This window comes from Lytechinus pictus, chromosome 5 (assembly GCF_037042905.1).
Source record: "Lytechinus pictus isolate F3 Inbred chromosome 5, Lp3.0, whole genome shotgun sequence".
NCBI classification, from domain to species: Eukaryota; Metazoa; Echinodermata; class Echinoidea; order Temnopleuroida; family Toxopneustidae; genus Lytechinus; species Lytechinus pictus.
Genome location: NC_087249.1, coordinates 13,455,658 through 13,597,256, shown reverse-complemented (window position 1 = coordinate 13,597,256; position 141,599 = coordinate 13,455,658). Strand labels below are relative to the sequence as shown.

General features: G+C 35.9%; 5 protein-coding genes and 1 non-coding gene across 9 annotated transcripts in view; 3 read left to right on the top strand and 3 right to left on the bottom strand.

Annotated features, from left to right (window-relative positions):
* The first annotated feature begins 49,645 nt into the window (after positions 1–49,645).
* On the top strand, positions 49,646–60,977 carry LOC129260490 (trans-L-3-hydroxyproline dehydratase-like). 2 transcript variants are annotated; one of them, XR_010293640.1, is made up of 4 exons: positions 49,650–50,298; positions 50,756–51,048; positions 56,115–56,222; positions 57,905–58,926. XR_010293640.1 is itself a non-coding variant. In XM_064099853.1 (3 exons), the coding sequence occupies exons 1-3, from the start codon at positions 49,812–49,814 to the stop codon at positions 58,166–58,168; spliced, it is 1,044 nt and encodes a 347-aa protein (XP_063955923.1). In that variant the 5' UTR covers positions 49,646–49,811; the 3' UTR covers positions 58,169–60,977. The 2 variants fall into 2 exon arrangements, 1 of the variants encoding a protein (XP_063955923.1); XM_064099853.1 differs by lacking the exon at positions 56,115–56,222 and having other exon boundaries at positions 49,646–50,298; positions 57,905–60,977.
* Positions 60,978–63,265: 2,288 nt separating this feature from the next.
* On the bottom strand, positions 63,266–76,224 carry LOC129262392 (methyltransferase-like protein 25B). The gene is made up of 10 exons (XM_054900505.2): positions 75,982–76,224; positions 73,964–74,086; positions 73,132–73,238; positions 71,343–71,541; positions 69,889–70,049; positions 68,760–68,787; positions 67,638–68,466; positions 67,039–67,195; positions 64,963–65,147; positions 63,266–63,650 (listed from the first exon to the last, which is right to left on the bottom strand). Exons 2-10 carry the CDS (start codon positions 74,075–74,077, stop codon positions 63,535–63,537), a joined length of 1,896 nt encoding a protein of 631 aa, XP_054756480.2. The 5' UTR covers positions 74,078–74,086; positions 75,982–76,224; the 3' UTR covers positions 63,266–63,534.
* On the top strand, positions 76,203–76,275 carry TRNAI-GAU (transfer RNA isoleucine (anticodon GAU)). The gene has a single exon. It is a non-coding gene; the product is annotated as a tRNA-Ile (tRNA).
* Positions 76,276–80,234: 3,959 nt separating this feature from the next.
* Positions 80,235–99,567, top strand: LOC129262395 (galactose-1-phosphate uridylyltransferase-like). The gene is made up of 11 exons (XM_054900507.2): positions 80,235–80,521; positions 82,894–83,063; positions 84,071–84,149; positions 84,943–84,991; positions 86,129–86,258; positions 86,792–86,848; positions 89,125–89,247; positions 90,350–90,482; positions 91,539–91,622; positions 92,584–92,738; positions 94,422–99,567. Exons 1-11 carry the CDS (start codon positions 80,482–80,484, stop codon positions 94,497–94,499), a joined length of 1,098 nt encoding a protein of 365 aa, XP_054756482.1. The 5' UTR covers positions 80,235–80,481; the 3' UTR covers positions 94,500–99,567.
* LOC129262396 (ubiquitin-conjugating enzyme E2 R2-like) lies at positions 99,394–125,342 on the bottom strand. The gene is made up of 5 exons (XM_054900508.2): positions 124,898–125,342; positions 123,229–123,315; positions 115,529–115,629; positions 111,232–111,366; positions 99,394–105,018 (listed from the first exon to the last, which is right to left on the bottom strand). Exons 1-5 carry the CDS (start codon positions 125,078–125,080, stop codon positions 104,787–104,789), a joined length of 738 nt encoding a protein of 245 aa, XP_054756483.1. The 5' UTR covers positions 125,081–125,342; the 3' UTR covers positions 99,394–104,786.
* An 11,621-nt stretch (positions 125,343–136,963) lies between these two features.
* Positions 136,964–141,599, bottom strand: part of LOC129262397 (cyclic AMP-responsive element-binding protein 3-like protein 4) — a 12,260-nt gene continuing 7,624 nt past the window's right edge. For all 3 annotated transcript variants that reach the window (XM_054900509.2, XM_064099851.1, XM_064099852.1), the window contains exons 7-9: positions 140,911–140,995; positions 140,420–140,510; positions 136,964–139,623 (exon numbers count right to left, since the gene is read on the bottom strand). In XM_054900509.2, the coding sequence (XP_054756484.2) occupies positions 139,280–139,623; positions 140,420–140,510; positions 140,911–140,995 (520 nt within the window). In that variant the 3' untranslated portion in view covers positions 136,964–139,279. The remainder of the gene's footprint in view (positions 139,624–140,419; positions 140,511–140,910; positions 140,996–141,599) is intronic.

Genomic DNA, 141,599 nt, shown 5'->3' with positions numbered 1-141,599 from the left:
ATAGACCTAGACCTAATATAGACATATACTTCTAGTTCTAACGTAAGATCTAGATCTGTCGCTAAAGTTAATGCTGAGTGATATGATAATCAATAATTAACTTACCGTTGATGGAACTGTGCAGGTGTTCACAACACAACAGAAACAGCTGACTTGAACTGCAATCAAACATGGATTTTGGGTCAAACATGAAATCCACACAGCTTCCAAAGTCCAAACACGGATTCTGGGTCCAACATGAAATTCACACAGCTTAGTTCCAAACAGTGATTTTTAGGTCCAACATGAAATCCACCTCTTTAGTTCCAAACACTGATTTTAGGTCCAACATTAAATCCAAACAGTAAACTAGTTCCAATTAAACACGGATGCAAACAGTGTAATATAGTTCCAAACAGTAAAAAAAATCCAACTCCAACCTTTTTACAAAAATTTTCAAACTGAAAATTTTACTTTTCTGAGTTCACGTCCATGGCATAACGTTAGACTACAGCAAGCCTCGTATCTAATTTTGAGTTGAGCGATAGGGCTAGGCCTAGATCTAGAAATGTCTAACAAAGGGTCGAGGCTAGTCTATTTGTTGTAGAAAGTAACAGGCCCGTGAAAATGAAAATGTTGCACGGTATTCGATGACGATGTATTTTGGTGGATATTCAAATTATCCTGAAATATCAATTGTTCTTGGGAGAGAGACAGGATGGGTTCGTCAATTCCAGCAATCTCAAGATTCTCAGCATCGAGGGTTGCACTAGTACTAGTAGTAGCAGGTCTAGATTTGGGTCTATCGATAGGAGTTCCATGTCTACTTTGTGTCTGACTGGAGACAAGACCAGATCCCAGACCAGTGTCAGTGGAACAAGTTGAAGTGTGTGGTACAGGTCTAGATCTGGATCTAACGTGAGATAGGTCTAGGCCTAGGCCTACGTTAGATATGTTGCTTGGAGTTAGGCGTGGTCCTAGTCCTAGGACTCCTAATTTCTCTTCTTGCATTTATGATGCGATTTGGGCACTCATTTCTCTCTTCTTCTTCTTGCTTGTTTTTACATAGTTTTTTAGAGAGGACTCTGATCTGTGTCCAGTTACTTCCATGATATCTCGGGAAGCAATTAGTAGGCGGCAAGTAGTAAGAATTCCAAAAATTTTCTGTAGAATCTGATTTTTTGTGCTCATCCCCCTATTTTTAGGGTGCTGAACACGAATCTGCTTGTTGCCAAATTTATAAATGCCGTCTTTGGCCGCCATTTTGAATTTCAAAATGGCCGCCATAGAAATCTGTTGACTGGAGATAAATGCTGAAAAAAACACTATTTATGACAATAATATGGGCCAAAAGTATGTTTTTTGTATTTTTCATGATATGTAGTATTATGCTGATTTTTTCCACCCAATTTAATATACGAATTCTCATTCAAAATGGCCGCCAAAGTGACAGAACCCATCCTTAAGTTATTATTGTCAGATAGGAAATGATATATTTTTATTTAAAAAATGTACTTTTTTGAGCTTTTAAATATTTTATGCATTCTTGTGAAAGTATTTAATCAGTTCAGTTGGTTTCAGTCTGAAAAAAATACATTTTTCTATTTTTTATCTATTTAAAACTACCACATGAGCTTAAACTTAGCAAAATTTGGAAAGCGCCCTCTCGTGGACAGAATTGAAAATTGTTGAAAACTTTAACATCTTCCTGAGATAGCCTATGATGGCGTCAATTTTGTTTCTGTTTTCTGGACAAAATTCATCTTAAGGTGAGTTTAAAACAAATTTACATTTATCTTCTCACCCAAAAATGACCAAAGAATTTATTTTCATTCTACATCTTGTCCATTAGAGCAAAATTTAAATGTACTGGTTCATCAAGATTGTTGTAGATTTATATTACAGTCCCATGCATTGTATTCTATGTAGCTTTTTACTTTTAGTGGGCCTTGTCCTTGAAGTTGGAGCTTTGGTCAGGTGTTTTCCATAGCAAATAACACACTCCCCCTGGCCCTGTCAAAGTGTACATAAACTTTAAGTAGGCCTTTTGTTAGTACTGGTGTAAGTAATATAGAATCTAGTAGGTCCTAGATCTAGTCTAGGTCTAGTAGTAGTACTAGACCTAGGCCTAGTCCTAGATCTAGATAATTTATGAAATTTAGGCTAGATCTAGTATTCTACTACTAGATCTAGCCTAAATTTGTAAAATTATAAGAAGGCTAAATTTACTAGTCACTGGATCTAGATAATAGATTTAGTATTCTAGACTAACCCAAGGAGTTCCGACCCACAAAGCGGGTCGGAGCCCAGGACTCGTCCGTGTAATTAATAGGCAGAGGGTACTCTCCAAAATGGAGTAGGCCTAGGCCTAGAATGGGGTCGCAATAGCACCCAAAAAAAAGGGGGAAAATAAATTATGCACTTAGGCCTACCTCGATTATATGGATAATGGATGAAGGTCTAGATCTATCATGACACAGAATCCTGACATCGCGGCACAAACTTGACCCTCAAAAAAAAAGTTAATGTAAGCGTAGAACTAGCGACAACGTTAGATCTAATAGTGTCTAGTACTAGTAGCCGTATGCCTACTAAGATTACAAGCAACTTTTAGATTTATAAATCAACTAGAGGGATCTAGATCTATTTAATAAGAGATGCAACTTAGTAGGCATAGTGTTTCTGAATCTGGATGGTTGATGAACAAACGCCTGGCGTGGCTATCCCATACATTTTTTTTTGTAACATTGCATGAAGTTGGATGTGTACTTAATTTATTTGGATCCTTTCAAGGAGTTCTTTGAATTTGGGGATTGGTGTAGTGCTAAAAGTATAAAACCAAACCAATGCCGTACGGAATGAAAAACACCATCAACCATAAGTGGATATGTTGTAAAGGGATTATTTCATTAGTTGCAAAACTTTATAAAATCAAACTGAGCATTAAATCCCCCTTGTTAAGACAAGACCATTACAATAAAATCTTGACTTGCTTTACTTGAATTTTTTAATCTTTTCTGTTAATTGCTATTTCTACCCTCATTTTTTTATTTGGACATTAATTTCAGAAGGTGATTTTTTTTTGCCATTTTACTTTGCCAGTTATGAGAAAAAAATTCATGTCTCCTCTATTTTTTTAAATCAAATAAAAAACAATTATGACCTATTACAACTGCGATCGATTACTGTCATATATATACGTATCCACCGACACTTTTATACCAAGATTAGTTTTAAAAGTCCTCAAATTTTATAAAGAAAAAAAATCATCTTCATAAAAATGTTAAAATCGATAAGAATTGAATCAAAGACGAGGCCGAAGCTGTGGTATTTGACTTTTGAAATATTTTTGGGGAATTCTTACCGTTCTTAATCACTAACCAATAAAACATTTATTATTTTATATGATTAAAATACATGGTGCTACGATCTAGATGGAGTTACAGGCGCGATAGCTCAGTCGGTAGAGCGGGGGATTCGTATTCCGGTGACTCGGGTTCGATTCCCACTTGGTGCGCTAGTGCCGTTTGGTAAGGCATTAATCCTCATTACCAGGTCCTTCGGAGAGGACCTTAAGCCGTCGGTCCTCTGGTTGCTTGCTTACAAGCAATCAGGTAAAAATCCCCACCAATCACCAATCACAATCAGCAACTGGGCGTTGTGGCCTGCGCCTGTAATCCAAGCTATGTGGGGAATTTACAAACTGATGCAGAGGTTCGAGCCCTGCTCACGTCTTTCGGATGGTGACGTTAAAGGTCGGTCCCAGACGTAAATAATCATATCTGATTGATACACGTCTGAGAAAACTCAAATACACACACAATCAAAATCAGTTTGTGATAAATGGTACTTTATAAATGCACCTGGAATCTTATACCGAACCAGCGACCGAAGCCTTTGTGTTTGGTTTGAACTGCCATGTTCAGCGGTTCAGCTTCAGCACTATTTGCATGTCAACGGTTTGTGCATGTATCTGTTTTGTAAAAAAATGAAATGAACTTTTAAACGACATAACTTTCGTATTTCACATCCGGTTTTGATGAAATGTTCACCATTATATTTATTTGATTTATATCTATTAATTCAAATCAACATTTTTTCTGGGGTTGAATTGACCTTTATTCAACGTGTTCTGCCATCTGATTCGATAGGAGATAAATAGGTATTTAATAATGGATAGCCTTTTTAGGGTACAGGCTCTTTGGAAAAACTTTCATGTATGGATGAAACCCCAAATCTTAAAATCATAAACAGGCAGAAAAATCTGTCATGTAGTCATCTCATATAATAGTAGAAAAAAAAATTAAAATGCTTTGGTAAAATTATCATTACCCATACAGGAAAACATGTCTGGGACAGATGGAGAAATATCAGGTCGTGCAACAAATATAGACTTTGACTTCTGCATTAAATGCCAGGAAAAAAAAATTATAACAGATTCAGGAAGCCACCATACATGTACAAAACGCAAGCTAAATTTTGAACAGCTACGCAGATCAAGCATTGAAACCTACCAAAACTTTTTGGATCATGTCAACATCAGAGCTTCGTATGGAAACCCTGAATACCTAAAATTAAAAACAGTTCTAGAAGGGCTAACAGCTGCTGAACTCGAAGAAAATGGAGCTGTCTGGCACAGATCATGCTATAGTGAGGTCACTCATAAACAACACACTGCTCGAGATAGACTTAAGCATGAAGCATTACTTCAGGAAGATTCATCAAAGGTCCTTACTATTAGAGGTAAAGCAGGTCGCCCTTCAACAAAACGGCAACATTCATCTCTTACAAGAGGTCATGAATCATCAGTCTCATCTGAAAGCCCACTTAGAAGATCAAATTCTAAACCATTCAGAAGGGAACTCTGTTTTTACTGCCAGAGTGACAAGTATGATGAACAAGATCTGCATGGTTGTACAAGCTTAGACATGGGAAATTCCATGATGAAAGTAGTGAACCAGAGTAATAATGAAATTTGGAAACTTTACTTGGGTGATATCATTGCAGAAGGCGATTTCCATGCTCGGGACATAAAATATCACAAAAGCTGTCACACTTCAAATTGGCGAAAATATGTGCAGTGGCCACAAGAGAAATTGAGGAGCACCAATGTTTCTGAACAGTCTGTGCAATATATCTGCGCAGAAACAGAGTTCTTTGGCAGGTTGCAGGAAAGAATAGATGGAGGAGAAATAATACCTCTGCATGATCTTGTGACATCTTACAACAGTTTGATGGAAATGTATGGGGTACCTGATGTCGAGATAACTAGGTTCAAACTGGAAGGAAAATTACTTGATAATATCACCAGCTACAGCATATCACCTGGAAAAAAAAATTGCCCTGCTGTCTTGCATTCAAAGAAAGTTGGATGTGAGGCTCTGAAAGATCAGCATGAATGCAATACAAAGAAGGAAATGAGAAACCTGTTCCAAGCAGCGATGACTCTCCGTCGTTCTATCCTCAAGAAGAGGAAAGAAGATCCCTGGAAATTTAAGGATTCACTTAAAGATTCTATGGAGAAAAGTGTTCCTGATGAGCTTGTAACAACAATTCTGTGGATTCTTCAAGGAGGAAGAGATGTTGAGGGTTGTGCAAGATTACAGGAGGTTAAAACGAAAAGTCTTGTCATAGCACAGACTATAACCCAGGCTTGTCGATCAGATCATCAGGTGAAATGTGCACCGAAATCAAGTCATCAAAGGTTTATTGATAGATTTGAGTCACCTGTTGCTGTCGGTTTGTCCTTATACATGTACCACCGATTCCGAAGTCAAAAAGCAGTCACTGTGTTGAACAATTGTGGCGTTGGAGTTCCCCCGAAAAGAGTAGCTGACATAAAGAATGACTTCGTAAATGCAGCCATGGACAACATGAAAGATAATGGTGTATACGTTCCCCCAGGACTTGCAAAGGGACAGCTCGTTCGTGCATCAATAGACAATATAGACATGAAGGTGGATACCCCTGATGGAAAGGGTACTTTCCATGGAACCGCAATGGCCATTTATCAGCGCTCAATGCCCCCTTCCCAGCAAGCTGAACCTGTCTTTAAGCCAAAGGATAGAAGTGAAATTAGTCAAACAAGCTGGAAAGATAGTGTTCCTCCAACTGTTATAGACCTCTTTCATTGTCCGATAGAAGGGAATCCAACACCTAAGACAAGCCCAAAGTACAGGTCCTTCAAACCATGGAAGTATGAGGACTGTTTAAGGAGTAACACAACAAACCTGTGGTTGATTGCAAGACACTTCAGTCGCTCAGCTAGCTTTGTCGTTCTTGATGAGAGCAAAGATGATATAGACCTTATAGAGTCCAGTATGGCAGGTGCCATACAATCAGTTCCTAACTGGTCAGCCTACAACTCCTTGCTACAAGAGACCGTTAACGATCGATCAGCAGATGTAAATGTAGACAACATATTCGGTATGCCACTTATAAATGCTCCTGCTAATGAATGGAAGACCCTTGTGACTGCTCTTGGTCATCTAGAGAAGCTGAACTCCCTGGTTGATAGTTCTAGTAAGAAGGTAGTTGTAAATATGGATATGGATCTATATAAAAGGGCACTGAAATTGCAGTATCTGCACCCACAATTCAAAGACAAGTGGCACTTGTTTCCAGGACCATTTCACATTGTGATATGTGCCTTACGATGCCTTGGGAGAACTGTAGAGGGAAGTGGTCTTGAAGAGGCATGGAGAGAAGCAGATCTGTATGGCACGGTCACTATCAATCAGATAATCAATGGAAGTCACTACAATAGAGCTATGAGTGCACACATAATCACCCTGCAAGCACTTTTCGACCTTCATTTACATGCCTTCCTCGATGGTAACCCAGAAGTGAAAAATGCCCTACAAACCAGTGCTGAATCGTTTGCTGATGCTTGTAGAAAAGGATTGAGTATCCAAGAAGCACAACAAGATTTTCTGATCACCATTGAATCCTTGAATCTGGAGAAGCAGCTTATGGACTTTGACAAGACCCACAATAGTGACATGCAAAGGTGGCTGAAGCAGTACAAGAATCAAGTATTGAACATGCTGCAATTTCAACAAGCTGTACGTGAAGGGAATTGGATTCTCTTTCTAGCATCCCTTGAGCAAATGTGTGTATATTTCTTTGCTTATAATCGTTTGGATTATGCTCAGAATATTCCAGAATTCCTTGCAAGAATGCAGGAAATGCAAGTGTCAGATCCAATCGTGTGGGACGAGTTTTGCAAAGGTGGTTTCACAGTAAACACCCACAACAACACTCCATTCACTAGACTGGGTATAGATCAAGCACAGGAATATCTAAACAAGGCAACGAAAGGCCAAGGAGGTATATCAGGGATCGCTTCAAATCCTACACTTCTGCTGAAGTTTTGTCTAACAGCTCCTCAACTGGCTCGCATTTCACAAGAAATGGAACATTTTCTGTCTAGTAATGGAGAAGGAGGAAGTAAATCCAGGCACCACAACCTTAGCAAGAGTAAAGTCACCAGGGAGGAAGTAGCCATATCCAAACTTAAGAAAGTCTTGGGGCCACTCAACCTGTTTGAAGAATGCAAGGAAGAGAACAAGAACGTGATGTTCAAACTTGTAACAAAGGAAATAATTCCTCAGCAGGTTGCAAACAGTATACTGTCAGTTGAAGAGGTTGGAAAGGAAAAATATGAGAAATTTGTAGAGGATCGGCTGAAGGGAGAACATAACCTGTGGAGCAAAATGACAAAATCAAAAATTCAGACGTGGAACAAAACTGCCAAAACCGTCAAGATGAAAACAGGAACAGAAGCTGTTTTGTTGAAAGCCTCTGTGTCTCTATTTGCAAGACTTCTGATCATTGCCAGATCTGGGAGAGAAGATATTGATCTCCAGGATGTTATTGGCAAATATGAATTTGCAGGTACAAACAAACGGTTGATGAAAGCCGATGGATCACTTCATCCAGCTAGTGACAAAAGTCAAGTACTGCACATATTGTGTGAGGAGTCTGGTATTGCAATAGATGACAACGTCCTATCATCAGTGGATCAGAACCAATCTTTGAAGAAGCCAAGGTGTCTCCTAATTGATGGTATGGTTGTTGTTCAAGAAGTGATGGCAGTAGGAAGCTTCCAAACCTGCAAGGATGTGGCTCGAATGTATGTCAAACATATTGATGCAAAGGCAAAGCATTATGACCAAGCCAGAGTTGTGTTCGACAACTACACATTGAAGTCGTCACTTAAGGAAAACACAAGGCAAAGACGGAGAGGATGTGTGAAGTCAGTTCGGTCATACATAGTTGATGACAATACCTCTATCAGGGACAAAAAAGAATTCCTGTCCAGCAATGAAACGAAGGATTCACTCACACTTTACCTGACAGATGTCCTTATTGCACAAAGTTCGACAGAAAATCTGGTTGTTGTTAATCGCAAAGATGTAAGGTGCAATAATGAGTTTCCAGTTACAACGCCAGTAAGTACACAAGAGGAAGCCGACACTCTTCTCATCTTACATTCAGCTGAAGTTGCAACATTGGGCTTTGCTGTCAGCATCTACTCTCATGATACAGATGTACTGTTGCTTGCATTGAGAAGAGTTCCACAACTTGGTGAAGATGTGGAAATCATCACAGGAACTGGAAGAAATCGCAAGATGATTCATCTGAAAGCTATCTATGAATGGATTGGTGAAAAGAAAGCAAAGGCATTAATCAACTGGCATGCCATGACAGGTTGTGATACTACAGGGCACTTGTTTGGAAAAAGCAAACGTTTCTGCTTCAAGTCATTCATGAAGTCATCAGATGAAGTTATTGAAGCTATATCTAAACTTGGTAGCCTGACTGAACCATCTAAAGATACTTTAAGAAGCTGTCAAGACTTCCTTTGTCAACTCTTTTGTCCAAAGACTGTGACAATTCTTACCCCAGAAAAGCTAAGGTGGCACATGTTTAAACACATGACAGAAAAGAAAGGTGTAGAAAACCTTCCTCCGACACCAGGTGCCTGGCAAGAGCATCTTAAACGAGCACGTTGTCAAGCCATCATATGGCAGCAGGATCTACAGGTTAATCCGACTGTTCCAGACCCTCTTCTGTTCGGATGGACGAAGTGTAATGGAAAATTTGTTCCAGTGTTATCTGATTTACCACCAGCTCCAGATTCAGTGTCACAGTTACTAAAGTGTCAATGCAGATCTAGTAAAGCTGGAGAATTCACAGTCTGCACAAAGCGTTGCTCTTGTAGAAAACATGGACTTGTATGTACAGAACTGTGCAGATGTGAAGGAGAAAGTGAAACATGTATGAACACAGAACATATAAGTGAAGAAGAGGAAGAAGATACCAGCAGTGACACCAGCAGTGATAGCAGCAGTGAAACAGATGAGTACATGTAGGATACGGAGTTGATTTTTGCACAGTAAAGAGAATAGGAAAAAAGGAAGAAAAATTGAGATCTTCTTCAAAACAATGAATTAATTCATACAGTGTACAGAAATATGCCATAATGATGAGGGTAGTGGTGGATACTTGGAAAGAGAAGAGAAAAAATGATGAAAGAAATTGAAATCCTCTTCAGCACATAGAATTTAATACAGAATACAGAACTATGAAAAAATGATGAAGATAATGGAAGAGGAAAAGAAGGAAAAATTGAGATCTTCTTCAGAACATGGAATTTGATGCAGAATACAGAACTATGAAACCATGATGAAGACAATGGAAGAGGAAAAATAGGAGAGAAATGGCGATCTTCTTCAGAACATGGAATTTAATGCAGAACTATGAAACCATGAAGAAGACAATGGAAGAGGAAAAGAAGGAGAAATAGAGATCTTCTTCAGAACATGGAATTTGATGCCGAATACAGAACTATGAAACCATGATGAAGACAATGGAAGAGGAAAAATAGGAGAGAAATGGCGATCTTCTTCAGAACATGGAATTTAATGCAGAACTATGAAACCATGAAGAAGACAATGGAAGAGGAAAAGAAGGAGAAATAGAGATCTTCTTCAGAACATGGAATTTGATGCAGAATACAGAACTATGAAACCATGATGAAGACAATGGAAGAGGAAAAGTAGGAGAGAAAGGGTGATCTTCTTCAGAACATGGAATATAATGCAGAATACAGAACTATGAAACCATGATGAAGACAATGGAAGAGGGAAAGAAGGAGAAATAGAGATCTTCTTCAGAACATGGAATTTGATGCAGAATACAGAACTATGAAACCATGATGAAGACAATGGAAGAGGAAAAGAAGGAGAAATAGAGATCTTCTACAGAACATGGAATTTAATGCAGAATACAGAACTATGAAACCATGATGAAGACAATGGAAGAGGAAAAGAAGGAGAGAATTGGTGATCTTCTTCAGAACATGGAATTTAATGCAGAACTATGAAACCATGATGAAGACAATGGAAGAGGGAAAGAATGAGAGAAATGGTGATCTTCTTCAGAACATGGAATTTAATGCAGAACTATGAAACCATGATGAAGACAATAAAAGAGGAAAAGAAGGAGAGAAATGGCGAACTTCTTCAGAACATGGAATTTAATACAGAACTATGAAACCATGATGAAGATAATAGAAGAGGAAAAGAAGGAGAAATGGCGAACTTCTTCAGAACATGGAATTTAATGCAGAACTATGAAACCATGATGAAGACAATAGAAGAGGAAAAGAAGGAGAAATGGCGAACTTCTTCAGAACATGGAATTTAATACAGAACTATGAAACCATGATGAAGACAATGGAAGAGGAAAAGAAGGAGAGAAATTGTGACCTTCTTCAGAACATGGAATTTAATGCAGAACTATGAAACCATGATGAAGAAAATGGAAGAGGAAAAGAAGGAGGTAAAGGGTGATCTTCTTCAGAACATGGAATTTAATGCAGAACTATGAAACCATGATGAAGAAAATGGAAGAGGAAAAGAAGGAGGTAAAGGGTGATCTTCTTCAGAACATGGAATTTAATGCAGAACTATGAAACCATGATGAAGACAATGGAAGAGGGAAAGAAGGAGAAATGGCGATCTTCTTCAGAACATGGAATTTAATGCAGAATACAGAACTATGAAACCATGATGAAGACAATGCAAGAGGGAAAGAAGGAGAAATAGAGATCTTCTTCAGAACATGGAATTTAATGCAGAAATACAGAACTATGAAACCATAATTAAGACAATGGAAGAGGAAAAGAAGGAGAGAAATGGCGATCTTCTTCAGACCATGGAATACTCTACAGTGTACAGAACTGTGACACCATGATGAAGATAGTGGAAAAAATTGAAACATTAAAAACAAAAGGAGGAAAAGAGGCAAAAAACAAAATGAAACGGTGTTACCAAAGATGCAAGGAGTTTGATGAATAGTCTAGTCTCGACACTTGAATGGTGGTGTTTCTAGTCAGATCATTAAAGTTGTAAGTATATATGTATACATAGATTATAACTTTATAAACATATTAAGATACATTTGTTGCACTGTCACACATACAGTTCAAGTAAAACAAAGATCTCATGAACTAATATAACAAAGAAACTCTTACAAGTTTCTCATTTTAGAATGAATTTTTTACTGAATTTAGTTGACGTGTTTTGAAATTTCCCGTTTACTATTCAAAGCAAACCATGTTTCATAATCAATGATTGATAATAAAATCATTGGTATATATATTTCTGTTTCATTAAAATTTATATTAATAGAGAGCATAGCATCAAATGAGAAGGTCATGTCGTGCAGCGGCTTAAGTGAGGAAGTTGAAGCGAGTATAACGGATCTTCAATCACAGTGTCATGTTTGTTTGCAGATGAGCTGAAATGCATGTAAGTAAAGTAGTAGCATTTTATGCATATTACCAGAATTAGATAAAAAAATAGATATAATAAAGACTTGCAAAACTATGCGATAATTTTTCAATTTCAGTGAAAGCCAACGTGTTTCTGGGTTCATAGTTATGGAAACAACCAAGGATTTTATTTGAGTTATGTACTGAAATAAGCTACTTATGTTCAAAGTAAACTGTAAATAATAGTAATACTAATGAATTTAAACTAATTTTGTATTGTGACAATTTTTAAACAGTATTATATAGGTGACTGTAAAAGTGGCATGCAATTTTAATAATGATTCCTGAATTATGTTTTCCAGGTTTTCCAGCTGACAGACCATGTTGACGGATAAAAAGCTTCATGTCATTGAAAAGGGATTTCAAGGATGGATTGAGAAAGAAGGTTGCAAGTACCCACCCCCCCTGGTTTATGTTGCAATAATCTTTGTCATAAAGCTTGTGGACTGCCCAAAATTAATATATTTGCAATATACATAATATCATACTCTCACTCACCACCAGGGACCTGTTCATAAAGGGTTATAACTATTTTAACTTTGCCAATATTTTACCTATCATGATAACCTTGATTGTGATTGGCTGCTAACCATGTTAGTGGTACAAAGTTGGAATAGTTGTAGACCTATCTTTTTATGAAACAGGCCCCAGATTGGCCTACCAAATTGATCTGGGAAGGAAAACACTTAAATAAAATTTTGACAAGACAAAATTAGTATTTATTGAAGTTTATTTTAACTGTCTACAAACGTTTATTACTGATTGTATACTACATCAACATAATTGTGTTGCTAGAGGAACGACTGTTCAACACGAAAATTTATTTGAAATTGTAAATCTCGAAACGAAAAAAATTGAAGTTTGCGTACAATTTTGTCCACCTTTGGTGTTTTCAATGATTCTCAAAATATGTTGCACCGTTTTAAAAATGAAATGCCTTGCATTTATTTTCAATTTTTCATAAAGTAACAATTTCAAATGATTAAAAAATGAGGTGTAACCATAGCAACCACTATATATGTTCCAGAGAGAGAGTATTGTTTGGAGACAATATGTTTCCTGTGTGGCATATTACTTTCTGACATGAAATATACTAGTACATTCCTTTCTTGATTATAAATACAATTTAGCATTGGTATTTATCGCTAATTAATTCAGGGATTGCCATGGAATCATGAATTATTATTCCAATGAACCCATGCAGAAAACTTAATTTGTGTTCAAAGTAAAATGAGATGTTAAAACCATACGCATGGAAGTTAAGTTCTTTTTCTTGCATTTTCCAACATTACCTTTTCACACTCTGCTATTTGTTTAGCAAATTAGATGTTATTTGGTTGCCATGGTAATATCCAAAGAAGATACATGTATATAATACATGTTCAACACTCAAATACGGTGAAAAAGGTTTATTTTACAATTTTTCTCAAATCTATTCTATTTTGATAAAAAACAGTTACCATGGCAACAGGCAATGTAACATTGATATTCATTGTTGAAACATTGGTTACCATGGCAACAGCAATCTTAGCATACCATTGAAGTCATACTGAATACTTATTTTGCATTTAAAATTGAATAGTGGGTCAAACTCACAGATGTACTGTATATCTAATTTAGTGATTTTCAACGATTATCTTTTCCAACCATCTTTTTGTTTTTGTTTATCTAATTAGGTGTAATTTGGTTGCCATGGCAATGGTGCAAGATGGTATTAATATATTTAGCAACAAGCACATCTACTTTCAGCACCCTCACATTAGGGAAAATTCAAAAGAATTCATCATATTTTACATCTTTACTCATTTTTATCTTTTTTGGGGGGTAAAAAGAGGCCGTTACCATGGTAACAGGAAAATCTGAACTATTTCAATGGCCTTAAATGTTTGTAAATTCTATTCTTATTGAATAAGAAACTTGAAATTAACCAAATGGGTAATTTTACCATGTTTATCTACCGTTTACAGGGGAATACATGCTATTTTTGAGAAATTAATCCGTTGCCATGGCAACAGTCGAAGATGGCATTTATAAATTTGGCAACAAGCAGATTCATGTTCAGCACCCTCAAAATAGGGGAAATAGCACAAAAAATCAGATTCTACAGAAAATTTTTGGTAACCTTTAATATTATGACGAGGAGCTGTGTACTAAATGCCTGCTTGATCGAGAATGGTCACTGTAGTCGCCCGCAGGCTATGGTTGGTGTAGTGAGCTGTGCACCCAGCACTCTTTGCGATGTTTTTCATTTTGTTTCCTAAGCTGTTTTGTCCGAGAGGTGCTTTGTCATACCAGGGTCCATTTTCTGGGGTCTTGGACTTTGGCCTTTGCCAGAAGTTTGTCAATTCGGGATTTAGCAAAGTTAGATATTTCATCAACGAGAATACTGGACATCTTTCAGATCCTTGCACCTCATACATTCGTCCACCAAACTTTTCATCTTCATTTTCTCGTCTTGACTTTGTTAGCGTGTCGCGATGCTCAAAATATCGAACTCCATCTTCGTCTTTTTGCAAGACATAATCATCAAATTTCATGAGATGAAGATTTTCACGACCTCTTTGTCCGAAATATGTCATGACATCAAGAAACACTTTGTTCTGTAGTCCAAGTGGTGTGTTTGTGTCCACTGCATCTGATTGAGCTATTTTTGTCATGTCACTATCAGATATGGCAGTTTTGTGTTGAACATATCCTTTGCCCTCCTTTTTCAGCTTTATCATCATGGCCTTGTAGATTTTCTGACTTTCTGGGAAATTCGCTGCGTCTGAAATATCCACACCTCTCACGGATTTGAAATGACGGCAAACGCCAAATCTAATGGCATGCATTGTTTTTTGGGCATAAAATGTGCCATCAGCTTCCTTCCTCAGACCGGCATAGAAGCGACAAAGAAACTTGTCTAACTCATCCTTGGATAGTTTTTCCACGTCCTCGAGCGAGGTAGAAGCACATTTGGCAAATTCTTCCAGGCGACATTTTGCAAACTTGATACCGCGTTTTGTGTTTTTTGCATCCGCATCAGAGACAAGCTCCTCCAATTCTATATCGGTTAACAGTGCAAATGTAGGTGCTGCCATGGTAATCCGATTGTAAAATGCAAATAAATAATCCAAAAGTTAGATTAAGATCTAGACCTAGGCCTAGCCCTCTTGTCCGCAACGTTAACGAGCTACTGTGAATGTGATCTAGATCGTAAAAAGGTAGTTGCTAGTAGCAATGCGCATGCTTACTTGCATACCTAATTTTTGTCATTACGTAGCACGAGTATTCGCGCATTTATCTAGCTTTGTGACGTCACCTCCTAAAGCCGTGCAACGGTACATTTTGGACGGTACATTTTGGATGGTACGTCTTTTGTGCAACGGTACGAATGTTTGACAGTCAGCCTCCCATTTGCTCGCGTACAACAAGCTAAGTAGGCGTTGTACAATAAACAAATATAGCAGGCATTGAGAAAGTATAGTGGAATTATTTATCCGAGGTTGGTCTGGCAATTACTATTTTTCCCCGAGGGGCGAAGCCCCGAGGGAAATATAGTAGTTTTGCCAGTCCAACCGAGGATTAATAATTCCCACTATGCTTTCGAATGAAACGCCTGATATATTTGTTTTATATCCTACTTTTAATAATTTATAACCATAATCTATGCGCTGAGCATGCAAAGTCCTGTTACTTGCGTTGAATTACCTACTTTTCTCTGAGCCACCTATCCTATGGAGCCACCGCGCTCAGCTAGCGGAACGCAGATTAGTGTCTGCGCTGACGCATCGCGCTGGACTTGCGCGCCCGGGAGAGAGAGTGCGCAAACCGGTGCGCCGAGATATCCAGTTTTGTGAAATAATGACGTCAGAATATTGGTATATCCAAAAATATATCGAGGTCTGACGTCACGCAACATCATAGTTGAAATATATTCGGTCACATGATGCTACTTGAACCAATCACTATACAGGATTTACTCTATGTAGGATATAAAAAATAATATTTGAGGGTTAACGTACTATCTGAAGAGTTATATTAAATTTTATAAAGGCATGTTTTTCCACATATTTGGCCTATTGTGAACGCGCGCGTGCGCGCGTTATTCAAACTTTGATAGAAGCTAATTGCTTTGCTACTGGTCTTAGAAGGTTGATCAAGGTATCAAATTAATCAAAATTTCATAATTAATGCATTGACGTAAAAGAAACGGCGATTCTACATTGCGTAACGACGTTACGCGCGTGAACGCGCGCGAAAACGCGTGAGCGCGCAAATTCTTGAAATGCTTCAAATGACCTGATTCGTACTCTACTTTGATCAAAAAGTGATTTTGAGCATTTTAAAATTTTGACGCGCGCGTACATGCGCGTCGTGACGTGTTAATGACGTTTGATCACATGGACAGTTGACCCATGATCTGAAGTTAATTTCATGTTAATATTGTTCATTTTTTATGATTGGTGATGAAGATATTGTTGAAAATGTGATTTTACAAAATGGCGCGTAGATGACGTCACAATGACCATTTGACGCTGAACTTGTTTCGTACACATCGCATGATAACTGTGCATAATTGATAATAATTTGATGAAAATTGATAGAACAGTTTTTCTGATTTTGGTGGAACAAGAAAAGGGTGGAAAAAGAAAAATAAATAAAAAGAATCAATAAATAAAGAAATAAATAAATAAAAAAGAAAATTCGTAGAAACACAAGAGGTGATCTGTCAACAGACAGATCACCTAATAATAGTGGATAAACAATAATCATGGTAATGTAAAAAAATATTATAATAACAAAAATGAGTAATAAAGATTCAATTCGTTTTATTGTTACCACTCCACCTGATTGCTTGTGTATAGACAAGTCATGGTTTGATTATATCTCCAAGCAAACGATGACGCAAGAACGCCCGGTCTGAGTCGCAATCAGCCCCTGTCACTTGCCAGTAAACTGAAAAATGACAGGGGCTGAAAAGTTCCCCAAACCGGGCGCCTCCCATGTTCCCTGCGTCATTGATTGCTTAGGGATAAATCGCACCATGACTGCTCTACACACAGGCAATCAGACAGGAGTGGTAACAATACCACAAAATCATCCACTTATTGCAAAAATAATGCAAATAATATCTGAATAACATTGCAAAAATGATAAGGCCATAATATAAAAATAATTGAAATAACAATAACAAAGTAATAAGGAATTAACTGTTTCATTGTTACCACTCCTACCTGATTACTTGTGTATAGACAAGTCATGGAGTGATTATATCCCCAAGCAAAAGATGACGCAAGAACGCCCGGTCTGAGTCGCAATCAGCCCCTGTCACTTGCCAGTAAACTGACAAATGACAGGGGCTAAAAGTTTCCCAAACCGGGCGCCTCCCACGTTCCCTGCGTCATCAATTGCTTAGGGATAAATCACACCATGACTGCTCTAAACACAGGCAATCAGACAGGAGTGGTAACAATATGTCACGAGATCATCCTTTACTCATCAAAAAAATAATTAATAACAGTGGCAATAGTAATCATAATGAAAATAGTTACAATAGTGAAAAAAATAATAATACCAAATAAAAACCCCAACAATAATAATAAAATAAAATAATAAAATAATAAAGTAATAACAGTGGATAAAAAATAATAATGAAACCAATAATACTAAATAGCTGGATTTATATAGCGCTTTCAGCAGCGCTGCAGTGTAAGGAAGGAAATAATCCTGCTATGCAGATACTCATTCACCTAACCTGGGTGAAGTGCAGCACAGTGTGCTTGCTAAAAGAAAACATGCCATGGCTAAGATTCTAACCCACGACCCTCTGGTTGAAAGACGAGAGTCAGAAACACCACACCACAGTGCACCATCATGGGAAAATAAAAAAATCCTCCTTTTCAGATACTCATTCACCTAACCTGGGTGAAGTGCAGCACAGTGTGCTTACAGTGTGCTTGCTAAAAGGAAACATTCCATGGCTAGGATTCTAACCCATGACCCTCTGGTTGAAAGATGAGAGTCGGATACCTTACACCACAACGCACCCATCGTGGGAAATTTGAAAATATTGATAATAATCACAATAGTACTGGTCATGAAAATAAAATTCCCAACAATAATAAAAAAAAACCATAATAAAGTAATAAAGTAATAACCACTATATCAGGCAATCTGACATGCTAACAATACCCTCCAAAAAATAATAATCCACTTTTTGCAAAAATAATGCAAATAGTATCCGAGTAATAATGCCACACATAATATGTAAAAATAACAATGCCACTATTGCAAAAATAATGCAAATAATATCTGAGTAATAATGCAAAATATAAAATGTGAAAATAACAATGCCACTATAACAAAAAAAATGCCACTATTGCAAAAAATAATGCAATATCTGAGTAATAATTCCACATATAAAAGGTGAAAATAACAATGCCACTATAACAAAATAATAATGCCACAATAAACAATATCTGGAATAACAAAATCATCCTCCATTCTTAATAATAATGTAATAATAGCAACGTTCAGCAAAATCTAAGTCAGTATTTAAATAACACCCCGAAAAAGCCACAAAAAATTTGAAAATAAATTTTGATGGACAACAGACACACAATAAATAAATAAAAGACAATAATTATAATAGATTCAATAATAATAACATATTGGAAATAACAATTCAAACAAATAAAATAATACGGGACTAATAATAAGTCGCATAATAATGTAAAAAATGACAGCAACAATAGAAATAATTATAGTAACAAAAATAGCAATAAAAACAATAACAGGAAAACCTTAATGAAAAGTTTCATCCAACTAGGTTAAAGGTAATGCACAGTGTCGATCTCCACCACTGGTGGGAAAAATAATTTAAGAATATACCTGTTTGGTAATACGTAGAGACCTGATACAGTGATATAAGTCGCCAGAAACTGATTTAAGCATTAAAGAACACATGCATGCACTTTACATGTATATGAAATGTGCTAATATCATCATATTTTTCTCAATATTTGCTATTTGCTGTATTATGATAACATAATAAGCCTGCAAATATTAACATATCCACTGTGTGAAAGATGGAATAGATATGCGATACTGTCTTGGGGGATAAAGACTATTACAAACACAAATGGGTTTTTGGTATAATTCTCATAGCATTAGTGCATGTTGACAAGATTGCAGGCTAACAAATTTTAGCCGGAAAATACACGTATCAGGTCTTTACTGTCTGAGATGGATTATATCCATCATTTAAAAAAATGACACTATATGGATTTGGGGTATAATCCTCATATAAATGCTTATCTTATCTTAAATATGCATAATTGCATATTGTTGACAAGCTTGTATGCTATTAAACATAATAAGCCTAGAAATATCAAGGTCTACATTGTGTGAGGGATGGACTAAATATACATTATATCCATCATGTAAAAAGATATCTCTCTATATGGATTCTGGGTATAACCATGGAGACGTCACTCTTCATAACGATAACATATATATTATCTTATCTTATGCATAATAACTATTGCATATTGTTGACAAGATTGTAGGCTACCAAAATAAGCCTAAATATATTAACATTTCCATTATGTGAGAGATGGACTAAACATTCATTATATCCATCATGTAAAAGGGCTTTTAACATCAAGGATGGATTCACAGATAACCATCAAGCCCAGATTTAAAATCCGTTATGATCATAGAGGATTACTATATACTCTGATCACTGTGTGATCCTAATGACACTGTGCATTACCTCATCTCGATTAGGAATGGTCAGTCAGAATTATATATGAGGGTTGCTTTTGCGATTTAGGTATATATACAAACTCTGCCATTATGTCTCATAAAATGCCTGCTCTGCACCCTGGGGTGGTAATGGTCAATATTCACAAACTCACACCTTTGCATTTTGGGCTTAGCTGTGCACCGGGGGGGGGGGGGCACTCAGTATATAATGCATAGTGGGTATGTGCCGCGGAGGGGACCCCAATTTTTACACTCAAATTTCCGTTCGAAGGCATAGCATTTTTGTCTTATTGAGAAAAGAACAAAGAAAGCCGCTCCAAAGCATAGCATTTTCTTCTTATCGAGAAAAAAAGAAGAAAGAAATCCGCTCCAAAGCTTCGCATATTTTCCATTACGCCGTTCCGGCCGTATTGATCTGTTACAATGAGCCGCAATTTTGGTGAAAAACGGCCGCAGAGCGCTGTCCGACCATTGCCTCTGCGCTAGAGCTCCCGGCGCCCATGCCACAAGGACTGCAGAAGGGTACGATGAAAATATGTCACTGTGACCTTGACCTTTGACCTTTTGACCTCAAAGTCAATAGGCTTCCTGGGATCTATGCTAGTATCATACATAACAAATTATATGAGCCTAGGTTAAGTTAAACTGAAGTTATTGCGTTTACAAGGAAAAATTAACGGACGGACGGATGGGCGTATAAAAAGAAAACATCTAATTTGACATAATTTTGGCCCAGATTACAAGCATTGAGAGAGAACATACATGTAAGGCAGATTTTGTGTTGTTTTAGTAAGCAACCCTCAAAAACCAATTTATTTGGTTCTTATCTGACTAATAATAATAATAATAATAATTAGACTTATATCGCGCCAAATCCACTCTGTAGAGTGCTCAAGGCGCTTTTTAGGAAATTATAAAAGAAATTAAGAAGAATTGAACAGAAATGTTTTGAGGTAATGTTTAAAAGTTTCAGAAGTCAAGCATTGTTTGATGTTTTGAGGGAGGCTATTCCATAGCTTAGAGGATGAGTAAACAAATGATCTTTCACCCCAGGTTTTGGAAATTTTGGGGGTAACAAGAGAATTGGAAAAGGAGGAACGTAAGGATCTTGAAGGGGTATAACTTTTGATAAGTGAAATAAGGTACTGGGGAGATGAGCCATGAACACAATGAAAAGTTAACAACAAAATCTTGAACATAATACGCTGTTTTACAGGGAGCCAATGTAAGGATCTTAAAATAGGAGTAATGTGAGTGCGCCTGGTGGAAAGAGAAACGATGCGAGCGGCAGCATTTTGAAGTTTCTGAACTTTGACTAACAGATTCTGTGGTAGATTAAACAAAAGGGAGTTTCCAAAATCGAGACGGGACGAAATTAAAGCGTGAACCAATTTTTCTGTGGCCGGTCGAGACAAGTATTTTCTAATAAAACCAATATTTCGCAATTGGTAGCGAACGGATCTACAAATAAAAGAAATGTGATTCGACATTGTCATCTGAGAATCAAAAACTATACCGAGATTGCGACAAGAACTTGACAAATTTACAGTGAGGCCAGAAAATGAGATTGAGTCGATGTGGATTTTACTTAGCTGTACCTTGGAGCCAAAAAGAAGAAATTCACATTTGGCTGGATTCAACTTAAGAGAGTGAGAAGTCAGCCAATTGTGAACATCAACCATGCAACATTCAAGACGATGGATGGAACTTTCCGCAGCTAGTTGATCCGAATTAAAGGAAATCATGAGTTGGATGTCGTCTGCATAAATATGGTATTTTATGTCGTGTTTCAACAGAACTTGTCGCAATCCAGATAAATAAATCGAAAAGAGAGTTGGCCCGCCCACAGAACCCTGAGGTACTCCACAAGAGAGAGGCAAAGCATCAGATTTATAACCGTTAATACAAACGATCTGAGAGTGGAATGAGAGATAAGACTCAAACCACTTGTAAGCCTCACCCTTAACACCGAGTGAACTAAGTATGTTCAAAAGGATAGTGTGATTTACCGTGTCGAAGGCGGAGGACAAGTCTAACAGCAAAAGAGCTGTGGTGTTCCCTTTATCCATGCCTTGTAGGATATAATTAGATTCGTCAAGAAGTAGTGTTTCTACACTATGATTAGACCTATAACCAGACTGGAAAGGATCGAGCAAATCATTATCCGAAAGGTATTCAGACAATTGAGAGAACACAATCCTTTCAAGAATCTTGAATAAAAATGGTAAGTTTGAAACTGGGCGGTAGTTTTGGATGGAGTTTTGGTCCAGAGAGGGTTTTTTTAACAGTGGGGTAATGAGAGCAACTTTCAGAGAGGGAGGAACGTATAGTATCCCGTAATTAGTAACCAACTGGAATAAAATTATTGGAAATGGTTTTTTGACTGATTTGAGTAGGTATGGGTGTCAACATTTACCAAAAAAAAGTTAGGAAGAATACGGGTTGGGGAAAGTGCTTTTTTTCAAGGTCAAAGTTCAATGACCTTTTTAAATATACTGTATCATGGTATCTCCCAGATAAAATATTACAGGTTGGTGATCTTGGTGTCAAAATGCGCAGATTCTTACAAGAAGATCAAATAAAATCAAATCAAGTACCTACAATGCTCATTCACCCATGAAATTTAAGGTCAAAGCCTTTCAAAGTTCAATGACCCTTTTTTTTACATTATATACTACATACAGTATAATGGTATCTCTGAGATGAAAAGGTGCAGGTTGGTGATCTAGGTGTCAAAAAGCAAAGGTTCTTACAGGAAGATCAAATGAAATCAAATTAATTACCCAGAATGCACATTAAACAATAAAATTGAAGGTCAAAGCCTTTTAAAGGTCAATGACCTTTTTTACATTATATACCATATATACGGTATGAAAAGGCTCAGGTTGTTGATCTTGGTGTCAAAATGCAGAGGTTCTTACAGGAAGGTCAAATAAGATAAAGTTAATCACCTAAAATGCATATTGATCCATAAAGTTCAAGGTCGAAGGTCAATTACCTTTTCACATAGGCTATATATCGTATAAAGGTATTTCTGAGATTAAACGCTGCATGTTGGAGATTTTGATGTCAAAAAGCAATTTTTGCAAGAAGATAAAAAAGACTCAAAATAATCATACAGAATAATCTAATATCTAAAGTCAAATTGACTCTAATTTAACTTGGAATAGCCACATTCGTTATATTAGCACACTTGTTGCCAGAGGTATTGGCATACTATTCAAACTGAAATATTGTCTTTCCCAAAGATCACTATTTATGCTTTACAATTCTTTTATTTTGTCACATATATTGTGGGGTAATTGCAACAAAACAAAAATAGACTCAATTCTACGCCTCCAAAAGAAAGCACTACGCATTTGCTCCCACTCGCAATTTTTAGCACATACTGATCCTATTTTTCGGAATCTGAAAACATTAAAAATTCATGATATTCATACTTTCCAAACTGCCATTTTCATGTACAAGTTCTCAACTAAATCTATACCTACACCCTTTCAAGATATTTTTGTTTACAACAGCAACATTCATTCATATCCTACACGCCACTCATCCAACATCCACCTCACAAACCCGATAACAATATTAGCACATAAAACGATCAGACATCATGGCCCAGACATCTGGAATGATTTGCCCAATGATATTAAACTCACTGCATCTATATTTTCTTTTAAAGCTTCATTAAAAAAATTTCTTTTATCGAAGTATTCTTAAATATCACACCTGCACGTTCACCCACTTGCACACACACGCACACTTTATTTCTTCATTTTTCTTCCTTCTCCTTTTCTGATGATTTGTGACGTAAGATTTTCTTCCAGACCTAGAACTATAGAATAATTGGTTTCCATGTAGCCCCTTTCCCCCTTTGGCTGCTATTACTCAAGCATTTATTTTGCTTATATAGTTTGCCACTGCATTTGTTTTTTCACTACTTTGTCTTATCCTTAAATTGTATTCATGTCTAAATTTTGTTATGACACTACTATAAATTTGTCACATTACAATGTACTTTCATGTCATACTATGATTATGTTTATGTATTGTAAATTTATTTTGACTTTACAATAAATGCAGAAACTCCTTCAAAAAAAAAAAAAAAGGTCAAAAGTTGATAAATATTTATATATCCATGCATGATTCCCCTCAGAAAATGAATTAATCCATTAAATTCACATTTTATTTGTAAATAATAGAAATAAAGATAACTATTTGTAATGAAAACTTGGAATTCTAATAATTTCACTCTGAAATAAGGATAAAAAATGGCCATGGAAAATATATTTAGGAGTTAAAGCTCAATCAACTATGTCAATAACGTCAGGGTATTTAAGTAAATAGGTCGATATATCGTGATTGTGGCATGTAGGTATAGTGATTCTGATGGGGAAAAGACTGACCTGCCTGGAAAAAGAACACAAATTTAGTAGTTGAATCCTTGAGCAATGATGATGTCAAAATACAAGTTCGAGATAAAATTGGATAAAATAGCACTTTTTCTTATAATATACTGTAATGCATTGACAAAAGTGTAAAAAAATAATGTGTGATATAATTTGAAATGTGACAATGGTGAAGTTACCTAAAATAGCAGCATTTAGATATGCATTTTACAAATCTAAATCAAGGTACTAATTTCTTTGTAGCAATAGATTACTAACCTCAAATGCTACAATCAATACTATAAAACTATAACTTAATATGTAAATGGAAAGGATAGGCCTAACTCTTATGGCAAGCATCGTCTGAGAAAATTTTCATATAGCCAGGGACAATGACGAAGAATTAAAATAAGGCAATCATTAGAGCTGCAGCTTTTGTCATAGATGAAGTTAAGTGTCTCAACTTCAGCAAAGAGTAATTGAACTCTTGAAAACCTGACATTTTCAAGACTTTGATCTGGCCCATTCAATGAAAGCCTTACGTTCTGTCAAGGGATATCAGACCAGGATCTATATTATTACTGATATGCTGCACAGCTTGATTCTCAAAAACTGGAAGTGGTGCTGTAGAAGTTTTGTTAGGTCGATGGATGTGTACTTATAAGCTATTATCTCCTTTTGAATTTCATTGTTATATGCCTAATTTGTGCATGATAAAAATCAGTTGTTCTGGACCAAAAACATGATCCTTGTACAAACTGATACCTAGTTGACATAGCATCATGGGGGACGTACGGCAGAGAGCAGATATGAAGTTTTATCCTGCAGCATTAGCATCACAAGAGATTCTGGCAGCTCGCAATGAACTGACGAAAGGTAATTCATTATACGGGAATTCACCTTTGTTGAAATTAATATATATGTAATTTACTACATGTATGACAGAAGCTACAGCTCTAATGATGGCCTTTATTTCATCATCATCATCATCATCCCTCTGCTGTTTGGAAATGTTCTCAGATGATGCTAGCTGTGACATGAGAGTTAGACCTATCCTATCCATTTTCAGAAGATTAAGCTAATAGTAATAAATAGTATTTATTATAGCATTGAGGTGAGTGGCCTATCGCTGGAGAGAAAAGACTCGACAACCTACTTAGATATAAGGATGCATTAAATGCTGCTACTTGAGATAGAAATCATTTCAAGTTATATACTTCATTTCATTTATTTTTTTCAGTGCTTTTGGCAATGCATCGCAGTATATGAAAATTGTTATTTAGTCATCAACCTTTTTTACTTAATTTCCACTGATATTTTGGAAAGGGCTCATTGACCTCTGACCCCTAAATACATTCTCCATGGCCTTCATTATTTCAGACTGAAATTATGAAACCTCCATGTTTTCATTACAAATTAGCCATGGTTATTTGCATTATTCAGAAATAAAATATGAACACAAAAATATTTTTTTTGTTATTTTTATGTCATATATAGATTATATATTTCCTCTGATCTTGGATTTCAAAGGTGAAAGTTTATTCTTTATACTTATTTTAGTGTTGTTTAATCTTCTTGTACAAGTCTTTGCATTTTGGCACCAAGATCACCGACCTGCGGTGTTTTATCTCAGAGATACCATTATTATTATTTAATGTTAAAATGGACATTGACCTTTGTCCTTGAATTTTATGGGTGAATGTGCATTCTCGATGCTTAATTTTATTTTATCTTCCTGTAAGAATACGCGTGTTTTGACACCAAGAACACCAACCTGCACCGTTTTATCTTAGACATACAATTTTATAATATGGTATATATAGTATAAAGGGTCATTGACCTTTGGCCTTTAATTTTATGCGTGAATGTGCATTCTAGGTACTTAATTTTATTCTATTTGATCTTCTGGTATTTAAAGAATCTGTGCATTTTGACACCATGATCACCGACCTATGCTTTTTCATCTCAGAGACACCATCATACAGTATGGTATATAATGTAAATAGGTCATTGACCTTTTGAAAGGCTTTGACCTTGAATTTTATAGGTGAATGTGCATTCTAGGTAATTAATTTTATTTTATTTGATCTTCTTGTAAGAATCTGTACATTTTGGCACCATGATCACCAGCATGTACCTCATCATCTCAGATATACCATTATACGGTATGGTATATAATGTAAAAAAGGTCATTGACCTTTTGAAAGGCTTCAACCTTGAATTTTATTGGTGAATGTGCATTCTAGGTAATTAATTTTATTCTATTTGATATTCTGGTAAGAATTTGTGCATTTTGACACCATTATCACCAACCTGCGCCTTTCCATCTCAGAGATACCATTATACAGTATATACGAAAAGGTCATTGACCTTTGACCTTGAAAAAAAGCACTTTCCCCAACCCGTATTCCTCCTAACTTTTTTTTGGTAAATGTTGACACCCATACCTACTCAAATCAGTCAAAAAACCATTTCCAATAATTTTATTCCAGATTGGTTCTTTTGGGGTCTAATTTAGGGATACTAGTATGCCTGTTCTATACTCATATTAATTAGATGTGAGAGAATTGGAGCAACAGAAGGGGAACAATCCTTAAGTAATTTAGTGGGAATGGGATCTGACTGACATGACTTGGGAGGGAGTTTACGTAAAAGTGACATGATCTCGTCAGCAGTGGTAGGTTGGATAGTTTCAAAGGAAGAGGAAGTGAGCTGGCTGTGTGGAGACTCATCTGGTGCTAAACTATCGCAGATCATCTTGACTTTTAGTCCGGTCTGTTAGCGTCAAAAACACCCTACTTGTGGACACAGTGGACAAAAGCATGATTTTTTCTCCAGACCTTTGTTTATGTATAAGAATTAAAAATGGGGTATGCTCCAAAAAATCTGGCTGCAGGAACAGTGAAAAAATGGGTGAAAATGTCAGAATTTATGAGTTTAGATTGGTCTGATATATAGACTAGCGCTAGTGCAAAACTCAATAGCAGTGCATTATTTTGCATTGGTTTAGTTCTTGAATTCAGACCCTTTTTGAACAGATATTTTGTTTGTCCTCGCATCTCAATGCACTAAATATCTGAATGCAGATGCTAAACAAGCCGAAGGGTGGCAGTGGAGGGGGTTGAATGTTGGTGTGTATGTACATATTTTGGTCTTGGTGTAAAGATGTGCAAGACACATTTTTTGCATGTGTTGCCATGGTAACAGTGTATTATGGCAAAATAAGGTTACAAATCTTGCAGTTAGAACTACTTCCTCTGTTTTCATCCGATTTTCATGAAATTTGACACACACATTGGTCTTGAGGTGAAGATGTCTAAGACACATTTCGTGTGTCTTTCGGAAATTTTGTTGCCATGGTAACAACATAACATTTTGTGAAAATTGGGGAAAAAACCTTACAATTCAAACTGCTTCATCAGTTTTAAATCAATTCTCATGAAATTTGGCACTCCCATTGGTATTTAAGTAAAGATGTACAAGGCACTTTTTGTGATTGTTTCAGAAATTGTGTTGCCATGGTAACAACATATTATATGGCAAAATTTAGGTAAAAACCTTGCAATTTGAACTACTTCATCAGTTTCAAACCAATTCTCATGCATGATATGGCTCACACATTGGCCTTGAGATAAAGATGTGCAAGAACCTTTTTTTTTTCATTTGTCAGAGAGTGCATTGCCTTGATAACCACATATATGTGAAATGCAGGGAAAACTCATCAATTGTGGATCAATCTACTTCTCAGTTTTCAGCCTGTGCTCAGAAAAGTTTACACAAATATTCATTTTGGGTAAAGATTCACATTCAGTGTTAAAGGGGAATCCAGCCTTGGTCATAAAATGTTGTGTGGAAAAGGAGAAAAATAAGAATGGTGAAAGTTTGAAAGCAATAGGACAAGCAAAATAAAGTTATGGCTGCTTTAAAATTAAGATCCCTAAGGCTACTAGTATGTAGATTTCAAATTGATAATGGGTAAGTAAATTATGACAAGGGGTGAGGCCGCAAGGACAACTTTCCCATTGGCCTTGTACTTTGATTTTTGGTTTTCTCCTAAATTTCATTGGGGCCGTAATATAAACCTGTTAGTATAATGCTTTATGTCCTCATGAAAGAAAGATACAATTTGAAGTAAAACTTTTGAAAAAGACATTTTAGTCAATTAATTATTTCTGTACATGAAAGAGTGGTCCTTCCCTTACATCATTATGACATCACATGTGCGGCCAATTTGAAGTCTTCATGGGTATATAGTGATTACCAATGTTTACAACTTTTATATATTCACAACTTTCTTATGGTTTGTCCGATATTGTTCAAACTTTGACCTATTGTCTGATTTTTTCTTTTCCTCATAAAAACAAGTGTTTATTTGGTTTGGATTCCCCTTTAACATCATAAAATAGCGCAGGGTATTCATGGTATTAATCACCTTCAATAATATTTATATGTTCTTTTTTTTGGGGGGGGGGTGGAGGAGATTAAAGGACATGGCCATTAGGAACTTAAACACTTTTAAAGAAAGCACCCCTTCCAATTTTTTTTTTTTTTTATTTTTTTTATTTTTTTTTTTTGGGGGGGGGGCCTTTAGAAAATTGCCACATAAAGAGTAAAAGGAAATAATTACAACTAGGAACTGACCCCCCCCCCCAAAAAAAAGGGGGGGGAAGAAAAATCCTTTACACTTCAGCGTATTAATTTAAAGCCTAAAACATTCTGGTTTGATAAAAGATCATTTCCGGTGCCCAATTAATCAACGTTTTATTTATCTCCTTCTACTCAGTCTTTGTTCATTTCAGTGTTTACTCTGACTTTCTTACATCACTTTTTGCACTTTTTGCACTTTAGAGCTTTACCATACCTTCTTGTTTTGTTTCCTCCCGCCCCCCTCTTTTTCTCCCTCTCTAAGTACATTTTTTTTGCTATTTTAATTCATTATTATCTAGCAACAATTATTCCATTTTGAATGCTTACACCTACACTGAAATATAATACCATGACATTTATTCTTTTCTTCATAATCTTCTAAACTCTATTTTGGCTACACTCTGTCCTAAATAATACTATTAGCTATATTTAATGTCTAGTTTAAAGAATTGAAGAAATGGCTGTCATGATATTATATTTTGGTAAAGGTGCATCAAATTCATAGTTGCAGCATTCAGAATGGAATAACTGTTGCTTGAAAAAAAAATGGATTTAGTTGTTTTCCGAAAATCCTCTGTGAAAATTTTAGTTATATCACTGAGTTTTCCCATTCCTGCAGTTACCACCATCTGAAAGGGATATGACTAGAATATATGTAGAGAAATAAAAGTCATCATTTGCTCAATGAACAGTGAATACGTTCGTTCTTACTCCAATGCAAAATTATTTGCATTTTTTGTGACAGTCAGATCTTGCATCCAACAATTTTGCTACTGAAACATAATATTCATTTTTTGACAATTATACTGAAAAAATTAAATGAAATAAAATTGAAGGCAAAAAATTATTGTGCACATATGCATATTTTTGATATGGTATGCTATTGAGTCATGGATTTGCAAGTGAATTTCTAAAACAAGTGCAGAGATTTATGTATATATATATATATATTTCTATAATTAGTTGCATGATTAAAGGTTCACTTTATAATATGTCAGAAAAAATATACTTGGAGAGAAGAGAGGGTAAAAAAGGAGAGGGGAAACATAAGATGGTATGGTGAAGCTCAAAATCAAGAGTGATGTGATATAGTTTAAAAGAAAGAGTAGGAATGGAATATGAATAAAAGACTGAGTATGAGAATATAAATAAACAATGATTAATTGGCTACTGTAAACAATTTTTTACCAAAGCAGAATGTATTAAACATCAAATGAATGGTCTGAACTCTGAAGTGCAAATGAATCTTCTTACCTTTTAATGGGGGGGGGGGCATTTTTCTGCTCAAAAAATATATCAGCCCCATTTGTTTGCGGGGGGGGGTTAAGTTCTTAGTCATAATCCTTTAACTTTTACTTTTATGAGGTCATTTTCTAAAGACCCCCCCCCCCCCAAAAAAAAAGGGAGTAATGTCTCGCTTTAAAATACAAAGACCCCTGAGGGGCAAAGGCGTAGACTGGTTGAGCATAGGGAGATAGAAGTGGTATGGGGAGGGGTGCACATCTTGGGAAGGTGGAACTAAGGTTTGGAAAATCATCCGTTGAAAGTAGAAGGGGTACACATTTTGTTTTGCTTGCCAGTGTTGGAACTCCTTTGCCAGAGCGGAAGGTTTCACATTCACCCAGTGTACCCCCAGCCTATGCCCTTGAGGGGATGCTTATTTCAAGAGTGTTAATGGACACCGCCTTTAACCTTTATTTTGAGGTCAGATTTTAAGGACCAATCCCGCTCCTCCCCCAAAACCTAGAAATATTACTGAAGGTGATTAATACCCCCACACTCATATATTTTAATGCAGTTTAGAATTTAATATGAATCTTTACCCAAAGATGAATAGTTCTTCCAACTTTTATGAGCACTGACTAAAAAAAGGGGAAGTTGTTTGATCCACAATGAGTTTTCCTGCATTTCTGGCTATCATATGTGGTTACCATGGTAATATACTCTGACAAATGCACACATAAAATGGTTCTTGCACATCTTTACCTCAAAGCAAATGTATGAGCCAAATTTCATGAGAAATGGTTCAAAACTGACGAAGTTGTTCAAATTGCAAGGTTTTTACCTAAATTTTGCCATATAATATATTGTTACCATGGCAACACAATTTATGAAACACATACAAAAAGTGCCTTGTACATCTTTACTGTAATACCAATGTGTGTGTCAAATTTCATGAGAATTGATTTAAAACTGATGAAGCAGTTTGAATTGTAATTTTTTCCCCAATTTTCACCAAATAATATGTTGTTACCATGGTAACAAGATTTTTGAAAGACACACAAAATGTGTCTTAGACATCTTCACCTCAAGACCAATGTGTGTGCCAAATTTCATGAGAATCGGGTGACAACAGAGGAAGTAGTTCTAACTGCAAGATTTGTACCTTATTTTTGCCATAATACACTGTTACCATGGCAACACAATTTCCAACACATGCAAAAAAATGTGTCTTGCACATCTTTACCCCAAGACCAAAATATGTACATACACACCAACATTCAACCCCCTCCATCACCACCCTTCGGCTTGTTTAGCATCTGCATTCAGATATTTAGTGCATTGAGATGTGAGGACAAACAGAATATCTGTTCAAAAAGGGTCTGAATTCAAGAACTAAACCAATACAAAATAATGCACTGCTATTGAGTTTTGCACTAGCACTAGTCTATATATCAGACCAATCTAAACTCATAAATTCTGACATTTTCACCCATTTTTTCACTGTTCCTGCAGCCAGATTTTTTGGAGCATACCCCATTTTTAATTCTCATACATAAACAAAGGTCTTGAAAAAAAATCATGCTTTTGTCCACCGTGTCCACATAATTCCGCTAACAGACCAGACTATTTGGTCTGGAAGAAGTGAAGGAAAGTAGACGCCATTTGCGAGCTGTCTGAGTGGGAAGGAAGAGGTGACGACTGTCGACGGTTCAGTAGCCGATTAGCTACAGAGAAGAGTTTTTTGGAGTCGTCGTGACAGTCTTCAATGATAGCCACATAATAGGAACGCTTTGCCCTCTTCACTAGGGGATTGACAAGGTCACGCTGGGCAGAGAAGAGTTCCCGGTGGATATGAAGTGAAGACTGCCGCCATTGCCTCTCCAGCCTTCTTCGTTTTTTCTTCTGAGAGCGGATGTTGTCATTATACCATGGAGAGCAGACCTGATGGAGAGTCAACATGAATCCGGACTTTCCTTTCTTTCGGGGGTGCATGAATATCGAGAATCCTTCCCAGTTCAGAGTTAACGATGTACGGCGATGTCGACACAAAAGTCGGCACTCTCTGTCCTAGGAGCAATGATGTCACATTCAGTGATGCCGTTCGCGAAAGCCACCCTGTCGATGTTGTTGATGTTGCGACTGATTATAGTGGACTGGGACCGACTCGGCTTGGGAAAGTTGACCTTCCATAAGATGGCAGAGTGGTCTGAGATGCCAGGTATGACTCGAGGCTTCGATAAGAGAGCTCGATCATCAGAGTCCCTAACCATGACAACATCAAGGATATGACCTCTGTCGTGTGTTGGAGTATCAACTAGCTGAGAGATGGCGTGACCGCTAATTAGATCATTAAACTTCTGTGTGTTAGGTGAAGAGTAATTGTCTAGGTGAATGTTCAGGTCGCCAGTGATGATAAAAGGTGGAGTTCGATATATGCTTCTATCCAGGAAATCAGAGAATTCATCTAGGAATCTGGAAAAGCTATGTCCACCAGGAGGCCTGTAGATTACAGAGATGTCCATGCAATTAATATCGTTGGAGACTAGACGAATAATTGCCAATACCTTAAAAGAGATTTTAGGGATAGGGGTTACTACTGGATACCAATATGCAAAAATATTCCCAAGATTCATACCTTATGTTCAAGCTTCATGAACTAGCTCAATACATATTACACTTCAAAGTAATGATGACATTTCAAAAACTTAACCTTAGGTTAAGATTTTGATGTTGATTCCCCCAACATAGTCTAAGTTCAATGACCCTAAATGACATTTAAACTTGGTCATGTGACCTGAAACTCAGGCAGGATGTTAACCCTTATGTCCACGTTTCATGAACTAGGTCCATAATATACTTTAAAAGTTATGATGACATTTGATACCATCAACCACAACATGGTCAAAGTTCATTGATCTTGGCCATGTGACCTGAAAATCATGCACACTGATTTAATTACCCTTACGTCCAAGTTTTATGAAATAGGCACATATTCTTTCCAAGTTATGATGATATTTCACAAACTTAACCTTGGATATGATTTCAATGTTGATAACATAAATAGGCTTTTACAGTCTTGCTCTGATATGTCCAGGCAAGGCAAAATTTATGACTTGATTTTATAATAAAAATGAGATAGAATTACTAAAATCAGCTAAAATAATAAGTGTTAAAACCAGTTAAAATAGTAAAATTTATGAAAATTAAAAAATGAATGCTAAAATTATTAAAAAGCAGGTATAGGTAATAAGTGAACATTTCATTCACAAGTGTTAAAAAAATCAAGCCTCAGGTTCCACTGACACAAAACTTATTCATTACGCATACAGTGGAAAAGCACAATTTCGCAGGTGGCTTCATCCGTTTTCATCCGCTCCAAACAACGGACGAAATGGGCGAACAATGAAATCACAGTGGACGGATGCTCAATGGATATAGAGCATATGAAATATGTATGCAAAGAGTACACAATGATACATAACATTTTCCAATGGATGGCAATATTCTTTTCCAAGTGTTTTTAAAAGGAGATATAAAACCCAACTTCTCAATAAATGTTCAAATGATGTATAATCAGGTTTATTTTTTTTTACTAATTATCGGTGATATATATACTTTTTTTGTCATTGTGTTATAATTTGTATTTCCCACTTTTATGTTCAATGTTTATAATATCATATATATTCAGTTTCCAGATGTTGACAGACCAGTTTGTTATTTGGGACTGGGACAGCAATGCTGTTCGAAATAAAATATTTTAATTGTAAATATATCTTGTAAACATATTGATCAACATAACAACGCTGAATATCTGGAAATATGACTTGATTAAAAAATAAATTTAATATCTTTATATATTCAGACAAAGATGCAAAAAAAATCATCACAAAAGGCAGAAAACAGAGATTGAATATATCTGATCTTGTTACACAAGTAAAAAAAAATGTAACTTGCACCTATGTGCAGCTGATATAGCATTAGATTTGTCTTTATCATATAAAAAAATAATATTTGGAAAAGATTATTAATTTTGAATAACATAAAATTCATAGCTGTTTATGATGTTATAAACTAAGTCTTAATGTTGACAGACCAGTTTGTTATTTGGGACTGGGACAGCATTGCTGTTTGAAATATAATATTCTAATTGTAAATATATCTTGTAAACATATTGATCAACAAAACTATGCTGAATATCTGGAACTATGACTTGATTAAAAAATAAGTTGAATATCTTTACATATTTAGACAAAATATGCAAAAAATTACTGAGGTAAAAAGCTTTCTAGTTACCCACCTTACACATTTTTAAGAGAATCCGATTTGAAGTTAGTTTACAAATCTAGCATTTTCCCACGTTTTGATTTGTTTATGATCCAGGAACCCCAAAATGTACTGTTTTCTTTAAAAAAATACAAGACAGGACTGGGCCACTCATCTTGAATATTAATTCATGTTATCATTTTAAACAATTATTTCACTATCAAATTAGGATGGCAGTCTGTCAAATCAAAGCGTAGAATAAATTCAAATATGGGACACAAATCCCTTCAAACTAAGTTTTATCTTATCTAGAGAAGCATTTCCAATATTGCTATTATTGAAAAAAAGTTTTTTAACAATCTGAAACTAAGTGCATCTATGGAAAGTTCAAATAAAGAATGACTCAGTTTAGTTGCAAAAGGGGTTAGGTCAACTTTGGACCATTCTGAGAAAAACCATGTTTTTTATTCTCACTTATTGCAATATTCTTATGAGAAACTAGATTTTCATGATGAATTACCCTATCATGTGAACATAAATTTGGGTATAAAAGAAATCTACCTGTCTTCAATTTTTTTCTATATATTTTTCAAAAAATTATCAATGTGGACCTAACCCCATTTGCAACTAAACTGAAATGGACCTTACTCCTGAAAAAAATGTGATTTTTCTTTGCCATTTTAGTACACTTTTTAATAGGAATTTCAACTTTGCTTTGGTATCATCTTATAGAGCTACTAAAAATCTATACATTTAGACATACAAATCAAATTTGATGAAAAATGGACCTAACCCCTTTTGCAAGTGAGCTCTTCAAATACAGAATTAGGACCAAAGCAGATAAGATATTGAGATTTTTTGGGGAAACAAATAATTGTAAACCTTTATAATTCAGTAAAAACAAAAAATCCAACGCTGGTTTTCAGTATCATTTAAAATCCTCAATAATGAATCACTACCAATATGACAAGGACTTTGTACAACTAAATTTCAAATAATGCAGATTTAATGAGATAAAATAAAATCTCTTTGTTTAATTGTCGCATGCAAAATTATTTTTGAATACATGTCAGTTCATAGTGTCTATTGATGATTGTATTGTCAATAATTATTTGATCATCTGTTCCTTTTGATTGCCAATGAAATGCCTGAGGGAAAAGGTAAAAAAAAAGGAAAAATATTGCAATTACTTATAATCTTTCCAATCACAAGTAAAATTCTCATACTCATGCTGCCGAAGGACAGTATGTGTAAAGTCCTTATCAATAAAAAAAGTCACCCTAATTGAAAAAATAAAAATGGGCATATTTTTTTCACATTTTTAGGCTTTGGTCTCATCTACCAGATGAAAGTTTAATTTTTGAGACCCTTATGCTTCAGTGAGCACTGTCCATTTGTGTAAAGCTCACAGAAACTGGTTTGCCCAGAAATTATGATTTTTACATTGAGTCAATGGGAAAGGCAAAAATACAAAGTGACCGTGCTGTATATTTAACATCCTGGGAGCATTTTCGTTCAATGAACATTAAATTTCATGCCTGGGTAAACAAACTTTTAGGTTTTTTATAACATTTGGATATGATGACATAAAATGAAGCAAAATCAATGTAAACAAAAAGTTCATTTCAGACATTTCAACCATTTTAAGGGGTGTTTAAATTTCATACTTCATGTCATACTTGTTTCTCGATTCCCCAGGCATGACAAGAAATACCAAAAGAAAACTCAAGTCTTTTACTTTGTGCAAATCACTGCTCCAAATAAAGCAGATATCATTGCAATTGTCCAGTTATGTGCAGGTATGGGGGGTGAAGCTTGAAGGAGTGTTTTGGTGACCCTGAATGAAGCTCTACCAGATGGATGAAAAAAAAAAATTGGTCAACAAATTAAGTAGAAGAGGCATTTTCTGTGATTTATAAATAAATTTTGAATAAATTAGAATGATTTTCTACTCAAAATGTCAAGATTCTGTGTAGGAGTTTGGTGAACCTCATGAAGTTCACCAGATGGAAGAAGAAAAAAATCAAAATCGGTCAACAAATTAAGAAAAAGCTTTATATGTGAATTTTTTAAAATACGCATAAATAAGCATACACATTTTTCTAGTCAAAATTTCAAAATTCTGAGTAGAAGTTTGGTGAACCTCATGAATCTTTACCAGAAGGAAGCAAAAAAATCAAAATCGGTCTACCAATAAAGAAGGAGAAGCATTTTTTTGTGAATTTTGAAAATGCACATTAGCATATTAAATGAGTTTCGAAATTCTTTGAAAAAATTTTGAATTCCCTACCTAATGCTATCATGTAGAGCAAAGAGAATTGGGATCGGACTTGAAATGACAAAGAAGCATTTTAGAATTAGGTCAACAAATAAAGAAGAGGCATTTCCTGTGATTTATGAATTTTGCATAAATTAGCGTAAATAATTTTCTCCTCAAAATTTCAAAATTCTGTGTAGAAATTTTGTGAACTTTACGAAGCTGAAAGAAAATAAAAGGATGAAAGAAAAAAAATCGAAATCGGTCAACAAATAAATAAGTATTTCATGTGAATTTTTTAAATGCGCATAAATTAGCATTTTCAATGAGTTTCAAAATTCTGTGTAGAAGTTTTGAATCCCCCACCTAGTGCTATCACATAAAGCAGACAGAATTAAAATCGGACTAGAAATACGAAGAAGCATTTTGATATTGTGTACGGACAATGGATGACGGATGCCACGCCATGACATAAGCTCATCAGAGCTATAAAGAAATTAATTGAATGGAAAGAGACCTATATCATGAACTAGATCAAAGTCAAAGTTATGAAATTTCATCAAAACACTAAAAAAATGTCAAAGTTCAAGGGAGCAAAATTATGTATGACCGTAGCCATGTAACCTGAAAAGAATACAAAACAATTACTGATACTTGACTACTTTTATATCCAAGTTTCATGAACTAAATTGGTGAAAGTTATATCATTTAAAAAACTTTACCTAGTTTAACCCTAACTAGGCCGGGCTTTTTTGCTATTCTGTGGCCGGGGGGGGGGGGGTTGATTCAACCCCCCCCCCCCCCCGAGATCTCGGCCGCCTATCGCACGAGCGCCGCAAAAATTTGCACGCTGGTAGTGTGCGATGTAATTTACAAGGCTGTCTGGTAAAATTTTCCAAAATAATGAGATTTTATTTTATATGAATTAATTATGCTAATTTATGCATAAATCATACTTTTTGCTCTAATTCACTAAATAAAGCTCCTAAAATGCTAATTTTTGGTAAAAATATTTTTTGTAGCATTCTTAACAATCACAATTGAAAAAAATTGTTTTGGAAATCAATTTCTTATGTATTTTATTGTTTTATGAACTTCTTATGTATTTCTTTGTTTTCAACCTTTTGTTTTTCTTTATTTTTTTCACCAGATTTATTGCACAACCTTTATGAAGCATAATTATGCTAAAATCAAATGATTTCAGCTGTTTAAAGTAAAGATAATTATATCTTTATGAATAAGATGAGAAAACTCAATTTGCATTGACTTTGTACACAAAATCACGTTTTGGAACAATTTTTCGTCTGACATGCACTTACGAAATGTTGCGTAATTTCGGAACCACATACCCGGGTTTGTAAATTTGGTCTCAAAAGATGCGCGAGACTTAAAAGTATAAACTCTTCTGTGAGTGGCGCGGTCAAAAAATTTCGCGCGGTGGAATGATCGCAGAAAATGTTGAGGGGGGGTTGATTCAATCCCCCTGCCATTTTAGGGTTAAGATTTCAATGTTGATACCACAAAAATGGTCAAAGTTCATTGACCGTAACTGACCTTTTTCATTTGGTCTGAAAATCAAGCAAAATTATGAGTGATACATGATTATTTCAACGTCCAAGTTTCAGGGAAAAAGTCCATATACATTTTAAGTTATGAAATTTCAAAAACTAAACCTTGAGTAAGATTTAGAATTTTGATATTGCCGCCGCCGTCAGAAAAGCGGCACCTTCAATCTTGCTGTGCTCTGCAGCCACAACAATGAATTCGTTTGTTTTCCCTACATATTTCTTTGTTTGTCAACTTTTTTTTTTTTACTATTTCATATGGAAATCGTTGCCATTTTTATTCTGATCTTAACTAATACCAGATAAAATTGATTAAGCTTCAATCAGAAATGTATTTTGGCTAAAAACACAATTTGCACTAGACTTGTAAATGAATTCATGTGAGTTTTTTTTAGCAACTTTGGGTCTGACATTCACTAAAATGATGAATATAATAAAAGGGGTGGCAAATATGGTTTCAAAAGTTGCACAAGTCTTAAAGAAATATTCACTGAACGACATGTCATCAGCTTTTCGCAGTAGAGATTTCTCGCAAAAACAGCAGGGGGATGCCATCCTCCAACTCATAAATGAAGAGAGGGTGCGATACATCCTCAAAGTAAAATAAAATTGTCACAAGAGAATAAACAAAATAAACAAAAATAATAAACAAAATATTTTAACGGTCAGATTAGAATGTAAAAGAATGCATTGCAATTTACTTGATTCTTATTATTAAACCTTCACCAATGATTAGGCCTTTAGTGTGAAGGCATCTTGTGCTTGCATCAAACACTGTTGCCTGTACACACCTGTGTTTCTTGGTTATCATTTATTGTTTGTTTTAAAGTGAGTGGGTCTTCAGTTTTCCTGGACACTTTGACACCATTTGGAAATAAATCACTCTTGATCAAACCATGGTAGATCTTATGACAAGCAAACATAACGTAATGCCACTTGTGATTGCTTTCATTATCCTATTATCTGATGATGTTCAACATGCATGACGATATCTCTGTTCTATTCAGTCTTATTCTGTAATGGCAAAGAGTATCTATTGAGATACAGTCTTATGGAGGACTTTTGTCTTTTACTCTCATTGGACAATGATAACAACTTTTAATAAGAAATATTTTTATACTACACTTGGCAAGGGTAGGGGGAAAAAACGACATTTCGCTTACCAAGATACTTTTAATTTAACTTTCATTCAATCCATTCATTATTATTACTATTGTATTTTATGTAATTGTAGTCTGGGGATTCTTGAGGTTTCTTTTAGTGTTTTTGTTTTTTGTTTTTTATTTTCTTTGTTTTCTTCTATATCATTGTAAATGAATAGGCGTTTTCCTTGTGCTATATGTAACAACAGCGTGAAAAATAACCAAAAGGGGCTACTTTGTACATCTTGCAATTTATGGGTTCATATTTCTTGTGTCAACATTGTTTTGAGGATTTATAATGATGATTCAGAACTTTTCTTAGATTGGAAATGTCCAAAATGTATAATGAAAGAATTACCTTTTTATAATGATACTTCTGATACTTTAAACCTACCGATTTATAGTGAACCATTTGTTGGACATGACGAAAGAAATTGTAAATATCGGGAGTTATCATTAAAGGGATTACGTTTTGCGCAGTTAAATGTTGTAAGCTTATTGAGGAATATTGATGAAATACGTTCAATTCTCATTGACAATCAAATTCACATATTTGCACTTAATGAAACGAGATTAGATGATAGCATCAATGATGGTGAGGTACTTATACCAAATTATGAAATAATCCGTAAAGATAGAAATAGAGTAGGAGGTGGAGTTGCAATTTACATCCACGAAACTTTGAAATTTACGCTATTAGAGCATGATTCTTTTTCCTCGATAGAAGCAATAGCGATTGTTACTCATTTAAAAAACACTCAACCTATTATATTTGTTAATTGGTACAGACCTCCTAATTCCCATAGTGCGGTTCTCGATTACTATGAACAAATGTTATCTTTTGTTAGTGGATTTAACTATTCAATAATAATAATGGGAGATGCAAATTTTGATCTAAAACGCCCGAGTAATTCACAGACTTTGAAATACAATCAAATCAATAGTATTTATTCGCTAGAACAAATTAATACTTCTAAATATACACGAATAGTGGGCGGTTCCGCAACACTAATTGATCATATGCTTACAAATTCTATAAATAAAGTGAGGTCTTTTGGTGTAATCGATAATGGGCTTAGTGATCATGCTATGAGTTTTCTCATTTGGAAATCCCATTCAATAGGTACCCATGAAAAATATATTACTTTCAGGAAGTGTAGAAATATTGATATCAATCGTTTTAAGTCTGATGTTAAAAACCAAAATTGGAATGAGATAGAAAATTTTGATGATATAAACGATGCGGTAAAAAGGTGGGAAGAACTTTTGCTAGAGGTTGTGGATAAACATATGCCATTTAAAACTAAACGTGTAAAGAATAAACACTCTCCCTGGCTTAATGAACATCTCTTCAACTTAATGAAACAGAGAGATCGAATTAAACGTAAAGCTAAATCTAAACAAGAGGAAAGGTTATGGGTAGAGTATAGGCGCTTAAGAAATAAAGTCACCTATGAAATTAAAAAAGAAAAAAAGAAATATTATTATGAAAAATTATTTCGAAATCAAACTAGAAATGAGTCTTGGAAAGTATTAAAATCATTTATATCAAATCGTAATGTATCATCTGCTAACCATTCATGCACTGGTGACGCTTTCGATACTGCTAACAAATTTAATCTACATTTTGCAAGTGTTTCTAACAACGTATCTATTGATGAAACGCAAGGTTTAACAGTTTTTCCTCAAGTACTTGATATTGATGATATATTTACTTTAAACAAGATACAAGAAAGTGATATTTTGAAAGAAATCAATACACTTAAAAACAAAAAGTCTGTTGGAGTTGATGGTATATCTACATTTATTCTAAAGACTTGTGCAAATGAATTAGTCCCCTCAATAACCTATTTAATAAATAAATCTATTGTAGAAGGAAAAGTACCAGGTAAATGGAAAGTTGCCAAGATAATACCTTTACACAAAAAGGGGGACAAATCGAATCCTGATAATTTTAGACCAATTTCATTACTCCCATGTGTTTCTAAGTTACTTGATAGGGTCATTCAAAAACAGCTATTGCATTATCTGAATAAAAACCAAATCCTCATTTCTGAACAATCAGGATTTAGACCTAAACACTCAACTACGACAGCACTATCAAAGGTTACTGATGAATGGCTTCTTGCCATGGATAATGGGGATTATACGGGAGCCGTCTTTTTAGACTTACAAAAAGCCTTTGACCTAGTCAATCACCAAATTCTTTTATCTAAACTTTCTCTTCTTGGAGTTACTGGTAAATCACTCGATTGGTTCTTAAGCTATCTTTCCGATCGCAAAATTAAAACTTGTTTGAATAATGTCTTTTCTTATGAATATGTAATTTCAAATGGTGTACCCCAGGGGTCTATATTGGGTCCGCTTCTTTTTGTCATATTCATAAATGATTTGTCATGCTCTCTTCATAAATGTTCTTTTCATTTATATGCCGATGACTCTGTTTTATATTTCTCGGACAGAAATCCACTTGTAGTTGAAAGAACACTTAATAATGAACTGAAAAATGTTGCAAATTGGATGAGCAAAAATCGATTAAAACTTAACTGTAATAAAACCGTAAGTATGTTTTTAGGTACTCGGCATATGTTGGCAAAACATAAAAATCTTCACTTACGCATTCGCGAAACAGATATTCAAATGGTAGAAAGTGTTAAATATCTTGGAGTTTTTATAGATAGGGAACTTAAATGGAATGTTCATTTTGATCACATGTGTTCAAAAATCGGTAAAATGATTGGTTTCCTTGGCAGACTTAGGCGATTTGTTAATGAATCTAGTTTAAATTTAATATATTCTTCGGTTATCCTTCCACACTTTGATTATGCTGATATTGTTTGGCAATCTGCATCGAAAAAGTATTTGGATTTATTGCAAAAGCTACAAAATCGTGCAGGAAGAATTATTCTAAAAATCGATCCATATTTGCATACTTCATCCTCATACATCCATGATATCTTGAAATGGAAGACTTTAAATACCCGGCAAAAGGAACATATGTACGTAATGATGTTTAAAGTTTTGAATAATTTTGCACCTGATTATATGAAAACACAATTTTCTCGTAAAACATACCCTTACTCTCTGCGTACTGAAAATCATCTCAGTCTCCCAAAACCAAATTCAAACAGCTGTAAACGGACATTTTTGTATAGGGGGGCTACACTTTATAACAAATTACCAATTAATTTATCGTCTAGTTCAACGATTCAGTCCTTTAAATCAAATCTTCAATTGTATCTCGGTTTTCCATAATCATTTTGCCTGTTGTTGCTTTCTTTGTAGTGAAGTTTCTTTCTTTTCATGCATTAAATTAAGTTTTGAAGTTTTTGTGTATATTTTTGTATATTTGCTTTATATGCATGTATTTATGTTTTAAAGGACCCCATGGAAGAACAGCGGTATTTTATTAATACCGCTGAAATGGGCCATCCTCCATATGATCTGTATGTTATGTTAAATTGAGCATGTATATATTTTATCTTTTTATGGAAATAAATACAAACAAACAAACAATCTCACATTTCCTGGCCTGACTCTGTTGCCCAAGGCTTAATGAGGCTTGGAAAGTTTGAAGAATTGTCAATGGGACACCAAGTTTGCTTTTTCCTAAGGATATCCCTGTTACAGGTATTTCCAATGCATTTTACAAAGTCTGGGGTCAGGAAAAATTCCATTCTACATGAAAGCTAACGCCCCACTGACTTAAAACTTTAACTCTGAAGATAGCCAAGTAACTACTGAAAGGAATATATCTCCAAGGATTAAGGAGACCGTGCATAGGAGCTTCCCAAAGATGGAAGTCATTAAATTTTGGACCATGTATAAGAACAAAATGCGAAGACTGGGAGAAATTATTCTTTATATTCAGAATACGTAAAATGTGATTTTATTCATATTAGCATAGAGACAGTCAGATGGTGCAACAAAGTTTAGCATCATTTTGGGGAAATTCCAATTGGATATAAAGGAACAGAAACCTATTTCCCAATCAGATTTCTAATTTTTAATAATTCTTGTGCAACAGCACTCTTCGAAATCCGTATCTGCAGATTATTGTGCAACAGCACTCTTCAAAATCAACATCTGCAGATTCTTGTCCAACATCATTCTTCAAAATCCACATCGGCAGATTCTTGTCCAACATCATTCTTCAAAATCCACATCGGCAGATTCTTGTGCAACAGCACTCTTTAAAATCCACATCTGCAGATTCTTGTGCAACAGCACTCTTAAAAATCCACATCTGCAGATTCTTATCCAACATCATTCTTCAAAATCCGCATCTGCAGACTCTTGTGCAACACCACTCTTTAAAATCCACATCTGCAGATTCTTGTGCAACTGCACTCTTCAAAATCCCCATCTGCAGATTGCGTGACAGCACTCTTCAAAATCCACATCTGCAGATTTTTGTGTGATAGCACTTTTCAAAATCCACATCTGCAGATTCTTGTGCAACACCACTCTCCAAAATCAACATCTGCAGATTCTTGTCCAACATCATTCTTCAAAATCCACATCGGCAGATTCTTGTCCAACATCATTCTTCAAAATCCACATCGGCAGATTCTTGTGCAACAGCACTCTTTAAAATCCACATCTGCAGATTCTTGTGCAACAGCACTCTTAAAAATCCACATCTGCAGATTCTTATCCAACATCATTCTTCAAAATCCGCATCTGCAGACTCTTGTGCAACACCACTCTTTAAAATCCACATCTGCAGATTCTTGTGCAACAGCACTCTTCAAAATCCCCATCTGCAGATTGCGTGACAGCACTCTTCAAAATCCACATCTGCAGATTTTTGTGTGATAGCACTTTTCAAAATCCACATCTGCAGATTCTTGTGCAACACCACTCTCCAAAATCCACATCTGCAGATTCTTGTGCAACAGCATTCTTGAAGATCCACATCTGCAGATTCTTGTGCAACAGCACTCTTCAAAATCTACATTTGCAGATTCTTGTACAATACCACTCTTCAAAATCCACATCTGCAGATTCTTGTGCAACACAACTCTTCACAATCCCCATCTGCAGATTGCGTGACAGCACTCTTCAAAATCCACATCTGCAGATTTTTGTGTGATAGCACTCTTCAAAATCCACATCTGCAGATTCTTGTGCAACACCACTACTCAAAATCCACATCTGCAGATTCTTGTGCAACACCACTCTTTAAAATCCACATCTGCAGATTCGTGTGCAACAGCACTCTTCAAAATCCCCATCTGCAGATTGCGTGACAGCACTCTTCAAAATCCACATCTGCAGATTTTTGTGTGATAGCACTTTTCAAAATCCACATCTGCAGATTCTTGTGCAACACCACTCTCCAAAATCCACATCTGCAGATTCTTGTGCAACAGCATTCTTGAAGATCCACATCTGCAGATTCTTGTGCAACAGCACTCTTCAAAATCTACATTTGCAGATTCTTGTACAATATCACTCTTCAAAATCCACATCTGCAGATTCTTGTGCAACACAACTCTTCACAATCCCCATCTGCAGATTGCGTGACAGCACTCTTCAAAATCCACATCTGCAGATTTTTGTGTGATAGCACTCTTCAAAATCCACATCTGCAGATTCTTGTGCAACACCACTACTCAAAATCCACATCTGCAGATTCTTGTGCAACACCACTCTTTAAAATCCACATCTGCAGATTCGTGTGCAACAGCACTCTTCAAAATCCCCATCTGCAGAATTGCGTGACAGCGCTCTTCAAAATCCACATCTGCAGATTTTTATGTGATAGCACTCTTCAAAATCCACATCTGCAGATTCTTGTGCAACACCACTCTCCAAAATCCACATCTGCAGATTCTTGTGCAACAGCATTCTTGAAGATCCACATCTGCAGATTCTTGTGCAACAGCACTCTTAAAAATCCACATCTGCAGATTCTTGTGTGACAGCACTCTTCAAAATCTACATTTGCAGATTCTTGTACAATACCACTCTTCAAAATCCACATCTGCAGATTCTTGTGCAACAGTACTCTTCAAATATTAAGGATGGAAATGCACATTTTGCAGTTTGTGTGCAGTGCCGAATCGAGGGACAGCTTCTTTAATGAATTTCGTTGCCAGTTTTGGCTCCTGATATGGAGGTATAGGCTTTGGACCTTCAAACAGCCTCATTTCACTTTCCCATGATAAACAATGACTAGAACTGTTATCTTCCCCAAAAGAATGAACCTATTTGGCCTTCATAGTCACTTCTGACTGTAATTGAAAAAAAAAATCTGTAAAGCTAAGCCTGCTGAATATGAGCACTGTAAACAGTGCACATACTTAGCAAATGTTTCACAAATTCACTTTCAACATCATACACTCACAAACATTACCATCAGCAGCTGGTACTTTGAATCTTTCTCTGTTTGCTCTCTGCCTTCAGGGGTGTCTCCATATAAAGTCCATGTTCCGATTGTACAGAAGGAAACCTATAGTTCAAGTCACCAACAGTTTCCCAAAAGCCTCCTTGTCACTTTAACCTGATGAGACTAAAACAAAAGGTTAAACACTGCACAGATGGTACAAATATCTATGAATCAAACAGCTACGAAAGCCATGTGCAGAAAACAATAATCATGTGTCCCAAATTTACTGCTGTTAAAAAAGTCCCTAAAAGGATAAGGAATATGACTTACCTCTTTGTCCTTCATCTTCAAAAAGTCCACAATCCCTAACCAAAGAAACATTACTCTGTTGCTAACTCTTTTTCATTCCATCTCTTATCCTTCATTTACAACATCACCATAAAAATCATTCTCTTTCCATCATTCTAAACCTACTAGTATCATCCCCCTACCAGCCCTACACTTCAACATAAATAGGGCTAAGCAAATCTCTATCTACAATACAATTTTGTATTTAAAAAATGAGGGAAAAAAAATGGAAAAATAGAAGCCAGACTACAGTGTATAGTAGTAAAGTCAATCTAAATTGTGGATGAAGCAAGATCTCCATATGACTAAGTCACGTTGAATTAAAGCTAATGTACTTTTCATGACTAAAACGCAAACTGGAATCAAATCTAAAAGGGATCAATCACCCTTTTAACCAAACATACATGTATATATAGTACTGATTAAAAAAACCCAATTCAACAAGGAGGCTTGTAAGCACATGGAATACTCACAAAGAAAATGAAAAAAAAGGAAAAATATGCATTTAGCTCTATTTCAACTGGGCAACTTCACACCAGAATTTAAAGGAGGATTGATTACCCCCCCCCCCCCCTTCTGGCAACCAATCAGATAATCAGGTTGGTTTAATCTATCATGAGTTGTAGATGAATGGCATATGTAGCCAAAGACGGACAGATACTGATAGTGTACGTGACAACTTCCCACCCAACCCCCCCCCCCCCCGCCAAAAAAAAATATCCACTAACAGTGATAAGATTTGTGTTTGTACAATATATACATTTTTTTTCTAATCTGGGTTTACTTTGAATAAAATTATATACTGAAAACAACACGATTTTCCAGCTCCCATGTAGATAATAGCACAAATATAATTTTTCATCATTCACTGGAATTCCTGGCTTAATACTCATGGGATCTTATGCCTCATACTTGCTGCTCCGTTCACCGACAATTTAAGGGACAAACCCAGTCAGCCCATTACTCACAGGAGCTCTAACAAATAAAGGGCACCAGCCCCCCAATAAGAAGCCAATCAGACAAGTGAGTGATGACAAAATAAGATTTATAAAGCTAGCTGAGCATTCTGTTTGCCTTGATTCCTGACCCAGGTCCATCACTCACAGGTCATGATCTCCCAACCAGAAATAAAAAAAGAAAAAAATTCTCCTCCCCCCATAAAAACATAACTATGCATGGTGTTTGCCTACAGTTTACTAATTTACAGGTTACCATCGTCCAGTTAGGAATGAAGAAAATATTATTGTTGAATAAATTAAATAGAAATAATCTAATCCACCTCCCCCACCCCCACAAACCAACAAAACAACCTGAACCCCCCCCCCCTTGCAAGCATCCCAACAGAGTTGACTGGGCATGCCGTTCACCTACAGTTTAAGGGACTTTGCCCTGTAGGCATCATTCACAGGTCACCATCTCCCAGTCAGGCATAAAAAATCACTTCCCCACCCCCACTCCCCCCCCCCTCCAAAAATCAAACACAAGTCACTGGGCATACTGTTCACAAAAGGATCAGTATTTACTGGTCATCTTGCAGTTAATAAATCCTGCCCCCCTATCCCACAGTGATCCCAAGAAATCAACTGACTGGGCATGTCATTTACCTACAGTTTAAGAGCTTTGGCTGGGTCGGCTCATTATTCACATATCACCTTCTCCCAGTCAGGAATAAAAAACACAATCCCACCCCCCAAGAAAGCACAAGTCAGTTGGCATTTTCTTCACCTAAAAAAACATATTCACTGGTTACCATCTTCCAGTTAGGAATAATGAAAATATTGTTAATATTAACTTAATAAAATAACTCAATCCCTCCACCTCCCCCCCCCCCCCCCCCCATCCGTCCAAGCAAAGCTAACTGGGCTACGTTCACTTACATTATAGAGGAGTAAAGGAACTATGAAAAGTAGGCTTATCATTCACAGGTCACCATCTGCCAGTCAGAAAAAACCTCCACCCACACCCACCCCCCCCCCTCCAAAAAATTATCACTTTGGCATGCTGTTCAATGAACAATCATTATTTGCGGTTTAACATCTCCCTGTTACAAATAAAGAAAACATTGTTGAATAAAGTAAATTAAATTAAATACTCAAATAATCTAACCCCCCACCCTTTGCAACCATCTCAATAAAGCCGACTGGGTGTGCGGATCACCTATAGTTTAAGGGACTTTGCTCGGTAGGCACATCATTCACAAATCACCATCTCCCAGCCAGGAATAAAAAAAATCACTCCCCCAACCCCCTCCCCCCTAAAAAAATATATTAAACACAAGTCACTGGGCATGTTGTTCACCGAAGGATCATTATTTACTGGTTGTAATCTAGCAGCAGTAAGAAAAAAGATATTATTGATACTCAATATTGAATAACTTAATAAATACTCTAAAAAATTTATCATTCCTGCCCCTAACCCCCCATCCTCCAAAATCAACTGACTGAGCATGCCGTTCTCCTACAGTTTAAGGGACTTGGCCCGGTAGGCTCATCATTCACAGGTCACCATCTCCCAGCCAGGAATAAAAAAATCACTCCCCAACCCCTCCCCCCAAAACTTATATTAAACACAAGTCACTGGGCATGCTGTTCACCGAAGAATCATTTTTTACTGGTTATTATCTAGCAGCAGTTAGGAATAAAAATATTGATACTTAAATTCAATCCCCGGTAGTCCGGTCGTGTTATTAAGTTCTTCTTTCTTTTTTTTTCTTGTCTCTTTACTTCAATTTCCCATTTAGCTTTTGGCTCATTCCATTCTACCTCCATTTCCCGTTTTTGTTTGCCAATTTATCATCTTTTAATTTTTATTCCCCTTTCTTATTAATCATGCTAATTCGGGATGGTTTGTTCTTTCTCATCACGTATTCTTTATTCCCTTTTTAGTTTTTCTTCCGTTTTCCCTTTTTTATGTTTTTTTTATTTTTCTTTTCACCTTTTCTCTGTCCCTTTCCTTTTTCTCCCTTTCCTCTTTATTCCTTTTCTTTCCCTTTCTTTCTTTCTCCCTTAAAATATATATTATATATATTTCATTCTTACCATCCAGAGGAGGAAGAACAAAAGGGCTTTCCGCCACCACACGAGTAGAACGGGAAGGTTGTGACGACGAAGGTTATGGGAGGGGGGGGGGTAGGGGAGGGGTAGAGGGCAGGGGGGACACATGCCATTGGGTTCGATCAAGGGGGCTTGTATTATAGAATTGTTTTGTTTTGCTAACAGCAAAGGGTCGGAGGGGGTGGTAGGTAGGGCCCAGGGCCAAGACTGATGTTGTTATGAAATATTTGAGAAATGAGGCCTAGGATGGGGGGGGGGGGGCGGGATGGAAAATCGTTGTTAATGGCTTCAATTCGACTAAGTTGTATTAATGATTGATTTTGTGTATTTGGAAAATCTGTTACGTTGTGAATATTTGACACAGAAAAAAAAATTGAGTACGTTGAGTTTATTAAGTTTTTTATGTAACACTATAGGAAAAAAGAGAAAATGTAAAGTGTTAATTATTTGAGTTCTCAATGTATTCATATATTAATTTGTAAAGATACGATTTTTTTTATGTATGTATTTTATTTTGTCTATGAATTGAAGTTGTTAACAAATAAAAGCTTCTTAATACAAAAATAAAAATAAATCTCTATGTATCTACATGACCTTGGAAAGCCCCGCCTACTTCTACGCCCATTAATGTATGGGTAGCCATAGTGTTCCATAAATGTTTTCCTGTAAAAAAATCTATTTGTCTCGTCAAATCATAATTGACCACATCCAAGCTATGTGATGATTTTCTACATAGAGTTTCCCCAATCTGTCGCATAACGGTTGAACAAACTTTGTAAAAAAAAACTTGGTTAAACTTAGTTGAGGCCCATAATCCCCATAATCTAATAACGTATCGTATAGTCGCATAGCTTTCCATACAACGCAACGTGGAGCTCTATAGTCAACAACATGAACTAACTCAGTAGCAGCTGATAACAATTTTAAAACTTGTTAGAGCTTTGTCATTTACGGAAGCAGACATACACCGTTTTAAAGAGAGGGCCTTGCAGAGATATATCTTATGAAAGAAAATATCCTGAAATGTCAGAAATTACTGCTGTTGTGCCGAAATGCTCGTTCAAAATCAAAACGATAGAAATGCACACTTGCGGTGAGCCGTTACGGATTATCACCTCCGGCTACCCCGATATCGTTGGGGACACGATCCTTGCGAAGCGCTCCTACGTCCGAAAGAACCTGGACCACCTTCGGAAAGCACTGATGTTGGAACCGAGAGGCCACTACGACATGTATGGAGCCCTTCTCGTCAAACCAGATCACCCGGGAGCCCATTTTGCTTCTCTGTTCATGCACAATGAAGGTTATAGTACAATGTGTGGCCACGCAACACTTGCTTTGGCCAGATATGCTGTCGATTTTGGACTTGTTGAACCAGTTTCTCCAGAAACAGAAATTAATCTTCAGTGCCCTTGCGGACTGGTGAAGTCTTTTGTAGAGTATGATGACAAGAGGAAAACTTCTGGAAGAGCGAGATTTCTGAGTTCCCCTGCTTTTGTTTTTAGAACAGGTAACTGAAACTGGAAAGTTTTAATAAATAGCAGCCAGCTAACCCAGGGAGCTCCGGCCCGCGCAGCGGGCCGGAGCCCAGGGGCTGACCGTGTAATTCACCATACCCACGGTAGTACTAGTAGCGTGAAGTATGGTCTAAATAATTTTAATAATAAATAGGCCTAGTTAAAACAGAAATTAAGCACTTACCACGATTATATGGATAAAGGTCTAACGAGTGGCAGCTTCCTGACATCGAGGCACAGACTGGAACCTCAAAAAACGAAAAGTTCTGCCGCCGTAGCTCTCCTTCTTTCAGAATTCAAAACAAAATGGCCGATCGAGACCGAGGCTATATAGCACTAGCGCATGTAGACTTTGTCAAATTCGCGCATGCGCCCTACACCCTCGGTACCGGTTTCGAACTGCCAAGAGAGATAGTTGAGATAATGATATTGTTCTTCAACTTCCCTCAGATATAAAGTTGAACGTACCAAACTATGGTGAAGTAACGATTGACATCAGCTACGGGGGTGCCTTCTATGCCTTCATCTCTGCAGACCAACTTGGTCTTGACCTTGGAAAATCTTCGATCCAAAGCATCCAGGCAGCTGGAACAGCTGTTACCATGGCAACCAAGGATGCAGTGATCCTGGAACACCCAGACAGTCAAGACCTCGCCTTCCTCTATGGGACTATCATCACAGATGGAGATGATGCATGGAGCGAGGAGCCAACGACCAATATCTGTAATTTTGCTGATTCTCAGGTTAGCTGATTTTTAATATTCCTCTCTCGCCTATTTTTCTTCTTTTTAGGAAATATGAATTGTTCAATTTTTTTGTAATTCATATAAAAATGTCTCCCTGAGTCTCGTAACAATAACAGTAATGAAGGATGATCTTAGTAGATCATTAGTTACTCTCCTGGTAATTTTTCATTCTTAAAGCAAAAAAAAATGGATGTATTTTTAGAATTTCATGTGATATGGTACAAATTATGTGAAAATCGTAAGATTCCATTATTGGTTCATTTGTAGCATATTCCTACATATAGTATCCCTAAATTAGACCCCAAAAGAACCAATCTGGAATAAAATTATTGGAAATGGTTTTTTGACTGATTTGAGTAGGTATGGGTGTCAACATTTACCAAAAAAAAGTTAGGAGGAATACGGGTTGGGGAAAGTGCTTTTTTTCAAGGTCAAAGGTCAATGACCTTTTCGTATATACTGTATAATGGTATCTCTGAGATGGAAAGGCGCAGGTTGGTGATAATGGTGTCAAAATGCACAAATTCTTACCAGAATATCAAATAGAATAAAATTAATTACCTAGAATGCACATTCACCAATAAAATTCAAGGTTGAAGCCTTTCAAAAGGTCAATGACCTTTTTTACATTATATACCATACCGTATAATGGTATATCTGAGATGATGAGGTACATGCTGGTGATCATGGTGCCAAAATGTACAGATTCTTACAAGAAGATCAAATAAAATAAAATTAATTACCTAGAATGCACATTCACCTATAAAATTCAAGGTCAAAGCCTTTCAAAAGGTCAATGACCTATTTACATTATATACCATACTGTATGATGGTGTCTCTGAGATGAAAAAGCATAGGTCGGTGATCATGGTGTCAAAATGCACAGATTCTTTAAATACCAGAAGATCAAATAGAATAAAATTAAGTACCTAGAATGCACATTCACGCATAAAATTAAAGGCCAAAGGTCAATGACCCTTTATACTATATATACCATATTATAAAATTGTATGTCTAAGATAAAACGGTGCAGGTTGGTGTTCTTGGTGTCAAAACACGCGTATTCTTACAGGAAGATAAAATAAAATTAAGCATCGAGAATGCACATTCACCCATAAAATTCAAGGACAAAGGTCAATGTCCATTTTAACATTAAATAATAATAATGGTATCTCTGAGATAAAACACCGCAGGTCGGTGATCTTGGTGCCAAAATGCAAAGACTTGTACAAGAAGATTAAACAACACTAAAATAAGTATAAAGAATAAACTTTCACCTTTGAAATCCAAGATCAGAGGAAATATATAATCTATATATGACATAAAAATAACAAAAAAAATATTTTTGTGTTCATATTTTATTTCTGAATAATGCAAATAACCATGGCTAATTTGTAATGAAAACATGGAGGTTTCATAATTTCAGTCTGAAATAATGAAGGCCATGGAGAATGTATTTAGGGGTCAGAGGTCAATGAGCCCTTTCCAAAATATCAGTGGAAATTAAGTAAAAAAGGTTGATGACTAAATAACAATTTTCATATACTGCGATGCATTGCCAAAAGCACTGAAAAAAATAAATGAAATGAAGTATATAACTTGAAATGATTTCTATCTCAAGTAGCAGCATTTAATGCATCCTTATATCTAAGTAGGTTGTCGAGTCTTTTCTCTCCAGCGATAGGCCACTCACCTCAATGCTATAATAAATACTATTTATTACTATTAGCTTAATCTTCTGAAAATGGATAGGATAGGTCTAACTCTCATGTCACAGCTAGCATCATCTGAGAACATTTCCAAACAGCAGAGGGATGATGATGATGATGATGAAATAAAGGCCATCATTAGAGCTGTAGCTTCTGTCATACATGTAGTAAATTACATATATATTAATTTCAACAAAGGTGAATTCCCGTATAATGAATTACCTTTCGTCAGTTCATTGCGAGCTGCCAGAATCTCTTGTGATGCTAATGCTGCAGGATAAAACTTCATATCTGCTCTCTGCCGTACGTCCCCCATGATGCTATGTCAACTAGGTATCAGTTTGTACAAGGATCATGTTTTTGGTCCAGAACAACTGATTTTTATCATGCACAAATTAGGCATATAACAATGAAATTCAAAAGGAGATAATAGCTTATAAGTACACATCCATCGACCTAACAAAACTTCTACAGCACCACTTCCAGTTTTTGAGAATCAAGCTGTGCAGCATATCAGTAATAATATAGATCCTGGTCTGATATCCCTTGACAGAACGTAAGGCTTTCATTGAATGGGCCAGATCAAAGTCTTGAAAATGTCAGGTTTTCAAGAGTTCAATTACTCTTTGCTGAAGTTGAGACACTTAACTTCATCTATGACAAAAGCTGCAGCTCTAATGATTGCCTTATTTTAATTCTTCGTCATTGTCCCTGGCTATATGAAAATTTTCTCAGACGATGCTTGCCATAAGAGTTAGGCCTATCCTTTCCATTTACATATTAAGTTATAGTTTTATAGTATTGATTGTAGCATTTGAGGTTAGTAATCTATTGCTACAAAGAAATTAGTACCTTGATTTAGATTTGTAAAATGCATATCTAAATGCTGCTATTTTAGGTAACTTCACCATTGTCACATTTCAAATTATATCACACATTATTTTTTTACACTTTTGTCAATGCATTACAGTATATTATAAGAAAAAGTGCTATTTTATCCAATTTTATCTCGAACTTGTATTTTGACATCATCATTGCTCAAGGATTCAACTACTAAATTTGTGTTCTTTTTCCAGGCAGGTCAGTCTTTTCCCCATCAGAATCACTATACCTACATGCCACAATCACGATATATCGACCTATTTACTTAAATACCCTGACGTTATTGACATAGTTGATTGAGCTTTAACTCCTAAATATATTTTCCATGGCCATTTTTTATCCTTATTTCAGAGTGAAATTATTAGAATTCCAAGTTTTCATTACAAATAGTTATCTTTATTTCTATTATTTACAAATAAAATGTGAATTTAATGGATTAATTCATTTTCTGAGGGGAATCATGCATGGATATATAAATATTTATCAACTTTTGACCTTTTTTTTTTTTTTTGAAGGAGTTTCTGCATTTATTGTAAAGTCAAAATAAATTTACAATACATAAACATAATCATAGTATGACATGAAAGTACATTGTAATGTGACAAATTTATAGTAGTGTCATAACAAAATTTAGACATGAATACAATTTAAGGATAAGACAAAGTAGTGAAAAAACAAATGCAGTGGCAAACTATATAAGCAAAATAAATGCTTGAGTAATAGCAGCCAAAGGGGGAAAGGGGCTACATGGAAACCAATTATTCTATAGTTCTAGGTCTGGAAGAAAATCTTACGTCACAAATCATCAGAAAAGGAGAAGGAAGAAAAATGAAGAAATAAAGTGTGCGTGTGTGTGCAAGTGGGTGAACGTGCAGGTGTGATATTTAAGAATACTTCGATAAAAGAAATTTTTTTAATGAAGCTTTAAAAGAAAATATAGATGCAGTGAGTTTAATATCATTGGGCAAATCATTCCAGATGTCTGGGCCATGATGTCTGATCGTTTTATGTGCTAATATTGTTATCGGGTTTGTGAGGTGGATGTTGGATGAGTGGCGTGTAGGATATGAATGAATGTTGCTGTTGTAAACAAAAATATCTTGAAAGGGTGTAGGTATAGATTTAGTTGAGAACTTGTACATGAAAATGGCAGTTTGGAAAGTATGAATATCATGAATTTTTAATGTTTTCAGATTCCGAAAAATAGGATCAGTATGTGCTAAAAATTGCGAGTGGGAGCAAATGCGTAGTGCTTTCTTTTGGAGGCGTAGAATTGAGTCTATTTTTGTTTTGTTGCAATTACCCCACAATATATGTGACAAAATAAAAGAATTGTAAAGCATAAATAGTGATCTTTGGGAAAGACAATATTTCAGTTTGAATAGTATGCCAATACCTCTGGCAACAAGTGTGCTAATATAACGAATGTGGCTATTCCAAGTTAAATTAGAGTCAATTTGACTTTAGATATTAGATTATTCTGTATGATTATTTTGAGTCTTTTTTATCTTCTTGCAAAAATTGCTTTTTGACATCAAAATCTCCAACATGCAGCGTTTAATCTCAGAAATACCTTTATACGATATATAGCCTATGTGAAAAGGTAATTGACCTTCGACCTTGAACTTTATGGATCAATATGCATTTTAGGTGATTAACTTTATCTTATTTGACCTTCCTGTAAGAACCTCTGCATTTTGACACCAAGATCAACAACCTGAGCCTTTTCATACCGTATATATGGTATATAATGTAAAAAAGGTCATTGACCTTTAAAAGGCTTTGACCTTCAATTTTATTGTTTAATGTGCATTCTGGGTAATTAATTTGATTTCATTTGATCTTCCTGTAAGAACCTTTGCTTTTTGACACCTAGATCACCAACCTGCACCTTTTCATCTCAGAGATACCATTATACTGTATGTAGTATATAATGTAAAAAAAGGGTCATTGAACTTTGAAAGGCTTTGACCTTAAATTTCATGGGTGAATGAGCATTGTAGGTACTTGATTTGATTTTATTTGATCTTCTTGTAAGAATCTGCGCATTTTGACACCAAGATCACCAACCTGTAATATTTTATCTGGGAGATACCATGATACAGTATATTTAAAAAGGTCATTGAACTTTGACCTTGAAAAAAAGCACTTTCCCCAACCCGTATTCTTCCTAACTTTTTTTTGGTAAATGTTGACACCCATACCTACTCAAATCAGTCAAAAAACCATTTCCAATAATTTTATTCCAGTTGGTTACTAATTACGGGATACTAATAGTACTGTTTCATAGAAATAAAGCATAATTTAAAAATTCCATAACTTTGCTATATATTGCAACCGGTGTGTTGGCTCAGTTGGTAGAACATCCGTCTCACAACCCGGGCGCGGATCCAGGAGGGGGCCGAGCCGGCCCCGGCCCCCCCCCCTATTTTTTGACAACCTGCAGAAAAAAGTGTATCTTTATCTTGATAGAAACTACGAAAAACAGAAAGAAAAGTAAAAAAGAGGTATTATACCCATGATGTGTAATTTACAGCCTCGTAACGGCCGGCCCGACCCCGAAAGGAAACAAGAAAAAAGGTGAGGGGAAGAATTGGAAAATAGACTTTATTTAAAAATTTTCGCTCGCACTTCGCGCTCGCATTGCCTGTGTTATGGATCCCATTAAAGAGGATTAAATATGACACTTCATATATCCAGTTCTGAAATCAATTTGCTCGCAATATTTTAGCTTGCACATCAAGCTTTCATCATTCTGTTTGATTTACACAAATTGTTATATCAAAATTTTCAGCTCGCGCTGCGCGCTCGCATTGTTTGGTTTGTGAGATACCTATCCTCTTTGGAAATTCTTTCCAAAATTTGTCAAAATGCTCCTTTATCATGTCAGGATATAAAAAAATTAAGCTCGTGCTTCGCACTCGCATTTAAAATTATTGTTTGAGACACACAGCTTATTCTTTAAATAAAAAACGCACTTAGACTGTGCAGTTTTCAGTTACCTTGATGGCCACATCTCACTGTCTTCACGGCAAGGGTGTACAGATGAGTGTGGCAGGATTAAGGAGGCTCTTAGAGTCCATTTAAAAACCCAATTTAGATAATTGTGTATTAAATTGCAGGAGTGTTGGTGCCTCAACTGTGGACTGTGGGAGTTTATAAATTGGGCTCGCGCTTGGCACTCTCATTATTTAATTGGTGATACTTGTATCCTCTTCATTAATCACTAAAAACAGTCCTAATTGAGTCCCTTTTCACGTTACTATAATAAAATTTCGGCTCGCGCTTCGTGCTCGCATTGTTTAGTTGGATGCTTATCTTTGTTCATGATCATAAAAACTGCTCAGAATCTTCAGTTCTAAGGACATAAAATATCAAGAATTTAAGCTCGCGCTTCGCGCTCGCATTATATATCAAGACCATATGAGATACCTTATCTTGTTTATAACAATAAAAACTAACATATACTTAAAACTTCAGTCTTTAGTTAGGACTACCCCCTAAATAACCAACAACAAAAAATCAGATTATAGCGGCCAATCGAGAAAAATGTTGATGAAAATATTTTTCGGCCCCCCCTATTGGCAAAAGCTGGATCCGCCCCTGCAACCGGGAGGTCGGGTTCAAACCCCAGCCGCGTCAGACCAAAAAGACAATAAAAGATGGGAGTTGCTGCTACCCTGTTTGGCGTTCAACGATTAAAGGGATGGAGCCTCGTTGATCTGGCACTGCACAGTGGCTGCCGGGCCAACGATCAATTGGGCAAAGCAAATTTTCGGAGTATTTCATTTCATGTCTATTTCGAACAATAAATATATAAAATATGGATATATCATAAATGGGAGAACATTTTTTACCAGTTTAATGGAATTACTAATCCATTTGAATTGTAATACATGTCCATAAGTTCAGGCTTTCCTAATGCCATCTTTTGATATACTTTGGTAATTTTTTTAGGGGGGGATAAAAATTAAGACATATAATATTCGTGTTGATCATGTTTTTTCATATTTTATTGTAAACTAAATTGAATTTAGGTGAAAAGTTAATCATGATGGAGCAAAGTGGTATTGCAACATTTCAACTGCTACAGGCTAGTCTCTGTCCTTTGTATAAAGGCAATGCGACCAGCAGGTAGCAGTCAAAATGTTGCAATACCAGTTTGCTCTATCGTGTTGACAACAGTATAACTTTTCAGCTATTTCTCCTACCACGATGATCAAAACTTTCCATACTAAATTGTATTCCCCTCCCCCCACCAGATTGACAGATCCCCCTGTGGGTCAGGTGTCACTGCCCGCATCGCTCTTCAACTTCATAAAGGACTTATAGATTTGGGCCAGACTAGATCCTTTAGGAGTGGGGTCACAGGAACAACATTCACAGGAAAAGCAGTGGAAAAGACTAAGGTGAGCCGCTTTGACGCAGTTGTGGTTGAAATATCAGGAAAAGGGCACTACTTGGGAGAAAGCACCTTTATATGTGAAGACGATGATGAATTGGGAAAAGGATTTGTTGTTCGATAGAGGACAACGTCTTGGTCTGGATTTTTTAGGGGTTGACTCAAAATAATAATGAAATAAAACATTTATCTATTGTATTGAGGACAAGTTCTAGTTTTTAAATTTTTACCTATGCCATTTTTTATGGCGCCAGACTCGTACAGGTGAATTAAAATGGTATAGTAGTGGTGATGCCAGTGTCAGTAATACCAATGAAAAAAATATGATTTCTGAATGGCAGGTTCCTTTTTAAATAATATGTACATTGCATGGAATGGAGTTAATAATGGAAAAGATTTCAAGAGCAGAATTTTTCATGCCAGTAAATGTTAGGAGCCAGGACAAAAGAATTCAAGAGGGCTAATTATGTATTCATAATTTTTCTGTTTGAAACAAAGCTATGGTATTAGTAAATGTACACCCTGTATTCACTCCCCTTTTCCGTTTCCTTCTTACTACTCCTCCTCTATCACTTTCTACTCCTCTTTTATCTCCTCTTTCTCTCCCCCTCTTCTTCCTCCTCCTTTTCCTTCTCCCCTCCTCCCCCTTTTCTTATTCTTCTTTCCTTATATATTTTAAAAAATCAAGGTAGTTTATATCTCAGATGCATAGCAGAAATGAGACATATGCACTGTTTTGGGGGTAAAACTATTATCTCCTTGAATTAAAAACAAATCTTGCTCTTGGAGTTAAACAAATAAATGTAGCTGTGCAATATTTTAAGGATACATTTTATTGAAAAATAGCTATTTCATTACAATATATGATTAGGAGTGGGCTATAAATGGGTGATTTTTTATTTGACTGTGCCAACAGCTTTTTTGTGTTCCTTTAACCTTATCTCAACATGAAATGACAATATTTTGTGCCTCTGGTCCGAGAAAAAAGTGTGCCGGGCCAAAATCCAAAATGGCCGCCAAAACCCCCCCAAAATCACATTTTAGGCCACAACTTCATATTTGGTGGCCTTTTTCTCTGGTTTTTGGGTGTCTATTCATATGTTTTTAGGGGCAGGCAATTTGTTTTTCCTAAAATTAGTACTGTTAAACCATCATTTGTAAAGTTAAAGGAGATTTTACCTAAATTTAAACATTTTTATAGCCCTTTTCTAGCCAAAAAAGTAGGTTTCATCGTCTTGTGATTTTTGGACAATAGATGATACCAGTTGAACAGTAGCAAGCTTCTTCATATAGCTATATTGCTTTTATTCCTCTAAATTGGCGTTAACGGATATTTGCGAAATATATCTTATCAAATAAAAGAATATATCATTCATTCATAGGGGCTATACCCCGGGGGGGGCACTCGACCAAAAAAGTGGTAGGGGTGTGCCGCGGGCGAGACAAAAAACGGGGGCCTTGGAGCGGGCTTATTGTAAAAAGGAGGGTCCTCGGAACGGGCTTCGGAACTACAAATGTTTGTGAAAACGGGGGTCCTTGGAACGGGTCACCTGCGTGTGCATCCCAATGGAACGAGCATACGTGCATGCAGCTAGCACGGCGCACGGGCGCCAGCGCAGAGGCGATGCTCGCACAGCGCTCTCCGGTCGCTTTTCACCAAAATTGCGGCTCATCGTAGCAGATCAATGCGACCGGAACGGTGTAACGGAAAATATGCGAAGCTTTGGAGCGGGTATCTTTCTTCTTTTTTTCTCGATAAGAAGAAAATGCTATGCCTTGGAGCGGCTTTCTTTGTTCTTTTTCTCAATAAGACAAAAATGCTATGCCTTGGAACGGAAATTTGAGTGTAAAAATGGGGGTCCCCTCCGCGGCACATACCCACTATGCATTATATACTGAGTGCCCCCCCCGGGGGCTATACGGGTGTATACTGTACATACTACACTGCATATATCCATGCACTGACCACCATGACATACATGTGTAACAAGGCCTACAGGTATATAAACTATAGTGTCATAGAAATGTTAAAATTAGATTGTGAATTTGATTGCTTGTCAGCTGATGTACATGATGTAACCCTATGTAACATAAATTGCATATAAACATCACTAGTAGGCTATATCATATATGGGCAATTCCAGCGTAACGGACATGACGTTCAGACAAATTTTTGTAATTCAAAGGTTTATACAGTAGAATTAGCAGTCTTTTGATAATTGCTACTGAGCTTATCAGACACATTTAAGTATCAGTTACATACACATGAAATTTCAAATCGTTTCGTTGAACAGTTGGGGAGAAATTGCACTCTTTGTCAGCGTAACGGACATGACACGAAATGGACGAAGCATTTTTACCTCCTATTGCTTATCAAAATTTCTGTGAATTCTTAGATTGCATGCACCTGACGCTGGTGTTAATTTAACCTTAAGATCATGCTCTATCCATAAAATGGTGTTTAACAACAGTTTTGCAGTGCATTCTGTATTCATAGCTCAAAATGTAGCGTAACGGACATGACACATGAAGCGTAACGGACATGACAGTTTCGTCCACTTTTTGTAAGCGAATATAATTATTTTATTACAAGATATGGTACAAGTCTAATTGTTTACATGTTAAGGCTAGAGGTTAGAGACACACATCATAACTGGTAATCTGTAATATCTCCTATTATTTTGCAATTTGAGAGAGGGGCTTTTCATACAATATTCATAAAACAAAAAAATATTAAGAAAATTTACTTTTACACCAGTTAACAACAGTTAATGAGTATTTTCCAGTTACTACCATCCACTACACCTAATTAAAAGAGAAAAAGTTTATAGTAAAGATTATTTTTTATTCATGGCTTACTATTTGACAATATACACCAGCGTAACGGACATGACACCCTTACGAAGTGAACTTCATCAGCACTTCTTAGTTTCAAAATGAAAGAAATATGAATAATTATGTAACAGCAAAGTACCTTAACTAACATTCTTAAGAAAAACATGTAGATATTATTGGCAGGTATTATTAATTTAATAGCTATATAGAATACAATGCTTATAGTACCATTACGACACACTGAGAAGACCAAATCTCATTTTTTGTGAGAAGAAAACAAAATGTACCAGACCTGTATAAATCCAAGATGAACATAGTATGAAATGTATTTTATGATAAAGAATATGTACTAGTATTAATGTCAGTTTTAAGATTAAAAAAAATTATATTAAAAAGTATTTTAAAATTTGATAGCAGTACCTGGAAACCAGTTTTCATTATCGAGTATGAGTTGAAAGGTAATCAGAATGTTTGTAAATCGCTTCTGAGATTTTTTTCATTCAAAATAAATCTCATCCCGAGTATAATCATCCTTTCATCAAATCTTGGATGTTCTAAATCTTTCAATCTTGCTTGCTGACAAATGTGGCTGTATCTAATTTCGTTGCATTGTCCGCGCTGCTTGTGTACAAATGAAGATACATCATTCAAATCGTGCTTATGGCTGACCAAAATACTATGATGACATAACTTTATTTTATTGATCGCGCCACATTCCTTCCTTGTGATATTGCAAAGAAGTGCCACTGTAGATTCATGGATTCACTGAGCTACATTGTACATCATCTAACACAGAAATCTGAATACAAACTTGTTTTTAAATGTGAGCCTGTGCCATCACTGAAGAAGTTGAGGTTGGTGAAAGTCAGATACTTTGAAGCAATATCATCAATGATCTCATGAATTCACAAGTTGAAATTTTACCATGCTCCAAACTGTCAGTGCAAACACCTAAGATAATCAATTGTATTGTTCAAACACAAATGATACAGATTGTGATCTGAGTATGTTGCCAGATCTAGCTTCATCTTATCCTAATATTATGTGGCATACCGTTAATTCTCAGAAAAATATACCAAAACAAGAGCTGAACTTTTATCATTAACCAACTTCTAAAAATAGCTTGAATGACATGCAGGTTCTAGGAGTTATTACATCCAGCTATCCTCAAGCAATTGAGACTGACCTCAGTCTGTGACACTGAGCCTAATATTTTGTTTTCGTGAATGCTGCCTTTTGTCATATATAAGGCGTCATGTCCGTTACGCGAAGTGTCATGTCCGTTACGCCATTTTTATGAAAATGAAAAGTGGTAAGGGAAAATGATTGCTACACATGGTAGGGGGTTTAATTCTAACATAGAATCTGAATCTGCAGTACCTTCAGACAAATTTCCTGTAAGCTGTGAAAACTTTAAGTGAAAAACGTAACGGACATGACACTGATAATGATAAAGAAATCACACAAATCTGAAGATCGATTTCTCTAAAACTGATGAATGGCATAAAATTTAACAATGATTTTCTGTTGATGTAAACATTAATCACCTATTCAAAAGTTAAAAGAGACCTCTGGGACCTTATTTGCTTTAAGTAGAGACAGGAAAGATGAATTGTATAAAAATAGCCACGTTTTTTAGATTTTGCAATTTACTATTCTATTTTTTTGATGGTGGAAAAAACTTCAAAATTTTATCAATATTGCGATTTTTCTATTGGAAATTGAAACTTTATAGATTACTTTTTAAGAAAATTTGACTGCTTAAATGAAATCTGAAACTTCATTTTTTCTCTAAAGTGAACATTTTCCATGGAATTGCCCATATGTAATAACTTTTAACTACTTTACAATAAACTTACCAGTACTTAATTTTATGTTTTAATTTCATGACCTTTTCCATGTCTACTCCATTAGCATCAAAGAGTGTAGTAGGCAGAATCCATGCTCTTTATTTAGTGTATTAAACATAAACGTATGTCTTTTCAGTTTCTCTGTAACTTAGAATTATGTTGAAATAGGTGGTGCTAGAACATACAGATATACAGAATACAAATTGATTTCATTTATGACTTTTATAGAAAGTAATTGAAATTGTAATTGACAAAAATAATTGGTAATTGTAATTGAAAAAAAAAGTAATTTAGTTAAATTAATTGTAATTGAACATTTCTTCAATCACAGAATTGAAGAATGAGCCCAACCCTGTACTTGAGCATCATCTAACATTCCATTATTACAGAAGTCTAGTGGTCATTGGATGTTTCTTTTTTAACCATCAGAATTGAAATTTGGCATTTAGCACCATCTCTTGATAATGATTTTAACTTCATTTAAAAATAGCCCTTTGAGCATTGACTTTGCAAATTTTACAATTGGATATAAGAAAGATACAAAAAAAAGATTATAGCCTGAAATTTTAAGTCCAGTCGGGCACATGATTGAAGTGAATTCAATAAAATACAATAAAACACAATTTTGGGTCATATAAATTTATATAATCTAGTAATGAATTCAATACATGGAGGAACAAGCCCTTTTTGCGGATTTACCAAAACAAATCATAGGCTTTATGGCTGTCGAGTACATCAGTATGCAGAGAAGCAGTAATTCTTGCAATTATTTCATCAAAGTTGTTCACTAATGTGACAACATCTATCATCTTTTAAGATTTGTAGAACTCAGCTTATGGTCATCATCCTTTATTGCCACCAGTGCAAAGTTCCTTGGAGAGATACTTGCATCGAAAACAGGAACTAGTTTGCTCTCTATACCTGTAGATTACATTGTAATATAGAGTGAGAAACAGAGGGGAAAATATGTATTAGATTTTTACTTCAGAGGCCTATTGAGTAGGGGGTATTGAAGAGAAATTATATGCCAGAATATTACAGCTCAAAAAGAATAATATTGAAAGGTGGAAGCACATATGCACGACACAGGTTTCTAACCCCCCCCCCCCATGTGTTCAATTGGTATATACATGTAATTTGTAGAGAAAGTAGGCTTCCCTTTGCCTGTAATTCTAACTTAATCATACTATTTGTTTACTTATCTTGTTAACTATTTCACCTTTTATGTATTCTAATGCGCAGTTGATTATATACATTGGACAATTAAAATATAAATCACTATTACAAATTATAATAATCATTTTTCAAATATTCTATTCATTCCTGTGTGCACTTTAACCCTTATACAGGTGTGAAGTCTATTAAACAAGCATCATTTTTAGAAACCCTAGAAATGTAAAATTTTCCTCAAATTTTTGCCTCTTTTCTCTCCTCGATGGTGATGATGAGGATGAAGAAACTAATGATGCTGGTGATGATGATGGCAATGATGATGATTTTGATAACGATAATGATGACAAAGTTTAAGAGGAAGATGATGATTTTGATAATAATGATAGTGATGACAAAGATTAAAGAGGAAGATGATGATGATTTTGATGATAGTGATGTTAATGATGATGGTGACGATGATAATTATGATGAAGATGGTTGTGGTGCTCTTATTGCTGCTGCTTGTCACTGAAGAGGTTAATGACAAAATGAACAATACCATAACTAGAATGGTAATTATGATAACGATGTGTAGTGATAATGAATGCAATAACGATGATATTACTTAGGAGCTGGATAATCATAGCAGTGATAATTGATGACAGTGGTAATGATGGTGATGAGAGTGATGATGGTGATGAGAGTGATGATGATGAGAGTGATGATGATGATGGTGATGATGATGGTGATGATGATGCTGGTGATGATGGTGATGATGGTGATGATGATGCTGCTGATGGTGATGAAGATGGTGATGATGATGATGCTGATAGTAATGACGATGATGGTGATAGTAATGATGATGATGATGATGCTGCTGCTGATGATGATGATGATGAAAATAATTAAGATGATAAAGACAACATAATGATTTGAATACAAGTATCGATTAGCATTCATCAGTAAGGTCCACCAATCTAGGGGTTTTATCTTTTCACGCCACACAACATCACAATCACTTTATGGTTTACGACAAGAAAAGATGACATCTCTGTCATAAGCAAAATAAGATTCCACTGACCTTGATCAAAGAGATAGAGGACCCTATCCAGCAATAGGAAACTCTCTACTATGGGACCCATCATACTACGAAGCACGTGGAAAGTAATGACATTGGTCCATTCTGGTCGGCACATTTCTTCCAGTTCCGCCAGGCGGTGGTCTTCACATGGAATGCCCAGAGCACCAAGCACGCCAGAAGCATACCTGAAATATGCCCGAAAGAAACATGTTTTGGAAAATCATTGGCCAATGTTCACAACTAGGTGGTTTTAAATTCATGGTTTATCCAGATTACTGCACTATTTACACTTAATAGAATAATTGGATGGTATTCTGATAGCCATGGTTTAGTTAAACTTGGGTTAATTTTGACCACACTTTTATGGAGTGCCAGTTGTCAACTTTATTCACCATTACAAATTATTCTCATCTTGGTGCAAAAAGTCATTACAAACTCGTGAAATGGGACGATTATGAAAATATAATGAATTTTAATGAAAAAATTGGGAAACAATGATTTCCTTGAATATGTAAAAAGTATTATGAAGCCAGCATTTCATAGAAGTGTGCTTTAAAATTCTAGTTCCGAAAACCACCCATCAAGTTTTAAAATCATTGGCTATCATCCTCTCTGGTTATAAAACAAGACAATTTTTTGTCAAACTACAATTTTTGTTAACATTAAATATGCTGGCAAAAAGAAGCTGCTGAAAACTGCTTATCTAATAAAAGAGAGCCAATGGAGTAAATTATAAAGTCAAAAAGGGGCCTAAGCTTTCGATCCTAGCAGAATCTTCGTCGGAGGCAAAATGACAAACATATAAAGTGGAACAACCATAATATAGACCACAAACAAGCTACAGCAACACTAGAAACAAGGAGACAAAAGGGGCATTAGTGAGTAGAGAAGACCAATCAGGTTAGTGAAGGGGATGAAAGAAAAGGAGTAGGCAGACACAAAGGGAAGTTAGTGTAAGTAAGGACAGTAAAAGACCTCAAGCCAAGAGGGATTAAAATAATGAGGCAGGCAACATCAAACAGGATCTGGAACAAAACAGTGATAATGGGATGAAAAACAAGAGAATTAGTGAGAGGTGGGTCAAACAGGTTACAAAGAAAGGCTTAATAAACTGGTGCATAAGAGTGGGGGAAAAAAAGGAAGAAAAAGAATGGGGAACAACTGATAATGTGCAAAAGACATATAAGTACATATGATAAAGCATTAAACAAACTAAGAGAAGAAGGTAAGTGTAAATATGTATCTATAAGTGATATGTACATGTATATAAATATATCCAAAAAAGAAATGTATATGAAAAAATATATAAATATAAACACATATGGTGTAACATATGGTGGCTTGAGGTCTTTTACTGTCCTTACTTACACTAACTTCCCTTTGTGTCTGCCTACTCCTTTTCTTTCATCCCCTTCACTAACCTGATTGGTCTTCTCTACTCACTAATGCCCCTTTTGTCTCCTTGTTTCTAGTGTTGCTGTAGCTTGTTTGTGGTCTATATTATGGTTGTTCCACTTTATATGTTTGTCATTTTGCCTCCGACGAAGATTCTGCTAGGATCGAAAGCTTAGGCCCCTTTTTGACTTTATAATTAAATATGCTGCAATAAAAAATATCCATCTGAAATACCCCTACTTTTATTTTCGATGAAGAAGTTCGAGCCCAAACCAATATTTTGACAAAAATATCAACTGGTAACTTTGAGTCCTTGCATCAATCATGGGTTGTCTAATCAACTTGGGCGAAACTGGCATACTATTCGGACTGTTTGTGCAAAGAGGGGGCAATATATTGTTATTAAAAACTAATAAAGTTGAAGCAGGGAGATTACCAATTACCACTGTTATTGGAAGTACCGGTAGCCGTGTTTCATTAATATCTCTCTTAGACATTCTCCTCAAATTTGAGCCTTTTACTTTCTCTCTTTATATATCCATCTCACATTCAACTATTTGAAAGGGGGCTCTACCCAGAAAGCCCACTTCTTCATTAACCTGCTGTGCACTGGGACGATGTGGTCCCTGTACAATGCCTATGTCAATTACAGAATGCAGTATGCAAGAGGTTAACACTAACTCTTGAAATGTCTTGAGGTGGGGTTTTCTGACACTAGCCACTGCTTTCTTGATTCTACAAATGCCCGAGTGAGACTGGGTCATCCCGGGATCAAAGCCGTGTATGATGACTTCTAAGGTTGCACGATACCCATGGAGAATCAGGTTGGCATCTGAGGCTAACAAATAAATGATAGAATATTGTGATATTAGCAGTGACCTCTTCGTTGAACTTTGATAGAATATTGTTACATTCAAGTTGACCTGTTTGATGACCTTTGACATTTGATGACCACTAAGGATGTATGATACCCATTGAGAATCAGGTTGGCATCCTAGGCTGGCATCTGAAGCTGACAAATACATATTTATCATAAATATTGCAATATCACAGTTGACTTCCATGTTACCTTTGACACATGATGACTTTTTATTCTAAGTTGTATGATCCCCATGGATATTAACTTGGTCTATGAACAGAAAGTCGTTGGAGGCATGAAAAATTAATTTCTCATGATTTGTTTCTAAGAGGGATTTGAAGGGATACCATTTCATGAATGTTTTTCTTTTCAGCTCTATGTCATGAGAGAGCTTGATTCCTTTCTAAGATGAACATCTCACCTTTTAACCGCTTGTGGTAGCTTTCAAGGAAATGGCAGGCTAGTTCCATAGCTGTAAACTCGATGGTTTCCCCACCAAGACTCTGAACAAACTTACTCATGGGGTAACCCTTCAAATTCAGTGTTGAATAATCATCCATGGAATAACTGTTATTATCTGAGTCTGATGTTTCTCTTGGAAATTCCAGTCTGTCATGGCTCTCAGTTAGTATGGGGGACTCTTGCAAAGAATCTGAATGGATCATCTTTCTCAAGTCGCCATTTTGAACAGGTTCCAAGGAATTTGCAGAAGGTGACGGAACTGCTTCCGGTAGCGCGCATTTCATCTTCATGTAACAGCACGAGACCGAGGTCAAAGCCCGGGCCTGGGGACACTTGGAAAACACTCGCAGCATCGTCGGGACCAAGTCACCGCATGTATGAAGGCCAGCTAACACAAACGCATCAGAGCTTCTGTCCTCTGACACCAACGGATGAAGCGTTGATGTTTCATTGACCCTATCAAGGCAAGCATTACTGGACTCTTTCGTTGGATCATGATCTGGACGCCCCAAAGGTGGAGGTATATCTAAGAAGTGATCAAGACTGGTAGGTGCTTCAGTAGACTTCTCTACAGGTGACATAACCTCAAGGTTTTGTCCCTCGGCACAATGAGCTGCACCCTGCTTCCTGTGCTTCTTAGACTGGTCCGAGTCATTGCTTACAGCTGATTGGTGGTTTATGACATTAAGGAACTCTTCAGGGGTTATCTGGGGGTGAACGGTGCATTCTACATGCTGCGGAAGTGTGTGGGGAATACTATCAACGGGTTGTTCAGATTGCCTTTCTATCTGTAAAGAGAACATTGGAGATTAAAAAACAATAATTATATAAATCTGAGACTAGTAGTTGCAAACTTCTTAAAAACATGAGAGAATTAAAAAAACAATGGTCTTCATGAAATCAAAACAATTCATGGATGTTACAGTATTTGGAAATGTAGATATTTTCCAATGGTATTAGAGGTTAGAGCATGTTTGGAATCTTGGAATCTGTACATTGTTCTTTAGTTGAGAGAAAGTGACACACAATTCCCATCCCCCCACCAACCAGAATAAGAAAATAGAGAAAAATCAATACTCACTCTCTTCTGGATAATGGTCTTTATTTTCCTGTAAAAAAAAGAGAAAAAAATACATATATCAGCTTGAAACTTAATTAACTAAATAGTGCTTCTTGTGTGAAAATAATGACTTTTTTTTTTTTTGGGGGGGGGGGGTCGTTTTGTTTTAGGGGGCATTTTTTATTTTTAAATAATGGATTCATTGTTTACATTATTCAGCCCACCTGTGCCTTTGAAACACCCATATAAAGTGCCCTATACATTTTATTATTACTATCATTATTATCAATGTATCAACCTCTATGACCTTTGACCTGTCATAAAAAAAACCTAATTAGACAGTAAATTCCCATAGAAGGGCAGAGCAAAAATATTTTGATCAGTAGCATACATTATTCACTACCTTGCTTATATTCTTTTGTACATTAACTATTTTTATTTAATGTAAATGTTAAGAAGTGCTCATAATGCATGCCAGGCAGTAATCTCTGACAAGCCAAGGCATTTTTATGACTTGTTAAAATCTACATGTATGCTTATTGAGCACCAAAGTAATTGAATCAATGAACGAGTCCTTGTCTAAAGACAAGGCAAAAGCGATTTGGTGTCTCGCCCACTTATGAAAATAACCAGAAATATCGTGATTTGCGAGGGCACGCAACAGAATTGTATCCAAACTTCATTGTGAAATAACTGGGATGGAATAACACTTGTCATAAGTCTTGCATGTAAATTTTAATGTTGACCTGAAAATGACCTTTGACCTAACCATGTGACCTCCGACTGCAGCATAACATGCAGGTCCCCCAAGTCCATCTACCATCCAATTTTGGTTGAAAAGTGACTTAAAGTTGCCGATTTAGGTGTCATAAGAGAGTCTTGCATGTAAACTTTAATGTTGACCTGAAAATGACCTTTGACCTTACAATGTGACCTCCAACTGCAGCATCAGCATAACATGCAGGTCCCCCAAGTCCATCTACCATCCAAGTTTGGTTAAAAAGTGACTTACGGTTGTTGTGGAGTTATGTGTCATAAGGTTTGTGACGGACGGCAACGGACGACATTTGGATCCCAAAGTTTCGCCTTCACCTCTGGTGGGCGAGACAAAAATCTGTATACCGGTACTAAGATCAGAGTAAGGCCTTACTTGTCTACCTTGGCTGCACCTGTCAAATGACAACCAACGGCCTCAATACTGGTGACCTTGAGACCATAACCAAAGGAGAGTAACCTTGATAGATGACCTTGACCTGATCCTACATCAACCACCCTCTCAGTTCCCGCTTTCCTGGATGCAGAATTGATCACCTGATGGAAGGATGGATGAATAGGTAGATAGATGGATAATGGATGGATGGATGGGTGGGTGGATGGATAGATGGCCAGGATGGATGGATGGATGGATAGGTAGACAGATGGATAATGGATGGAAGGGTGGGCGGGGGGTGGATGGGTTGCGGATGGATGGTCGGGTGGATGGATGGATGAATGGATGGGTGGATAGATGGATGGATGAAAGGATAGATTGAAGGAAGGAAGGATGGATGGGTGGGTGGATGGATAAATAGATAAATAGATTAAAAGATCATTGCAGCAAGCAGCAAAATTGTCATCCATTGTACAAATAGGTTAGTTACACATAAACTCTCCATGCAAAATATTGTGACTCTCAAAATGATAACCTCACATACAAATTTTGTGATCGCAGAAAAATGTAGAGCCAGGGGGGGGGGGAGAGAAACATGGGAGTAAATGGATGAAAAGAAAGAAGGAACATCAAAGAAGATAAACATCACATAAGTCATAAGTAAATGGAGAGGATGAAAGAGAGAAGAGAAATACAAAGAAAATTGTTTAAAAGGGAGATAGAAAAAGAGATCAGGTTCATCAAGAATTATAATAATAATATAATAATATAGGTATATTAACTCAGGGAAGCCACTTCAGTTCTGAAAACTGGGCTTTCTATGCACTCAAGCATTCAAGGAATTACCATTCACCTTACCTGGGTTGAGTGCAGCACAATGTGCTGAAGGAAATTACGCCATGGCTGGGATTCGAACCCACGCCACCCATACAACAAGGAAAGGATACATGGTGATGTTTAACAAAGCTGTTCAAACGTTACATGCAACTTTAAACACACCTGGCAAATATTCTAATTAAGTGTTGAAGCAGACTCTCAATCATTATGCATGCAGAACGGGGAAATTGGACCAACTGGGAATTAGACCAAATGATTATTAGACTAGTATGTGAGTATTAGACCAACCAGCAATTAAAACAAAATAGATAGTAGACTAAATAGGTTAAGCCAATGTGGTATTACCATAGACTACCTGAGAACTAGGCCACCTGCTCGTTGACCACGCGATAGCACAATTGATGATTCCAACTTCCATGACATTTGCTTCGGTGGCAATTGCTCGAATGGAAAATCTGCACCTTTAGGCAAAGAACACCTAACCTCCAACACTAAATAAACCCTGATCTTTACCTTAACAATATTCTGAGTCAAAAACTGTATTACAATCCTAACTCTAACCATATGCTCTCTGAGATATTAAGACCAGAGCAAATTTTGTGTCATTCAATCATTACCTCGGCCAAGCGTAAGATTTCATGTTTCTTCTTCGCTTTGACATGTAGTCTGCATAGTAGATCGATCGGCTTCAGGGCTGGGTCCATTTTAATGCTGAGGGAATCACCGGCCGTAGGGGTCGTGTCCAGCGCCAGGGCTTGTGTGGCAGCACGGTATGCCAAGAGGGACAGTGGCCAAACAGTCTGGGGCTGCTGATGCCTGTAATATACATGTAGAAACAAGGAGACATTCATACTGCTGTCCAATGACATAAAGAAACAACTCTGTGGATTGAGTTTTTTCAGTAAATGAGGAAAATATAGAGTTAGTTACTTTTGGAAAAGAATATATGTGACTCCAATACCTGTAGCATAATGTATAGCATACAGAAACTAGCCCAAATCAAGAAAACATATGGCCAATTTTGAAAATATCAGAGATGCTTCCTTTTTCATGGAATGGCACTCATGGTAGCATAGGAGAAAGTAGACTTTTTTTTAATGGTTTTTGTTCAAATGATTATCATTAAAAATAAACAAACCATAGAAAATATATATGTTGCAAGAGAAATGTGATCCAATCATCCAGCCTTATTTCTAGTACAGGGAGAATTTCCCTTCAATATGTTATCATTTCATGAACAAAAAACAATAAAATAAAACACAACTCCCTGTTTTTTTTTTCTATACTATAACTTCTTTATAAGAAGAGATTGAGCAAAGTTATTTTGAAGGATTGTTCATAACTCATCAACTAACTGCTTTTTTTAAATTCTAATTGATCCATCTAGTCATGCATGATTAAGCATGCATTAAAGGAAAGATTAATAATAGTTTTGTTACTTTTAACATTTTTCAATATTTTATATCGTAAATCCCTGAAAATGACCAATCGTTGTTAATATGTACAATGTGTGACCACTCATGCACAAGGTGGAAATAATTCACATCTTTATGAGCTTTATTTCATTACACAGATAGGTGATTGCTGAATTTGGGGCACTAGCGTACCTACGGGGGGGGGGCAGAGGGGGCAGTCTGCCCCCCCTGACAAGCCACAACCCATGCAAAGGACGTATCCCTGCCCCCCCCCCCCCTGACAAGCTTGAAGACCCTTTTTTTTTGCTTGTCAGATTTTTTTCTGGTACGAAATCCTTCATTTGTGATTGAAGACCCTTTTTTTTTTTTTTTTTTTTTTTTGCTTGTCAAATTTTTGTATGGTACGAAATCCTTCATTTGTGATTGAAGACCCTTTTTTTTTTTTTTTTTTTTTTTTTGCTTGTCAAATTTTTTGGCCGACTGTTTTGCCCCCCCCCCTGTGAAAAATCCCAGGTACGCCACTGATTTGGGGGCTATATCTTTCATTTTGAGTGCTTCTTTTTTCTGCAACAAACAATTATGCACTAAATGCAAATAACATCATTCAGCTGTAAGTACGTGTAGACTATTGATTTTCTAAGTATTGGGCTACTGTAGAAAAAATGTTCGCTCTAAAGAATGCCATTTGGATCATTTTCGGAGCGATCTGGGTCCCGTTTCATAAAAACTTGTTATCATCAAGCTGGTTATCATGACAAATTTACAATAACAGTTAAAAGCTACTGAAATCCTTCTATCTGGTTGGCTGATAGAAGATTTGTTATAGAAATCGTGCATTTGTTATTATAAGAAGTTTTTTTGAAACAGGAACCTTGACTGTCATGAGGGCAAAATCGCCTATTGCCCTCAGCATACAATTCTAGTAAACATACATGAATAATGATATATTACTGCATTTTCTACTGAACACAAATAAAGTAAATAAACTTACATCTCATGATCTAGTAACTGATTAGCCATGATATCTGGTGGTAAGCCATCAAGGGCTGCTTGCCAGGACTCAGGGAATACCTCCCATCGATTCTTTACGAAGAACTCCTACGTGACGATAAAGAACATCAACTTCATGATTTAATCAGTGACAAGTTTAAGCCTATGGTGAAGAGTGTCAAGCGCCAGTTTTCATGGGGAACTTCGCCAAAATGTACCATCCAAACGGTTGATCTTTTCCCAAGCAATCTATCAACAGAATCCCTAAACACATGTGGTATCCCAAATCTTGTGCCCCATGCATGTTTTCATTGAAGAAGAGGGTCAAATTTTCATGATGAATCCATACACATCGCAAAAGATGGGTTAGGGGTTCAAGGTCCAGACCTGACACCACTGTAAAAAAATATGAGCATTCACCCTCCCCCAAGCTCTCAAAAATCTGTTTCTCAAACCTGTGACTCCGTTTCAAGCTTGAAGGGAAATTCCCTTTAGAAAATGTAAACACAGCAAAAAGATGAATTCTGTTTTGCAAAGGTAAAATTCCAATGAATTTTCACATTAAGAGTAAAGACCCAAAATGGATTTTCCATTTTGATACAGGTAAACAGAAAATCAATGTCCCTAAAATTACTCTGATTACTTTGAGCCACTTTGAGCAGAATCTGAGATGGGAGGATGATTGTTTGTTTAGGGTCAATTTTGTATGAGCATGGTGTCTAACCTTCTTACAACAGTGCCTTCCCCCTCCCCCCCCCCCCCACATCAAAGTAATCTGCATTGACAGTAGTGTGCCCTCCCTGTCCTCATAAAGCAATCAGAAGATAACCTACTACAACATGGGAGTTGATGAGTTCTTGGTATTCTTCAATAAGGGTGTGAAGCTGCCTTGCATATATTCTGAGCTGTGACACTGTGTCACTTGAACAGGCGACCCGAGTTGGCATTCTAGAGATCTGTGAGAAAAAACACAAATCATAGTCATGTAGTACAAAGGTAACTCTACCTTGATAGATATGAGATTGAATTTAATGGCCAAATCCACCCCAACACTAAATCAATTTTAGAATAAAAAGAGAAAAATCTAACAAGCATTACAACTACATTTAAATTAGATGAAATCTGAAGGTTTGGGGTTGTTGAACATGTATTTTTTTTGTATAAAACTTTTTGGGGTTCCCCTCCTACAAAGTTGGCTAGTCATCTACATGTAGTAGGCCTACACAGAGTGAGGGCCTATGCCCATAGGCTCAATGTATTATTCACCACAAACGGGGGTTTTGATTTTTAATGATTCTTAATTACACCAAAGTGGTGTTTATTAATAGATTCTGATTATTTCCAAGAATGAAATCAACCATAGACCCACTCATTCAATAAACAAGGTTATGATATAAGTTATAACCTTGTTCTCTGTTACTAGTCCCTATGTAGTGAATGTTTGGCTTATTTTCTCTTGTTCTTGGGGACAAATGCTTGATTTTTACACTGTCGGTTTCCATTACAGCTATTCATTATATAACTTGGCTCTTAGGTAAATTGAATTCTTACAACTATTTTTTCTACATTAAAAATAGAGATGAAAAAATGAAAATTTTCTTGCAATTCCCAAAATTCAAGTTTTTGAGCGCTCTGGTGAATACAAACATGATTTTTAAGTTACTAATGAAAAATAAATTGCAACTGTATGGAAATAAGTATTTTTGGTCACAACAGTGATATTTTAATGGAAATTTTTGGAAAGTGTGTGCTGTGTACATGAATCTAATCATGTTACATGTCGATTCCCCACAGGCAGGGTGGTTGCAGTGAACAAGTGCATACTCTCCATAGACCCATTTGTTCACTGCTACTACCTGGCCTGTGGGGAATCTAAATTAGATCTATGCAGTATACAGCAACTACAACTAAAATTTCATCAAAATCGGATGTAAAATAGAAAGTTTCGCTTAATTTCTCAAAACAGTTATATGCACATCCTGTTCGGTATGCAAATGAAGGGACCAATGACATCACCCACTCACTATTTCTTTTGTATTTTATTATATGAAATATGAAATATTTTGATTTTCTCGTCATTGTCATGTGAAACAAAGTTTCGTTCCTCCCTGAACACGTCATGCACGTGGAATTCCATTATTTTAACATTTTGTGGTTCAAGCAAGGGGGTCCCAATTGTCAAATTCGTCAAAATTGAAATATTGTATAATTAAAACAATAAAAACACAAAATAGTGAGTGAATGACATCCTCGACTCTGTATCATTTGCATATCACTGAGCTGAGTTGAGCATGCCTTAACTGTTTTGTAAAAAAATAAGCGAAACTTATTTGTCATAACTTTCTCATTTTAAATCCGATTTTGATGAAGTTTTTAGCGTTTATTCACGATCATGTAACTTTGATTTTTTCTATTTATTTAAATCAACTTTTTTCCGGGGTGGACTTGACCTTTAATTATTAAGGAAGAAGGCAGTACCAGTGGCCTATAATTCCTGGTTACTCCATCTGTCGTTCAGTCTGGTCAATTATCGATAATTAACCAGACTGAACGACAGATGGAGTTACCAGGAATTACAGGCCACTAATGTAATGGTATCACTAGTATCAGTCACTGTGCTGTGCGATAAATTATTATCCCCACACGATTACGAATAGACGGGACTGGACGTGAATTGAAAGGGCTAATAAAACACGCGTTAGAACTGTTTAGTTGCGTTGATATATATTGCATTCTACTACAATTAAAGAGAATATGTGCACACTCGTCCAACAAACAGTTAAAATACACAGTATTCAATCTAACAAGCAAAAATTTTAAATCTTTTATACTAGGGGTACTAGTAACTTACCTCGAATTGAAACCACCCACGAAAGATCGAGAGCAGTAGACTCTGTATCCAGTCTGCTTCTGTCGTTGATATTTGTACACACAGTTGTGTATATGTATATGTACACTAGTAGAAAGGCATGTACAAAATAAATTATAAGAATCGACTTTACTGACGTTTAACTTCAACAATTGTCAGTCATTTAATACATGGCCTACAGTTCTCCCAGATAGCCCGGCTAAGGTCGTTTAGCTCAGTCGGCAGAGCGTCGTGCTGATAACGCGAAGGTCATGAGTTCGAGCCTCATATCGACCAAACGTTCCCTTTTTAAAACTGTTATACTCATTTGAATCTTTAATGACTTCTATCTATTAGAATTTCTCCATTTCTTAAAAAAAAGATACTGAAACCGGTCGGCGGAACCGCGGGCATTCCCCCAACTCATGGACAAAAAAGCCCTTTACAATGAAAATAATAAAAATATACCCTTGTTCAAAATCTAAGGCCATTTGTGACGTTACACTTTTCATGTTAGGAAATATTTTCGATCCTTAGGAGAACGTATAATACAGAGAAGACATAATTATTGGGTGAATTGAATTCAACTTAAAATTTAAAGAAAACTGACAATGAGAAGAAGATCGAAGGAGAGAGATCGAGAAAGGAAATAAAAAGACTAAGCCTAAGAGGAAGAATAACAAAATTAAGGCCAATGATTATTGGAAAGTAGTATTCTGATGTCATTTTATATTTAATATATTTTATTTTATCTCTTAATTGCATTCTGAGATGACATCCAACTGAAATTTCCTACGCCCGCGCTTTGTGCGCATTGCCTGTGTAATATAGTTAGTGAAATTAAAATCTGCTAAAGAGAAAAAAAGGCCGGGGGATTAATCCGTTCCTGTTCGAGGCCTCGCCTTGTTTTATCATGGACCTATTACGAACTACTTTTCTGGCATGGGGCAATGCCTACAAAAAATCTCACCGACAAAATATTTATTCTACAAAAGAATTAGGGTTATAAGTATATATATATTCAAGGATTATTGACAATGCTCCTATTCTTTCTCCATGCTCTCATACCGATGAGTTGTTCTGTTCTACAAGTCGAATATCCTTTAAACAAATCTGGATTTGTTTCTTTTTGATACAGGGCATTGAGGGCAATTCATGTAAATTGAACATAAATGTACTACCAAACACACATATGTTTACAAAAAAACAACACCATTCACAGTTACCCAACCCGACAATCTTCCCCGTTCCCGCACTCTCTTTGCACAAAAAAAAACATTACTCTTATACGGGCCTATATAATTGTACTATACTGGAACTCTCTCAGCAATGACATTAGCCTATGCCCCTCGTTTGAATTGTTTGAAAATCAAGCTGAAAAAAATTCTCGAATCATAATTATAGAACGAATTCCAATTGAGCGATCGGTACCCAGCTTTTCTTCCTTCTTCCCCTCTTTTTTTTATCTGTCTCCCTCTCTCTCTTTCTCTCTTCCCTCTCTCTTTCCTCTTTCACCCGCACCTAAGCACCACCCTATCCTTTATACTTTTCTTTCTGTCATTCCCCTTCCATTAACTCCATATTCCATTTATCAACCATAATATCAACTTTATTTATCCCCCACCCCTCCTTCTCGTATACCAATCTATCTTTACCCAATTCTTTGAGGGGCGGGGGATCCACATTTAATAAGCCCTGCTTTTCAGTGGATCCCTCCATTTCCTCACCTTTTATTCTATCTAAAAGATATATAAAAAAGCCTTGCATAATCGAAATTGTTCATCATTTTGTTTTACTCCATAGTATCATAACTGTATGATTACCAAGATTGTTTATTGCCCACCGAAAACATTTAACTATTTCCTTTGTATGGTCATATTGCTTACGTAGTATATTCCCTTGTATTGATTTGTATGGTTATTATTTCATATTTATGTAATATAAATAATGTTGAGTCGAAATGAAAAGGAAACACTTTTCTTGTCCCCCCCCCCCCCCCAGCCAAAATTTTGCTACCCCGTGAGGGCATTGAAATTATCTTATAAAGTCAATGTTAGGCATAAAATGTTCCTTTAATTTAATTCACCAACATGTCCTCTGTAATAAATTGTATATAGGCTTAAGTGCTCTTTTAGGATGAAAAAGGTGAATTATGGGGGGGGGGGGATATTTCATAAATATTATAAAATGTTTATACGTAACAAATAAAACAGAATCAACTTTAAAGAAGAAAAATGCGCAGATTAAAAAAAAGATTACTTCACAAATGGCATTTCATTTTGAAAAATAAAATATATTTTCATTTTGAAAGGGATTTTTTTCCTATTGCAAATTGGAGGGGGAAGGGTGTGCCCCCGGTTCATTTCCCGATTTCAGTATTGATTTGATGTAGTTATTCTGTTTGAGGTTATATTTCTAAGAGTTGAACGGAGAGGTATATGCGTCATTCATTATACGACCGTTAAATTATAGAGACGAAAAATAAAAAAGGGGAGTTTTGTTCAATGAGGCTCGATCGAACTCATGACCTTCGCGTTATCAGCACGACGCTCTGTCGACTGAGCCAAACGACCTTAGTGACCGACATGTCGTTGGCAGGGGCCGCGGAAGCGGGGGGGGCTGGGGGGGGGGGCTTCAGCCCCCCCCCCCCCACCTTTTTCCAAAACCGTGTACAAAAACGTAAAAATGACCATAAGATTGTGATTTTTTGCATGGTCAGCCCCCCCACTTTTGGCTCAGCCCCCCCCCCCCCACTTTGAAAACCGTTCCGCGGCCCCTGGTTGGGACCCTCCCACATCTAGTCTCTTGTCGAGGCCCTAGCGGCTGCTTCCCGAGCGAAGCGAGGGATTTCCTAATTCGCGAAGCGAATTAGGCCTGGTGCGAGCCAGGCGCTCTGCTTCGCTATATATTCCTTGCTTCGCCATGTTCGCTCGGAAAGCAGCCGACAGGGCCTCGACAAGAGGCTATCCCACATCTGGCCATGTTATCTCACGCAGAAGGTAAGAGGTGCCATTTTTAATTGCCACCCTGATAGTAAAAATGGGAACATAAATATATATATATGGACTATAATTACTTATCTCCATTATATATTTCATTGTATTGCATTTATCATTGTTATTAGTAGGCCTATATTTGGTATTTTATATATTGGTTTAGATCTTGATGAAGGGCATGTGCTCGAAAGCTTGACGAAGACTGGTATTGACCTTGCTACGGCCCTCTCCATACTCTTGATCTCAAATATAAAATTATTATGAAGGAGATCGACCCGTGCACGTACATCGCCAAGATTGATCACCATATAATGACCATAAGTATAATGCAGGGGCCGCGGGGGGGGGGGCTGGGGGGGGGGGGTTCAGCCCCCCCCCACTTTTTTCCAAAACCGTGTACAAAAACGTAAAAATGACCATATGATTGTGATTTTTAGCATGGTCAGTCCCCCCACTTTTGGCTCAGCCCCCCCCCCCCCACTTTGAAAACCGTTCCGCGGCCCCTGTAATGCGCTGTACTATGCCTCCCTCAGTGCCCCTCCCCATTCTATACTCATCCTCCGTCATCAGCTTTCGGAGGGAGGGTTCGGGCAGGCAGTTTTCATCAAGGGGGAGGGTAAAGGAAAAAAATGCAGTATTGAATTTAAAGTTTCTACATGATAGACGATCAAAATTATAATCTAATATTGAAGTAGGCCTAAATGTTTATTACTGTTTGGTCCAAAGTAATCTGGATCATTTACTGTAGTCTATATTACCAGTTTGTCCAATATCCATGTGGTCTATTGACCATGTCGTCCACTCACCGTTTGGTCTAATATGGATTAAACCTCGGTCACATTTCCCCCACCACGGTCGTGCGGCGTGTCGAAAACAGCGGTTTTATTCAATTTTATTCAAACCCCCTAATAAAAAATAATAGGCCTATATGAATTGAATAAATGAATGGAAGAAAGTGATACAGGCCAAACAGCTAAAAATTTCATTTATTTCATTATTTCGTTGACTTGATGGTTACAACCAAAAGTGCAACTTTAAAAAAAAAAAGACAATTTAACTTGAAAAAAGAGCTGATTAAATCATAAATAATAAGATATAGATCGATTAATTTAAAGTTATGTAATTAATTTTATAGAGAAAATACAGTAGGCAAGTTATGGGGAAAAAGTCTGCCTTTTGGCCTAGCTCCCCCCCCCCCCCCCCATCACTCTCGACCATGGGCGTGTCCTATTTGGCGCACCAATGTGGGCGTGACACGCCACGCCCCGAAAAATCCGTCCACGTGCAACATGTTTACGTAGTACGTGGCGCCGCGCCGGTGTGTAAATCCGTACTACCTTCGAGATCGACTGAGGCGCCGTCTCCAGCTAGCTCCGGCCCCAAGACCTTGGCCAGCCGTACACTACCACTCAACGCGACCAGCTCCTCATTCTCCTGACAAGTACAGTATTCTACACTAATATAAAGGCAAGCTACATGAGGACGTAGATCATTGAGAAAATCAAATATGGCAGCTAATAAAGCGGATACTCCTTTCGATTTTAATGGTAAGAATAATAACTTCGAAGTTCCAGTGATCATCATGATAATGATGCCTTCAATTCATGCGAGGCCGAGGTTAACCTCGCACAACGATTTAGCTCCTGTGCAATTGAAATGAGTATCATCACGAAATTGTGAAGACCCCATTGGATTTGTGTGCTGAAGAATTGCATGCGCTGTGATATGCCTTATGCAGATGCTGTGGACGTGTTTAGAATCTAAATAAATCCATATCCATCCATATCCACATATGATTTTTCTTTAATTTTAAGGTAAAATATTTACAAGAAAAATATTGATTTGAATCAATAGAGAAAAGTCAAGCATAATTTATGACTGAAAATGTCATCAAAATCAGATGTGAATTAGACCCTAAAAGGCTAAAGACAAAGTGACTCTAGATCGCTCATTCAATGAACAATGTTATGAAGTTTATTACCTTGTTCTCTGTTGTGTAAATATTCCATGTGTGGTGAAATAAGGTGTGCAATGTGTGGCTTATTTTCTCTTGTTCTTGGGGACAAATGATTGATTTTTTTACACAGTCAGTTTCCATCTTTGCAGCTATTCATCATATTATAAAACTTTGCTCTCAAGACAGTAAATTGAATAATTTTGATTATTTTTTCTAAATTAAAAACAGAGATTGAAAAATCTCAAGAATCTCCTGAATTTTGAAATGTTATAACTTTCTTATTTCCGATTCTGATGAAATTTTCAGTGTAATAAACTAATATGCCTGTTTGATTTTGCTTTTTTTCTTCAAATTATCACCACTTTGTTGAGATGGACTTTACTATTAAGTTTATTTGCATCTTGGGTTGCATGTTCAATCCGAAAAAATAAGTCATAAAAATAGTTGTGGCAATTTCTCCGAATTATATATGCCAGGTTAAGTTTTGAACTTTTGGGTAAACTGTCATTTTGTATGAAAACTTGAATGAACTTGTAAAATATCTTGCCTGAGCTGAGCTGCGGGCTGAGCTACATTAAGCATTAGCGGATATTAAGTCACCAGTCCATTCACTTCCGTTAAATCAGTGATTTGCTGCCTTTTTCGTTGCACACAGTCACAGTGAGAGGAGAGGTGACTAAATTTCACAGACGTGTATCAATCAGACATGAGTGTTTATGTCTGGGAGCGACTGTTAAAGGGGAATCCAACCCAAATAAAAACTTGTTTTTATAAGGAAAAGAAAAATCAGACAAGTTGATAGGCGAAAGTTTGAACAATATTGGACAAACAACAAGAAAGTTATGAATTTTTAAAAGTTGTAAATATTGGTAATCACTATACCCATGGAGACTTCAAATTGGCCGCATATGGGATGTCATAGTGATGTAAGGCAAGGACTACTCTTCCATGTACTCCAATACATATTATGGCTAAAATGTAGTTTTTCCCAAAAGTTTTATTTCAAATTATATTTTTCTTTCATGAGGACATAAAACAATATATTACCTGGGTTATATTTAGATTACTACCCCAGGGGAATGGGTACTTAGGAGTAAACCACAAATCACTGATAATAAAGTACATGGCCTATGGGAAAGTTGTCCTTGCCCCTTGTCATAATTTACTTACCCAGTTGCCAATTTGAAATCTACATAGTATTAGTGATTTCAATTTCAAAGCAGCTATAACTTTCTTATTGCTTGTCCGATTTCTTTCAGACTTCCACCATTCTGTTTAATTTATTTTTCTCCTTCCCAACACAACATTTTATGGCCAAGGCTGGATTCCCCTTTAAGGTCACTATCTGAAAGATGTGTCCAGGGCTCGAACCTTGAATCTCTGCATCAATTTACATGTAACTTCCCCATGCAGCATGGATTACAGGCGCATGCTTAAATCTTTGTCTCATGAAAGGTTTTTTTTATTACTAAATTTGTATAAGGAGGCGCGATAGCTCAGTCGGTAGAGCGAGGGACTCGTATTCCGGTGACCCGGGTTCGATTCCCACTTGGTGCGCTAGTGCCCTTTGGTAAGGCATTAATCCTCAGTACCAGGTCCTTCGGAGAGGACCTTAAGCCGTCGGTCCTCTGGTTGCTTGCTTACAAGCATTCATGCTTTCTTAGCAATCAGGTAAAAAAAAAAATCATATCAAATCATATCAAAATCATATAAGTGTTTAATGTTCAAATGGTCATTGTATAACAAATTAAAAAAAATACTGAGACAAGATCCATCTTTTGTCTGATACCTCTAACTAAAATTTCATTTAAAATGTTCATATGGAATTGAGTGTTCCTACAAAAATCTAAGGCCACTATAAACTCATGGAATATCGCCACAAACTAACATCATTCCAAACCTGAATAACTCATTTATCTTCAAACTTAATAATTTTCACTTTAAAAACTTTTTTTTTTTCAGAGCATCAGCATATTCGTTACAATCCCCTGAAGGGCGAATGGGTCCTTGTATCACCACATCGCATGAAACGACCCTGGAAAGGTCAAGTAGAGAAACCTACAGAGCAGAATATCCCTAGGCATGACCCCAAGAACCCGCTGTGTCCCGGGGCAACCAGGGCTCATGGCGATGTAAGTATTACAGGTCAAAGTTCAGAGCTAACAGAGCTCAATTTAGTCAAAAGAAATTGAAAGCTATGGCCCTGGTAAGGCCCATTTGGCCATTTGATTGACCTCTATACCCTCTCAGTGTCCTTAGATGATTCTTGTGCCTTGTCTTGTCTTACCGTTTAGTCCCACTATCAAACTTTTGATTATGACGACAGTTGAAGGTTGATTTCTCTTGACTTTCTGGAATTATTTCTTGGGAGCGGCGGATGCAACGCACCGGGTGAACACCCTTCTCTTTTTACGAATAGTGTATTGGTATCCACATGCAGGCATAGGTTGTGATTCTCCTATACACATGACCAAGCAGCCTTTATTTCTGAACGACAAAATGTTTTCCAACTGCTTTCACACTTTGTATGCAGTGCACTATTATAGCATCGATATTTCATAAAGTTTTATTAGGGTTATAGCTGTAAAGAACATACACTCCCATTCTGTTGTACCTGTTGGAGACTGTCCAATTATTCAATAACACACATTTCCATAGAACCCAATACATATATGCAGGTTCAGTCTCTATCTGGTTTCATTAAAAGTTTTTGGTGTCTTATGACTTAAAAATGTCTTTTTTTAATGGCCCCCTGTTTGCTATTTATTGTAGTATCTTATTAAAGTGCTTATTGAAAACAAAAGCTCTAGGTGGAATATAAATACCCCCTCCCCAAAATAGAATGAATGAATAAATGAATGAATGAAATAATGAATGAATGAATAATTGATCGATTGATTGATTGATCAATTGATTAAATTAATGAATGAATCAATAAAATTAGAATTAATTGATATATAGATCAATGAGTTTTAATAAACTAAAGAATTTTTTTTTTTATGATAAAAATTTAATCAAGTTGAGAACTTCTATTATTTCATACTTGTATGTAATATACTATTGTAGATTTGGCAAATTGTATGTGATGTTTCTCTGCATACCTCAGTCTGAACTCTGTTTTCTACATGTTTTTTTACAGGTCAATCCAGACTACCAGAGCACCTTTTTGTTTGAGAATGACTTTCCTGCTCTTCTACAGGAAGGAGCCCCAACACCCGGTAGGTAGATCAGGTCCAAGATTCCATTCAATACTTTGGACTAAGTAAAACTGTTTTGCTCAGATTACTTAAATCAGAATCGATTCAGTACTTATCATAAGCCAGGTTCTAGCCAAAATTCTCAATTTTTGTCATCACATTTTTTATACAAAATGATGTGCAATTAATGTGTCTCATCAAATATTATATGATAGTTTTTAAGATCCTTAGGTATAAAAAGCCATACCTTCTAATCTAAACTCCAATATGAATTTTGTCCTGGTGAAATATTATAATTCAGAATTATAATATTTCACCAGGGCTTTTCTGTTAATAGTTTTGTCTTTAATTCATGAATTTGACTGTATTTTACCTATAATTTATGACACCTCTAACCAAAATTCATATTGGAGATTGGATTAGAAGGTATGGCTTTTTATACCCAGGGATCTTAAAAACTGTCATATAATATACATCAGTTTTTAAATTGCATACTTGCCCAAGTCTTGAAATATCACTTCATTGAGCACTCTTTAAATCCTGAACACTATAGTTAAGATTTGGATGTACATGGAACATTATGGGGTGAAATTCATGTACCAGAACTATTAAAAAACTCTCTCATTTAAACCAGGCATATATTTGCCATTGATCTCTCTATCAAACAATTTGTGTCTGACTAAGGTTTATTAATATTTATCAAACATGATGTATTGCGATTTGAGACCCGAGAGTCTATTGCCAATGTTATATAAATGCGTTGTTCTTGAACATTCTTTTTATTTCCTTTGGTCTTTTACATCTTTCATTTCAGGTACAAATGAACATCATCTTTTGAAATGTGCTCCTGCAGTTGGAACATGGTAAGGTTGATTCTTTAAAAAAAAATCAAATATGTAAAAACAAGTAGTTTAATTTAATTTCCATCATCCAGAGGTGCTGTGGCTCAGTGGGTAAGTCGCTCTACTTTGAACTGCAGGGTCAGGGTCCATATCCCACCTTACACTCACGTACTTTGCCACTACTTCCAAGGTGTTATACATGATTACGCAGTAGGAAGGAATTTGTTGAATGCTTGTGCACCTGATCAGGGTAGCCATCAAGCTTAATGATTTTAAGCGCTTTACAAAAAAATATTAAGTAACATACATTTATAGAGTTGAACATTTAAACAACAAGAATGAAAATGTACTGTGTGAAGTATTATCATATTACAAATTACAAATACAGTAACCAGCCTACCAAAGTTGGAAATACAAAATAACAATAATAATAATAAAAGCAATGAAGTTTACAGATTTAACAGCTGGAATACTTAAAGTAAATATATAATCAATTACCGTAAAAACAGTGACATACATTAAATATTTTAATAATAGCAGTACAATTGCTATACATACATAAAAAAATAAAGGAATATTCATTTGATAAGATTTAACTTTACAGGGAGAATTGTATAGATACTCTAGCTAGAGCCAGGGTAAAGTCAGAATAATATTCAACACTTAAAGACTGGTTCCAATTTTTTCTGACTTATGATTTTCATTACAGATCGAGCATGCGATCTTAAAACCATAGGAGTAATGCCGAAAATTTGTTTACAAATTATAATTTCCTCCTATTAAAGCCTCTTTATTTAATATCTATTGTCCAGGACGGACTGCATTTGCATATTAATGAGTCAGGAAGAAGAGGATCGAGGGTATTTCAATTCCATTTCATCGTGATTTAGCTGTGAACCAGAATAGCCTGGTGGTTACTAAGTCGCTGCCCGGAAAGCAGTAGATGGCAGGTTTGAATCCCACTGTTTCCAATTTTTTCTGACTTATGATTCTCATTTACAGATCGAGCATGCGATCTTAAAACCATAGGAGTAATGCCGAAAATTTGTTTACAAACTTAAAGACTGTATTAAGCGGTATACAGATGTTGCACATTTTTAATCATTTGATAAGATTTCTCCTCATGCCTCTGTTTCTGTTTTTTTTTCCTTAATGTAGTCAGGTGATGTGTTTTCATCCGTGGTCAGACATCACTCTCCCTCTCATGTCATTGGACCAAATCAGGACGGTGATTGACAAGTGGGCGGAGCTTATCACAGATTTTGGTGCTAAATACAAATGGGTTCAGGTAAGTGTCCTTTTCCTTTCTTGGTATTGCACGCTCCAAAATATATTCAAATTTTACCAACCATAACATAGGGTAATTGATATTTTTCATTGGTATCCAGGTCGAAATTTTTTTATACTGAATGTATACCTTATATAAAACAAAATTCAAAAGATGCATAGTATCGGGTATTATTTCCTGTTTTTGTGTAATTCTTAATTTGATATAAATTTTATAAAGGATAGGTTTTTTTGTCTTCATACTGTACTGTTATAAATCCTTGTATAATTTTGTCCGGAAATACATTTCACCTTCATAATAATGATAATGATAAAAATGAATGATAGTTACATTTATATAGCGCTTTATTATGTTTCCAAGCGCTTACATTGCAATTATTATTACTTTGGTTATTGGATCTTGGAATTTGTGCACACAATGTATGCACTTTCTTTCTACTCCCTAGGGAGCTCCTCACCCCCCCCCCTCCCCCTTCTATCTATCTCTGCCTCCATCATTGTCTATCTCTTTTATTTGAATCTGTCTATCTACAGATCTTTGAAAACAAAGGAGCTGTGATGGGATGTTCTAATCCTCACCCACATTGTCAGGTATGTTGTATTAGTATCAGATAAGTTTTTTCATTTCATATAAACATTTATTTTCTTCCATTTCACAAATTTCTTCAATTTATAAACATTAATTCATATGAAATAAAAACAGTTTCATATGAAATTATGATGCATAAGCAGACAGTAGTCCATCCATGTCCACCAATTTGAGGAGAGTACAGAATGCAGACCAATCACATTGACAACAGTTTTCATTAGAATCTGGAGTAAATTCTAATGTTCACATGTATTTTCTCACTTGGTGTTTCAAAATTAAGACACCTGAACTTTTGATTTTTTACACAGTGTTTATTTGTTATTTATTTTGTTTTTCACTTGCTTGATTTTTTGTTTGTTTTAAATGTGTTTTTTTTTTTTTGGGGGGGGGAGGTTGCTCTTATTTTTCACTTTTTGGTTTTATTGTTGTTTGTTTAGTTGGTATTTTTTCAGGGGGAGGGGCTGGGGCAGTGCAGGAACATATAAAGGGGTAAGGGTGTTCCACATTTTAATAGCTAGGATAGAGTTAGGATAGTTCTGTCCAATATGGCTGTTTTAACAAGGGCAATAGTGATAGCATTTTCAGGTAAGGATACACTTGTGCCAGTTTTTACATGTAGCTCATCTGGCCCTTCGGGCCAGATGAGCTTATGCCGTGGCGTGGCGTCCGTCATCTGTCGTCCATCCACAATTTCAAAATGCTTCTTCATCATTTCAAGTCCGATTTCAATTCTGTTTGCTTTATGTGATAGCACTAGGTGGGGGATTCAAAACTTCTACAGAGAATTTTGAAACTCATTAAATATGCTAATTTATGCGCATTTTTCAAAATTCACAAAAATTTATTCTCCTTCGTTATTTGTTGACCAATTTTGATTTTTTGGCTTCCTTCTGGTAGCACTTCATGAGGTTTACCAAATTTTTACACAGAATTTTGAACTTTTGACTAGCAAAATTTTATGCTAATTTATGCGTATTTTAAAAATTCACATAAAATGCTTCTTCTTTAATTGTGGACTGATTTTAATTTTTTTCTTCCATCTGGTAGAACTTCATGAGTTTCACCAAACTTCTACATAGAATTTTGAAATTTTCAGCAGAAAAATATGCTAATTTATGCAAAATTTATTCATAAATCACAGAAAATGCCTCTTCTTTATTGTTGACCGATTTTGATTTTTTTTTTCTTCCATCTGGTAGAGCTGCATGAGGTTCACCAAACATGTACACAAAATTTTATCTTGAAAATTATTTTATTTATTTATGCTAATTTATGCGAAATTTATTCATAAATTACAGGAAATGCTTCTTTATTTGCTGACCAATTTTGATTTTGTTTTCTTTCATCTGGTAGAGCTGCATGAGGTTCACCAAATTTGTACACAAAATTTTGAAATTTTGTCTAGAGAATTATTTATGCTAATTTATGCAAAATTTATTCATAAATCACAAAAAAAATGTTTTTTCTCCTTCATTTGTTGATCAATTTCAATTTTGTTTGCTTTATATGATAGCTCTAGGTGGTGATACAAAATTTCAACACATAATTTTGAATCTCATCAAATATGCTAATTTATTCATATATTTTCAAAACTCACAAAAAATGTTTATTTGTTGATTGATTTTGATTATTTTTGTTCCATCTGAGAGCTACATTAGGTTCACCAAGGTTCTACACAGAATTAAAAAATTTTGAGTTGAAAATTATTTATGCTAATTTATATGAAATTTGTTCATAGATCCCCAAAATGCTTCTATGTCATTTCTTCATCAATATCAATTCTATATCCTCAATTTATGTCACCAATATAATTCACTACAGTGTCAACTGGGCTGAAATTAAAATTGTGTTAAATTCCGTTGCGAGATGCTGGATGAGCTCCACATCATTGATGTGCTAGTTCTACAGATTCCGCACATACTTCTTTGCAAATAGCAGAGATGGTCTCATAACGGACCATCCAATCAAGGAATAGAGCTGCACATTGTGCCTTATCATAATGAGAAACATTGTGCAAATAAAGAGCAAAATGAACAAAGACTGTTCATTAATTCAGTCACCATAGATTTAAAGTAAAGAATTCTAATTTGAAACTCACATCATGACTCCATATCGAGTCGTATCTGTTAATTATGTACACTGTATAGTGACTGATGTTTATTAAAATCATGGTGCAACAAGGAAAATAAACTGAAGCTACGTGAAATCTCCATTAGTGACCACAGTATATGCATATCTTTACATCAGTATAATTTTCTGGTGATGTCTTTTTATCCAGATGTGGGCGAGTAACTTCATGCCCAATGAGCCGAGGATAAAGGACGTTTATCAGAGGGATTATCTAAGGGAACATGGGACGCCACTGCTGCTGGATTATGTCAAATTAGAAGCAGAAAAGAAGGTAGATAGACATTAGACCTTTGAACTTGTGACTTCAAAATCTAATCAGAGCCCTTTTGCAGAAAAGTTACCATTGTGGTAATTTGTTTGGTAAAAGTTACCATTGTGGAAATTTGTTTGGTAAAAGTTACTATTGTGGTAATTTGTTTGTTAAAAGTTACCATTGTGGTAATTTGTTTGGTAAAAGTTACCATTGTGGTAATTTTGCCGTCCAATGGTAATTTCTGTGAGATTCCTTGGTTTTGACTGGCTGTTCGACATTGCTACCTTGGTAGTTACTATTGGATGGCAAAGATACTGTAATCGTAACTGTTATAGAATGAAGCCCAGATAATTGTCACTCTAATATGCATGATATTGTTTTCCTTTCATCAGATGTTTTAGTCACATATGTAATTAAACTGTATAAATTTTACAGAGTATATCAATAAAAATTGTTTTTTTTTTTCCCCTTCCTATCTATAATAGTGGACAATGATTTCTGCTTTTCAGGAGCATGAAAATACATATATATATTTGCAATCAAGAATTCAGTGCTTCATGTTCCTCCTTGTTAAATACACTTTAATTTTCTGTTTTTTTATTTTTTTATTCACACATAAATTTGCATGCAAACTTTTCAATGTATTAAATCCCCATGGTGTGAGTAAATGCATTTTTAAAATAAGTTTGTTTGCTTCTTTACAGAATGAAGCATGCATGTGTACCATCAATATATCAAATTCATAGATGTACCTACACAAACAAAACACCATACTCATTTATGTTTCCTACATAGCTTTGTTTTCTTATATTTGACTCTGTGGCGGCTTCATTATATTTCTTCTATACCCGTGGCAATTATAATTATTAATTCAGCCAAATTCACTATATTTTGTAATTTCTTATTCTTCTCATTTCAGGATGCAAATTATTCTTTTCTTGACAACTATTTACATCTGGATAAGAATTATTTTGATTGGTAAATGAGTTGGCACTCCAGAAGTATGGATTAAGTTAACCCAGGTTTATTAACCAATGGCTATCAGAATACCATGCTATGTGATTATTTCATTATCAAGAAGAAACCAAAAATCATTTCTTTGACTCCTGTTCATTTGCAGGAGAGGATAGTAGTTGAAAACAAGACATGGATGGCTGTCGTACCTTACTGGGCAACATGGCCGTATGAGACGATGCTGTTACCACGGCGACATGTCCTCCGACTCCCAGACCTGACTGATGAGGAGAGGAATGGTATGTGTAGTCCACACCAAGAAGAAGTTGATTCAAAATCAGACAAGCATACCACTCAAAATTTCAAACAAGTTGGATATAGAATAAGAAAGTCAAGTTTTGCCCATTTCCACAAACGCTTACATGTATATGCACATCTGTCACCGTTTCTGTTGTATTTTATGATATGATATATAAACAAATTTCTGTTTTGATACATATTTGATTATGTAGTTATTTAAGATGCATGCTCTATTAGGAGGCAAGCATTACATTACAAGAGAAAGGAATTCAAATATTTCATATTTCATAAAAAGTGGTTGTGCAATGTTTGATGTCATCGGTTCTCTCATTTGCTTTTTCAAACAAGTGAAACTTTCTTATTTTACATCCAAATTTTAATGAAAATTAACCTCCACTGTTTAAGGATTTATGCAATGATTGGCTATCCATAGTTAAACCACAGCTTTAGACCAGATTTTGAATTAAACCAGACTTCAGAAGACGGGCCTTAGCATCTATAGAAGGGCTTTTGAAAAAGATGATGGGACCATGCTAAAAATTACCTCCTTTTCCTTTTCACTATTTTATGGGGTTTTTCAGTCAGATTATCACCGTGACGATTTTCTATCAATGGACTGCTTATCTAAATATCTAAAGGAAATATGTAGAAACCTTGCCACTGATGCAAATGAATTTGGCTGAAGACTTTTTGAGAATGGTGCTGGAAACAAATGTTTTGTAGACATGAGCACATCAACATTCCACTTGAATTCTACATGATTGCTACACAACATTTTTTTTCAAACTGATCAGAGTCCCTTAAAACAAAGGTTAGTTATTAATCGTAGACCTGATTTTCAAGATCGATTGTACATTGTAGTCAGAGCAATCAATCATAAAAAAATTCTCTGATGATTGCTAAGCTTTGTGTTACAGGCCCCAGGTGGAAAGTTATAGCTCTCTAAATAATGCTGCTGAAATAATACACCACATATAGGCAATGCAAGAAAAAGAGTCACGTTTCATTAACAAGTCTTCAACTTTACTCTTTTTTTCTTTTTTTTTTCATTTCAGATCTAGCGGACATCACAAAGCGTCTGCTCATCAAATATGACAATCTCTTTGAGACCAATTTCCCATACTCCATGGGCTGGCATGGTATGTAAAATGATGCAGTTATGATATTTCAGAGTTTGATTAATTAGATGATCTAAATTCACTTGATCTGCAAGCAGTTGGCGTACTTCTCAGATTGTCTAATAACACATGGGCTAAACCCGTCTGGTGTACTATCAGTTTATGTTGCACTCTCTCAAATAAAATTTTTATTCATAAACATGCCGTCTAATCAAGACCTAGAGGATATTGAACAAAATTGAAATTGCAATACTGGAAATTAAACAAAGTGGTTAGAACATCAACTGGTTTTAGAATGCCTAGGATTAGACCATGCGGGATGAGACCAAATGGAAATAGGACGAAATGGGTGTGGACCAAGTAGCAATTTAATAATTAGACGACCGTTCTTGGTTGGTACATGTACATGTATATTGATATTCTGCACTCACCTTGCAATATTCTGTCAACTGAATGCAATATACAATATAAACCATGAAAGAACAGTCAATATTATATTATCATACAACAAAATATCAAAGTATAGCTGATTTTAAAGTTATTCTGATGTCACACGAAGGAGCAAACATGAGTTGCCACTTTTTCATTGACTGCTAACTGCTACATGTCTTTGTTAGTCAATGTGGACAAACGCCGCTGCAAGTGTCTTTTACAGCGTAAGATATAATGATATCAAAGTATGGTCATTTCAGAGTTTTGTTTGTATATTTTTATTTTTTTTTTCTTCATATCATATCATTTTCAGCATACTCTTTACCCTTTAAAAGGTTACAAATTCCCAAGATGAAAATATAAATTAAGTTACCTTTATGATTGAAATTGATTGTGAAGTTGAGGTGTGTATTATATTATGTTGAAATACATTGTCCTAGATGTGACATTCATCCTAAATGTCAGTTGGGACCCCCTTAAATTAAATAGCTTTTAATGGGATGCAAGACGGCTAATTTTAATATCTCCCTGATTCCTAATTGCAATACAGGTGCTCCAACAGGGGAGGATGTTGGTAAGGACAACAGCCATTGGCAGCTCCATGCTCTGTACTACCCCCCTCTTCTACGTTCAGCTACAGTCAAGAAGTTCATGGTTGGATATGAGATGCTGGCCCAAGCACAGAGAGATCTCACTGCTGAACAGGTATGTTTCATCATATTGGAATGTTTGAATCTTCCTTGTAATGTTAAAAAGTTCAAGAGGGGTTACACAGGTTAATGAGAAACTCCAGCTGTAGTAATGCTCTCAAAATTAGTTTGAACAGAATCCAATAAAATGACCGCCCAAGTGTATGTATGCATGAATAAAAGACAATATATATAGGCCTATATATGTGCCAAATGGCTCTGGAAGAAATTGTATAATTGCTGAGAAATTAGCAAAATGAACACAGAATTTCATAAAATGTTGGGTATTTTTCCAAGCAGTATTAATACAATGTCTCACATGTGCTTCAATCTCTGCATTAGTGATCATGGGTGTTGTTAGTTTTCAGCTAAGATTTCATGATTCCACAAATACAATGTACCAAATATAGATCTTTGATGATATGATGGCAATCATCCTTGATTTTAAAGACTTTCTCATTAACTAATTGTTTGCTGCAATTACATTCTTTTACCTTTAAAGCCTGCCACAAGCTTTGGTAAAAGTTTTTTCTATGTGATTTGAAAATACACTTGAATATAATCTAGTGTTTCAGAAGTGTGGGGATCCATGAATTTTTTTTTCAATCATTGAAATTCAAATTGGAATTGTTTTGTATCTACCATCTTTTGGTGCTGTTATATTTCTTTAAAAATGACCCTTTTAACATTTAATCTGCTTTAGAAATTTAGTACACGGATATTATAACAGCTACAGATGAACATCCTGGAATATTCACTCTATTCCATGCTTGAGAATTGTGTTTTATATAAAAAAAAAAATACACACATATTTCATATAATATTTCAAGTGTAATCACAAAGTCTACCCCAACATGACATTTTATTTTATTTGGTATCCTTTAACTGTTTTAGTGCATACACATTAGTGAAATCTTGTAGTGAATTGGAATAGCGTCATATACTTATAGGGCAAAGATTTTCCAAAGCTTATCATAGATAGGCTGAAAGCTTTTACTCAGCAAAGATCAGGGCCCCCATTTCATTTAGAAAAAAATAATAAAAGCAACTCTTGCTATAATGTCAACTTTCATTTGAAGAACCAATCAGGAAACAGAATTTTTGTTGTTATCATGGGAGTTGGCAAGAGTTGCTATCATGTCAATGTTTTATGAAATGGGTGTCTGAATGTCCTTGCTTCGTGCGATATGTTTGATGGTCAGTTTGGTGACTGCCCCCTCTGAAAAATTCTATTAAATTATAACCATCTGTTTTAGACCTCGATTGAAAAAAAATAATTTATATGCATTTACCTGAGTAAACTGACAATGAAATTTGAAGAATGTTGCTGAGATTTGTAACATCATGGACCCATTTCTTAAAACTTGTAACAGTTTTGCAATTACATTTGAAAGCTACAACTGAAATCCTTCAATCTGATTGGCTGATAGTAAATTTGTTACAGAAATTATGCATTTGTCATTATAATTATAATAAGTCTTTATAAAACAGGACCCATATGTGGGGCGCATTTCATGAAACAAGTAGTCTGTGATTTTCACTGAAAACTGTTGTAAGCTACTGAAATCCTTGCATCTGATTGGCTCATAACAAATGAGTCAGTGAAAACTTACTTCATGAAAACACTCCCCATATCAGTGTTTACACCCCTCAACCCTTACATCTCTTATTTTTGTTCTTATTTCTGCTATTATTCCAGGCGGCTCAGAAGTTAAGGGCACTTCCCGATGTCCATTATAAGTTAAAGGACCAATCGGTCAACAACTCGGACCAATGATAGCCACTCGAGGGACTTCTTGTGCAACCCTTCGATATCTACTGAGCCTTTTTTTCAAAGCAATATGGTATTACCAACAAGTGCAATACTTATTGCAGAAAGATTATTGGCATGGCTTGAAAAGGGTTCTGTAGTGTTTGGTGACATAGTGCTGAACTTTAATAGAAAGTGGCGACCTTGCGACTATAAGGTCAGTGTGCTGTATCTGCATGGGTGTTGACATGTTGCTCATCAAATAGGACACACAATAATAAAAGAGACAGGTAATTCAATTCAAATCTGAGTCAAACTATCAGAAAATGTTTTAGGCCTCAAATTGTAGTCTTCTGAATCAAAACTCCAATGTGGGTTAAATGAAGGAGTGGGAAGATGTCAGCACCATTGCAATATGACATTTTTTCCCCCTTGTATTTGTACTCCATATCATATGAGGGTTTAGAATAAGATAAATGACACCATGTGAGACCTTTCTAAATATTGAAAGAACTATGATGTTTAATTTTAAGTCCATTGTTAGGTGTGCGGACATAGGGCTTCCCTTCATATAAATGAGACTCCTAGTAATAAAATCACTTTATTGTACAAATCCATTTATATCAGTTTATAAAAGGATTTAGGAAGACAATATAATCATTAACACATTAAGTGTATTGAAAATGCCCGTCCAATGACAATGAACAGCTGGGAGGCCTTTGTCGAAAATTGGTGAACCAGAACAGCAGTTTCGTCTTTAAGTTTCGGGCTGATGAACAATTACAAGTATGTCATTTTTTCCAGAGTCCAGGACTAAACTTCTTTTTGATTCACCAATTTTTTACAAAAACTTTTTGGTTGTTCTTTTTCATGAAGGGCATTTAATAATAGATTTTGCATGATCTTGAATCTGTTGTGCTTTCATGAAAATGAAACTCCCTATTAAATGCCTTTAATGCAGTATCAGGAACGATGTTATGTAGGAACCTAGTTTCTACATGACTTTGATGGCCTATATCTTTGTATGAACTCATGTAGTATAATAATGATAATAATAATACAGGTATATTTACCCAGGGAAGCCGCTTCAGTTCCGAAAACTGTTCTCCCAGCGGGCCCTGCTATTATTATTATGTATTGCTGCAAAAGTCAAGTTTAGTTTTGATCTCAAATGATGTACTCTCAGTACTAAATCTGAAAGTTTTAGAGCATATGATATTTCTTAAAGGTGTATAATTTGCAATGTTTTATATACGTTTAAAAGTTATTGTATTCACATATCAAGCTCCACATAGAACATGTGTGCTAGTAAATCATATTGTGTCAATACTGCCAAAGCTGTGTGTATATAATAAACTGATGAAACAATTTTTTTTTTCCCTTTATAAGGAATATTTTCATCAGAAACCTTTTCAAATAAATTACTCATGGTACATTCATTGACTTGGTTACATGTTATATTTTAAACATCTCTGCTGAGATGTAGGCACCCCTGGCACACAAATGCAGTTGATTGCAAGTCAACCGTAAATCCTTTAAAGTCAATCATACGTCTCGCAATCAATTGGAAATTCGAGTCTGGTCTATAAAAATATAGAATGAAGATTTTGCTGTGTTATACATGTCCCAACCTATTACCCACTTCTAAAAAAAATAAGAATTCAGGTAAACTTGCAGAAGTTGATCTTTCATTTATAGTAAGTCAAATGTTCGCCAAAGTTGACACAAGTTTTAGACAAGATTTTATGCAAAATTTGGCATATACCTCTTCTAAAGTTGGATTTTTCCAATAGAGTCAAATAGATCTCTGTGATCCCAATTTTTTTAATTACGCAAAGTTACCTGTACAGATAATATCAACCATTTACAAGAAAATGCTGCAATTATATTTTTTCTGAGAAAAAAATTGTGAATATGTACCAAATTGTGAATATGTACCAAATTGTGAATTTGTACCAAATTGTACAGTATGTCTTTATCACTGAAGTGTTATTATTGGGAAATTAATCTGATGTGAATTCAATGGAATTGCTTTTTGTATGTCGAGAATTACTTATCCTAGTTGAAATATTGGAATTTGAAATCGTGGAAGCATCATGGTGTATCGGTTCTGTCTTTCTCCTTGTAATCAGAGAGTCCTTTGGCGAGGCGTCAATCCACACTTTGCCACTCTCCACCAAAATGGGTACCTGCTACCCAGCAGGATGTTAAAGCCTAGTATGTAGTATGACTAGCAATTGAATCTTTAAACCATTGTTGGAATGCTCCCCAGGGAGTGGATAAATTGCATACATTGTGTGCAGGCATGCCAAGATCCAATAATGGGATAATGATATTTGAAAGGCGCTATTAAAGAGACGTCATTCTTATGTAAAGCGCTATTTAGAAGCGAAATATTATTTACACTCAAAGAAGCATGCCGGTTGCTTCTTTTTCATCCCTTGATTGTGATTTTATTTTTCTTATATTTTTGAATGCCATTAATTGTGTGTCGCTTTGCTATAAATTTATTGCATGTAAAAACCCTTTTCATTTGAGCAAAATGTTCAAATTTCCACAATAAAAAATACCCAAAAAACAAATCAAATGAACCATTCTATTTTGCCAAAGAAGTACTTGTACTGCATGTGACTGATGTGAGGGATTTCCATCTGCTTTTAATGTTTTCTTCGAGTTTTTATTTTTTATTTAATTATTTTGATGACACTGATGTGGCTGAAGTGAATTTTAAAGGGTTTTCTCCACTAAAATCATCAAAAACCTACATCCATCAGTTTCCCCATTGAAATGTTTCATGTGCATGTATAAACCTTATATCTAGTATTACCAGTGTATTAGCTACATGTATGTTTTCCCTTTTGGTTTTTGCTTCATATTCAGAGTTAAAATATATATTTTTTTGTTTTGCTGTGTTTTAGTTTTCTACTTTCAGACTATCATTTCCATATAACAGTGGTGCTCAAAAGTTTGTGAACCCCACCAGAAAATGACCATATTTCAAGTATTCAAGTTCTGCCATGTTTTAGATATTTAATCGTGAAGTCTGGTGATGATAGTTTTACATTCAATAAAGTTTGTTTCTCTGGGCTCGCCAAACATTGTTAATGTTGTCTACATTTGACACTCAGCAAGGAGTGTATTTTGAAGTGTTCACTAACTTTTGAGAACAACGTATATAGGGTATATTTTATGTTATATTCATTTACAGAGGGTGTTAAAAACTCAAGATGTACTCGTATGATTCAGTACAATGTCTAGGTTATCTCTGTTCTTTTTTCCTTTTTTCACATGTGTGTGCCTTCAGCATTTTAAAAGCATGTTTTTAAAATGGACTTGGCACCTTATTAATCGCATGCATTATCATATCCTTGCTTACATTATCATGACAAACATCAAATCAACCTTGAACCCTGGCCTTGAACCCGATCATACATTTTAAAAACAAAATTATTGAGTTTACTAGAGTGAGTATTCATCTCTTCTTATATATGTTTGATCTGGAGTTTGCAAGCCCTTGAATGAATGTGATCAGCTTATTTGTTTAGTACGTGATATGTGATGTAACCTTGTGTTTTGTTAAGCCTTCCATATGTATGGATAGATTTGAAGGATAATACATAAAGACATCAGGCTTCTGTAGATGCCTTTAATGGATTGACTTGATACATGATTGTTGGTCATGGTTTAAGCCTAAAAAAAAAATAATAAAAATAAAATTGCCCCCTACCCCCTGGCCTAGGCGTAAGTTTCAAGCTGTAGCAATGATCTTTAAATGAGCTTGAGAAAGGTTTGGTGTAAAAAGTACCAGAAAAATAATAAAAAATATCCGTGAAGGCTTGAAGAAAATCCATCAAAGATTAAGAAAGACTTATCAGAGAATTTTGAGGGTTTTTATGACGTCATATACAAGCAGCTGCCCCCCATGTTTTCTTACATAAAATGCATAAATTCAATTTTTAATGGTTCATGATGACCAAAAATGCTTTTTATTTCTGGAGCGGATGTGAAATGATTTGTCTATTGACATACATGTAAAGAAGGTACAATAATGGGGAAGCTGATCACATATGACATCACATATAAAAAAAATCTTTTTTTTTATCTTTGATGAACTTTTTCAAACCTCCAATATTTTTTTGAAACTATTTTTCTGCTATTTTTACAGTAACTTTTTTGTCGGGTTGAACTCCCATCTTTGAGCATGCACAGTATAAGTCTGAATTTTAGGAGTAATAATATGTCATCATATTTGCTGAATATGCATTGATGTGTGTAATTATTTGGAAGGACAATATGGGAAGGTTTGATAATAAAGATACTGGTTGTGCTATTTCAGGTGCTTATGGAATAACTAGATGTAATATATTGCTTCCATTTACTATGAATTAGTGACTGTTTATTATAATGCCAATATGGCTGTGAACGATAGGGTGTTTGTATGGGGGGGGGGGGTGGGTTGGGAGGCTGAAGGCAGTATCTCTCTTAAGCTTGAAACTGGAGTGCAACTAGAGATTGCGCTTGTTTCATAGACTCCTGATATTTTTTGAGTTGCCAAATAGTAGCAAGAAATGTAAACATATTAGATTGTTTGTCTGTTTGTTTGGAGAATGGTTCATGAGGCATCTCACTAGTTGCAGAGATTATCATGCTGCAACTGTTGGCAATGTCTTGGAGACGTCTCCAAGTAAATTGACCGACACCTGCCTTGATCAGAGTGTAGACTGTAGACATTTTTTGAGGAGATGTCTTGAAGACTTATTTGCAACCAAAAGTTGAGACATCACGGCGGTGTCTTTGCAGGTGAGATACTGCCATAAGCCAGTAACAGTAAGAAAATGGATGCTATGGATAAACTGAATCAAAATCATTAATTTTCTCATATACATTTGTAAAGACACCAATAAAACCTCCATAAAATCAATTTCTGTTATATATTTTTGACAACAATTTACAGATTTATTATTAAATACTTGAAAAGTCCTGCATTACAAAGTGATTCTGATCCTCATCTTGTTTACATTCATTGTATTATAGACATAATGAAATATATCACACTGCTGATATTCTATTTCTCATCTTCAATTGCAAATGAACACTTTGGCATGAAAAAGGGGACAGGGAGACATAGAGATCAAGCGGGGGTGTATTTCACAAACATAAGAACCCAGAGAGGTATGTACAGTGTCTCCTTTATGGTACATATGTGTACTTTCTCTTCACATCGAGTCATGTGGTTAGATGATGAATATACTACCAAAAATAAACACCATTTCCTGTGCAGTACGTTGTGTCGCTTGAATGTAGAAACCTTATGACTTGTGCTTATCATTACACATTTCAAATTGGCAACACAATAAAGTTTTCTGAATCACTGACCATAAAAAATGCAAAGTGGTTATTCACTAAATTCTGGTTACGTTAATTTCTATCAATTTTCCATCCACTTTTATTTTCTTCGGGTTATATATTAGTGGATAATTTTTTATTCAATTTCAACCATTTTGTGGAGCGAAAGGAGATTGAGCTTGACATTTGCAGAGCTGTATACCTAAATGAGTTAAAATCACACGTGTGCAAATCAGGGGGGAAAAACACAGGGGCTATGTGGGAATTCACCCCCAAAATGCCCTACAGAGCCCTAGAAAATGTATAAAGGGTCCCTGAAATTCCAATAGGGTCCAATATAAACTGTAATACCATGTAGTGAAATTGGGCTAATCTAGGAGCTCAAAAAGTAGCCTTGAAAATTCTTTTTAGATTATCCCTGATTCCAATTTGGATGCACTACAAATATCAATGCTGCTGTGTGTAAGATACTAATCTTCAAAGTAACACATAAAAGTGAGAAAAAAAAATTCCCTTTAATATGAAAGAAAAATGTAAGATGTTTCATAAATGCTTTTTGAAGAAGTAAACATACATGTACTCATTAAATGACCTATATGAAAATTAGAATTAATCAACCTTAAAGCCATACATACATACATGTAAGCAAAATAAAAATACAGATATAATAAATGCAATGCTATATTATAGGTCAGACTATTAAAATCACTTTTTATGGATACAGTCCGAGACTCGATGCGGATTACGAGGACATCAATGGCTTCTCCTTCAAACGTGAAGCAACACAAAATTGCCGCCAGATTTTGCAGTCACACCAACCAATCTGACTCGAGACTGATCAAAACCATCATCTCATTTAAAAAAACTTACCCATGTCCCTTTATTTGGAATAGGTTTCCTGCAACATAAGTGTCTTTTCAAAGGAAAATGATATCTCAGTTTACCAATCTTTGTGATACATGCGGGATAAAAAAACTCTATGAAAGACAGATATTGTATACACCAGGGTCCCGAAACACAAAGGTTAGCGATTAATCGTACACTTGATTTTCACGATTGATTGTACATTGTAGTCAATGGAATCAATCGTAGAAAAATGTTCTATGATCATTGCCAAGCTTTGTGTAACGGGCAACTGGGGATGTTTTAGAAAGATCTACATGTACATGTAGGTGTGAGTTCACTGTAAAGTCATACACCTAGTTGAGGCCTTGGCTACAGGCAAAGTCACACATACAAAGTCTATGGGAGATTTTTTTTTTCTCCAGTGGCCTTGTGACGTAGACATACCGACATCGACTACATCCCTGCCTAAAAAGAGTTTACAAAGAATGATTGAAATCACATAACTGATAGATCAGCACCTGGTAATATATTTGTCCCAAGACAAGCTTCATTTTGTGCTACGGTGGTGTAGAAACCGGCCCAACACTAACACTAAAAGGTCAACACTTACACTTGACATCAACCACCACTGTCTGCTCAGAGCACATTAACCGTTATTAGGCCCACTTCCAAATACCAACCATTTGTTGCTTAACAGTGGATTTCATCAATAGCAAATGAACAATATTGTAAAATTGACATTATTGTACAATAATGCCAATCTTGGGGAAGTAGAAAACTACCATGTCAATGATTCTTTTCAGCCCATGGGCAGAATGAAACTCTAGCTGGCTCATTCTATCAAAGCAGTTAAGAACTTGCACACTTTACATATTAAAGTAAAGTGAAGTTGAACATTTCCATTAGAGTACCAGATTGTGACATCAGATGCTTTTTGTGCATTTCAGCATTTTCAAGACCATAGTTCAATAGCCAAACAGCAATGAGCTAGCCCAGTTTACACTCATTTTTGAAGTGCTTAGTAGGTATTGATTCATACGGCCACAGCTTGGGTCCCTATGTACTGATTCCCACTATATTATGGTTGTGGATGTTTCTTATCATAATGCTACGCCAAGATATGGTATGAAAATGCTAAAATTGATTTTAAAAAAAAGATGTTTTGTGATATCAACACTTTGTACAAGAACTACCTGGTTTCAGCTTTAAAGCAACAACTAATACAGTTCAAACATCACAGGCACCCAGAAAGGCAAAAGACATTTGCAAACCTTTCAAAATCTATGAATTCATAATGCCTGTGACAAAACACATGTATCAGTCAATAGACATCCACGCTCGGGAAGACAAAACACTCATCATTTCCTAAAAATATACTTCAGGGGAGAGTTCATGAAGTTTCTTATGAGTGATTTCTACTGAGTTATTTGTTTTCGAGTCAATCGGATACAAGGATTGATCAAGGTAGCCATGCTAAACCAGGGGTAATAATAACACTATCATGTCAAGCAGGGCCGCTGGTAGAACCGTTTCGGAACTGAAGTGACTACCCTGGGTAAAATATGACGTTATCATTATTGTAATTATGAAGGATTTTTTAGTCACATATATATCAATAGTCACTGAAATATTGTTTCATGAACTACTCCCAGATAAGGCAGTTTTACCATTACAAACCTTGAGAAAACCAGACATTCATTCTTCTTGTCTTGTAAACTTTTAAGAAAACTTTGTTCCCTGTATCTTACTTTTCCTTTCTCAAACTCAATCTGCACGGACCTTAAAAAAATAATACAGGGTTTCTTTGGATTTATAAAAATTTTCTCTTTTCTATAATAACAAGGAAACATTCCACATCAGGAAAGAAAATGAAGTTAGCAATACCCATCTACTTTTTGTACACGTATCATCGGCATGAACATAGCATTTTTCATATGTCGTAATTGATTTGTGGACTTAAATGCTGAGGTCAAATATCAAATAACCTGAATCATAGCCATGTGTTTTAGATCCCAATGAAATGTTTTTTTTTTTTACAATAAAAGGGTGATTCTTGAAATAAAGAATTTGAATACTCGATATTTTGTGCCGTTTTCTAACCAAGAAATGGGATAAGGAAGAAGAAAGAGCAGGGACCCTCAACACAAAGCTGAGCAATCATCGTAGAACATTATTTTAACGATTGATTGCATTGACTACAATGTACAATCAATCGTAAAAGTCATGCATATGATTAATGGCTAACCTTTGTGTTACCGGACCCTGGGGCCCGAAACACAAACATTAGTAATCATTGTAGAACATTTTTTTTACAATTGATTGCATTGAAAACAGTGTGCAATAAACCCGGAAAATCATGCATATGATGAATCGCTATAAACCTTTGTGTTACCGAACCCTGATATCACGCACAGTACGTTGGCATATTTCCATGCTTGACAGCCGCTCAATGACACTCCCTTATGCACACAGCTAATATATACGGTACACATACACTACTTGATGAACAGCTGAAAGAAAACTTAGAAATAGAGGAAAGTAGAGCAAGTGTTTTGTGTTTTCGTAAAATCACCTGGTATATGTCAGGAAACCAAGGCAAAGTCTAGCATTTTATTTTAATTTTTTTTTTTTTTTTTTTGGGGGGGGGTTGAGCATCGCTGTCCCTTTTCATAGGAACAGAATATTATTTTTTATAGCTTAGAATTGGCATCACTGTTATTTGCACATGTCAGCTGTTCCTGAATCACAAACATTGCTCCAAGTAATCAATAATAAAAATATTGAAAATATCAGTCATTAATCCTAAATATCCTTCAGAAATTTTAGGACAGAACAAGCCTATTACAAAATTGTATGCTCATTGTTCACTAGACATTCACCCCTCCTTGTTCTTACTAGAGTGAAAACATTAATACAAAGTCTATACATTAAAAAGCATGAATAAAACATTAAAGACACATAATTAATGTAAAAAACAAGAGAAATAAAATAGGATATATAAAGGTTACACACACTCACATAGAGATACATTTGAATTATAACCATGATCACATATATCTAAACCATATTCTATATCAACTTGCCAACCTTTGTACAATCTCAATCTCGCATCAATAAATAACAAACAATCATATCTCGTCTCCATGACATTGCCTTTCCCTTTCCTCCTGTCCTTTTGACCAACCGTTTGAAGAAAAGAAGTTCAGACCGACCATGGGTGTGTCTCGGAAGATAACCGATGGCTAAGGGATGAACGTTGGTGCTGTCTAGGAAGATTCTAGGACAACTCTCAAGGTACAGTGTAACTTAGAATTCGTCTTTGAAGCAGTAGCAATAGAGGGACATGTCCACCAGATAGGATGCGTTCCAAGAACATATTTGTAGAGGAATCGTCTCCGGGGGACAAGTCCTTCTAAATCCAGAGGTTGTGTACAACTTCTTGCAAAGTAAATCTTGAATTGATGATACAAAAGGCTACAATAACAGCGTTGTGGGAGTCGTCAAAGTGTACCAGGAGGCAGAGACAAAAACTCCACGGACAAATACAGGCAAAAACTTGCACACAATAAGACACCATAACCATGTGATTAGATAAGATAAACGAAGTGCTGAAAATATGCCTTCAAAATGAAATGCTTTAGAGCTGAACAGAACACATTTGAAGTCCTACCTCAATGCAAAGAATAACAATCCTATGCTCTTGTGGCTTCTATACCTTGACTTGTAATCTTACCCCCCCAAAAAAAATCAACTTGTGTATCAACAATAAATGTGCATTTGATTCTTTTATTTCTAAAGAAGGATAAATAGGAAGCAATCATGTGGATTCCGTGGAGTTACATTTACTACACAACCGAAAAGGAGGTTCAATATTCTCACATGTTGATCAAAAGCATACTAATTTTTCTCTTTTTTTTCTATCTACAGATGGTTATATCCACAAATGGCTTCTTTGTAAAATGGCAGTAAAAAGATAAACACTTTGAAGAGTATTTGCAAGATGATCATCTTTAGAGAGTTAAAATTTTTCCCTTTTTTTTTGTAAATGCAGGATAATATATTTTTTTCTTGAGAAAATGACATCATGTACAGTTGTATAAGAGTTCAGGTGCAGAGTTCTTGTCACGACTCCCCATTTCCAGAATCGTCCTCATCGTCATAGTAACAGTCTTCATCATCGTCAATATCATCGTCCTCCACGCCATAGTCGTCGTCGTCATCGTAGAAGTCGGCCAGATCTACAGAGCTTTGAGATTGTGGTGTTTCTTTCGTCTTGATGCAGTATTCTTCCAGTGTGGTCGGCACGACAACGGAATCCTTTTGTGCATCCAACTCCGTTCTTTTTACTTGTTTCCTGCAGAGAAGGTAAAGAAATGGAAATTACAGAATAAAATACAGCTGCCGTTTCATTTCAATTCAGTTTTGATATTGAAAATTGTTATTAAAAACTGGTTCATATGAACATATTGGGTTTCATATGCACATCAACATCCTATTCAATAACACACATTGCCCAAGTGTAAACCTACAGCTAATAATCGGATCAATATTAGTGTCAGGCTCACTGTCAGCACACCTTTTTGGAAACTATTACACTAAACTTCAATTCGGGCCATTAATTTTTATTTGATAATATCAGAAAATCTGTAACAAAATGATTCTACATTGCAAGTCATGGCAGTCATAATGACATTTAATTTCCTATCATCAAGTTCTAAAGGCCATTCTAGACAAACATAACTTGAATGTTTGATAAACTACAATGCACAGTACATGTATGTCTCCTAGATTCTTCCAAAAATAAAAGATAATCTCCTGTGTGCAAACTTGTAAGTGAATCTTATTTAAAGGGATGGTCCGGGCTGAATATATTTATATCTTGATACATAGAGTAGAATTCACTGAGCAAAATGCCGAAAATTTTATCAAAATCGGATAACAAACAATAAAGTTATTGAAGTTTAAAGTATAGCAATATTTTGTGAAGTTCAAGTTCAAGTTCAAGTTCAAGTTTATTTATTCAAAACCAAAAAACATCACATCATAATCAAAATGGATATACATACAATGTAAATGAGTACATAAACATACATCAATTAGATTATAGCATAGACGAATTGGTTTTAGGACCCCTTTAAAAACAGTTGTCATGAATATTCATTAGGTGGGCTGATGATGTCACATCTCCACTTTCCGTTTTCTTATGTTATTACATAAAATCATATAATTTTTTCATTATTTCATACTTGTGTTAATAATATGTCTCCCTTATAATGAAATAAGTTGCAGCAATAAATATCTAATGCACTAAATCAGATGAAAATTTCAGCATTTTGCTCAGTGAATTCTACTCTATTTATTAAGCTATACATACTTTCAGCCCGGACCATCCCTTTAAAGGAGAATGAAACTCTTGGAGCAAGTTAGCTTTTGTGAAAGCAGAAAAATCAAAGAATAAGATCAACAAAAGTTTGAGTAAAATAGGACTAGCGATAGAAGAGTTATGAGCATTTGAATGTCGAGATCACTGATGCTATGGAGATCCTCCTATTGGCAATGCGACCAAGATCTATGATGTCACAGATGAACAACTCTCCCCTTTTGGACACTGAAAATATACCCCAAAACATCTCTTTTTGCTCATTCTAATCATTATGACAAACGATTCATCAATGATATAATGTTGTGAAACCTCTGTACTTGTCCTCTCATAAAGAGAACACTTCACCTTGTGATAGACTCTATAAAAGTGAGAATATAAGTGAAATAAGTACTAAAGTAATGATATCTATATTTATCAAGCTCCCAATCAAAATTAATTTCCTTGTAAAGTCGCAAATTTATTTTGCAATAAGCGAAGCGACAAAGCTTGTCATTTGGGCTTGGTCCCGTGGCTGTCTCGCTTTCAAGATTTTTTTGAGAAAGTTTACGCGCGTCATGCTCCGGCCCCGGCCCCCCTGGAAAAAATTCTGCGTAAGGCCATGTTGATAATGAGATAAAAATAATGAAAATGAAAGTATACATAAATCAATGTGCCAGGCTCTTTAGAGCATGGCCGTATACAGAATTTCTTTCGGAGGAGGGGGGGGCCGGGGGAGCAGACGCGTAAACGTTCTCAAGTTGAAAGCGACACAGCGAAGCGACCAAGCTTGTCATTTGGGCACTTTTCGGAGTTTTAAAAGTGAAATACGAAGGCTTTCGTGCACACTTTTGGTGAATTTTGTGATAATTTTCAATAGAAAAATAAGTTTTTAAAAATTTAGGGGTCATCATGCCCCCGTATTGTCGTTGCGAGCATTTTGGGGCCAGGGTGAAATCGCCCCAAACGCCTCAAACAGACACTCCAAAATGTATTTGAAGTGCATTATTAGAACTGAAACTTATCTCTACACCAGGAAAAATTAACTTAACAAAAAAAGCAACAAGAAATATTTATAAAAAGTAGAAGGGCCTGTACAAGTACACTGATATTTCACTCTCTCAGCTCATATGCACTTGATCGACTTCCATCGAGGATTCGGGCTAAATTCCGCCCGCCACTTCCGGGGACCAACCAACGTAGTATTTCGATGAAGAGCACTCCGTCGATTCACCGGTTGTCCCTACCGTACACGCGCGCCTATGGGGATTGTGAACTGTAGGAAAAATCGTATAAAATTACACTTTTTGATATTTCTACGAAGACGAAGTTATATAGAAAATGAAGAATATTACAATCAGACCATATCCCTAGAAAATTGCTTCAAGAAATGTCATTATGAAGAGGAAATGGACAAAAATTTGTGAAGAAAAATCACGAAAAAGGAAATCGCATCATGAATATTCATATCATGGGCGGTCCCACATTTGCATGTTATAGCGAGTTTTCCATTATTTAATAAATAATGGCATTATTTAATAAATAATGGCATTATTTAATAAATAATGGCATTATTTAATAAATAATGGCATTATTTAATAAATAATGGTTATTTGTATATAAATAATGATTATTTGTATATAATGGCAAACTGTAAAAATTGTTTATAAATAATGATTATTTATAAATAATGGGATATTGAAACAAAATTATTATTTATAAATAATGAAGTAGATATTTCATTATTTAACAAATAATCTTTATTTATAAATAATGGAAAACTCGAACATTAAATAATGATTATTTATAAATAATGAGAATAATGGTGCACTCGAAAAAATTATTTATAAATAATGAAGTAGACGTTTTCATTATTTAACAAATAATCATTATTTATAAATAATGGAAAACTCAACAAATTATTTATAAATAATGAAAAACAAATAATCATTATTTATAAATAATGAAAAACAAATAATCATTATTTATAAATAATGAAAAACAAATAATCATTATTTATAAATAATGAAAAACAAATAATCATTATTTATAAATAATGAAAAACAAATAATCATTATTTATAAATAATGAAAAACAAATAATCATTATTTATAAATAATGAAAAACAAATAATCATTATTTATAAATAATGGAATGTCGAACTATTATTATTTACAAATAATGAAGTATTACTTGGAATTATATATAAATAATTAGAAATGATATTTTATATAATAGTAGTTATTTACAAATAAAATGTAAATTATATATAAATAATAGTTATTATTTAATAAATAATGATTATATAACAAATAATTGTTCTATATAATATTGGTACATTCGGCGCCTCATACATATCACAGTGATAATATCACATCTCTATGCGCTTTAGAGGAAAAGAAGAGAAGGAATCATTTATTTGTTTTCACATTATTTTTGTAACAATAATTGTGTTTAGGAGTTTATGGATTTCATGCTAAGGCTACATATTTAGCATTATTGAAGGATATCCTTTGTTTCTCGATATCATTCAGATATGTATTTTCAACTGAAGTTATTTATTCACTGTGGCTAATGTACATTATTGCAAACAATAAGGGTATGGCCTTTGTCCAGTGTCCTTGTTATGAGTACGGTAAACATCATTTATTCACTGTAAGTTCTTTCAAGGACATAGCACTAGTGACTATCAACAACTCTGCATTTTTAATGTTGATTTGAAATGCATGTACATGTACTTTGATCCCAATGTGCATTATTCAGCACTTACGACCCATAATTCTTGTGCTTTGAGTTGTGGGAATTATGGAATGAAACTCCTTGCCAAGAAATTACATGTAGGAGTTAAAGGAGAATGAAACCCTTGAAACCAGCTGAATCCATATCAAGATTTTTATGAGAAAGTTTACGCGCGTCCTGCTCCCCGGCCACCCCCCCCCCCGGAAAAAATTCTGCGTACGGCCATGATGATAATGAGATAAAAATAATGAAAATGAAGTATACATAAATCAATGTGCCAGGCTCTTTAGAGCATGGCCGTATACAGAATTTCTTTCGGAGGAGGGGGGGGGGGGGGAGCAGACGCGTAAACGTTCTCAAGTTGAAAGCGACACAGCGAAGCGACCAAGCTTGTCATTTGGGCACTTTTCGGAGTTTTAAAAGTGAAATACGAAGGCTTTCGTGCACACTTTTGGTGAATTTTGTGATAATTTTCAATAGAAAAATAAGTTTTTAAAAATTTAGGGGTCATCATGCCCCCGTATTGTCGTTGCGAGCATTTTGGGGCCAGGGTGAAATCGCCCCAAACGCCTCAAACAGACACTCCAAAATGTATTTGAAGTGCATTATTAGAACTGAAACTTATCTCTACACCAGGAAAAATTAACTTAACAAAAAAAGCAACAAGAAATATTTATAAAAAGTAGAAGGGCCTGTACAAGTACACTGATATTTCACTCTCTCAGCTCATATGCACTTGATCGACTTCCATCGAGGATTCGGGCTAAATTCCGCCCGCCACTTCCGGGGACCAACCAACGTAGTATTTCGATGAAGAGCACTCCGTCGATTCACCGGTTGTCCCTACCGTACACGCGCGCCTATGGGGATTGTGAACTGTAGGAAAAATCGTATAAAATTACACTTTTTGATATTTCTACGAAGACGAAGTTATATAGAAAATGAAGAATATTACAATCAGACCATATCCCTAGAAAATTGCTTCAAGAAATGTCATTATGAAGAGGAAATGGACAAAAATTTGTGAAGAAAAATCACGAAAAAGGAAATCGCATCATGAATATTCATATCATGGGCGGTCCCACATTTGCATGTTATAGCGAGTTTTCCATTATTTAATAAATAATGGCATTATTTAATAAATAATGGCATTATTTAATAAATAATGGCATTATTTAATAAATAATGGCATTATTTAATAAATAATGGTTATTTGTATATAAATAATGATTATTTGTATATAATGGCAAACTGTAAAAATTGTTTATAAATAATGATTATTTATAAATAATGGGATATTGAAACAAAATTATTATTTATAAATAATGAAGTAGATATTTCATTATTTAACAAATAATCTTTATTTATAAATAATGGAAAACTCGAACATTAAATAATGATTATTTATAAATAATGAGAATAATGGTGCACTCGAAAAAATTATTTATAAATAATGAAGTAGACGTTTTCATTATTTAACAAATAATCATTATTTATAAATAATGGAAAACTCAACAAATTATTTATAAATAATGAAAAACAAATAATCATTATTTATAAATAATGAAAAACAAATAATCATTATTTGTAAATAATGAAAAACAAATAATCATTATTTATAAATAATGAAAAACAAATAATCATTATTTATAAATAATGAAAAACAAATAATCATTATTTATAAATAATGAAAAACAAATAATCATTATTTATAAATAATGAAAAACAAATAATCATTATTTATAAATAATGAAAAACAAATAATCATTATTTATAAATAATGGAATGTCGAACTATTATTATTTACAAATAATGAAGTATTACTTGGAATTATATATAAATAATTAGAAATGATATTTTATATAATAGTAGTTATTTACAAATAAAATGTAAATTATATATAAATAATAGTTATTATTTAATAAATAATGATTATATAACAAATAATGATTATATAACAAATAATTGTTCTATATAATAATGGTACATTCGGCGCCTCATAGATATGTGCTATATACATGTATATATAAAAGCAATGTTTATTATTATTATTATTATTACTATTATTATTATCAAATACTATTAGTGCCTGATGCCATGCCCTCAGAAACTTTGAGCACTAAAAATTTAGTGATAGAATCTCAGAGATTTCAAGATTATCTCATGAAATTTTAAGCTAATTCAATGCTTTCGTTTTCTTTCAAAAAGAAAATATTCAGATAATTTTATTTTTATCAAGCTCCCAATCAAAATTAATTTCCTTGTAAAGTCGCAAATTTATTTTGCAATAAGTTCATTTCATATAGGGAATACACCAAGAATTCCCTATTATCGTTTATGAAATGGAATACACATAATGTACACACATTTTGGGGATTCCCGAAAGCTACAATGCCAGCCTAATTCCACACATGTACAGTTCTATGTATACATGTACATGTGTCTCTTCTCACAGTGTGTTAGACTTACTTAATAAGGTCCTCGTACTCTTTGTTTTTTCCTTTTGAGTCTTTCCACCGTCTGTACATTACTGAGGCATCCACATTGGCAGGGGAGTAGGTATTGGGCTCGTTGAGTAGTGAGATTACGCTCAATAAAATTGTTCTGAAAGATACAGACACAAAAAGATGCACATTTGATTAGTACACAATTTGCTTTTTTCATGTACATACATGTATATGCAGAGATGCCAAGTTTTAAAAAAATGTTATGCGTGAGATTTTCATGACTCGGCCTCTCTGGGCGCGCGTGGCCAGTACTTACACTTGTACGTTTCGAAAAGGCGTGCGAGATATGGGCTTCATCATGATATCGATCCATACTACAAAACCATGCGATGCACGCACGCGATTCATCGTATCACGTACATGTACTAGCTGTGCGCTGACTGCACTCTCGATTCGTCTCGCGTGCCAGGGTAGACGCGACGGCGTGCGAAGGCGGTCGGCCAGTGCGTATAATCTAGCGAATAATGCTACTTTTTCTCTTTTTTTTCTGTCGGGTCCCGATGCGTGAGAGAAAAGGGTGCCGTGCGTGAGATCGTGAGACGGACCCTGAATGCGTGAGTCTCACGCACAATGCGTGAGACTTGGTAGCTCTGGTATACATGTATGTTCCAAGCCATGTTGTGTTTTTTTTAAATGATCACATGTACTGTATATTCACTATGATCTTTGTACATGTATTTTGAACTTGAAATTCATCCCAGTTACTTATGATTAAAATAAACATATTCTTTTAGAGTCCATTTCACATACTACAGTACATGTATGTAAAGTTCATCCTGTACAAGAGATTCTATTTTTTTAAACTACATTGTACATGCATAAAACGATCTTCAGAGCATTACCCAATGTCTATTATCTTTTAATATTATTACAACAATTCACATGGAAGAATTACAAAAATTCACACTATCATGTAGTGAGAACTGATTTAAAGTTTAAAGTTACAATGTAAACAATGAAGAGGAAAAAGCCAACATTTAGACATACTGGGAACATGGATTTTTTTTTACATGGAAATGATGGAATGCAGATTAAGGATACAGTATGTAATCGTAAACAAATGAACTTCCGACAAAAGCCATCAGACTATTCAACTTGCCCTCAAGGAAGTACATGTACATGTACAGATTTTGACATGCACAACAATACACAGAAAGGAAAACAAACTTTTAAGTCCCTGAATTCAATAGGAAATGTTGTAATCTAGTATATTCCACTACATGAGCAAAAATATCTCCGCACAGACTTCCACAAACTACAAAATGTACCAACGTACTGTAGAAAAGGTCAGGCTTTTCGTATCATACATGTACATGTACAGCTGTACATGGATGTAGCCTATTCATTTGTTGTTGTTTTGCTTTAAAAATATGTTTTTACTAAGTTTTTACAAAGGTAGGCCTACATTCTATTAAATACATGTAGTTCAACAGATACAAGTACATGTACATTACATTGTATGCACAGTTTATGTAAATATCATCAAATCAAGCATGATGAAATTTTATTCATTTTTGAAATATTACATACCACGTTGTATGTGGACTGAACATGGACGGGGTCGGGGGCACAGTTGGAGGGTTCAAAGGTTCCCCACCGTATTTGATCAAGTTGTCTTTCATAGGCCTGCATGTATCTTCTTCAAAACTTTCTTTTCCTTGATTTGTCATAGTGTAACTCATTTTGTGTGTATGCATGTTCCACTAATGTGCACTATAATACAAACTGCTGTTATTTTCCAGAACTGCCTAATCTGAGGATTGTACATGTACATGTACATGCCTGTAATCGTGTAAATCATACGATAATATAATGTAAATATTTCTTGTTCTTTTTAAAGAAATGATTCAAGACAAACTATTTTGGTATGATTCAAACCACCTTCCTTGTGTTCTCTGTTGGTCCTACAATAATGCAATCCTGTATTCATGGTATTGATAAGGTCATTCGAGCCACTTGTAATTCTGACATCCTACAGAGCAGAGGTGACACACAGCTTGAGAAGGACTCGTAATGATTTGTAATGCCTAGCAGGCAACACTCAATGATTAACTGTACAGTACACTGCACTTGTATGACTAACCAATTACCTACATACTGTAGAGGTATGGTTGGATTACATTAGGTGATTTCAAGTTCAGTGTCGACCTTTTGGTGTTGGTGTTACATGTACATGTACTTTGTAGGTCAGTTTTAACACGAGTATAACACCAAACATAAAATGAAGATGGTTCTGAAAAGTCACTCACTAGTTGTTGAGATGTCAATAGTGTGATCTGGATCAGTTTTACAAACTGAGAATAGGTTTTGGAGCTACATGTAGAGGAAGCAATCAAAATTTCACCAACACCGGACTTGAAATCACCCTCCATTGGATCTGGGAATACTAATGTTTGATTTTGATGTTTTCAATTAAATTCACTTGTTTCAATAGGTCTGTTGCCTCGGTACACTGTATGAATGCAATGCTAAGGGAGCGCTACGTCAGGTTACCATACATGTACCTAGTGGATTGGGCAACACTCCACAGTACTGTTCACATACAGGAAAGCTTTGAGCAGTCAGCTTGGACCAGTCTCCAGCAGAGTAAATTTATGTGAATAGGGTGATGAAATGTGTTCATTCGCAAGCCTACAGTATGTAGGCAAGGAGCTTCAAAGCTTCTTGATGTAGGCATAGTACATGTACAGTACATCCCCAAGTCTATCAAATATCACTGTGCATGAGCAGTAAAATGTCATTTGAGAAACCATAAAAGCGCATTTTTAATTCGATGAGTAACATACATGTATACGTGTACATGTATATTAAAAGCATCCATGATTTTATGATATTCCTTATTCTTACGTGTACATTCTTTTCATCACATCCACTGAAGAGTACACTGTATTGATCTCCTGATCTTTCATTAGAATTTGAGTATGGTACCACATGGTGCTACATGTACATGTCTGGAAATCTGTATTTGAAAGTGTTAGTCACTGTTCATTGTACTGAAAAGGTAAATTGCCAATTTGTCTACTGCCAACTGGTCCACAAGGTCTACTTTCATTTTAATAGTCTAATATGCCATTCCGTCCATCAACATTTCGTCTACCAACCATGTGGTTCACCAACCATTTGGTCCAATAACTATTTGGTCCAATCATCATTTCGTCTAATCAACATTTCGTCTATGACCATTTCGTCTCATAACCAGTTGGTCTAATATTCATTTCATTTTCATTCATTTTGCACTTAACACTTTAAATAGTCCAATTAGACCAAATGGTATAAGGACTAAATGGCTATAAGACCAACTGGTTATTATACAAAATGGTGAGTGGACGAGTTGGCAATTAGACCATGTGGATAGTGGACCAACTGATGGTAGACCAAATGATAGTACACGAGTCGGCAATTGGACGAATTCACATTAGAGTCGTATTGAAAATAAACCCAGAAAAATGGGAAAGGTCATTTCGAGAAAAGTTGATCGTGTCTTGTTTGCTGGCTTTACATGTAGGCTACATCATGTATTGAGATACTTTCATGATACTTACGACTGACCTTCACCCTTTAAATTGAGAGAACATTTTTACAAACTTCCTCCTATGAAATCAAACTGAATTGAGTAGTTGACTGCAGCTCTGCATACATACATGTACATACACAACGCTACAGTCAGCTAGTTAAACTACCGGGTAGTCATAAAACAACAGTGCTGGTAAAACTCTCTCAAGGGAAATGCAGTAATTGACCTGTCATGGATAGGTACATACATGTACCTACATGTACATGACGTACTGTTCAGTATAAGCCTACATACACATACATGTACATGTAGGCTACAATGATGACCTTGTACACGTACAGTGTGAAAAAGGATAGTTCCATGATTAGTGAACATTTGTCGGCCTGCATATACTGTACATGTACAGATGGGGAGTAAATACCCCCCCCCCCCCCCCCACCAATAATTATGAATTTCATGAAAAATTGTATGGACCTTTTTTTTTAGCAATGTACTGTACAGTGTACATTGTACATTTACATGTACAATGTAGCACTGCTCCTGAATGAACGTAAAATATATTACAGGGCCTACCGGTATGTGTGACAGCACAGAATATTAAATAGCTTTTTTTTTCTATCAATAAAACAGCCATATATATCTAAGAGGTGAAAGTATGAAGCTGGAATAATGAAGAAGGGGGTGCAAAAAAAACCAAATTACTGAAGATATAAAATACTATTTTTTTTCTCATAATTTACAATACCTGACATTCTGTGTTGGATTCCACCTTTCCGACGGCAGCTCTCCGCTCTGTTCATCTGCCACAGGGGGGTGTAGGATGGATATACACACATCACCGCTATTCTGTGATTCCATTAGAAGAAAAAAAGAAAGACATCGTCTCATGAGTACTGACATAAATCACAACTGAGCTGCCCCTCATTCCCTTTCCAATCCAAATGTCAGCAATCAAGCTATCAAAATGTCAATTGTACTGCCTTATAATACCGGGTGGGTGTTTCAAAAGTGACATCACCCTAGAAATAGTTTGCTTTCATTGTTTAGCTCTGAACTTTCTCATCAAAATTTACCTGTTTTATGTAATACTAGAATCAAATAAAATCCCAGCTGCATACAAATGATGGAAGTAACTTAGTAAGCCATGTACATGTAGATTGGTGAGATTACTTGTAATTTGGGAGACATTTTTTTCTATAATACATGTAGGTATAATGGCAAAAATTAGCAGTGTTCGTGGGAAAAGCTGTCATAACATGTTTGTCAAATAAAATAAGTGGGCGGTATACATGTACATGTATGTACATGTAACTGGGTGTTGTGGCGTGCGCCTGTAATCCAAGCTGTGGGGAAGTTACAAATTGATGCAGAGGTTCGAGGTTCGAGCCCTGGTCACGTCTTTCGGATGGTGACGTTAAAGGTCGGTCCCAGACGTAAATAATCATATCTGATTGATACATGTCTGACAAAACTCAAATACACACATGTATGTAGGGCCTACATGTACACTGAATGGGCTACATTTAAAATACACTTCGGAATGTAGGCCTAGTGTACATGTACTTAAGACTCCATAGAGCAGGCCTTCATGAATTAACATTCTCACAGCCTGAGTTCAGTGAGTTGTATTAGTTTAAAAATTCATATTTCTGTATAAAAAGTATTTAATGAATTTTACAATGTGTAGGCCTATTAGCCTGTACAGTGAGTAAAATAAGTATGGTACTGTAATTTCTTTGTTTGCATAATTTCCATGATAACATCATAACAAACCTCTTGATATTGAAGTCTTTTCTTTGGCTCATGATCAAATTTATTTACAAGTACATGTAGTCCTAAAAGTGTTTGTACTGGATACACATAATAAAATTGTAGCAGAGACATTTACATTTAATAGTACATTACTGTACATGTACATGTACATATATATACATTATTTAGGGGCTATGGCCAAGGACTCTATGACCCCTGTTACATATATCTGAGAGATTCCCTACCTCGGGCCGGCCCGGGGCCTACCTCGGGTCGGAAAGAAATCAGATGTAAACATCCCAAACCTACCTCGGGCCACCTTTTAGCAAACCTACCCGAGACCACATCCAGAGGTAGTCTCGGGTAGGTATCGGGCCGGCCCCGGTCCACCGATTCGTAGATGTAAACGCACACAAGCTTTCAAACCTATCTTGGTCCGTTCGCCAGCTGTCAAATTACGTCATAACGTGCGCTATCCCCTCCCCAGCCCCGTCGTTCTTCAAATGTTTTGCGGCATGCGACATGTGAATTGTGATTGATAAAGTTTTTGATTTGAGTGGAAAGAAGGAAGCATTTTAAACATATCCTTTTCAAGTCGATCATATCTTCAACGACTGCTGGGATCATCAGCATTCTTCCAGAATCTCGGTTAAAGGTAAAGGTAAAGAGTTGTTTCGACTCTCTCTGGAAATCGGTACTTGCTCCAGAGTACCCTGTCGCTTGTGCAGCCGTAGCTCATCGCCATCCTTATTCTCTGCCGACGTCTTTCCTCAAACCTTCTTACTCTGATTGCCCTTTCCCGAAGAAATTGCTTACGACTTTCCCGAATCAGGGAATACACATAATTATTCTTCATAATGTATTCGAGGGTCTGTACTTTTCGGGGTTTTAAATATCTAGAAATAACAACTAACGTACGCTATCCGATCGTAACCAAATGGCGAGCTAGCAGCCGACGAGTGTAACGAAATGTAAACAACTTCAATAAGCGCGCGCAAATTATTCAGAGCCTAGATCGAGAGCGCCCTTTGGTGTCAGCAATCGGATACCGCTCGAAACCGTACCGGAGGGAATGAACGCTGTGATGTAAACAGACCACATTTCGGACTCGGTCCGTTCGCGAAGCTAATCCACCAATAATCCAGTCAAGGTTGCAAGTGGACTAGGTCGGGTCTTGGGTAGGAAACTTTCAGATGTAACAGGGGTCTATTGAAGCAACTTGTAAATTATAGTTACTATGTTGCATGGACAACAATGTATCATGCTTAAAAGTTCAACAATATTATTGTTCAGCCATGAAGTGAACTTGAAGGACAGGTTTCAACCTGCAAGTAAACAATTAAACTTGTACTTTTTCTCTAAATATTGATTCACATTAACATTTTTCTGGGGTGGACTTGACTGTCACAATATCATTTTTGTAGGAAATCAGCAAGTTTTCCATGTACATTTCACGGCCCAAAAAAAAATAATCCCATAAAAATTGGCATAATTCAGGATCATTGGCATGTTTTCAAGTCAGAGATCAAGCAAATCCAGTCAACGATCAGAACACAACTCGTATAGCAATGTCACATGTACATAATGTGGGTGCTTTCATAGTTTGGCGGTTTGCCATTCGCGAAAAACCCCCTTGTGGTCATCTTCTTCTACTTCTACTTCTTCTACTTTGAATAGTAATACAGATAGTTTAGAAGTATACATGTCAGGATAGGAAATAATTTTTAGTTTTTAGGGGCTATTTTGCTTTTCCACACTGGGGTGATTGCAGAATTTTGGGGGCTATGACCCCATTTACATCTGGAAATCGGTGGCCCGGGGCCGGCCAGAGTCCAGTTGCAACCTTTTCACGGGATTAAAGAGGATTACATGTAGCTTTGCGAACGGACCTGGTCCGTAAATGTGCCTGTTTACATAACAGCATTTTTCCTCCCCTCTCTGGAACGCGGACAGACGGTTCGAGCTCCTTCTCCTTTCTCTTCTTCTTTTTCCTCTTCTTCTCCTTCTTCCTCTTCTTCTTCTCCTTCCTCTTCTTCTCCTTTTTCCTCTTCTTTTTCTCCTTCTTCCTCTTCTTCTCCTTACCCCTCTTCTTCTTCTCCTTACCCCTCTTCTTCTTCTCCTTACCCCTCTTCTTATTCTCCTTCTTCCTCTTCTTATTCTCCTTCTTCCTCTTCTTCTTCTTCTTCTCCTTCCCCACTTCTTCTCCTTCCCCACTTCTTCTTCTTCTCCTTCCCCCTCTTCTTATTCTCCTTCTTCCTCTCCTTTTCATTCTTCTTCCTCTTCTCCTTCTTTCTCTTCTTCTTTTTTTCTTCTTTTTCTCCTTCCTCTCTTCTTATTCTCCTCTTTTCTTCTCCTTTCTCCTCTTTTATTCTTCTTCTTCTTCTTCTTCTTCTTCTTCTTCTTCTTCTTCTTCTTCTTCTTCTTCTTCTTCTTCTTCTTCTTCTTCTTCTTCTTCTTCTTCTTCTTCTTCTTCTTCTTCTTCTTCTTCTTCTTCTTCTTCTTCTTCTTCTTCTTCTTCTTCTTCTTCTTCTTCTTCTTCTTCTTCTTCTTCTTCTTCTTCTTCTTCTTCTTCTTCTTCTTCTTCTTCTTCTTCTTCTTCTTCTTCTTCTTCTTCTTCTTCTTCTTCTTCTTCTTCTTCTTCTTCTTCTTCTTCTTCTTCTTCTTCTTCTTCTTCTTCTTCTTCTTCTTCTTCTTCTTCTTCTTCTTCTTCTTCTTTCCGCGCAATAACTCGAAAAATATTTAAAGGTATTGTTTAACTTTGTGAGCAGCCGATTTAAAAAATTCTCAAACCAAGATGAAACATGTGTACAAGTGCATGTATTAGAACTGATAAACCCTGAAAACAACCATTATTGAGAATGAAAAGCTAAAACTACAAGGCAAACCCCGATTTTGTAAATAGGCGTCTTATAGACGCCTAAATAGTACACATAAGTGTAAGGGATGAAATTAAGATGGTGTTTTCGGTCACTTTATATTTCAATTTTTGAAGCACTAAATAATTATTTTCGAATGCAATTTTTTCTAGGCTTCATTTTTGTAACATATCACAGACACAGGTGACAAGTGTGACCTTCTAGCTCAGATTTTTTTAAAGTCAAACCAATGTTAACCAATCACTTTAATGGATTTTTAAAATTTTTGGTGTGTAGGACTGTAGGTACATGTAGATGACACCAAAATACAGGCTAAGTTCGATTTCAGAGTCCGCAGGTTAAAGGTCACAGCTCATTACATATGTGAGTTGGTTCAAAGATCTATAAAATTAATTCATTATATATATGCATATTGGTTTCTGCACGATATTAAGTTCAATCATATTGAATGAATTTCTGATTGCATTAAAGCGGGGGCATCTTGGTCCTCTGGACACGTCAAATTTCTAGTTTCTTATTCTTCTCGCTCGTCACACTTTTCCTTCCTCCTTCCTGGAAATCTGTGCGCTATGACGTACATAGGCTATAATTTGCGACGGCTGGCGAACGGACCGAGACAAGTTCGAGGTAAGTTTGCGTTTACATCTACGAATTGGTGGACCGGGGCCTGCCCGAGACTACCTCTTGAGGTGGTCTTGGGTAGGTTCGCTAAAAGGTGGCCCGAGGTTGGTTTGGGATAAAATCTGATTTCTTTCATAGCTGAGGCAGGCCGCCCCGGGGCTACCTAATTTCTAGATGTAACAGGGGTCTACTTCTTTCACTCGAAGGGCTACTTTTTAGGGGTAAAAGATAATGTAATTGTGCAGTAAAAGTAAATATTAGTTAGAAAATTGATTTTATAAATAATATTGAGTATTGTTTGAAACAGATCTTGGGGCAACTCTACAAAGAATGGTTGTCCCAAAGCATGCATTTCATACATGGAAAATTTTGCATAATAGCTACTACCATGGTAACAGGGCTCAGTAGCCAATCAGAAACAAGTTTTTAATCGTAGTTAAACTAGTTACCATAATGACAAAGTTACCATAATTTATTATTGTAAAGTCCTTTAAAATGACACGGGCGTTAATAATCTGTTTTTCTGATCTCCCACTCACAGCTCTGAGTCCAAAGTAAAAGGTTACAGATCTCCATAAAATGCAAATATTATGTTTGCATAATTAGTATTAACATGACCACTGACCAGGAAGGCCATGTATTTAGTATTAATGCTGGTATTTGTCTGAAAATTACATGTGACCACTGGAACTAAACATGTACACTGAAATGTCATGATCTGATCATTTCCTTATAAAACCTGTTCGATTACATAATGGAAGTACATGCATGAAACAATTGTCATTTATAGAATATAAGTATCTGTACACATACATGTATGGTCAACTGTGGTTTTAACATTTTTGAAAAATAGGAAGCATGCATTCTTGCACCAAAGTCAATCGATATTTATTATGCAAAAAAATTGCAATGCTACACATACATGTACATTCAATCACCACATTTCAACCTGAGAACAAGGTTTTCAAAATAGTTCAAACCAAGCAACCAGTTGTAGAGCGTTGTGGCCTAGTTAATTAGTCTCCGGACTTTGAAACAGAGGTTCGTGGGTTCGAATCCCAGCCATGGCGTAATTTCCTTCGGCAAAAAATTTATCCACATTGTGTTGCACTAGACCCGGGTGAGGTGAATGAGTACCCGGTAGGATTTATTCCTTGAACGCTTTAGCGCCTATTAATATGGCGGCTCAGCTACAGCCGGGGTAATAATATGATACCAAGTATCAAAGCGCAGTTGAGTATACACATACTGTAGTAACTGTGCTATACAAATAGACATATTGTTATTATTATAACCAAGAGATTCTTATTTGGTTGACCAATTTCATTTTTAAAATTATTACATGTACACCCTTCTCACTACATGTACATTCCTAAAACTAGTTTAGTGGAAACTAGTCTAACGCGTAATGAGAACTGTCAAAGCGGTCTTGGAAGCGATCTTCCAAACCAGTTTGGAAGATCGCTTTGCCTTGTTAAACTGGTTTAAGCGTGAGTGAGGACACAACTGTTCTTCGGGAAGCGATCTTCGCACATTTTGAGCGCGCTACTCCACACACTGTGTGTAGAATGCCTACAAACAATGCAGTTTCGAATTTCGCGCAAATCGTGTCACCCCACTGAGAGCATTCCCATACATGTAGCAACAAGATCACTTTACGTTAAGTGATTTGGAAAACCACTTTCGGGTGATCAAATGGGAACACTAGCAAAGCAATCTTCCAAACTGGTTTCCTGAAACGGTTTCCAGAATTCCAGTAAACCAGTTTTAGAAAATATAATGAGAAATGTGTCATGTACTGTACATGTACTTCTAACCAAACAAAAATATTACTAGTAACTATAAGGTGCATACCACAGATATTGCAATTCAGGTGAATGTTCAGATTTCAATCACAATTCTACATAAATGTATGACAGGCATTCTTCCAGTTCTGGGGCTCTTCATAAAAAGTACAAATTGTAAATACCATGTAAACCTAGATTGTGATCGGCTCCTGAGTCATGTTACCATGGTAGTTGCCATAATTGCAAATTTAACACAATTATTTTTTTAAGGAAACAAGCCAGCAACACAGGTACATGTACAACACTGCATGGACAATCCAACTTTACATATATGAAGCTGTATTGTAGAACTGAAATCAGTCGGATATTGTTTTCATTTAAAAAAAAACTGTTTTTATGCTGGCCTATAGAGATCAAACATATACTTCCATAAAATTGTGATTCCTGTTTGGGGTTCGTACAGGAAAATCAATTAAACTTTACAAACACTCCAAGTATGATGTTGCCATACTAATCTACATGTACCTGCACTTGTACATTGTAATTGTTATTCTTCCCTATTGCTTTGGCATGTGGGTGGTAATAGGGAGTCTTGATTAGTAATGCTTCTTTGATCATTTCAATAATGATTCATATCACTGCTTTGAAATTCAATGTTAAGTACCCGACCAAGCACTTACAAAGTCCACTTGCTAGGTGACTCAGCCTACCCGAGCCAAACCTTTGAATATTTTATTTTTAGTACATGACTGGTGAGGATGATCGAGGGGAAAATTTGCCTTCTGGTACCTGGAAACCAAGACCATAAGGTGCATCAAGACCTATTAAAGACCAAGGCCTTTTTGTACAATTGTACAGGTACCTTTTAAGAACATCGCCTTCAGGAGCTTCCACAAGACTAAGGCTTCATACAAAGCCCGAGATCGTGCCTCAATCGAGAGTCAAGATCAAGACCACAGTAATATGTCTCGACACCAAAGACTTCAAGAGCTTGCACAAGACTAAGATCTATAAATAGTAGTGTCGACTATAAAGGTCTTCATTCACGTCGACAAGATTAAATCAGATGCCTCAAGATCAAGGCTACATACTGTGCGAGTGTACGTAGGTCATGCTCTCAGCTCTGTTCATCCAGAGTTCATAATTTATTGTACAGATTTGCTCTACTGTACACATGGCCGTTGAAACAAACCCTCATTCCTTTTCAAAATTGGTCTAAATCTATAAAGTTTTATAAAAATAGTTCATCCAGATGGGATACTTTGAAAATGTTTGGAATGGTACTTTAACACTATAAAGCTTACATGTATGTTTCACCCATTTCTAAGATTCCAAAATAATTTTTTTTTTAATCAGAACCAAGTGAAACAATCAATTTCCTCCGCCCAAATAGCATTTGTCTTGCTTACCTCATATATGTTGGGATGCCACATCTTTGTGAGAAATCTGAATGTCGGAGGCGAATACGGGTAGTCATGTGGAAACTTCATAATTGCCTACTCAAATGAGAAAGAGATGGAAAAGAGAGAAAAAAATGAAACATTACAGTAAAATAAAAAAGTAAACGTCTATTTATTAAACAGGGTCACACAAAAAAAACTACTGAAATTTTTTTCTGACATATGATTTTCATTACAGATCGAGCATGCGATCTTAAACACATAGGAGTTATGCCGAAAAATTTATTACAAATTATAATTTCCTCCTGTTAAAGCCTCTTTAATTACTAACTATTGTCCATGGCGGAAGGCATTTCCATATTAATGAGTAAAAAAGAAGAGGATCAAGGGTATTTGTATTCCAGTTCATCGTGACTTAGCCATGAACCAGAATAGCCTGGTAGTTGAGTCGCTGCCCGGCAAGCAGTAGATGGCAGGTTCGAATCCCACTGGTTCCAATTTTTTTCTGACTTTAATATGATTTTCATTACAGAGCGAGCATGCGATCTTAAACACTTGCCGGAAAAAATTTGTTTACAAAATTGTGATTCCCTAAAAGTTCTATCAAAGGTAAAAATTTGATTTGGCTTTATAATTTTCCAATTTCCAGTTACAGGTTACACCATAATGAAGCCCATTTATGAAGGACAGAAGCTTAGAGACGCACCCCCTCAAAAAGAAAAATGAGTGATGAACTGTACCACTGCCGTTACCGTAGTAACATATGACTACTAGTAAAGACTTATTTTCTGAAAGGTGCTGGGCCCTACTGCAAGGCTCCACACTAACTTTTTTTCTTGGTTGCCCGATCAGTCCACCAAAATCATCAATATTTTTGGTGGCCTGCAAAGCAACTTAGTGGCCCTATAACAATAGAAAACATTAGACTTGAGCCAAACCAGGCCGAAGAGTGTGAGCTTTCACAGAATTTTGATGGCCCAACTCTCATTCAAGTTGCCCGGGCCACTGCTAATGTCGAACCCTGCCTACTGAGCATAAATGCATCGAGGCACTTCACAAGGTGAATCACCAAATTTGACAAGACTTTTAAAAACTAAAGTTCAGAATCTAACTTTCATTTACTCTGGGTTTTTTTTATTTGTATAGGCCCCTAATCAAAATTAATCTTTTATTGGTTTAATGACCAAAATAATAACAAATAAATAAAATCAATCTTTAAAATCAACTGCAAGACAATAAATACCAATAAATTATAGTAACACAAATTATATATAGATATAAATATAGTGGATAGTCTTATAACATGACATAGGACGAGTCAATAAACAATTCAAATTAAAATTAATCAGAATCAGATCTCGTTTCATTTCACAGATTTGCTTCATTTTTAATCACAATAAATCACTGACTCAGATATCCAAAAGCCTTTGTCTATGCATTGCAATATGTTAAGACCAAGACTCAAAGGTATCCTCCTTGCCAGTGAAATGCTTGGATGCGTGGACAAAAGTAAAACAGCTGATCGAGCTCGGACAAAAGTGTTGTCTTACAGATCCTTACTGTAGAAAATACACACGTCGTCAAACAAAGGCAATCGGCATTAGCAATCAGAAATACATTCCCTCCATCAACAACAAAAAATATACTTATTTCCAAATGATTCTTTATGGTATGCTACCTTAAAATATCCTCCTTCATATAATGTTCCTGGTGGACCAAAAATTGCAACTTCCCAATCAAAGAGATTCTCATCATTTGCCTTGACAATAAAACCTTCCACTGGTTCTTTACTGAGTTTGATCAGTTCTGCACGCAAGGCCCGTAGAGCACTGGTCGTCGCTACGCTGGTTGTTGTGGCCATTTCCCCCAAACTTTTTCTCTATTTTATCCTTTTTTGCTATTTTTTCTTCAGGTTTTTAATTGAACAGAAATTTGAATAATCAAAGTGTCTTTCTACTGCCGCTATTAAAAGGAAGACGACACTGCTCGTCTGATTTGCCTTATTCTTCGATACGTTTCACGAAGACTTTGTTGTTGTTCGACGTAAGCAATGCAATCTCCTAGTGTATGTGTACGTGTGTTATGTATTGCATGCACTGCGCTGCGCTGCATGCATGCACTATGCGCTGCATAAAGATATTAGTCATGTTGCAGTCAGTTTAGGTATGACGTCATATGTTAGAAAACTACGAAGCCCCAAACCGGACATTTTTGACATCCAAAAAAAAAAAAATTATCACGTACGTACGCAGTATTATTACGTACGTACGTAATATTATTACGTACGTACGCAGTATTATTACGTACGTACGTGATAATTATTACGTACGTACGTGATAATTATTACGTACGTACGCAGTATTATTACGTACGTACGCAGTATTATTACGTACGTACGTGATAATTATTACGTACGTACGCAGTATTATCACGTACGTACGCAGTATTATTACGTACGTACGTGATAATTATTACGTACGTACGCAGTATTATTACGTACGTACGCAGTATTATTACGTACGTACGTGATAATTATTACGTACGTACGCAGTATTATCACGTACGTACGCAGTATTATTACGTACGTACGCAGTATTATTACGTACGTACGTGATAATTATTACGTACGTACGCAGTATTATCACGTACGTACGCAGTATTTATTACGTACGTACGTAATGTTATCTCCCAAAAGGTCATACATGAATTCAAATACCGGTAGCCGGTTACTGAAATCTGATCACGCTAGCGCGAAGCCCGCAGGCTTTAAATTTTTATGTGGGCGGCCTAACAATAGGCCTTCTGCTTTGATTGTTCCCGCATAGAATTTCCCTTTAAATACCAGCCTCTTCAAATAGTTTTTCTTTTTTTAAACACCTATACATCTTCACTTAATTTACATCAATTAATACCATATCATATTCAAATTTAAGCAGAGAACGAAGCAATTTCAAAAGGGTGGTAAAATAATAGGGCTCATCCCAGTGTCGCGTGTGGGTACATTTTTGAAAAAAACTGTCTCGCCAAAACACTAACATAATAGGCCTTTAATTGTCCTTTCCCCAATGTGTTTCTAGCAGTTTCTGAAAAATGGTTTAATTGAAAACACAGCCTGATGACGAGAACAAATGAAATGGTTATCATATATATGAATATTGTGGGTTATATAGCAGGGACCTGGGAACTCGCGGGGGTGCAGCACCCCCACGAAATCAGGTTCCCTTTGTATTTTTTATATATGTTATAATGTACATAATTATCACATCCGACAATCGCAAATCATACAACGTCTTTCACATATTCCAATAACATCCCTCCTATAACATGTAACGCGACCCAATCAAGCTCCGGCACGCCGATACAGACGTAGTCGCGCGCGATACGTGATAACCATTATAGTTTACACACTACCATGACTACTCGATAGCGGGGAGGGACAAAGGGTGTGGTTGGACTTGAAACTTAGAGGGTTTTATGTCGAATCAAGTGTGGGCGAGCCCGACCGCCCGTGTTTTGTATAAAGAATTACAATTCAGACAATAAAAATCAAATTTCAGTCTTTTTCGCCCTGCCCCATGGCCCGGGGAAGCGGGGGTGCTGGGGGTGAAGCACCCCAAAATGTGGGGGTGCTGCATGTGTTATTTTCCATAGGCAACACCTCCTGGAAATCTAGTGGTAAGTTGATGAATGACAGAAATGTAATGAAAATGAACGACGTTTTGTAGACCCCCACCCCCTTAAGAATTTTCCGACACAGTACTTAAAATAGTGTTTAAATTCACCCTTTTTCAAATCGGAATATCAAATATTTTCTGCTCGTGCTTCGCGCTCGCATTATTGATTTTTATAATAAAAACAAAGTATTTATACAACGCCCAGATACTAAAGGGCTAACTCTAAACACGCGCACGCATGTTTATTCAGATACGCAGCTTGTTTTGGGGCTACTCCGGGCTGAAAATATTTATATCAAATACAATTTTATGAAAATCTGATAACAAATAGTTAAGTTATTTAATTCTAAAGTTTAGCAATAGTTTATGAAAATGGTGATATGCATGTCGTCATGAATATTAAATAGGTGGGTTGACATGTGCGGAAATCTCTTCCCAAAGGTAGAGGGACCAGGGCCTGCATGGCAAATTTGACAAGCATAAAAAAAAGAAGAAAAAGTTTTTCACCCAAAATGTAAGGTCATTTAGTCCAAAAGCTATTATTTCGATTGTGAAGTGATGTATTTTTCTCCATGAAAGACCAAAAATAGTAGGGGGGCATTTGATATTGTGTCCCCCTACTATTTTTGGTAGGGGGGACCAGTGGCGTAGCTACGGGGGGCCTGGGGGGGCACGTGCCCCCCTGAGATTTGGTGTGCCCCCCCAGGTGCCCCCCCAGAAAAAATTGGCAGAGCAAAAAAAAAAAAAAAAAAAAGGGAGAAAGAAGAAAAGAAAAAGGAAAAGAAGAAGAAAGACAGAAGAAAAAAAAAGAAGAGGAAAATAAGAGGAGGAAGACGAGTGAATGAAATAATGTGAGGGGAAGACTTGCAATTAAAAAACAAATCTTTTCATGTTACTATATAAAATTTTTGCTGGCGCTTTGCGCCAGAATTGCCTGTTCGATGAGATTCATATCTTGCTCAATAGGCTGATATGGAGCAAGTTTTGAAGTCAATATGCAAAACATATTTTAGCTCGGACATCGAGCTTTCATTATTTTTTTTTCATTTACAAATTTAAGTGCTCTGTGAAATCGGTCCGTTTTATGGTCTACATATCAGCTGCGCGGTCACATTGTTTGATTTGCCAAGTTCATATTGTATTCCATAATGTTCCATTAAACAAATGTATTCAGAATGCCCAGATTCTAGGTCTAAATCTAAAACATGCGCGATAGCCTGCATGTTCTTTATCTAAAATGTACTTAAATTATCCAGTTTCACATCAGAATATCAATAATCGTCTACTCACGCTTCACAATCGCATTATTAATTATACCCAATTGACTATATTCTATTTATGATTTACAAAATATGAATAGAGTGTCCCGCTTTTAGGTCTAAAATCTCAATTTTAAAATTTCTTCCTCTCGCGCTTCGCGCTCGCATCAATTATTTAGTTACATATCTACTCCATTTATTAATACAAAAAGTGCTTAGAAAGACAATTTTTTAGGTCGGAATGTCAAAAAATTTGCTCGCGCTTCGCGCTCGCATTATTGAAATATATACCGTCTTCGTGGGTAACTGTAAGCAGTCCTTAAGCAGTCCTTTTCGATAATGCTAGAACAGTTGATAAAAAATTCTGTTCACGCTTGGCGTTCGCAGTAACCATCTAGTTACATACGAATCTTGTTCAGGATCACACATAACATTGCCCAGAAAATTAAATTTTCAGGAAAAAATACATGAAAGTAAAAAAAAAAAAAAAATCGCTCGCGCTTCGCGCTCGCACTTTTTATAAGGCTTATGAGATTATTTCATGTTTATGTTGTTTTATAAGAATAAAACTAAGAAGTGACTGATATAGGTGAAGATAATTTCGGGCCCCATCCCCTAATGGCGAAAGTCGGATCCGCCCTTGTGACACATACACACACACACACCGGAAAAATGGCCGGTGCCCCCCCCTGAAAAAGCAAGGACCCCCCAGTGCCCCCCCGTGAAAAAAATCCTAGCTACGCCACTGGGGGGGACACGTCCCCCTGTCCCCTCTGGGATTTCCGCCCTTGCGGGTTGAAGATATCACATCCCCACTATCCTGTTTCTTGTGTTATTACATGGAATCAAAATTGTTTAATTTTTTCATACCAGTGTGAATGATATGTCTCCCTTATAATGAAATAAGTTGCAGCAAAGAATATCTAATAGACTAAATTAGTTGTCAATTCAACTGTTTTTTGGTTCTTGAAGGGAAAATATCAAATAAACCTAATTTTATATAATAAAATACAAAAGAACAATTGGGGATATGACATCATCAGTTTGCTCACTGAATATTAATGAAGACATGCTTAAAACTGTTTCACCGGAATAATGCTAATCTTTAAAATGCAATAACTTTGATATTCCTTGTCGGATTTTGATCAAATTTTTATTCTTATGTTCGCCTGATTTCTCTTTATCTGTTCAAACCATATTGCATTCAGTGTGGAGTTTCAGATCAGAATATCAAAAAATTTCTGCTCGCGCTTTGCGCTCACATTATTAATGTAAGAATATATCCAATTACCCATCATTTTCTTGATTTTCAAAACATGAATAGAATGTCCCAATTATAGGTCTGAAATCTCAATTTTGTTTCCGCTCGCTCTTTGCGCTCGCATCAATTGTATAGTTATATACCTATCCTGTTCATGATTAGAAAAGTGCTTAAGATGTCCTGTTTTTAGGTCTGAAATCTCATTTTTAATTCCGCTCGCGCTTCGCGCTCGCATCAATTGTATATATACCTATCCTGTTCTTGATTAGAAAAGTGCTTAGAATGTCTCGTTTTTTGGTCTGAAATCTCAATTTTGTTTCCGCTCGCGCTTCGCGCTCGCATCTTATCCTGTTCATGATTGCAAAAAGTGCTTAGAATGTCCAGTATTTAGGTCGGAATGTCAATTTTTTCAGCTCGCGCTTCGCGCTCGCATTATTTGATTGGTGATATATGAATCGTCTTAATGAGTAACTGCAAACATTCCTTATAACACTTCCCTTTCGATCAGACCAGAGCGTATATAAAAAAATATCTGCTCGCACTGATCACGTTCGCAGTTATTATTTGTTACATACGCATCTTGTTCAGGACCACAAACATTGCTCAAAATATTAAATTTTTCAGGACAAAATACATGAATTTCCCCCCCAAAAAATAGCTCGCGTTTCGATCGCGCTCGACTTATCTCATTATATATCTATGTTCTTTTATAAGAAGAAAGCTAAGAAGTGACTCATATATATGTATATATATATATATATGTAATATATATGTGTGTGGGGGGAGGATTGGTTGGTGTGTGTGTGCTGCCCTTAGAGGTGTGTGTGTGTGTGTAATTATGGAAAATTCAATTATTGTGTCCCCCCCACCTTTGAGGAGAGATTTCAGCACGGCCCCCACTGAAAAAATCGTTCCCAGGTCCCTGTTATATAGGCCCTATAATCGATGAAAAGTCATGATCATCACCAGCATGACTATGGTCCAAACATGGTCCCAGCTAGCAAGCTGACGTTGGTTGGGCCAATGCGGGGTGCCGATGTCGGCCACATTCGGCGAATATCGGATTCCATAGACCAATGAAAATTAGAATACTACGTACGTACGTAATAATACTGCGTACGTACGTAATAATACTGCGTACGTACGTAATAATTATCACGTACGTACGTAATAATACTGCGTACGTACGTGATAATACTGCGTACGTACGTAATAATTATCACGTACGTACGTAATAATACTGCGTACGTACGTAATAATACTGCGTACGTACGTAATAATTATCACGTACGTACGTAATAATTATCACGTACGTACGCAATAATACTGCGTACGTACGTAATAATTATCACGTACGTACGTAATAATACTACGTACGTACGTGATAATTTTTTTTTTTTTGGTTGTCAAAAATGTCCGGTTTGGGGCTTCGTAGAAAACATAGATCGCCCTTTTTTATGTCTTTTAAAAAGTTTGGGGGAAACGGAAGGGAAATAAACATGCCACCAATTTCGTGTTTTCCTTGTTAATCGTTAAGCGGAATATTGAAATGGACCCCTAAACCCGCATGCACAAAGAAATAAAGATCACTGATGTGATAGACCTACGAATACTAGTGACAGAAAGTCAGAAACCATAACTTATTTCCAATTTTCATGGAAATGCACATCGGTGTCGTGGAATTCAGTCTCAATAGGATTCCAGTTTTAAATAGGATTATTATTTTTATCCTTTTCTTACAATATTCCCTTACGTTTTTTTTTAAGTGCAACTATAATTCATCTATATAGACATACTCTTTGTTCTAATCAATCCGAGATACCGTAAACTTTAAAAAAAAATGCTGATGCATAGGCAGTAATGTGCCGTGAACTTTGAGGAACAAAATTAGGCCTGCTGTATAGGGCATGTAACTGAGTCCTTACACCAGGGGCGGATCCAGCCTTCGCCAATAGGGGGGGGGGGGCGGAATTTTTTTTTCAGCCATATTTTTCCCGATCGACCGCTCGAAGGTGATTTTTGTTTGTTTCTTTGAAGGGGGTAGTCCTATAAGTCACTTCTTACAGCTTTATTCTTCAAATCAACATAAATATATAATCCTTATTTTATCATACGAGCGCGAAGCGCGAGCAATTTTTTTTTTAAATTGTATGTATTTTTTCCTAAAATTTGAACATTCTGAAAAAAAGGTGTGCCTGCAATAATTACTACGAACGCGAAGCGCGAGCAGAAATTTTTGATACACGTTTTGAACTGATCGGAAGGTAGGCCTACCTGTTAAAGACTGCTTGCAGTTAGCCATGAAGACGTAACATATTTCAACAATCAAATAATGCGAGCGCGATCGAAGCGCGAGCTGAAAAAAATTGACATTTCTACATATATAAAGAATGGAAAATTTTAATCAATTTTTGTACAGGATAGCTATATAACTAAACAATTGATGCGAGCGCGAAGCGCGAGCGGAAAATTCTAGTTTTAGACCTAGAACGGGACACTATTCATGTTTCGTAAATCATGAAAAGGATGAGTAAGAGGGGATCTTCCTACATTAATAATGCGAGCGCAAAGCGCGAGCAGAAAATGTTTGTATACATTTTGAACTGATCGAAAAGTGCCTTTTAAGGACTGCTTGCACTTAGCCATGAAGACGTTACATATTTCAACAATCAAATAATGCGAGCGCGAAGCACGAGCGGAAAAAAATCGAGATTTAGACCTACAACGGGACACTCTAGTTATGTTTTGTAAATCATGAAAGGGATGAGAAAGGGGGATCTTCCTACACTAATAATTTTTTGATATTTTTTTTGAAAAATTTTGATATTGTGATCTGCAACTGGATAACTGAATGAACATGCGCACGTGTGTTTCAGATTTAGACTTTTATTTTTGAAAATAAAAGCGAGCACGAAGCGCGAGCTTAAAATATTTGATATTCCGATCTGAAAAAGGGGGTCAATTTTAGCTTCATATTTCAAACACTTTGTAGGAAAATTGTAAGGTGGATATAAATCGCAATTGATAAAGAGCTGATATTTTTCATTATTACTTTGAGTTTGAGACATAGGACCGTGACATCCTTAGGACATGTTATCATATGAATATGATGTCTATATATCTTCCTATTCATTTTGCTAAGCGCGAGATTAAACAAAAGGGACAATTTAATTATTAAATTGATATCCAATTTATTAATGCATAATGAGGGCGTGGAATCTGATGATATTGTGGCCTGAACACTGTACATTTCAAGCACTTTTTTATTATGAATAGGATGCACCAGTAATCAGTTGATATATTTTTAACCATTAATGCGAGCGCAAATCGCAAGCCGAAATATTTTGATAAACTGTCATAAAAGGGGGATTTTAACTAGTTTGTTATATAGATCACTAATATTGAGACATACATAACCCGCCAATCAAAATGCAATCATGGCAGCGCTAGCTGATACATTTTGACAATCAGACCTGAAAAGCGATATTTTGGAAACCTTATGGAATACATGAAAATAATAGGTACCCGATAAATAAAAATTCGCGAGCGCGTAGCGCGAGCGGAAAATGTTAATATTCAGACCATAAAACTGACCTTTTTACAGAGCACTTTTTAAAAATCAATTTGTAAATCACACAAATTAATGAAAGTTCAATTTCCGAGGAGAAATATGTTTGTATATTGACTTCCAAACTTGATATTTAAGCTCCATGTTGAACAAGATATGTGAGTCACTTAACAGGCAATGCGAGCGCGAAGCGCGCGAGCGAAAATTTTATATAATGACATGAAATGTTTTTTTCAAAGTTTTCCTCTCATCTTATTTTATTCACTCGTCTTCCTCCTCTTCTTTTTTCTCTTTTCTTTTCCTTCCTTTTTCTTTCTTTCCTTTTTTTTTTGTTTGCTCCGCCAATAGGGCGGGGGGGGGGGGGGGTCCCCGGGCCCCTCTGGCCCTCACCTGGATCCGCCTATCTTACACCTATTAAACTGTGATTTTGCGTAAATTATCTTTACAATCTAGTTAAACACCAAGTCCATCCAGGAAAAATTGATATGAATCAACAGAGAAAAATCAAACAGGCATAACGCTGAAAATTTCATTATAATCTGATGTAAAATAAGATTAGAAGTTTCGCTTACAACAAATACGATTTTCATATAGATTTTTTTTCTGCTCGCTATTCGTTTTCTCGGGACTTTTAAGAAATTTTGTCAAAGACGCCATCATTTTTTGCCCCTATCATTCCCCTTTTTTGTTTGCTCATTACGCTATGTAGGAACGATATTCATAATCATCAGAGATGAACCCCGTATTACTGAACCTAATCCTGCTAATCGGACCAAGTGAGAGAAAGAGTCAAAAGTCGTAATTTGTTCATTGACAACTGTTATTTTATTAACTACAGACCAGCATAGTTCTTATGAATAGGGGCCCCATTATTAATAGCAAAGCTTCATCGATTTTGAACATAAAATCTCAAGAATAACGACACTTTATACACAATGACAATATAGACATCGATCAAAGAAAGCTTTTACTATAACGTTTTAAAGGTCAAGACTTATGGCATTTGTTGCAATACGCTTACAATCAATTTCAAATGAAATTTTTCCCTGAGTAATTTGATTTAAAACAAATATTTGTGTTCAGGCTCTAAATTATATATATATATTTTTTTTAACGCATCACATCCCATATAGACATTGATTTGGTGCACTGCGCTGGCGGGAAGTCACATAGATATGCTTTAATTGTTGTTGTTTTTCAGGAATTCGCATATATTTCAACAATAATCTAACAATATATACATTCGGGAATTGAGAGCAAAAGAAAAAACATCAACTGCCGCATGACGCAGAATATATAGAAACACATTTAATGGACCGGGGCCATGTCCCGGATTCAGTCAGTTCCTAGAACCCCATTTCAGAGTTTCGTGAGGTACACCCCCATCAAAAAATAATTTGAGTGCCCCCTCGGGGGGGGGGCACGTGCCTACCCCTCTTGTGATTTTGCAGCTTAAATAATATTATGCATGTGAAGATAAAAAAAAAAGTGAGAAAGAAACTTGCCCTATATTTGTGTTATAAATCTAAAATATGACGATTCTATATAGATCAGTAAATTCTCAATTGAATGGATAGTGTTTTTGTAGTTGCAGTTCGAGTTTTACTGTGTTGACAACAGAATCTGAAAACTATACCCCCATAAAGCACCGCAAGAGTATACTGTTAAGTGTGCCCGTCGAACGGTTAGGTTTGAGATTAACACCAAAGCCCCAGTCATTGTTCTGGGCCAAGTTCACACAAAAGAAAGGGAATAAGAGGACAGATATAGCTCCATGGACAGATGTATTGATTAGGTAGAACTATGGAACAAAGAGGAAATGTGTTTTAATCCTGGTTTTAATTACTTCCGGTCAGCCACAAATCAGACGAGACAGATGGTTCTGTTACGTAATTGAAGGTAATTTACACCTTGATTGATCTCTCCCATCGGCAAGGGGGGGGGGCCTAGCTGGGAACGATTTTTGTAGAGGGGTGCCGTCAGTGGCGTACCTAGGATTTTCCACAGGGGGGGCAAAACCGTCCGCCTAAAAAATTGACAAGCAAAAAAAAAAAAAAAAAAAAAAAAAAAAAAAAAAAAGGTCTTCGATCAAAAATGAAGGATTTCGTACCAGAAAAAAATTGACAAGCAAAAAAAAAAAAAAAAGGTCTTCGATCAAAAATAAAGGATTTCGTACCAGAAAAATATTGACAAGCAAAAAAAATAAAAATAAAAATAAAAAAATAAAAAAATAAAAAGGTCTTCGATCACAAATAAAGGATTTCGTACCAGAAACAAATTGAAAAGCTCGTCAGGGGGGCAAAAAAGGATTTTCAAGCACGTCAGGGGGGGCAAAGATACGTTTTTGCATGGGTTGTGACTCGTCAGGGGGGGCAGAGTGCCCCCCTGCCCCCCCCCCCCCGTAGGTACGCTAGTGGGTGCCGTGCTGATTTGGGGGAAAGAATGACAAGCCGGCAAGAAAAAGAAAATGGTTTTCACTAAAAAAATGAAGGTGATTTTGGTCAAATTCCTCCATAAGCATAACAACCTGATTTTCAGGGATATAACATACGTTGCAGGAATATCTTGCACCCCGCACACCTATTATAATAGGGTCATGGGGGAGAGGATGGGGAGTTGGCATGAAGCTAATTTTTGCACCGTTTATATGTTGCTCCCATTTTGCATGTCTTTATTTCTAGAGAGTTTTACTCGTGTTTAGTTTTGTGATTGATTATTGTAACTTTATAAATTGTCAAATTGAGAATGTCCGTTTTTGTTTATAAGAAAAATAATTTGTTTTGAGAAATGCTGCTATTTTAATTGATACCCGCCCCCTCTCTTTACAATGATGACAAACTTTTCGTTTTATGTAGTAAGAACTAGTAATGTCAATGTCAACAAAAATCTGAAAACAAGAAAACAAGTATTCCATGCCTCCCCCACCCAAATCACAAATACATATACCGGCCTGGGGTGGAGGTCAAAGCTCACCCGCACATTATTCATTTGCGGGCGGTGTGGGGGATACAGGTTATTAAAAAATACTTGGGGAGAAAAGGAAATAAAATTTGCTTGCTTTGTTTTGAAAGAAGTAGTGCTTTGACCAAAGAGACGTCTTCTCTAAAGAATCCGTGACTTCGCACTGTCGCTTGCACCCAAAATATCAATTAATTCCATCTAGCAACTTGCAAATACGTAGTTATGGCGAGATGTCAGCATTGCTTTTGGGGAGACAACTTGACAAACTCATTGATCTGTGCTTCATAACTTCCCCTTCTCACTTTTGCACATTTCTGATTGTGAAATAATTACTTTAATAGAAGTTTGAAATGTCATGTGATGGATTACGGATTCCTTCTTTTATTGAAAGGAATTAATTTGACCGTTGGATCCCCGTTTAAATCACATCTGTATAGATTCTATGTTTACTAGCATCTGCATTTAAAAGCATCTTTCAAAGTAAATATATAATTAATACGATTATTGATATCGTAAAAGCAGCTAGTCTGAAAAATAGTTGATATTGGTGTTAGATACTCCGTATTTCAGTCATTCATAACGTCATGCACAAGAACAACCCCTACGATTTTTTCAAGTAGTGCAAAATGGGAGGAGAGAAAAAAAGAGGAAGAAAAAGGGGAAGGAGAGGAGATCAAAGAGTATAAAAAAGAGATCAGTGCTGTGTAGCTCTAATACCCCTAATATTCAATTTATAAAGAAAATGTTGGATTTGCGTTGCCCCCCCCCAACACAATACCCAGGCACCGATAAAGATTTGCACCCAGTAAAGATTTGCAAACTAAAACAATCCTTTGTTGCAAATTGAATGGAATCTTAGAAAGACCTCTACAAATTACTGCTGATAGCTTCAAGCTCATTTATGATCCATGCATAGAGGAATTTTTTTTTATGTGAAGGTATATAAATAGGACAGAGGGAAACGCTTGTCAAGGACATTTTCAGGACAAAATGAAATGACAGATATACCAGAAATTAGAAATGTAGTTACATCCATGATTTAATTTACAAAAATCTTTTTTTTTTTGTACAAAAACATTCCCTACAATACATTTCCTGAAAAAAAAAGTGAAAATGAAGTGTCATGATGGAAATATTAAAGGGACTTGGAATTGGAAAGCAGTGTGACATTATGCATCATCACATTATTTTGAATTGACATAATGATGATCATTTGAAAGAGTTAGAGACAGCACTGCTGTTGACCATGACTACACTATGAAAGGACATTACATTAATGATGATGACAAATCAAGATCATTGATGCGTGGTCATTTGATTCAAGACACTACCAGGGACCAACCAATGAGGATTATTCTTTCATAATTACCATTCATTGCACACAATTGTGTAATGGTGAATGTTGCAAACATAATTTCCTATATCTCTCTATTCAACAATTTAGATAATTTATTTTCATAAATATGCATGCACATAGAGAAACCATTTGTGGGCCTAGATGGCAAATTTTCTAGACATTGTGCAGACATATACAGTACTGATAAGCAAAAACATTCAGTGCCAAGAGAAATTATATCCCAGAATTGACAATAACTTTGCCAATGAAATTCCTATTCTTCATAAATCCCTTTTTTTAGTTTTCTGAGTGGACATATCTATCCTTTATATCATATAAAATTAGTCAATAGTCATTATATAGGTTTCACGTTGTAGCAAAATATATCACCATCAATATATACAGATAATATATACAACTATTTACACCATGTATAGTATTGATATATCTCTGAATAAAGCTGGGCCTATTCCATTTAGTCCAAGGGGGACAATTTATCATCAGGGCCAAGCAGAATGACAAGAAATTGCACATTAGGAATTAAAAAAAATTAGGGTAAATTGTAAAAAGACGATTCTGCCGAAGCCAAATATCTTCAACCCACCAGAAAGAGGTATTTAACTATCATATCACACTTTGCATAATCTGTTCAAAGACTTTGCTTCGACTTCATGATCATTCAGTTGGAAGGTAAACAAACCATTAGCCAAGTCCAATGTTTTAAATTTAAATTAAAGTAATGTTATTTGGTAGACTATTGGATTAGCCCATTCAAGAAAGCACACAATTCTTAGCTCAATGATGAAACCTGTACATGTATGTCAATAAAGACCACTGTAAAGACAACAATGATAACTTGATTTAAAGGAGTTAACCTAATTCCTCACTTGCATTACATGACAATTGATTTTTACGATGATTTTGAAGTGAACCTTACATATTTATATTTTAAGGTTGTCTTTTGATACAATTTAAATGTCTGCATAATTGTGTTTATTTATAACCATGAGGATTTGAGAGCTCTTTAAGCACTTCATTAAAAAAAAGTATTAAAAAATACAAGAAATAAATAAGAATGTGTAAGTACATGCAGGGGGAGGGAGTACACCAAAGGGTCACTTTACTGTGAATGAAAAAAAAAACCTTGTAAATCCAAATATTCTAATTCTGTAAAAACTTGTTCACTTTGCGGGATTAAAATAATAGAAAGAGGAACAGCTGCAGCATTCTGGTAAAGAAGTGTATGCAACTGCAATCTTAAAAAGAATAGACTTAACTTTAGATCAAGGTGAAAAAGAAGTTTCCCTTAATTAAATGTTTCCAAGACTGCTTGGTTACTCAACTTGCACAGCTTCAGAAGTCTATATGGGGTCATCCTCAAAATGCAAGTTTCACAACTATTACAGAGGACCTTTGTTTCCAAAGCAGATTGTTACACATGATAAATGAACTATGCATTTTGACAAAATATTACATCTTCGCTTGAGAATGTACATGTATGTAACTTAAAGCGATTTCATTGATCTGGAACCCTAGTACACAAAGAGTTGCTATTAATTGCAAGTTTAGTTACAATCGATCAGAAGAACATCTCCAGGGCTTGTGATGAAATGCAACTATTTTCCCAAGAGGGGACTGGAGGCAAGCTTTAAAGCTCAACCAAAGGGATCCTCTAAAATAGGTCTTTACAGACAGATGGCCTTTCCAAGCCGATCATTTCTATTAAGATATTGTGAGCTGGTCAACAGAAGAGCAACATGCAGAACCTGATCACAAATTTGTGAGAGTAGGAATCATGGATTATCAAAAAAAATCCTTCCCCAAGCAATCTTGAATGTGTGAAAGTACATGTTAACAAATGTTAAAACCTTTCTGGAATATGGTTTTTGGCAAGTCCTTTCCAGTAAAGTTTATTTTGTCCTGCCGTGTAAAACTTACATCATAGTTTCATCTAGCTGTCAGTATCAGAAAGTCTCAAATGTTTAATTCATCTTTCAAGCACTACATCTCATCATTGACCACATGTATTTTTCTTTTCACAACCGTTGCCGTGTAATGATCCATCTGGTTTTCCGAATGTTGACTTTGCTGTGCTTCCAGCTCCACTGTATGCACCTCCGATCTGTTCGCACGTTCTTCTGTTTCCATGGCTACCGGCGATAGATAAATCTCAGAGTCCTTCATTCCGTGCTTTTCTTCCATAAGCTCATCATTGCCAAAAGCAGGTGATGTGTTTAGCGCGTTGCGTGAGGTAACGAAGATCTTTGGCGAATGACTCTGTGAGATGTCTTCGCTCATCGGAAATTCGGTAGGTTCCTGGATGTTCATGAGTGTACGTGATGATCCTGAAATGAAAAAAAAAATCAGATTTGAATCAATAATAAGTGGGATATTGATAATCAAATAAAAAATGAGTACATTTATGAACAATATGCTGTAAACTCTGTCCATTTAACTCTTGTTTCAAGGTAAGCTGCATAACACATGTGCAAAAAAAAAGAGTGACATGCCTATGCTGCTTTTTTCCACAAGTTGCTTTTAAAACAGCACTAAAGAACCCCACTGTTCATGTTAAGTTACATAAATGAATGCAATGACCTTGGCCACAGGCGTGAATTGAGTACGATATGACAAAAGTGCACATTAAATTTTGGATACTCTCACAAAATCATGGGCTGAATTTAGCATAACCAACAGATATAAAGTCTCCATAAACCATGATTTCAAACCACCTTTATGAATGACCTCTGTCTGCCATGTCTTCTGTCAAATTTTGGATAACTTCCCATCCTGAAGACTGCTATTCTTAAGAGCATGTCATGAAGGACTTGACAGATGTTTTATCCGACAGTGACCATAGGAGCTGTGCTTCTCAGCCAATCAAAATCAAGGAGTTATCAGATCTGGTGGGTGTTTCATAAGGTGTTCGTAAGTTAAGAGTGACTTTACGAATGAGTCAAAATCATTTCTTGTGGTACGTACATGGTATAGACCAAATGTTAATCGGTGACAATTTAGAACGTAAGAAATGATCACCAGTCGTTCTGAAAGTCGCTCGTAACTTACGAACAGCTTTATATAACACCCACCTGATATGAAATGCGCTCTAGCTGTAGGATCAGCATGGGAATGAATGCTTACCTTTGACAGGAGATGAACCAAGGTCAGCTGAATCTCCATTGAAAGGGTTAAACCTCGGTGCTACCAACAACGCAAAGGACATCAACAGAACCTGCATGAAGAGAAACATTGAATAATAAATAAGGATTAAAATAAAAAAAACAGTATTATCAATAGTAAGAGACCATTTTAGATTTTGTAGCACCAAACAGTTTTTTAGAAACTGATAATCAAAATGATGACAACAACAATAATAACAATTTTTAACTATATCAATAATAATAACAAAACCAACAAAAATATTAATGATGATGATGACAATATATACACTACTGCAGCGTAGTTACTCTTCCGAGTTATTTTACTCAAACCGGATTTGAGAGGTGGAAAACGGGACGAACCGGATAACTGAAAATTCAAGTCTCTGTCAAATTTACTCTGCAGGACAGCTTACTCGTGGGATGTGTGGGAAGAGTGACCCCCCTCCCCCCCAAAAAAAGCTTTCAACTTACCATAATACATGTACTGGCCTGTGCTGTTTTACTTGTGGTCTTGGCAACAAGGTTCTGAAGTTTTCTAAGCTGGCTAAGAAGTGATCTACAAAAAGAGAACAGATAAATGAAAATTGAAATGAAGGCTCTACTTGCAGGAGTTGACACATTTCATAACTGTTATGCATACCGTTACAGTACTATGTATTGTTTTTGTTAAAATACATGTATATTGCCATTAAAAAATGAAGTTAGCCCTGAATATATGTTGACAACTTCAGAGATGAAAAAGAGAAAATACGGTTTTAGCTCTTTATGAGCTGATCATTCTGAGGTGTTGAATAATTGTTTTAGTGGCCCAAACATGGAGTAGAGTGTGTGTGCAGGGCTTTGTAACCGAAAGGAAAAGGCACTATATCAAATGTCAATTGGAATTGATTGTTTACTGTCCGCCCATACAGGTTACACTTAATATATCATTTCCACCCTGGGCCAGGTAGGATAGAACCAGGATTTTATTTTCTTACTAAATTTTCAGGGGCTACCTTTCAAAACTTACTACCTAAATCTGCAACATTAGATAAGCTTTAATTAACATTGTGATGAATGGGGAAATCTGCAACATTAGATAAGCTATAATTAACATTGTGATGAATGGGGATTTACAGGGATCCTCTGAGCATTTCAGGGGCTAAATTGTCCCCAGCCCC

Excerpts from the sequence above, each read along its gene's own strand:
- LOC129260490 (XM_064099853.1), top strand. The coding sequence starts at position 49,812 with ATGTCAGAAATTACTGCTGTTGTGCCGAAATGCTCGTTCAAAATCAAA. Across the intron at positions 50,299-50,755 it reads TGCTTTTGTTTTTAGAACAG|ATATAAAGTTGAACGTACCA; the intron begins GTAACTGAAACT and ends AACTTCCCTCAG. Across the intron at positions 51,049-57,904 it reads GTAATTTTGCTGATTCTCAG|ATTGACAGATCCCCCTGTGG; the intron begins GTTAGCTGATTT and ends TCCCCCCACCAG.
- LOC129262392 (XM_054900505.2), bottom strand. The coding sequence starts at position 74,077 with ATGCCAACTCGGGTCGCCTGTTCAAGTGACACAGTGTCACAGCTCAGA. Across the intron at positions 70,050-71,342 it reads AAATCTTACGCTTGGCCGAG|GTGATCAATTCTGCATCCAG; the intron begins GTAATGATTGAA and ends TCCTTCCATCAG. Across the intron at positions 68,467-68,759 it reads AGACCATTATCCAGAAGAGA|ATAGAAAGGCAATCTGAACA; the intron begins GTGAGTATTGAT and ends TTCTCTTTACAG.
- LOC129262395 (XM_054900507.2), top strand. The coding sequence starts at position 80,482 with ATGGCAGCTAATAAAGCGGATACTCCTTTCGATTTTAATG. Across the intron at positions 83,064-84,070 it reads CAACCAGGGCTCATGGCGAT|GTCAATCCAGACTACCAGAG; the intron begins GTAAGTATTACA and ends GTTTTTTTACAG. Across the intron at positions 84,992-86,128 it reads GCTCCTGCAGTTGGAACATG|TCAGGTGATGTGTTTTCATC; the intron begins GTAAGGTTGATT and ends TCCTTAATGTAG.
- LOC129262396 (XM_054900508.2), bottom strand. The coding sequence starts at position 125,080 with ATGGCCACAACAACCAGCGTAGCGACGACCAGTGCTCTACGGGCCTTG. Across the intron at positions 115,630-123,228 it reads GGCATCCCAACATATATGAG|AATAGCGGTGATGTGTGTAT; the intron begins GTAAGCAAGACA and ends ATGGAATCACAG. Across the intron at positions 111,367-115,528 it reads AATCCAACACAGAATGTCAG|AACAATTTTATTGAGCGTAA; the intron begins GTATTGTAAATT and ends TGTATCTTTCAG.